The sequence below is a fragment of the Canis lupus genome, chromosome 10 (genome assembly GCF_011100685.1).
Source record: "Canis lupus familiaris isolate Mischka breed German Shepherd chromosome 10, alternate assembly UU_Cfam_GSD_1.0, whole genome shotgun sequence".
In the NCBI taxonomy this organism is placed as follows: Eukaryota; Metazoa; Chordata; class Mammalia; order Carnivora; family Canidae; genus Canis; species Canis lupus.
The window spans coordinates 33370160-33501986 of NC_049231.1; the positions used below are offsets into that span (position 1 = coordinate 33370160).

A 131827-nucleotide genomic window follows, 5' to 3' on the forward strand; every position below is an offset into this window, starting at 1 on the left:
AGCTTGAGGACAGTGTCTGTCGAGTCACTATGTATCACAATACTTAGGATACTCCTGGGCGTATAGTATATGCTCAGTAGGTATTTGTTGACTGATTGTCTGACTGTGTGAGTGAACATGACCTGATCTCTATAAGGCTCTGACAATCACCAGAAGAACCATTCTAGAACAACTACAATAAAGGCTGTACAATATCCCAGCCCTGAGCTACCCAAAGGTGGTTTAGAAAACAAAGAGACACTGGCTATCTTGATAATAACTTTTAATGTTTTAAAATTTAACTAGTGCACACAATACATGTTTTAGCAGAAGAATGAAAACGTGTGTTTGGTGCCTAATAAAATTGACATTACAAAATAAGACCATGTTAAGAAAACCTCAAAAGTAGAAGTAAACATTTAAGTAGAACAAAATGAAAAACCCAAAAACAAATGAAAAAAATGCTAAGGGATATGCTTTTAAAATAGTAATAAATGCGGTTGCCTAAATGCAGACTTGAGATGTTGAGATTTACTTTGGGACTTAAGAAAAAAAAAAAGAAAAAAAGAAAAAGCAGCAGAATGCCCTTCATTTTAAATGTATTTTTTAAAAATGTCTGCACATTGTTTTCCTGTTTGCAAATGCAGTATAATCAAGTATATATATATAAGGATACCAGCTGGATTCCAAACTACTGATAAAAAAGTACACCACCTGGTCTTCCCATTAAGCATACAGTTTACATCAGAAAGCAACAAGAAGTCACACTACATATTACTTTTCCATGTCAGACCCTCCCTGCTACCTATGCTCCAAAGTGAACACAGTTGAAAACTACTTCAACTGAAGAGAAAAAAATGAAAACAAAAATCTTCAGCACCTTATAGTTTCTACGCACAGGACAACACGGGCAGACAGGAAATACAGGAAGAGAGAGAGAAAATGGGTAAGACCAGTGATGTGCTCTTCAGGAAAATTCTATGTATACACAGCTGCTCAGATAGATAGAATGGCTGATTTATATATTGGTCATTCTGAGAAAAAAAAAAAAAAAAAAGACTTTCAAAAGTTCCGCAAATTTTGGCAGATCCCTTCAAAATGTAAAGATTGGAGACACTTTATTCGCACAATCATTTCCTAGAACTTTATCAAATAATTAAGTAGCACCATAATGGTGGGAGTCATAGTGAGGAAAAGTTGCTAAGGAAGAAAGGAGTACTCCTTTTTACTTCCTGCCCACTCTTCCTTACCAGAGTACTAAAGATTCGATGCTTAGGGTACAAAATAATCAAAATGTGTTTTATGGGAATGAAGTACTTTCTAGACTGTAGTGCTTCCCTTAACATTTCAAGAGAAGTATGTAATTCCAGGACAAGCAGATTTCTCTAAAATCCTGATGACAACCACTGCCAGCTTGGCAAAGTTTTGCTTTAATGCTCAAGAATGTCAGATGATAGTGATACTTAGAAGAGCATCTTGTCAACAGCGGGGTAAGAATTTAGTCAGCACAGGGGGCATCTGCTAGCAAGTTATATGGTTAAAAAAATTCAAAGTTCAACTAATTCTTTTTCAGATGTGAACTCCATTGAGAATGGGGATCTCCTGGGGATCTGGTTTTGTTATTAGCTTCCCTTCTTATAAATAAATCAATTCAAACCACTCCTGCCTTATGTAAAAATATCAAAATCTTACATAAACCTTACCAAGCAAGGCCTGAGAAATGCAAGGACATTCACTAAGATATTTGTGCAAAAGTTGTTTCTCTCAGAGAGCAGGGTAAGTTTCAGGCAGAAACCAACCTCTGGGATAAAATTTTAGATGGGATTTTTTTTTTTCCTATTTTCACTAAATAAACACTAGAAGTTTTATCTAAAATTTGTATAAAGCTTTAAAATATTTTTAATAAATTTAAGTTCTAGACAAATACTGACAATTGGTAATATAAAATGTGATTTGGTACATTTGTGGAATTTGAAGACTTACTATGTAAGTTTCTATTACACATTAATATTTAATTGTACATTTCAAATACAATTATGCTTACTTCACATCATTTATTGAGAACATAAATCCCCTTGGTTACTCTCATGACTTCCAACCCTTTAAGAAGTTGTACCAAAATTAAAAATCATTAGATTTGATAGTGACAAGTGAGGAAATACAACTCCTTAAGGTTGATGAATAAGCCATATATGAATGCTTATGAAAACATTTACAAATATTATATAGGTAATATAATTAATTACAAATTACTTTCTGTCCATTAAAAACATCTCTTTTGAATTTGAAAATGATGCATGAATAGGGTGTATACAATGTGCATGTTTTCTGCAACGTTAATATTACTGGATTATACAAATTCAAGCTAACACTGCACCACGAACAGGACTGAGAATGTGCCATATCTGTAATGCCACTGGTGGAAACAGACTGGGTACCAAAGTGCTGGATTTTCAACCTTGCATCCAATGTCAGTTCCTCTTTAGTCAGAAGATGAAGCATCTGCCTTTCCCACGGCTTCCTCGCCGAAGAGCAGCTTTCGAAGTATATTTGCATAAAATGGTCCATACACTTGTTTGTTGAGATTCACAATGTTTGCAAATTGAGAGCCTAGCTCTTCCAACTCCTGTTGAATGACAGCAAGGCCTCCTGGCATGGGAGGCATGCATTTTTGAGGACTTGGAAGACAAAGTAGGCTTTTCATGTATAGTTGGATTCGTTTATCTGAGGAAAAAAATAAGATATCTTTTAATCTGTCCCATTATTAAAGAACATGATTTTTAAAAAGCAAATGAGAATAATAATTACAGCGGGTGAATTGCCATAATATTCCCAATTTTCTGCCCTCCCTGTATCCATGTCCTTTATGAGGTTGCCTTGCAGCTCTTCCCATCAAAGGCTATAGACTATCTCCCCATATCTTGAATTGGGGCTGGCCTCATGGTTGGTTTTGGCTGATACAGAAGGTGGCAGAAGTGCCGGTATGCTAGTGGCATACAGAGACTCCAAGTGCCGTGGGTCACATCTGCTTTCTCTACCCACCACTGCACATGAACAAGCCTGGGCGGGGTGAGAGACCACACTAAGGGAAGCCTGGCTGTTCCACGTGAGGCCATCCTAGACCAACTTGTAGCCAAAAAGCTTACAAACGCTCGAGAAAGACCAGGAAAGGTCAGCAGAGCTACCTAGCCAACGCAGAGCTGATTGCGTATGCATGTATGAGTCCAGCAAGACCAGATGAACTACCTAGGTGCCCCCATGGACTTATGAGCAACACTAAAGATTTGTGTTTTTTTAAGCGATGGAGTGTGAGGTGCCTTGTTACGCAGCGATGGCTGAGAGACAAAAAGCATAGAGCACCTTTGGAGTAGGACAGGAACTCTTTTACAAAAACTTAACACTTAGTGTCCATAATTTTTTTTATTTATGTACATGAAAGTTGAGTTTGTAAACTGGTACTGCCAGTTTGGTCCCACAAAATGTTTTGTGTGTTTTTTTTTTTTTTATAGAAACTATTTAAAATCAGGGGATTTTGCATTGAAATCCAAATTTCCTGTTCCTCTTGAAAAATCTAGAGATCAGACAAACTTGGAGGCACAAATTACCTCAGGACCAGAGTAACCACACATCCAGGTTTTCCCAGTACAGTCAGGGTTTACACCTATTGTCCTGGCATAATTAACAAAAATGCTCTAAAAAGTGTCATGGTTTGGACAATAAATTATACAGTTACCCTACCTACAGCCAACAATGGAGGCACTGAGGAGGGCTGCCCCAACAGGCACTCCAGTTTGCCATTTTCTCCATCATCCTACTTCCCTGCTTCAGTCTATTTGCATGTAAGGCAACTTTATAAAAGGATGCAAATGTATAAGTAAATTAGGTTGCGATAGTATTGGTCAAATAGTTACTGGACAGGCCAGACCCGCTATAGGCCATGCTGCCCCAAGGACTTTCTTTGGCTTTGGAAATGGAAACTTCACAAAGAAAAGTTTACTAAGGAGAACACAGTCCATAGGATATGGACAATGATCACATTAATGAAACACTGGTCTTCAAACACTTCTCCCAAAAGTCACACATTGTAGCCAGATCTGACCTAGAACTCTAAGTTCCCAATGTCATATGTCCTTGTCTTAGCCACAACTATTTTCTCTTGCGAGACAACCCTTCCCTCTCACCTCACCTCTGCCCAAAGTCTAAAAGATCCTTCAATGACAAACCTAAAGTTACCTCCTTTCTGTGGCTTTCCCTAACATCCATCAGACAATCACGCCATATTACTGTTACTTAAGAACATGTGTCTTTCTCCCTTCTAAGACAAGGAGTTCCCTGAGGATGAGGGCTGTGTCTTTTTTTTTATCTTTATATCCCTGGCCTCACATGTGGAAGACACATCACTGAACTGAACTGAAATGAAGTAAGAATGGAATGAAAAAGTTCAATAAAGGTGACTACGTCCAATTGAAAACAAGAGAGTCAGGGAGGAATGGGGTGGGCAAAGAGAACTTGGCCTCACCTGTAATATGGAAACAAGAAGAAATCATTTGTGTATGTATCACTTATACAATTGAAAATTACTTTTAAAAAACTGATAGCTACAAGCACACAAATAATCTACAAAGCAGGTAATCTAAAAAATAATTTTCCCCTGGTTTTCTCATATGCATTTGAAAAAAAGCTGGTTTGAAAGAAAACTTTTCTAGTTATCTTAAAAGGCTAAGAACACAGTGGGAGTTATACTCCCATTGTAAATAAACAGCACATCCATCAAGAACAAAAGGTGGCAGACTATGGGTACCAGAAAGAGGGAAAGAAAACCAAGGCTAACTGGTCCTTCTTATGCCTCTGGGTTCCTCTAAGAGCTTAATTTACTCCAACTCTTCTGCAAGCAGAAAATTAAGAGTCAATTGTGTACTAAATTTCCCGTTAGACTGGTTGCCTACTCTCTGGAGCCCAGGTCTGTTTTTATCACAGATATGGTCCAACACCTTCCTGCAAGATTGTTTAAAGAAAGAAACTCTTTCAAAACTGTTATTATGCTGACAAGTGGTTCTGTCTCCTCTGTGGACGAGTCGGTTTTTAGGCCAAGACTAAAATGACAGAAGCATTTGTCCAGTTAGGAGCAGCCAAACTGAGTCCCTGCCAAAGGCGTGCCCTTGGCTTCCAGAGTCGTTCGGGAGGGCCACTCAAGTGAGTCATTTGAGTTTCTAGGCAACGATACTTTGAATGAGGTTAAAAATGCTTTCAGTTTGCAAAAGAGCAGGAAAGTTGGACTGGGAATAGCTGGGTGAAAAAAAAAAAGTGCTTTATGGGATTTTAAGAGGCCACCATGGGGTGGTGCATCCAGGTGGGGCATCCCAACTTCCCTCTGAATTACAAATATTTCCCTTAACCACAGCAAGGGCACAGAAGACACCCGAATGCTCCTGCCACCGTGCCAACCCACAGCAGGGCTCCAGTTCTGACTACAGTGCCCACTGGGAGTAGTTAAGAATATGAGCTCTGGAGTCTGACTCATTGAGAGTCCCTAGTCTGCAACCAGCTGGTTATATGAGTTACTTACCCAGCTAAGTCTCTGATGTGCTCACCCCTTCTACAAATACAGTTGATCCTTGAACAACATGGAGGTGAGGGGCACTGACTGCTCTCATACAGTCAAAAACTTACATAGAACTTTTTGGCTCCCCAAAAGCCTGACTACTAATAGCCTACTGTTGACCAGAAGCCTTACTGAGAACATAAGCAGTTAATTAACACATATTTTATGTATTTCATTCTTATAATAGGCTAGAGAAGACAAAGTGTTATTAAGAAAATCATAAGGAAGAGAAAACACATTTACAGTACTGTATCAAAGAAAATCTGCATGTAAGGGACCTGAGCAGTTCAAACACATATTGCTTAAGGGTCGGCTGTATTTACTAAATGCCATGCTGTGGGTCCAGCCTGGTACAGGGATATAGCAGAGAAACATGCATTCTATCCTCATGAGGCTTGCACACTAGTGGGGCTAGTGGTGTGTGGTAGAGACTGCAGACAGTCTGCCCCTCCTCCTCCCAGGTATGGGCTGCCCTGCTGGAGACCACAGGCTGTGAGGACACAAAGGCGTAGGCAGCGAAGGCATGCAGGGAAGGGCTTAGTTCCAGGGGGCTGCAGCTATGCTGTGTTTGTCACTGTCGTCCAGGGTCACCTCTAAGAAGCCCACAGTGCTGCACACTGGCACTACTCCTTTCTGGGAAGCAGTTAAAGCCTTGAGCTTTTAGTGGCCTAAATCTCCAGCATTCCATGTCCCCAGGGGTAAGGATGAGAGAAACTATGTGAGAGCCTCAAAAAAATAATGACAAGCCTTTGTACTCTTAGGGAAGTCAGTGTTGTACATTGAAAACTTGCAGATTAGCCATAGGTCCCATTCCTCTTCTCCTCCTTCTGGTCTTTATTCCTCACTCTCTGCAGCAGACACTTGCTTTGTGCCCCACATCACCCTCTCCCCCTCCTTCTGGCCACAGCACCCCAATTTGGTCTGGGGGAAATCATCTCCTCTCTCTCAGACCAGGTGCTGCAGGGAAAGCAGACTCACTCTGGCTCCAGGAACTGAACATACATCTCAAGCTCCAGTTCCTTCCCCTCTGGCCACCATGACTGATTCAAGAATGTGTTTTGACCTACAGCCATGCCAACTGGAGCCAATGAGGCTCAATTCTGGGGTCATTATTTGGGTTAACAGTAAAGCCAATACCTTGTTTTTCACTTGACTGCAATGTGGAAAGATACAGGCTGGAGCTGAAGCTGTCTTGCCATGATAGAAAAGAGCCTATCTGTGATGACAGCCAGCCCAAAGGAAGGCAGTGTTGAAGAGTAGAGGTGGGGAAACTAGTGCCAGTGACACAGACTGAACTCTAACTAAGCCATATAGAGCCAGTCCTGCTCTGCTCTTATTGGTTATGTGAGAAAATGCACTTCCTTCTTGCTTAAGCTGGTTCAGTTCTGTCACAGGTAATAGAAAGAGTCCTAACTGATGCATTCCCCATTTTCCCAACTCACCAACATAACTTGACACCGAGATGGTCACTTGCCTAGAAACCAAATACAAAAAAAGCCCACCATCATGTGCCCCAGTTCCACAGGCTCTTTACTCATTGTCTCTTTAAGTCTGACCGAGAAAAAGGCCTTAGCTCCCTGAGCCTTGCTCACAGCAGAATTGGTATCTATTTTCTGTGAACTTACTGCCAGCGGGTTTGGATTGTTGCACTGATCTAGGATTTTAACATTACTGATAGCATTATGATATTTTCTTCATAAAAATCTATTGGCTGGATAGTAAGACAGAGGGCCCTCGAACATTCCCCTACTCTATTATTACATATACACACAGAATAAGCAATGAGTCTCAAACCTTTGAAATTTACAATTTCTTTCTTTATATTTTTATATTTATTCTCCAAAAAGAACAGGTAATCTGTTTAAGACTAAAATGCAACTGACACTTGACACTAGTCAAAACCAGCAAGTTAAAGCAAATTGGAATTGAAGCAGAAACCAATAAAAACATGACTCACCAATCAAGGACCAGATAGGATTGTCCTCCTCTTCCATGCTTGAAAATTGACCTATAAGATTAGCTTGGACCTCAGCATTTAAAGTGGATAAACCTCTCTCCACCAGGGCTTTGTTAACCTCAACACAAGTCTGAACACCAATGGAATTCAGGACTTCCTTCAAGTTAAAGGTCCTAAAAAAACATGAAACAAAACTGCATCAGGAATAGGTTTTTTTGTTCAGCAGTTTATATCTATCTTTTAATATACCAACTTGTTTCAAATGTCTGTCACTTTTCATTTACAAAGACAGTAAGTACCTCTATTAGCATGAACTTAGAATATAGTAACTCCTCCCAAGCACCAACCCTTATGTGTAGCAGATTTTTAAATACTTAAAACCATTCAATTCCATAGGTACTGTTTAGTTAGGAAAGCAAAATCAGAAAAGTATGGTCCCCGAAAATACGTCTGCAACTCCATTTTCATGCAGGACCATCAGAAAGGAAAATACCTACTTACTTCTTAAAATAAACGTTTTGGTCTGAACAAATTAATTCAAGTTTTTTTTTTTTTTTTTTTTGTCAAATCTATGCTTATAAAATGAAGTAAGAATCAATTCCTTTATGCCTCAACAGTGAATCTATAAAACCAACCAAAAACAAGAAATGAAGGGACACCTGGGTGGCTCAGGGTCAGTTAAGCAACCAACTCTTGGTTTCAGCTCAGGTCATGATCCTAAGGTCCTGGGATCAAGCCCTGCACTAGGTGCTGTACTCAGAGCAGGGAGTCTGCTTGAAGTTCTCTCTCTTACTCTTCTTCTGCCCCTCCCCCCACTTGTGATATCTCCCTCTCCCTCAAATAAAAAACCCACAAGAAATGTGTGTTAAAAAAACCCACAAGAAATGAAGATATTCAGATGTTAATACCATAGTGACAAATTACCTAAAATTCTTGATCTGTCATGATCAAAAAAGCTCCTTCCTACTGTTACTTTCAAGAAACTTTAAAAAAATCCCAGAAAACTATGAAAAGCAATTGGCAGAGGGTTATTTAAGAGGTAAGGAAAAAGACGTGATCAGAAAGGGCATGTGGTGGGTCCACGCCTTTAGGGAATGATGATTAAAAATGTCTCTTACCATCCAGAAATAGTCTTTAAAGATAACTCTGCAAAAATGGGAATTAAAGGATGAGAGAACAGGAGTGGGTATGGGAAATTAAAACAATAAAGCAATCAGAGGGGCAGAGCCTCTATAAAGAAGAGATTTTACAACTAACCAGTTATTAGCAAGCAGCATGTGCCAGACACCTGCACTATGTGCTTCATGGTGAATCATCTTAAGTTCCCACATCTGTAAGTAAGCACAATCATCCCTTCTTACAAGTGAGAGAATGAGGCCCAGAGTGATTTGGGAATTTGTTCAAGGGTACCTAACAAGCTAACAGCAGAGCTGGAACTTAAACCCTGATCTGTCTGACCTGAAGCTTGACTTCTTAGTAACCACTTTGTTATATGCTTTATATTAATACTTAGCAGCATTGTGGGTTCTCTAAAGGTTTAATAAATAAAAATTTCTGGAAAGAAATAGTTACCATGTGGGGAAATGCTAAGGTAAGACCAGCTGCAAACCTAGAGAAAGTTCCTTTTAATTCTAGGTCTTGGGTCCTGGAATGTGAAGGAAATGAGCCTGGCTGATTAGCACAGAAGCAGTAGAAGAGGAAGGGCCTTGACACAGCCCAGGGCTCAGGCCTTGGACTGCCCTTTTACTCGCTGTGCACCCCAAGGCAAATCCCATTCTCTCTGACAACTTTGGATGCTATAATCACTCAGGCTCCTCTTGGCTCTTAATATTCTAGGATTTTATCAAATAATTTATGTGTTTTCTGAATAATGGGAAAGAGATGGAAGAATAGATGCAACTCACTCCAAAGATAGGAATGAGCAATGTAAGGTCTTAAAAATACCTGAAAGGGGACACAGCAAGAGGAGGTGACCCATATAAGACCCATGAAAACATCTGATCATTGACTAAGATTAGGAATTTTCTGACTTGCACAGGATTTGCAACAGGATGATCTAAATGCAAAATCTAAATGAGATCTAAGGTTTGATACTGGAAATGAATATAGCAAAAACAAGACCTTCACTGGACTTGTGTCACATCACTGAAGGACAGGATGACACTACTTCTAAAGACTTGGTAGCAGGCTGGATCAGTAAAGTTGGTATATACTTCATTGCAGAAAAATGATGGAATCAGAACTGAATAGGAAAGCCTCCATGATAAGGCTTTCTAAACACATAGCTTGGAATTCTGGTTTTGTTTGTTTCACAGCACTGCCAAATAAGAGCTCTTGCACATGCCCATCCTAAGTGGAAATATGATACTCACTCTGGGACTTGTCATGGAAAAGACCTCTCCCTTCTTATGAAAGGAAATATAAACCTTTAGAGAGAGATATTAAAAGAAATTCTAGAAAAAGAAGGTATAAAATAGGCTTCTCTAAAGTACAGCCCTGAATATCACATCCAGACATCCAGGATTATTCACAATCTCTGAAACACACGCAGAGCCTTAATATGAGGATGAGCAGATATAAACACTTGGAACTTACTCTTTGTTCATGCCTTCAAGTAGAACAGCTGAAATCCTTTTTAACCTGTTTGCAAGCTCAGGGAGGCCTTCTGTAAGAGCACCCACCATGTTGTTGGTAATTAGGGACAGGCAGGCAATAATTTTCAATTGATTCAGCTTTTCTGTCAGTTCCTGAAGACGTGCTCCATCTGTCATGAGTGTCTAGCATATTTATTTTAAATGTAAAAATAGAAAGGGAAGCTCAATACCATGAAAATATAAAACAAGCAATGTTACATCCAAACTCCCATTTCTATCTGATTCCAGGAAAGTCATTAAACCACATGCAACACTAGACCAACTGATGCACAGATAGAACTTGAGAATTAAAATGATGGAAAACTTGAGGGAAGGAAAAAACCCACTCACCTCTGGTAATTCCTTTTTCAGATAATCCCACTGTAACAGTTTTAAATAACTGTTATTTAGCACCAGCGTAGGGCTCAGGCTTGGTTTAGAGCTGTTTTCAGCCCCAGGAGTTAAAGCAGTCTCAGAGAGAGAAAGTAGTTCTTCATTGACAGATTCTTTTATCCATTCTGTAGTTTGATCAAGAGCACCTATAAGTGAAAAGGCCACATATTTGTCCTATTGCTGTTGATCCCTTGTGTGCATTCTACATGGCAGATGTTAAGTTAGGAGCTAGGCATGAATGAAAAGACAGGCACACCTCTGAAGGAGCTTATAGTGCAGATGGGGAGACAGAGCTGTAAACCAATAATTAGAGCAGAATACAACAAATGCTAGAAGGCACAGGAGTGGAGGGAGCAGACACTGTCCAGGACAGTCTAAGATGAAGAGCTCTGTAAATGACACCTGAAGATATAAGGCAGACTATCACTCCAGGCCCAGCAAACGGCGCATACAGAAACCCAGAATAGTGAGGGAATATGGCACATTCTGGATGCTACAAGCATATCTGTATTGCTGGTCCATAGAAAATGAGGGAGAGTAGTAGCAGATGACACTGGGGAGGTAGACAGAATCCAGCTCACACACAACCTTGAATTCTGTGCAGAGAAGGTATTTAGACAAAGGCATTGTTTATTAAACATGTTTGGGTCCTGGGTCCCCTGAGTGTCTGATTAGAGCCATGCCTTTCCCAAAATGCACATGCATGCTAGTGTGCACACTTATACTTTTGACCCAGTTCTAGGGTTTCCCACTAGAAACAATCTGCTTTTTATACCACATTGCTTATAAAACTGTATTTGGTAGAATTTATAAGGTGGAACTTGCTAAAAAAAAAAAAAATTGCATACTGAACACAGGAGTAGATTTTTTTTTAAAAGCACCAGAGAATGAAATAAAGAATAGTGATCCTGAAATGCTTCCTCAGACCCAGCGTTTGAGCAGGGGTAATTTGTCAGCAGCTCTGGTTGCCACACCAGAGCAATATTACCTCAGAATTTCATAACTTTGCTTCTCCTCAGTTGGCAAATGTTCTAATTCTGTTCATAAAGATGTAAAATTTGTAGTCTTTTATTTAAAGGATATCCAACAGAAAGAGAGAAAAGGGGGGGATCTTTGTGGATATAATTACAACGTGGTGTTAATAAGCATTTATACTGCGTGCTCAATCATTTACAGCTGACACATTTAAAAGCCCATTTAGTTATCTCAAAAGCAACAGTGTACCATAGTGATTCTCAATCGTGGGTGATTTTAGAATCACCTGGAGAGCTTGAAAAAGAAAAGAATGATCTTGGGCACAGCTCCTGGAGATTCTGATTTAATCAGTCTGAGATGGGGCTCAGGCATCTGTGTTTAAACACCCCAGGTGATCCTATTATGAAGCCATAATTAAGTATGACTGGTAAAGTAGCTCTTTGGGGTCTGCCGCGGAAACAAGATGACGAAGGGGACATCATCGTTCGGAAAGCATCGCAATAAGACGCACACGTTGTGCCGCCGCTGTGGCTCTAAGGCCTACCACCTTCAGAAGTCCACCTGCGGCAAGTGTGGCTACCCTGCCAAGCGGAAGAGAAAGTATAACTGGAGTGCCAAGGCTAAAAGACGGAATACCACTGGGACCAGTCGAATGAGGCACCTAAAAATTGTATGCCGCAGATTCAGGCATGGATTCCGTGAAGGAACGACACCTAAGCCCAAGAGGGCAGCTGTTGCAGCATCCAGTTCATCTTAAGGATTTCAACGATTAGTCAAAATAAACGTTCTGGTTTTAAAAAGTAAAAAAGAAAAAAAAAAAAAAGCAGACAGAGCATGAGTTCAGAGTGAAACATCAGCTTTCCTCTAAGGGATCTACTGAGATGTTATTCCCACAAGCTAGTACACTGACCATTCTATGTGGCTCCAAATCCAAGGTCAACCCCGTGGGACACTGGTACCCTTTATTTTTCATATGGGCAGTAATTCTCTTCATTCATTCATTCATTCATTCATTCATTCATTCAATAACTGAACACTGAATATGCAGTAGGTACTGTATCAAGTGCTATGGAGTCTTAGATGAGTAAACATGTTCCGTGCACTCAAGAAGCTCTTAGTCTACTAGGAGGGGGAAACACGAGAACAGGCAATAGCCTCCCAGGTGCATTTACCTAAGAATTTCCTAGGAGCTGTGGAGGCCCAGGAGCATTGCACCTGACTTCAACTGTGCATCCAATACATGCTTCTATTTTCCTGCCAGGGAGACTTGGCCTAACCGCCCTGAAACTACCTGGTTCTCTAAATCTAAATCCAACCAGTCCTTACTGGTCTCACCTAAATCCCTCTGCCTGTTGGAAGCCTTCCTTCATCATATGGACTCATTCTTAGCTCTCCCTTCTCAGAGCACCTGTCCTTGAATTTTTGATCTGGCTGTCATTTTTCTTAAACAGCTGAACTAAAAAAACAGCTTCTCTATTTTTAAAAAAATTGTTATTAAATATTTCAAGTGCATCCGTCTTAATTTCATCTCACTAGTGAGATCACTGAGAGTCTAATCTATGATCTTTATTTTTTCTTTCTTTCCCTTGACTTACTTCATATCACAACTGATAGGTATGTGACATGTGGCTTTGTTTTGTCAGACACATCTGCTTTGAAAAATACTCAGATACCTTTCCAGTGGTACTTGTCATATAGGGGTTGGTCTAAAAGCCTCTGCTCTCTGTGTCTGGCATTAGAGACCTGGTAGGTTTCCAATTCACCATCTCTGGAAGTAACCATGGGCTTAAGGAATGGCTCAAATAGTCTCCTTCAGACTGACAAACTGATTGGTCCTACAGGTCTGCAGCTATCTTTCCCTCCCTACTGTCATCCAATAAAATGTTTGTACTAATGTACACAGTACATGCAAATCAAAACAAAGTGGTTTTTGCAAACTCTTTCACAAAGCAGAGAAGGGAATATTTCTCAATTCATTTTATGAGTTCAGCTTTGCCATGGTGCCAAACCCAGACAAAGGCATTACAAGAAAATTACAGAGTGATCTTTTCCAAAAAATACAGATGCAAAACTCCTTAAGAAAGCATTAGCAAGGTAAAGTATTAGCAAGATAAAATAATTAACTATGACCAAGGGGTACAATAAACATTTCAGTATTACAAGGTTGGTTTAACATTAGAAACACAGCAATCGATCAAAAAAAAAAAAAAAAAAAAAAAAAGAAACACAGCAATCACTGTAATTCAGAATATTAACACTATAAAAGAGAGAAAAAAAAAGATCACTCCAATAGATACAGAGAAAGCACGTGACCAAATTTAACATGTGGCCTATTTAGATAAAAACTCTCAGCAAACTTCCTCAACACAGAAAAGAACATCTATGAGAAGCTGCAGCTAACATCATACTTAATGGTCAAACAATGGAAAAACTCTTCCCTAGAGTGGCAAGGATCCTCTCTCTCATGACTACTAATGAACATTTGATTGGATGTCTTAGTGCAATAAGGCAAGAAAAAGAAACAAAAGTCACACAGATTTAAATAAAAAAGAAGAGGAAGTAAAACTGTCTTTATTTGCAGGCAAAATTATTGTATACATAGAAAAACCTAAGGAATATTCCAAAAATCTACTAGCATTAATAAGTTAATTTAGCAAGTTCTCAGGATGCAAAGCCAATATTTGAAAATCAGTTATATTTCTATATACTAGAAAATAAAACTTTTACAAAATATCATTTATAATAGCATCAAAGAACACAGAACAAATGAGATTAACCTGAACAAAATAAGTATGGAACTGATGGGGGTGCCTGGGTAGCACAGTTGGTTGAGCGTCCAACTCTTGGTTTCAGCTGGTCATGATCTCAGGGTTGTAAGACAGAGCTTTGTGTCAGGCTCTGCACTTAGCACAGAGTCTGCTTAAGTTTCTCTCTCTCCCTTAGCCCCTCCCCACCTTAAATCAATCAATCAATCAATCAATCAATCAATCTTTAAAAAAATTAAGTACAAGACTGGAACACCAAAACTAAAACATATTGCTGAAATAAATTAGATTTTAGTAGTGATATCTAGTTCACAAATTAATAGATTCAGTACTGTGAAGATGTCAATTCAACATAATTCTAATCACCATCCCACCTGGCTTCTTCTGCAGAAACTAATAAACTAATTAAAAATGCATATGGAAATTCAAAGCACCTAAAAGAGGCAAACAATTTTGAGTAAGAAGAACAAAGAAAGAAGACTAACAATACCTGAATTCAAGACTTAGCCTCAATAACCAAGACTGTGTCATACTGGTGAAGACATATAGATCAGAGGATAGAATCGAATCCAATAAAAAAAAAATGAAGTACTGATATGTGCTACAACACAGGTAAATCTTAAAAATATAATAAGTGAAAGAAGCCAGACACAAAAAGCCACACATTGTATGATTTGATTCATATGAAATGTCCCTAACTGGCAAATCCATAGAGACAGAAAGTAGACCAGTGGGCAAGAGGGTTCTTTCTGGCACAACAGAAATGCCTTATATCTTGTTTGTAGTGGTAGTTACAGGGGCATATTCTTTTGTCAAAACCCACAGAACCATACACTTAAAGTGGGCACATTTTACTGTATGTAGAACATACTTTGATGATGTTTAAAAGAAAAAAAGAGATATGGGTTATGAGTTGGTCAATTAAGTCCCTGAATCTAAACCTAGTAAACACAGATTAAAATCACATAAAGTTTCATCAACACTAAACATATATGTAAATATTTATGTTATGTAAAAGCCACTGGTTATGCTATTTAGTGCTACAAGAGCATTCAGGGGAATGTCCTGTAAAATCTGTCAGTTTAGTATGAATGAGTTTAGTATTTGAGCCTCCTCAGATGAATGCATCAAGGGTATCCCCATATGGATTATTCAAGGAATACAATTCCCATCTTTGCTGACTTCTAATATGGTAACTAAGCATGAAACCTAGTACTTAAGGATGAACTCTGAGTGACCTCTAAAAAGGCAACAACTCCATATCCTGGATCTGGGGGACGGCCTGTACAATTCTGAGCAGACAGTATTCACATAAACTACGAGAATGCTGCAGAATATGTGAATAGGAGATGTGGATGTTGTGCAAAGCTTTAATTGGCTCCCATTTTCAATATTCTAGCAAGTACATTCAGACTAAGTACTCCAATTTCCATTTAGAAGAATATAGTTCCCTTATCCATGACACCTGCTCTATTATGCCTAACAATACCTCACCTCCCTTTTGACACTGATTTTCTTTCCTTTTTTTTTTCTTTTTTTTTATAAGTAGGCTCCATGCCCAACATGGGGCTTGAGCTCATGACCCAAGATCAAGAGTCACATGCTCTACTGACTGAGCCAGCCAGGTACCCCTTGATATGGCTTTCTTCGAGAAATCATTTTCCCTCCTTCCATGTGAATATCAGTTAAGAGGTCCCTGACCATGGGTTGACCTACCTGAATCATATGCTCATCAAACTTTCCTGGGATCTGAATGGTGACTATAGCATTCAAGGATGGCCCATTTTAAAGTATGCATTAAGTCTTCTGATGATGGAGCTAGGAACTTTCCTTATTTTTTCCTGCCCGGATTCCCGATGTTCTCCTGGTTTCTGGCCTTGCTCAGGCTCAGCTATTTTAGCTTTTGTGTGAACTACCGCCATCCTTCCATTCACTTCCCTTTTTGCTAAATCAGCCAAATCAGCCAGAGTTGGTTTCTGTTGTTTTCAATACAACCCAGTTGATGAAACACAAAAGTGAAAAATCCAAAGAAAGTAGCCAAAACAGCAGCTTGGTTTAATCTTGGCTTGGATGTAGGAGACCTGGCTTCCAGTCCTAGCTCTACTACTTATTAGCTGTGTGACTCTGTATTTGGGCAGGCCATTGCTGAACATCAGTTTGCTCATCTTCTGCATGTTCCATTAAGTTCTTAAATGCTTTGTGTGTCAGGCAAAGAAAATAAAATTGCAGTTTGATGTGTTTCTGAAAAATATTTATGTCCTATAGGATTTTTAAAAGAATCAATGAGTGAAAATATCAGTGAGGGTGACAAAACATGAGAGACACCTAACTCTGGGAAACAAACAAGGGGTAGTGGAAAGGGAGGTGGGTGAGGGGTTGGGGTGACTGGGTGATGGGCACTGAGGGGGGCACTTGGCGGGATGAGCACTGGGTGTTATGCTATATGTTGGCAAATTGAACTCCAATTAAAAAAATTTCAAAAAAGAATCACATGAAATTTAGTTCTATGAGAATATTTTATCAGACATAAGATATTACCTAAATAAATAAAAACCTTCTGAGTATCTTAGAAATTACTTATGCTCTGCACCCCCAAGGGGTAATCTGTTACTCTTTTCACAAGTAATTTAGTTGTTGAACCTGATGTGGTCATCCTATTGATGCTTAGTGTATGTGTCCAATCATTGCCTAAGGCTTTCTTAGGTATACTGTAAATCAGAGAATTATATAAAAACTCTGTGTTGGCAAAATAAAATATTTTCTGGAGTCAATTTAGAAATCTAGGGTACGTCTATGTATTAATTTTCCAATAATTATTTTATAAAAAATCATGTACACACAAAAATCCAATCCTTTTGTCCTTCTGCATGTTACTGTGAGGCTCTTATTTTGATATTAGGGCACAGTGACCGACTTTTGGCAGAGGGACTTGAGGATATAATTAACAACTGACACACACTCTGATTCCTGGACTCTTGATTTCTCTGGGAACATATTTAGAGCTAGGCAATAATGACCTATATACACAACTGGATTTATTCTATTCTTAAATCTCTGAAAATATCCAAGTCAATGTGAAAAGTACAAATGAATTGCAGGTCACTAAGCCTAGATTTTAAGACAGAAACAAATAATTTAACATGAACAAAACTGTAATTCAAACCAATATTAAGGAATTTGCTCCATGAGACAAGCTATCTTGATTCAAGACACGGACACATTTCCGCACATGTGTATATACATGTACACAGGCACACAAATGAAACCAACCAATAAAATGCTGGAAAGGAAAACACTGCTACAAACATGGTTACTATAGTGCAGGTTTGAGATTCAGGTTCTACGTAGGGTTCTATTTCCATTAATCCCTCTTTCCCTGAGGAGCTAAAACAATACAGCCCTAAAATCACAGAATTTTTATTGTGGAAGGATCCTCAGATGTCATCTAATCTTATCTTCCACTCAGTGCCACACTCCCTCTGCAGATACCCCAAAGAAAGTCAGTATCTCATCTGAAGACCAGCAGTGTTGTGTAGCAGTTCAACGTACATGCTTTGGGGCAGAGACATGTCTGGTTTATCCAGGCTTTAGCAGTCACCTCAGCTAAGTACCTTTTTTTTTTTTTTTTTTTTTTTTTTTTCAGCTAAGTACCTTAACCTCAGTTTCTTCACTTATAAACAGTGAATGATAACAGTGCCAGATTCATAGGGCTTTGTGAGGCTTGAATGGGCTAATAAAGGTAAAATGTTTGGCCATAGTAAGGACTTGGCATATAATAAGTGTTCAATAAAATGACAGCTGGCACTGACTACTAGTAATAGAAATACCCATTCCAAGCTTAAAACAGCTCTTGCTGCTAAAAAGGGTCAAAACTAGCTGCCTGTTATTTTTCTCCATTGGTCCTAGTCTACACTACAGAGCTTAACCCAAAGTCCCTAAACCAATATCAACAGGAGGGCAGTGCTCCTGGCCTATGTGTACCTCCTTATTACCAAGCAGAATGTACATAGCTTCATGGACTGTTCTTCCTATGACCCTCCATGACCCAGGCCCTCCTCCCTGGACATACTCCAGACTCTTTAAAAGTGTCTTTAAGAGCCCCTTTAAAAGTGACACCAGTTTGGCTTTGGCTTTGTTCACATAAGGCCACCATACTGACTATCTTGACCGAAAAGCTCAATCCATGAAGAGTGGGGGTGAAGTGGATGAATCACCCAAACAGTCTTAGAGTGTGCTTAGTTAAAGCCCATAAGCTAGTATTAAAAATTTGCCAGTGAGAGAATCAGTAAGCCAGCCTTTTGCCAGCTGTGCAAACATCTGGGATCTCAATTCCCTCGCCTGTGAAATAAAGCATATAACAGTACTTAATTAACTAAGTAACTGTGACATTTACTTAACTAAGTAACTGTGACATTTCACTGAAGTACCACGTTCTCTACTCCCAGTCTTTCTTGACCCCTCTCCCAGTCCAGTTTTAATGCCCACTAGTCCATGAACCTGCTCCCATTAGGGTTACCAAGGATCCTCATGTAGTCATATCCCATGATCAAACCTTGACTTTCATTTTTCTTGACCACTCAGCACTTGTCATAGCTGATTATGTCTTCATTCTCCACTTTGTTCACTTGTCTTGCAGAACATCACCAGCTCCTGGCTTCCTTCACTTCTCTAGCTACTTTCACAGTCACCTTTGTTAGATCTTTCTCCTCTTCTCAAGCTCTAGATGCTTTAGAGTCCCAGGTCATTGTATCTATACTCACTCCCCAGATAATTTAATCTAGTGTAATATTGTGGCTAAGAAAATGAACTTTGTAGCCAGAACACCTGGGGGAGTCCCAGCTCCATAGCTTACAAGTTGTGTCATGGAGACAAGTGATCTAACTAATCTATGCCTCAGTTTCCTCACTCATAAAATGGGGAGTAATTTCCTAAGGTTGTTGCAAAGATCAAATTAGTTAATACAGGTAAAGTACTTACATGTGGTAAGCATTTTATACATGTTAGCTATTATTCTAACATATCTTGGCTTTATCTATCATAAATATACTGATGAATCCTGAATATGTATCCTCAGTATCCACCATCCAACTGTACTCTAGTCTCTTACACCCACAGGCCTATCTGATGTGTCCATGTTGATGCCAAACAAGATCTCAAAGTTCATATATCTAAAACTGAACCCTGATTCCATACCACCTCCCTATTTGCCTTCCCTTGTTGCCCTACCTCACAGACAGCCATCACTATTCACCTTGCTGCTCAGGTGAAAATCTTAGCATCATCCTCTACTCCTCCCTGTTCTCCTTTGTTCAGCTTTTGGTCAATCATTTGATTCAACTTTCAAAATACATCCAGAATCTGGATTCTTCATACTACTTCCACCCTTGCTACTTGCACTACTTGCTCCCTGGACCATTACTTCTTACTGGAACAACTGCAATACCGCCTACTTGGTGCCCGTCTCCCTCTCCAATTTGCTCCTGTTATAATCTGTTCTCTACCCAGAAGCCAGGGTAGTCTTTAAAAATGAAAATCACACGTTGCCCTCCTGCTTAAAGCTCTCCAGTGACTTCCCATCACTCTTGGAATCAACTCTAAAACTCCTCTCATTTCCTAGCAAAGCTCAATAGGATCTTTTTCTACCTCTCAGTCTCGTCTCCTCCCACTCTCTCCCTGCCTACTCCACTCCAGCCACACCGTCTGCCCCGTATCTGTCCAAGTTCCCATGCAAGCTTAGCTTCCAAGCTTTTGTCCCTCTGTCTGGAAAGTTCTTCTCTTACATCTTCACATGCCCCTTCCTCTTTCCTTTGCAAACTCAGCTCAAATGTTACTTCTTAGAGAGGGCTTCCCAGTCTACATTATCTTAAAAAACACTACCTCCCCCACTCCTGCCCCATTGCTCTCTGCCCTTTTTCCTACTTTTCTTCATAGCACTTAACCCATCTGACAATATATGTTATTTGTTTGTTTGCCATGCCTACTAGAATGTCAGCACTCCTCAGGGGTCACAATATTGTTTGTTCACTACAGTATCCACAGCAACTAAGTAGTCTAGGATATTGCAGGTGCTCTCTCTCTCTCTCTCTCTCTATATATATATATATATATGTATGTATGTGTGTATATATATATGTATGTATATACATATATTTTAAAGATTTTATTTATTTATTCATGAGAGACACAGAGAGGCAGAGACCCAGGCAGAGGGAGAAGCAGGCTCCTCGCAGGGAGCCCGATGCAGGACTCAATCCCAGGACCCCGGGATCACACCCTGAGCCAAAGGCAGACACTCAATTGCTGAGCCACCCAGACGTTCCACAAATATGTATTTTTTAATACATGAAGAAATGAATAGTGCTTTGCACAATTCTTGGAACACAACAGATAGCTTAAATCTGTGATGTTGATTTTAGAAGTTAAAAAATGTTAATGTTAAAAAATGTTAAACAGAAAAGCCAAAATCCTCTAGGGATACTCCTTAAGATGTCAAAAACATAAACATCATATTTCCATTTAATTTCAATATATACACATTATATTGCACTTACTTGGAGTTTCTTCTAAAATTTCTTGGAACTTGGTTCTCTCGTAATCCACCAGCTGGCGTTGAAGATGTGGTCTAAGACTCCTAATTGTAAAATTGACCATGTCCATTTTCATGAGGTCCAGGACATGAAATATTTGTCTAAAAATTTTAGAATTCAAATAGTTAGAGTGGTGTTTAATGACTGAAATTCATTAATTGTGATCTATTTGACAGGCTGGAAAAGATAAACATCCCCAAATAGTTTTGAAATTCCAATTGCCATTGGCAAAGTCACTTTTTTCTACCTTTCTTTCTTTTTTTCTTTTTTTTTTAAGATTTTATTTATTGGTTCATGAAAGACATAGAGAAAGAGGCAGAGACATAAGCAGAGGAAGAAGCAGGCTCCCTGCAGGGAGCCCAATGTGGAACTCAATCCCAGGACCCGGGACCATGCCCTGAGCCAAAGGCAGATGCTCAACCACTGAACCACCCAGGCGTCCCAGCAAGGTCACTTTTAATAGAAGGCATTACATGTGCATTCCAAAGGTATTCTTCACAGATCTCAAGAGTATTTGCTTGAGCAAATACAATACCTCCAGCTGATCCATTACACCCAGCCGTAAACTGATAGACACTAAGAAGGATAAACAATGAGTCTTAATGAGACAAAGAAGATTCAAAAAGGAATTTTCATTTGAAAGCCCTGAAATTTTAAGGAGTCTGAACAAAGTATATATGGTTTCTATTCCTACTGGAATGGGGGTGGGTGGAGAGAAAAGAAAAAAACGTACAGGGCACTGAGGCACAGAGGAAAAATACTTCAGTTTTGCTTATCTGGTTTTCTTCTAAGATCAAGGATTCCTTTGAAAGACTAGTTATTATTCTGTGTTGCTCAATTCCCACACTTCTCTATTGTGTGTGTGTGTGTGTGTGTGTGTGTGTGTGTGTGTGTGTGTGTGTGTTTTAAAGATTTATTTATTTATTTGAGATAGAAAGAACATAAGCAGGAGGGGCAGGAGAAAAGATAATCTCAAGCAGACTCTGCACTGAGCGCAGGACCCAATTTGGGGCTTGATCTCAGGATCCTGAGATCACAACCTGAGCCAAAACCAAGAGTCAGCACTTAACCAACTGCACCACCCAGGCACCACCTACCCACCCACCTTCCCTTTTGAATGAACTCAAAGATACTCTGAGAAAATGCAAGCAGTGTAAGTGCTAACCTCAGCACCTCCACAATGTTGCTGGTCGCCTTTAGCTCTCTGATATCGTCATCTCGAACGGGAGCACACAGCTTTCCCATCGTACTGATGACATAGTTGGCCAGGCCCTGGATGTCGACAGCACTGTGCTCAGCCTGCTGCCTAATGAGGTCTGTGTCCAAAACTTCACAGATCTGGTTGCGAAGTCGGTTGCCACCAGGAGTCAGAAAAGAGAGGAGAATCTACATAGGGAAAGGAAAGAGAAGTTAACAGCATCGTTATGTGGATAAGGGTTGTCATTTTTTACTTCCAGATGACTAAGCTCCTTGTCCATATTTTAATGCCCTGGATGCCACAGAAGCATTCACTGCCTGGTGGTGGGTCAGAGTGGGCACTCTAGTGTCTCAACTCTAAAAAGAAAGCTCTATCTTCTGAATTAAAGCCTCCACCCCAACCCATGGGAAGTTACTGAAACTACCAAAATGAGAACAACTGGCAAGGAAGCAGTATTATTGAAATAACTTCAAATAGTTTACAGATAAACCATGCAAAGAGAGAACAAGTTGCAGATCATGGCTGCATAAGGACCCTTTAAAGAAGAGCAAATGGAAATACCCTATGGGCTCCATTAGTGTATTTTCTATGTAAAAATATTTTTTTAAATTTATTTATGATAGTCACAGAGAGAGAGAGAGAGAGAGAGAGAGAGAGAGGCAGAGACACAGGCAGAGGGAGAAGCAGGCTCCATGCACCGGGAGCCCGACGTGGGATTCGATCCCGGGTTTCCAGGATTGCGCCCTGGGCCAAAGGCAGGCGCCAAACTGCTGCGCCACCCAGGGATCCCAAAAATATTATATATTATATAAGCAACCTCTCCTGAGTATTCACCACACAGCAGACACTGTGCTTACACACACCACACATGGTTGGGAGTACAGGCTTGAGCCAGAGCATCTCAGCTCAAATTCCTCTCCACTCCTCAAAGCTGTGTGACCCTGCATAAGGGAACTCCATTTCTTTTTTATTCAGTGAAAATAACAGAAGTAACTACCTCACAGCATTATGGTAACAATAATGAATAATCTAGTGTTTGGCACAGAGCAAGTACTTTGTGAATGTCAGTTAAAACTGTAACTGTCATATCATTTAATTCTTATGATTACCCTGCAAGTACTCAGGACACAAAAAGTCATGGAGGGAAAGCTTGTTAGACAACCTGTCACCAAACCAGGCTGTCTGGCTCCTGAATCTGTGCTTTTAACTACTGTGACCACTACTCTGTGTGCTAAACATTGCCCTGTGCTCCTTCCATTGCCGTATTTCCCTAGCTCCCACCCCACCCAAGGAAGTGCATTTCAGAAAACACTCTTCCAGTGATTGAATTTACTCAGTTTTCCAAAAAGAATCTCCAAAACTCTTTAGAGGACATAAAAACAGCCTCTGGGGGGAAAAAAAACTTACTAATCAATACAATATTAACTTGCCTCTCTGATTTCTTCAAACAGTTTGATGGCATGTTCATACTCAGGAGGCTCAGCATTCAGTTCTGACTCCAGGACGTCCCAGAAAGCCCGGTGGACAATGTGTTTTACTCGACTGGCTAAGCTACAGGAAGGAAATGAGTTGTTTTTAAAAATAAGCATTATCTTTCCTGATTATAAAAGAAACATGCTCATTGCAGAAATCTTAGAAAATGCAGAAAAAAAATCCCAGAAAATGGCCCATAATCTCATTTTTAATCTTTTGACACATTTCCCTTGTTCAAAGTATTGTTTTAATATAGTTGAGAATAATCAACTAATTATGGTTAATATTCTGTCCTAACAGATTCCCCCCACACTTTAAAAATGCTTCCTTGCTATAGCTTCAATAAATTCATAAAATTCTGTCTTAAGGAGATTCCATAATTTACTCAGCTACTCTTTAAATCTTTAGACTTGTTCTAGATTTGTGGGGATGAGACAGCAAAGTTGCTCTTTCCTCAACAGCTACAGTTTCATTGCACAGAAAAGAACAGACTGACCCGAAGGAGACATGCATGTGAATTGCTGCCAACCGCAGTTTAGATGTCCCATTTAAAGTTAGCCAGACCAAAATGCTGAAATGGGAACTTTACTAGGAAGAGCTCACAATAGAATAGGTGGCCACTTTGCTTCACCCCTTATGTCAATGCCCTAAAATAGATGCACATTTAAATATGCATCCCTACTGAACTTCTATATTTGGCAACAGTTTTAAGAAAAGCACATATTTCCCTGCACGGCACTCGCTTATGAGTCTCCAACCCCTACAGCGCATACATCTCTCCCAGGCAGAGGCCATAACTTCTCTTTTAAGTACCTGCCACTATACCAAGCACACTACCTGGCATACATGAGTGTTTGATGAATGCACAGTGAATGAATTAATAATTTGATAGTTAAGCACATCCTTTTAGAGTATAAATAGCTAAACATACAACAATGCTATGAGAAATTAAAATTAGCTTTCTAAGGAGTGTGAGTTAAAATTGTTTCTGTAACTGCAAATGCTATATTCTACCCAGCAACTTTAAATGTTAAAACTTATTCTAGTTGCCTGACTAGATTTATTCAACGTAAATGCTATTTCTAATGTTGACCCTCTTGAGCAGCTATAGAACAATTAGAAAGGCAAACACTGCTAGGATGGACTTTCACCCTTGACTTTACAAGCCTCATGTAGTTGGCTTGAATGGATCAATGGCTCATAATATGCTATTGCATTTTTAAATAAAGGTAATGGTCCTAAGCTTGCACTCTGCTTTCCTTGCTCACATTTTCCAGATATGGCAGAAAATGAAGGAAGGAGGCATTCCTATTTCCCATAGTATCAAAATACTTATGTTCAAGGTACTCAGATACCTATGAGCATGCATTTCAAGTGAGTATTTTAGTACCTATCATATCCTTGGGGAATGTGAGGTTCAGAAATGGACTCAGCAGAGCCAGGATTCAAACCCATAGCCTGTCTGATCCTAAAGCACAGTGCTTCACTAATGCCTATATCTGCAACTTTTGAATTTAAAGTATAAATACTCCCAAATTGTCTTTTGCTATACTTCATAAAACACGCTAATTTTAACTTCGAACATTCATTTTCATTAGTCAGTCAAAAATGTTTCTAAGCCATCCAATATGTGCCAGGCCCTGTTTTAGGTGCTGTGGTTACTATAGTAAAAAGAAAAGTATCTGCTCTCAAAAAGCTTATTTGTTAGCAGGGACAGAAAGACAAAACCAAAACACATTAAAAATGAATAAGGCAATTTCAGAACCATGAGGAAGACAGAACAAGACGGTGTGGTAGATAGTGATGGGGAAGCTGCTAACTTCACTGGTGGTTGAAGAAAACTTCTCTAACACAGTGACCTTTGAGTTGAGACTTGAAGGAGGAACAAACAAGCAGCCAGTGAAAATCTAAGGGAACAACACTGAAAAAGCAGAAAGGAGGACAAAGTCCTTACACAGGATAAAGCTGGTGTACTCCAAGGTCAGCATAGAAGCCAGAGCACCTGAGGCATAGCAAGCAGGAGGGAAAGAAGAGACACAGTTGGGAGTAGGGCCTTGCTGCCTAGGGGTTTGAGTTCTTATTCTAAGTGTAATAGAAAACCATTAAAGGATTTTAAGCAAAGAAATGACCTACTCTCATTAACCCTTTTGAAAGATCACTCTGGCTACCATGTGGATATGGAGGATGGACCATGGGAATCAAAGATGGAGCCAGGACAACCTGCTAGGACTTCAGAGTCCAGGTCAGAAATGATGGTGGCTGGGCCTAAGAGTGTAGTACTAGAGCTGGTATAAAGAATTGTGGTAAAATGCAGTTACCATAGAAAACCAAACAGATACAACTATTTTGGCCAGTAATCTTAAAAAGTTATTAATGATTATTATGAATAATAACCTCAAGAGGGGACTATGATCCATATTTCGAAGAAGGAAAATTATGATGTTGCTATTTTCCTGCTTTAAAACAAATAAACATAAAAGCTCCAAATAGGATCGAATATTATATGCTATCTTAATTGATAGAGGAAATACCTCTATATTTATTTTTTTATTTTACTTTATTTTTTTTAGGATTTATTTATTTATTTATTCAGAGAGAGAGAGAGAGAGAGATAGAGAGAGAGGCAGAGACACAGGCAGAGGGAGAAGCAGGCCCCATGCAGGAAGCCCAACGTGGGACTCGATTCTGGGTCTCCAGGATCATACCCCGGGCTGCAGGTGGCGCTAAACCTCTGCACCACCGGGGCTGCCCCTGCCTCTAAATTTATAAATGACACTGTGAGGTTGAAGATTCAGTGTCATTATTCATGAGCTAACTATGCCTGTAAAGGTGATTTATGTGTAGTTATGACCTCAAACCTTTTCTCCTCTTTGTCCGAGGGGATTTATAAGCCACCAAAGTCAGAGAGGCTGAGGCAGGATATAAGAGCATGGCTCTAACTAGAGGTCTCAGGGTTGGGAGGGTTGGGGCCGGGGGCAGTGAGGTTAACCAGGGGTGCCCATGTAGTTGTAATTCCTATCTTCAGATGTTTCTGAGTCACCTATTCTTAGGACTTTGGCAGCTCAGCTACATTTATTTATCTTTCATAACTTGAATATCAGTTTTTAAGAAGTCGATCTGCAAACTTTCTTGAGCATGTACTATATGTCAGGCATTCTGCCAGGCAATGGAGATAGAGCAGCAAACAATATAGACATAGTTCCTCCATTAATGGTGCTTTGGTCACATAATAAAGACAGATACTGAACATAAAATTATAAGCCTTCTTAGCAAAAAGGGGCAATAGGAGTATTTAGGAAGGGGATTTAATGTAAACTAGTATGCTCTGATATGTCAGGAAAAGCTTCCTCAGGAAGTGACATTTAAGCTAAGTTCTAAAGATTATGGGTAACATGTACCCTAGAGGAATGGTTTTATTTTTTTTTTTATTTTTTTTTTTTTTTTACCTAGAGGAATGGTTTTAAAAACAAGTATAAGATCCTGTTAGAGAACTAACCAATTTTTATTCCCAGTGGCTATTATACAAGACTTCTAGGAATCTGTGTGAACGTGTGTGTGTGTGTGTGTGTGTGTGTGTGTGTGTGTGTGAGAGAGAGAGAGAGAGAGAGAGAGAAACAGACAGACAGACAGACTCCGCAGCTTGGTTTACATAAAACAAAGGCCTCTGGGTTACCTGTTCTCAGGGAGGGCATCTTGTTTCAATTGAAAATTCTCATTTACAGCAATTTCATGAGCAAGTGTCATGTTTGATAAGTTCCTTGCTGCAGCCATCACTTCGTCAAATGTTACGACCCTGGGAGGGCTTGTTGCTGAAAGAAAAACAAGCCTCAGTTCATGTCATGGAGGAAAAGCTACCATCGAATGAAGCCTCCCGAAGCAAACAGAGTTTAAGTTATTCTAATATATACATTCAGAGTTTTACAAGTTAAGACGACCATATACTAAATTAGGTAGATTTCCCTGCTAATTACTTAAGACTTCAAAAATTCAAAAACTCCTTTGATAGTTTCAGTTACTGTATTAATAATAAATTCTCAAATGTTTTATTTATTTTTTTTAAGATTTTATTTATTTATTCATGAATGACAGAGAGAGAGAGACAGACAGACAGACAGAGGGAGAAGCAGGCTCCATGCAGGAAGCCCAATGTGGGACTCGATCCCGGGTCTCCAGGATCACACTCTGGGCTGCAGGCAGCGCTAAACCGCTGCGCCACAAGGACTGCCCAAATTCTCAAATGTTTTAGAAATTATCTTATTAACATAAGCTATCATAAGTTACTTTTCTTTTATTAAATCATGTCACATTTTAGTACCTCTTGGTATCTGCACTTATTACGCAGTAATATGCAGGAACTTGGTAAGACTACTTTTATTCTGTCATTTGTAACTTTCATTAATTTAAGCAGACAAGATGAAATAACTGATTTTTTTAAAACTACAACTTCTAAAAGTATAGGCAGTATAGCGTAATGTTTAGGTTTAATTCCAATTTCTACTGCTGGTAGATATTATTTGACTTCACTACGGCATAACTTACCTCCTCAGGGCTGTGTTGAGGTGATTAAGTAAAGTAATTTGAGTAAAAAAGAACAAAGTAAGAACTTCATAAATGTAGATAATTAAAATAAAATTAATCTGGTAAGCTGGATAATCTACTCAGTAGGAAGTAGTAAATAAAGAATTATTCTAATTACTTTTTTAAAAAGATTGTATTTATTTATTCATGAGAGACACAGAGAGAGAGGCAGAGACACAGGCAGAGGGAGAAGCAGGCTCCCTGAAGGGAGCCCGATGTGAGACTCAATCCCAGGACCCCAGGATCATGACCTGAACCAAAGGCAGATGCTCAACCACTGAGCAACTCAGGTGTCCCTATTCTAATTACCCCTAAAGATTATTCTAAAAAATTATTCTAATTCTAACAAAGTAAAATCTTTTAAAAATCACTATTGGAATTCTTAGCTTCAATTAATTAAAATCATTGCCTCAAACAACAGTACTGGCTGGCAATATTTTGCTACCTAAAATAATTTTTTAAAGAAGCAGAGGAGAAAGAGAAGGAAGAGGAAGACCATCTAGAAGAGGAGGGGGAGAAAGGGAAAAACGGTGATACATGGAATTAGTGAAACTTCCCCTCTTTAGGATGCCTGTGTCCCCTGTTAGAGGCACCAACCTCATATGTAGTATAAAGAGTGAGAAAAAGCACAGAAAGCTAGGTGGTTGCTAGTCAATTCTTTTCTCAATTCTCTGTGCCATTAAGATTCTTTCAAGAGGGACTCCTGGGTGGCTCAGTGGTCCCCTTTTCATGTTTTAAATGTATATCATGGGTAAATGTTTTAGTTATCATCCTTTTTTTTAAGAGTTATTTATTTATTGGAGCGAGGGGTGTAGGAGTGGGCAGAGGGAGAGAAAATCCTGAAACAGACTCCTCGCGGAGTATGGAGCTCAACAGGGCACAAGCCCCAGGATCCTGAGATCATGACCTGAGCCCAAATCAAGAGTTGGCTGCTTAACTGACAGAGCCACCCAGGCCCACCATGTTTTAGTCATAATTCTAAGTGAGAAGAGTCTATACATATATACATACATATGCCAACATGAAGAATGAATATGGCAAAGTACCACCAGCTTTCATCTTTGGGTGATATTATAGGCAAAGTTTTCTTTTCTCTATACTTATGTAAATTTCCAAATTTTAAAAAATGAGATTATATAGATTTAACATAAACATAAATGAACAAACTTTTTGAAGTGTACATTTGATTATATTAAACATTAGTTGCTTCTTTCTGCACTTGCTTTGTCTAAGGTGTTATATTTCCTATACAAAATGTCAATTAAAAAGCTTAAAATAAAAAGACCAAACATACTTGCTTTACATATCTCTAGCTTCCACACACAAAAAAGGGAAAAGACATCTCCCTCATCATGGCCACCTATTAAAATCTCACACCCCTGGTGTAGTAATTCTCTTCGTGGGCAATTTTCTAGGGTGATTTGCACAACAGGTTTTGAAATCAGCAGGAAACCCTTTAGATTATTTCACTTCCTGCCTGACCCTTGAATTGGGGCAAGCTTCCTTCCGTGTAAATCAGCAATTATCAGAAAAGACCAATTTGAATTTATCCTAGAATATGGCCCAAGAAGTGATCTCAAGAGGGAATGACTTTCCACTACTTGAGAGAAAAGATAGATGGGGTTTAAGGCCCTGATTTATAGTAAAACCAAAGCAGATCAGAGACAGTAATGCAAATTAAAATGGGCAGATGGAAAAAAATAATAATAAAAAAATAAAATGGGCAGATTGTAAACTTTAGTGGCTACTTATTCCTGTCTTTGCAGTGCTATTATGGTACATCTAGAAAGGAGGAATAGTTTGTACTTTGCTCTCATTTATGAGTTTTAAAATCTAACACACATGCCTAGAATCACCCTCTCCCCCCACACGCCCTGCTCCCCCATCAGCTTACAAGCAGGAGAGCTGGATTTGCTGGAAGAGTCGCTTGTAAAGCTCTGCCTGGAGCACTCATAGTCACTGAGTGAAGCCATGCTTTCGGAAAACCGGGAAGAGTCTGAATCGCTTGGCTGGTCCTCACCCACACACTGCTTCTCACCATTGAAGGGCATTCTGTGTCACTGAAGTGTGGGCAAAGAGATAGCACCTGCAGACAAACAGACCCTGCGTCAGCGCTCTGTGGTACTTCACTGGCATCACAGATGGCTTCTTTTAGTGTAGACAGCTTTGCCCACATATGTCACAGTGTTGGAAAGGTCCTAGAAGATAACCTCATCTTTCCCATAGCAGTCAGGCTATTACCAGGCCTTCAAGACTACCTCCCAGAAAAGACACTCCATCGCCCCAAGTGTGAACTTACTCAGGACATACACAGTGTGAACATGGAACAGCTCTCACAATAACAGATCCTTTAAAACTGTGCAAAAGACACACAGGCTCTCTGTTCCTAGGTTTCTAAAACATGGAAAGGGATGTTGACAATGGGGCCTGAGGCCAGACTGCCTAGGTTAGAAGCTCATGTTGTCTTTTGCCATGTGACCTTGGGACAAAAGTCACTAAACCACCTACTTCATGAGTCAAACTGGGCTGAAAGACTAAACTTGCAGGGTTGCTTGAAGATTAAATAGGCTTAATTTTATTAAAGTGCTTAGCACCAAAATGTTAGCTATTTTTTTTTAAGATTTTTACCTATTTATTCATGAAAGACAGAGGGGGGTGGCAGAGGGAGAAGCAGGCTCCATGCAGGGAGCTCAACGGGGGACTCGATCCTGGGTCTCTAGGATCCTGCCCTGGGCTGAATGCAGCGCTAAACCACTCAGCCACCAGGGCTGCCCAAATGTTAGCTATTATTACTGTTCCTATGGCTTTGTTCTAAGTAAAATAGTTTTGAAATCAGCCTCTTTAATTCCTCGTGAGCCTCTTGGGAAAGGAGAAGACTAACTAAAATCTCTGGCTGGCAAGTCTTCAGGTTCTTCTCCATTTTCCTGTGAACTGTCATGATATAAAGAGTAAAGCCTGACACTGGGTTTGCACTTGACGGCTGACTTGGTACTACTATCCCCCAATGAACAAACAGGCACCAAAGATCCTGACTCATGGGTCAGAGATGGGCTCTGGGGACAATGGGACTTACTATGCCATAAAACCAGTCCCTTGACTTTATCTACATCCAGTGCTGTATCTGAGACATTAGACTACCTCCCAGGTATGGGCCCAGTCACCATCTAGAAAGGATATCCTGAGCACACAGGATGTCCCAGCCTGAGCCCAGGAGCCTCAGCCAAGGCCCAAGAGAGAGCTGGCTCTGATAGGTGTGGTGTTAGCTGACACTGAGGGGAACCTGGGCCTGAGGAAGAAGGCACCTCAAATCCTGAACAGACAATAATGACAGAAGGATTCATGGAGTCTCTTTAAACCTGAGCCAGTCCATGCAATGAGATATACAGAGCTTTCAAAGCTACAAACACTTGAAAACACAGCTATGCATAGTATGTCTAGAACTCCTGCGCAGTCTCTTCAATGATTCCTTTCATATTTATTGAGCGCCTACTATGCAGCAGCACCAGGAAAGATAACAGTGAACAAGAGAGACAGGTCGCTACACTGATGGCTCTCAACTCCAGTTACCTACAACTATGTGTGCCTGAGTCTAGAACACAAGAAAAGGGGAAACAAGACATTGCTGAGGAAGCACAAGAAAGGAGAGGCAGGGTGGGACTATGGGGGAATCTTGCCTTTGTTGAGAGAAATGGTGCCATAATTTATCCCTTGGGTGGTCACAGAGACAAAGATGAACCTCAGAGGGACTTATTAAAGGTCAAATGCCCAAGGGCATTTGCCCCTGGCCTCCCCTAAACAACCTTCTTCAGTCCTGCCAATCGCACAAGGGCACCCCTCCTGGGGCCACCACTTCCACAAACAGAAGAAAACCACTAACTAGGAGGCTGAGCAGAGCTGCCAGGAAGCTACCACCGAGAGGTCTACCTTACCCTAGAGTCCCAAGGCCAACCACCACTGACAGAGGCTATAAAATAGCCCTGAACCCTTGCAACCCCAGTGGGGGAAATAACCCCCTTTACCACATGCAAAGCTCTACTTGAGCTTTAACTGTCATCTGCTGGGGAGGAAAGGAATACAGGACAGAAAAAACTGTCAGCTCTAACTCTTTTACTTCCACCAAACCCCAATCCTAAATGGAATACTTGCCCTTCCCTCTAGATTTCTCTCTCGCGCTCTGACAACATTTTATGTCCCACTGAAGGCATCTCTTGAAAATGCTACCTTCCTCAGGAAGCCTTTACTCCCTGGCCAGAGTGAATGACACCCCTCTTTGCACATCTGCAGCACATGTCCTCTACCTCTGGCATAGAGCTGAGTGCCTTGGACAGTTATTTTCCTCCATGGCTACTTCTCTGACTTTTCTTAATAAGGCAGGGACTGTGTCTTGTCCATTGCCAGTGTCAAGTACGTGACAAGTATTCATTTAGTGTCAGGTGAATCAGAATCATTGAATCCCATTTGGTACAGCTTCAACCAGAACATTCGCAAAATGATATCACTACACACTTACAGGGCTGGGACTGCCAAAGTTAAAGCATTGGATCAGAGAATCTACCACTTAAACCTACTTTATTAGGTTTAAGACTCAATATTCCCTGGTCCTGGTCACAGTCTTATTTTAATATCTTAAACCTTGTTTCCATTTTGTTATCTTCCTCTGTCATTCCACCATAACACTATGCTCTGTATGCTCTGCTCTTCGTTTTTCTTCACTTTAGCTGTTTTTCCAAGTAAAGGTGAATAAAAGCTTTCATCCACTGGAACTTATGAACTAGGTTAATAGTTATAACTGTCCATTTCATTTTTCTACTCTAGATGAACAGCACACTTTGTTTGTTCCTTAATTGTGTCTAACAAGGCAGTAAAGTACAAAGATTTAAAAATAAAAGATATAGGGTAGGAGTTAGAAGGCTAGGGTCTAAGGCCTGGATCTGTCATTAATTTGCTGGGTGACTTTATGCACATCACATTGGCTTTCTTCACCTCATTTTTCTGAGCAGGTTGGATCAGCTATAAAGGGTCCCTTTTAGCTAGGAATTGCTAAAGTTCTATAAACTCAGGGTTCCATGAGGCTTCACTAGATGTTCTGAGAAATTAAATGTACTCATCGCAGACATACTTAATAACGTGCAACTATGCTTCTTTCCAATAATTCACTGGAAGTAGAATTTCTGGCACAGGGGATGCAACAGAAAATTTGAAAGCTTCAACATGTTTAGACACTCTTGTTTGATTGGTAGAAGCCTCCATAGCACAACTGGGCTTTAGTGCATCCAACAAGAAACTTTCTTTTGAAGCCCAAATGCCCATTATTACTCTATAAAGAAATTGCCTGTTTCCTCCTCCAGACATACTAATAATACCTAGGGTTGGTGTGAAACTTCATTTAGTCAATACATGTAGAGTGCTTGGAACAGTGTCTGACAGAGAAAACAGGATATAAATCATTGTTATTATTAATATTATTTTCATTTTTCTCTTGTTATTATCGTTTTAGGCATTAAAAACTCTAGGGGGGAGAACCGTTTCACCCCGATGATAAAAATATATTCTCCTACAGATAAACAAGATTGCTAGTTAACCTAGGAAAGTACTCTTGCACTTGTCTGAAATACAAAAGCTGAAAGCAAACAGCCCATCCCAGTGTAAATGGTCATCTGCAAGTTCCTTCACATCTGTTCTTACTTTTCTTGGTCTCGGGTTTCCATATAAGTCATCTGGGGACAAAGCTACTTGACTCAAAAGGCACTGAGGGTAATTAGATGGCTTTAAAAACTACTTTGGATTCTCTCTTAGAACAGTGATAATAAAACCAGTCCCTTTCCTTAAGAAAGGTAATGCTTCTCATACCGACAAACTTAGACCTACTTTAACTTTCGGCCATGGCAGATCACAAGCAAACCACACAACTTTTCAAGAAACATCACATCTCATCCTACCTAGAGGATTTACTTGCTGGCCAAAGGTAAAGGCAAAGGTAAAAACAGTGGATAACTCCAAGCAAAGCCTCCAACACTACAATGGGTCCCCATCAAGGAGAATAATCACATTTTTCATTGCATTCTTTCTCATTTATAAATTCAATATTATATAATTCTTTCCAAGACCAATGACTGGGATGCAGCTGACATTTATTGTTGAATGAATGGCAATATGACCACTGACATTTTAGAGAGGAGGAAATGGATACAGAGATCCGAAGGGGACACTGCCTTCTTCCCATGTCCCATGTCAGATGGTGGGGAGATGGGTTTTTAATTCGCTGGTCAATTCCTTAGCCTGTGTCCACACTACCAACTTTACTTCTTTATTTCCTTTCCATGGCAAATTCATTTGCAAATGGTCCAGCATGGGTTCAGAATTACAAAGGTCCACCAGTAACAATGTATATGTCCATGAAACAGTAAGAACCCTGGCTCTGGAGTCAGGTCAACTGGGTTCTTGATCCTGACTCTTGATATTTACTGAGTGGAGAAAGGGAACTTAGTCATTTGTAAAATGGGGCTAATAATAGTATCTATGTCATAGAATTGTGAAGATTAACTGAAATAGTCTATGTCAAGTATTTAAGCTCCTTGTAAAAGCTTATTTTGAAAATGACAGATTTTCAATTATTATTTTATTCTTACTAAAAGAAATCATGATTTCCAAACATGTCAATGTCATAAAAACAAAGGAAGCCTGAGGACATGTTCCAGATGAAAAGAGACCTAACAGCTGAGTGCAACAGATGATCCCTGACTGGATCCTGTACCAGAGGGGGAAAAATGCTATTATTGAGTCAACTGACAGCATTGTTATAATACTTAAATCTACGGTCTGTATTACAATGTTAAATTTACTAAAGTTGATAAATGTACTGTGATTACATATTTAGGAATAAAGGGCCATAATGTATGCAGATTTCTCTAAAATAATTTAATGAGAAAAAGAGAAAACAATAAAGCATATAGAGCAAAATGTTAACAGGTGAATATGAGTAAAAGGTAGACAATAAGGACTTCTTTGCACTGTTCTTACAACTTTTTCTGTAAGTTTGAAATTATTTCCAAGCAAAAGATTAAAAGAAAAGTACTAAACCAAAATTTCAAATCTAATTCAGAATGGTCTGGGCTCCTGCAATTTTTAGATTTTGACCGTTCCCATTGAAGAGATAGCTTAGATATTGCTCTATGACAAAAGCTCTTCTAGACAGTCAGACTTGTCCCAATGTCCTTCTTGAACAGTGTCTAGAAAATAAAACAGGAAATAGGCCAGAGCCTTTCAGAAGAGGCAAATAAATCATCCCTCTTAAGAGTTCATCTCCAGGTGGTTTCCCTTTTCTTAAGAGGCTTCTTGGCAATGGTTTATATTCCTCTGTGATTTGGCCTCTGCTCACACCATCCTGTGCCACTCTCCCCCTAACCCTTCCGCTACAGACATAATGGCTTTCTTCAGGTTACTCAGATATGCCAAACTTCCCACTTTGGAGCACATGCACCTGCTCTCCTCTCCCCTAGCACGTTCTTCTTTCTGATCTCCCTGGGATGGGCTCCTTGTTGTCATTTGGGTTCAAAATTAAATGTTACAACTTCCAAGTGACCTTCCCTGATAACCTCACTCCATCTAAACTAGCCATCTAGAGCTGAGAACACTTCCTGGGATAGAGGGAAGCCCAAAGAGTATCACTGAAGAACAAATCAAGCCACATTCCTATTCATATTGTAACCTGGGGTTTCCTTCTTCCTTTCCCACTCATATTGCTCATATTCCCATAATGCAGTCACTTAAAGTACTACGGTTGCTGTTTATGTATCTGACTCCCCACTAAATATTAAGCTGTTTGTGGGAAGGGCCATGTCTCTGCTAATTCCCAGTGCCTACCTCAACACACTTCCCAGGCACAGATAATTCAAACCAGCAAAGAATCACAGTTTGTAGAGCTCAAAGAACTGTTTACATTGTGTCTTTCCACTTTCTTAATGTTCACTGATAGTAAATAAAAACAATTAGAGCTAATATTTACTGTATATTTATTATGTCCCACCACCCCCCCATAAGTGCTTTAAGTATTTTATCTCCTTGAATCTTCATTATAATCTTGTTAGCTGAGGTACTGCTATTATCCTCACTTTGTAGATAAGAACCTGAGGTTCAGAGAGGTTAAATTACTTGCCCTACGGTTCACAGCAGTGGCTGAAGAAAATCTGAAATCCAGGGCATGGATCCCTAAGGTCCCACGCTTTCTACTATTTTAGGATGGCTGGAGAAAATTTGGTGTGCTGCTCATCCTTTCCACTCTCAGTCTGCCAAATCGATCTACCCAAAACCACGTGGATACTTGCATATGTGGTAACAAGCTGACCTTACCCCAGGGTGGCTGCTCAAAGTACTATACCATGAAGGGCATCACTGAAAGAGTCTATCATCCAAAATAATTCTCAACCACCCCACTAGAGTAAATGAAAATCCTCTATCAGGGAGCCATTCCTTAAGCACTGCACGATCTCTAGTTAAAACCCACATATTATCAAAAGTCTTAACTGCTTACAATCAGTATCAAAAACATCTTGAGGTGAATTATTCAGATTTTCCAGCAATGTCCTGTTTAAGGAATGGAACTCTTCCAGCTAAGGTTGGGTCATGGAAATGAGAAAATTCAAGGAATATCTAGTGGGTGTCATCCTTGAAGACCAGATCAAGGTCACACGCAAAGACAAGCATTCAAATACATGTAGTAAAGGACAAGGAGTCAGAGGTGTAAGACTGGGCTCTGAAGAAAAAAAAATTGTAGATGGTGTGGAAAATCCTCGTCTTCCACGAAATGCTGCTTTAGAACCTGTCCCAAACAGCAGTACTAAAAATTTATTCATATGCAGCAAGGCATAAACCACAGAGCAGAGAGATAGGCTCCAGCTCCATTCAGCTAAAGAATACTGGTCTTCATCAAATTAGAGCCAACAAAGAGCTAGATAAAGGCCAACAAGCCAGTCATTGTCTGAGAAAGCAGATGTTCATGCAACACATAACATTACAGCATCAGGGAGAAGGATTTCTAGGCACTTTTCACACTTGGAAACACTTCTCCTCCCACCCCTGGCTGGCCTATTTTAGTACCTGTGCTTCCTCCTCTGGGGGCCTCAACTCCTCACAAAATGGCACTGAAGCTGCTTCCACACATGACTGGGTATCTTCAGCCCTGGGCCACCTCAAGTGGGGCCACCTCCACGGGCTGCCAGAGTGATGTATGAAATCCCTGGAGGCAAGAGGACACAGCAAACAGGGAGCCGCCTAAAGTGGGAACCACTGCGATAACCTCATTATGGTCGCGGCAGGTGGCAAAGAGCAGGGTCTCTGGCTGGGCTGGAGATCATGGGACCACAGGGATCTTGGGGGCTGAGGGCAGTGGGGACAAGGACAACTTGTCTGGTTTCTCAAGGTTAACGTAACAGGACAACCACCTAAGACCATTATTTGCCAAACTTCTAGTCATTTGGGTACCACTGTTCACGCCTGTTTCCACATCTCCACCCTCATCTATAACCTAATTTATCGATCACCTCTATCTCGACTAGATTTTTGCATTTAAATGCATTGATTTTAAAAGTTTTGTATCATCGTGAAATCGCTGGTCTAATGCAAGTGTCCCCCAATACTAACCAAAACGCAGAACCCTGTTCGTCCACGTGCCACCTCAAAGCAGCGCTGTTACCCCGAGTGGTGCCACCCAGAGGAGCAGTTCTGGGCCGCTCAAGCCACCCCGAGAGGTCAGGCGTTCGAGCTCGGGGCCCGACCCGCCTCGGCTCCGGGGACGCACCAGCAGGCGGTGCCCCCGTCCCTCCGGCCGCCCCTCCCTCCAGCAGCACGTTTCCTGTCAAAACAAACCCTTGGGGGAGGGGACGGCGGAGGCCGAGCCCAGTGCCCGGGAAACCCCGGCAACAAACCCAAACACACGCTTCGGGCCGCGCCCGGCGCCCCCCGCGGCCCGGCCCGCCCACCCCCGCTGGGCCGGGGGTCGCCGGCGGGAGGGGCGCCCTCTCGGGGCCCGGAGGGCGGGGAGCCGCTCGCGGCGCGGTCGCTGGCCCGAGTCCAGCAGGATGCAAACCGCGGCCGAGAGGCGCGACCCCGCCGCCTCCGGGGCCCGAAGCCCGCGGCCACCCCGACACCCGCCGCGGCCACTCGGTGCCCGCGCCCCGTTCCCACGCGGGACGGCGGTTCGAGGTCAGTCAAGGAGACGGGGGAGCAAGAAGCGGGGCTTTAACGCCCCCGGCACCGGAGTCCCACGACAGAGTTCCGAGGTGGGTGGAGGGAGGCCCCCGGGCCGCCCCGGGGCGAGGCGTCGGGCTCCACTGGCCCGGGCCGGTCACCTCGGAGCCGGCGACCCCCTCCCCGATGGATACGCACCGGGTCCGGCGCGGAGGCAGGCGGAGGACACAGGCGACTAGAGTGAGGCCGGGTCGGGGGTCCTCGGGGGTCCCCTCACGAGCACCGCGCAGCACCTCGAAAACTCACCGGCCCAACAACCCCCAGCCTCCCAGCAACCCCCCCGCCGGGCCCCACGCGGTATTTAAAGGGCCGGGAGGGACTCCGAGGAGGCAGCCACGGCGTAGCCGCGGGACCGGCGGGCGGGGGGAGGCGGCCCGCGGGACGGGAGAAATCCGGGTCACCCTCGGCTCCGACAGCAGCGCTCTGGCAGATTTGACCTACTGCAGAGCAGCTGTCCTCATGTGCGGGTGGAAGACGCCGGGGAGAGCTCGGATTGACGGCGTCCTGCATGCGAGGGGAAGCCGTCCCCCCCGCAGGCTTCGAGTGGTGCGGTCCGGGGCCTGCTAGGGGCGGGGAGGAAAGTGTTTACGGAACTGGAGCGGCCGTGCGGCTGGAGCGCCCGGCGATGGAGGCGGGGCTGTCGGGGCTGGGGGGCGGAGCCGAGCCTGGGCGGCCAGGGGGCGGGGCGGGGCGGCCAGGGGGCGGGGCCGGGCGGCCAGGGGGCGGGGCCGGGCGGCCAGGGGGCGGGGCCGGGCGGCCAGGGGGCGGGGCCGGGCGGCCAGGGGGCGGGGCCGGGCGGCCAGGGGGCGGGGCCGGGCGGCCAGGGGGCGGGGCCGGGCTGCGCGCGAATCCGCTGGTGGCCGCGCTCGCGGAGCTCGGGGCTGGCGTGAGCGTGCGGGGCGCCCCGGCGTGGGTGGTGTACACACTCCGGGGCTGCGGGTGGAACTTCTGCTCCCCGAGCACCCCTCATCTAGGCGGGGCGATCCAAATTGGGTGCCCAACATCACCGCGTCCGCACAGACACTCACAGCCCAACATGCAGGAGGGCAGGTGCGTTCCCACGCGCGTCAGCAACCGACCTGGTCACCCACGTTTGTGTCTGCGCCTCCACGTAAACACCGGCCCAGATTTGCATATGCCTGGACTGAAAGATTAGCTCCTGGGAGTCGCACCCACACAGGCTCTCTGAAGGCGTCGACTTCAAACATGGTGTGCATGCAAAAGATAACACATCTCACTTCCTCTAGAGTTCTTGGCAGCACCTCTCTCCTGGAGAAGTGTCGACAGTGGTTAATGTAAATAAGCAGTCCCAGGGCGGGTTCTGTTCAGCTCTTGTGGGCGTGCTTCAGGATGTACAGAAACACCATTCCCCTCAACCGCACACATAAAAACCACTATATTTTCTGTACACTGGCATTATTTGGGGGAAAGTTTCATGCAGGACTGTAAGTGGATTTTGTACAGGCTGAAGTATTTCTATTTCGTGCTGAAATCATGTCTGAATTGTGGAGGCAAAATTGGTTCTAGAAAAAAAAAAAAAAAAAAAAAAAACCAGGCAGGCAACATTTTAAAGGAGAATAGAAAGCCAGTTATCCTGGATGAAATAATTTGGTATTGCAACATGGACTTGTTTTGGGTTCAGCCCTGGCTCTGACATTAATGACCCATCGGATCTTGGTTGATGGATAACAGTGATAACTATCTCATTGGGTAAGGTGAGGATGGAATGAGATAAATCATCTGAAGTGCTTAGAGCTATACACAGTAAACACTAGTCAGGGTTAGTTATTGAAACTATTAGGCAAATCACTCTGAACAAACATGCCTGGTGATCTCTATAAATTTGTATTTATGTCTCCTTATGCCCTCTATCCTCCTTTCTAAAAAGTACAACTTGATACAAACCAAGAGATTAAGGATAAACTGCTGTTGCCACCCATAGGTTCTTTCCTTGTTTATATTATTTGTTGGAATCAGCACTCAGGGTAACAGAAGCCTCCAATTTCAATTCTTGCCAAATAACAACCACCACTCAACAACTGCTGTCACCACCCTAAAAACTCCACAACAGAAAGATTAACCAAAAATATCCCCCCCCCCCAACTTTTAGACATTGTGACAATGACACATTGCAGCTTTGCTTCTTTTTTGTTAGCTTTATAGGCACTTGTTAAGTATTGTTTTTGTGTTATTACATAACTTGGAACAGGTGAGCATGAGTCAGGAAAGTTATCCAGTCTACCTGAATGACCAGTGGCCTGACCCTAGGCATGGCACTTATTTCAAAGCTCAAATATGTATCTCTCAAAGCCACAATGAAGCAATTTTTTTTTTTCAAATCAGATGATTCAAGTTTCAGCATGTGCTGGGGTGAGAACCTTAAGGTGGAAGAGGTGGGATAACATCAGAGACCCAAGCTGGGGAGAGAAAATAACCCTGGAAACACAATCTACTCTTACTTTGACATTAAATTAACTTGCTATCTGGAAACCTTTTGGTCAATTACCTGACCAACCACCCTCAGTCTGGCTTGTATATATAAAAGCCACTTTGAAAAAATATAGTACCATAAAATATTAGGCAATTCCCTTAAAAACGAGCCTTGAATCACGTTCTTGCTCAGAGAGCTCAAGCAGTCATAGAATAAAATCCTCCTTGCTCAAATATGTTGACAACCTTCTGGAAAAAAAAAAATGTCTAAAAGGCGATCTCTTTGGTAAGTAAGCTTCTAAAAATTATTTTCACACCGAATTTTTCTAACTTGGCTCTTTGAACCACTTAGAAAATTCAGAGTAATGCAGTTTGTTTGCCACCTATAAATTACATAATAGTCTAAATTTATTCTACTGCCTTTGGCACATACATGACTTAAGGGCTGATCAAAATTATTGCTAGCTGAAGAAATAGAAATACTTATTTTCTCTTTACACATTTTAAATCTGAGTTTTAAATTGTAATGAGTCCTTGAAAAAAATCAGAAGATCCGCAAATGTAATTTTAATATGAATTTGCAACTTCTTAACTTTCTTAACATTTAACTTCAATAGTGGAGTTGCAACTTGTACTGATTTAGCATAATGTAAATTCAATTGTATATACTCAGATGGGACAGGGTGCAGGGAGCACAACAGAATAATTTAAAGACTGGCAGTGATTTTGCCCCCAGCTCTCTCTATGGGAGTTGTGAGGTTTCTCTTCCTGAGTTGATCTCAGTTCTCAGACTTCTCATTTTGCCTCAAGCTTCTTACCCAGGGCTGGCTTCATGGGTGTGCATGAGGCCCTACACTTGGAAGAGCCATACCCTCAGTTTAAGGCTCTGCTGCTACCATCTTGAAATTCGTCATAATTTTTCAATAAAGAGCCCAATTTTTATTTTGCACTGGATCTTGAAAATTATGTAGCTGGTCCTGATCTCTCCACAAAGCACATCAGTCTAGAGTTTAAAGGTACTTATTTTCCCTTCACCTGTTCAAATCACTTATTTTATCTAGTGCTTTGTTGAAGAATCATATCTCTGTCAGGGCACCTGGGTGGCTCAGTTGGTTAAGCGTCTGCCCTTGGCTCAGGTCGTAATCCTGGAGTACCAGGATCAGGCCTCACATTGGGCTCCCTGCTCAGCGGGGAGTCTGCTTCTCCCTCTTCCCCTCCCTCGCCCCTCTCTTGTTCTCTCTCTCTCTCTCTCCCTCTCTCTCTTTCCCTCCCTCCCTCTCAAATAAATAAATAAAATCTTAAAAAGAAAAAAAAAAAACGTGTGTTTCCATGTCATAGGCAAAAACAAAACAAACCAAAACAAAACTGGGTCTATCTCACATCTTATGACCCATCAAAGGACCTTCCAAAGATAATTTTAACTGCATGTGATTTTGGCCTTATGTTCTCCCTTTGGAAACTAATCCCTCACATAAGATAATGACTTCACTGTAGTAGAAACATTGATACATGGAATATCACCTTTTTTTTTTTTATCTCTAGGGGCTAGGAAGGCCAAAAAAGCAGTAAGGGTTGGGGGGAAAGACAATAGAAAGTAGGAGGTAGGGGGGCACCTGGGTGGCTCAGTGGTTGAGCATCTGCCTTTGGCTCAGGGCTTGATCCCAGGGTCCTGGGATTTAGTCCTGCATTGGGCTCCCTGCAGGAAGCCTGCTTCTCCTTCTGCCTGTGTCTCTCTGCCTCTCTCTGTGTGTCTCTCCTGAATAAAAAATAAAATATTAAAAAAAGAAAGAAGGAGAAGGTAGAAAAAAAATTAAGCTAAAACAAGCTAGGTAATTGGTAACTAAATGTTCAAAATTTGACCTACCTTCTCATCAGCTTTTGTCATTCTTTTCTTTTGGTCTTGAAGACAAAGGAGATTTAGATCATTGACCAGTTTTGACCATTTATCAAAATGTTGAGGCTTGATCAAGTTTCCAAAGCACTAGACCCAGTTTTCCCCCTGCCTTCTCTGAACTGAATTAGCATAAAATTGGAGGTGACTTCTCATTGCAGTTGCCTGTACCTTCACATCTAGATACAGACCCAGACCCTCTTTCCTCACATGCTAAAGGGAAAAATGTTTTTAGAATCCACCCATCCCTTTCACCGTCCATGGGCCCCCTCCACTTACCTGGAAACCACTGTTGTTCCCTGGAAAGCAAAGAGAGTGGGACCAGGAGTGCAGGCAAGGCTGGGCAGGAAGTGGGAGGGGCCAAGGAGACGTGATGCTCTAAAGTGCACTATGAGAAACCAAAGAGGTGTTGGCACAGAGCCCTGGCCAGACAGTCACTCTCTCTACCCGACCTCTGGGGCCAGCAGGTGGTCATTTTCTAAATACCTGCCTAGTCCGTCCAACCACGGATGAACATTTATGCCCTCACTTTAAAAATCCATTGCAATATCCAGTGGAGTACAGGAAGAAATAAAGGAAAGTTTTAAGAAATGTGACTTTTCAGATAGGCTGTTTAACACAAAAATATGAGTTACAGAACAATGATTGTTGGGTGATACCGTGTCTGCTTAAGGGAGAGCTTGATGAGAGAGCATATGTGTGTGTGCTCTGTGTTTATAAAATGTATAGAAATGGACTAAAAAGTTACCCTCCAAACTCTTTAAGAGGTAGAGTGGGAGATGTTCCTGATTTATTCTATATATATACTAATGGCCTATTCCTTTTACAGGGAGAATGTATTTCAATTTCATTATTCGTATATTACTCTGTAACTCACACTGCCGTACAATGGAGCACTCTCATGATTGTTTGTCCTCTTAAATATACCTTAGTGGTAGTGGGCTATTAACACTGCACGGTAAATAGCTTTCCCATCTTCTTTTTATTCATATTTTTAAAAGTCATGGTAATCAATGGAACTTTTCATATAAACCATAGAAAGGAATCGATTTGCAAAAGGTCCATCACTACAGTATGTCAAAATTATTTCTGCTGGAAAAGTAAAAATTATTACTTTTTTAGGTTGTTTCCTTCAAGTCCAACTCTTAGACAACATAGGTGCCTGGAGTTTACTTTCATTTAAAATACATGTTGTGCCCCAACATACCACCACTAAGGGTTTCCTTCTTTTGGTAATAAATGGGACAGGAATTCTTTCTCAAAATGGTATGAGTCTTGAATAATTTTATTACCTTTGGAGGATGAAAAGTTGAGAGCCCCGAACAGTCAGAACAAAGCTACAGTCTGTACAGTAGCTTTGACCCGAGTTGCTGTGTGTTCTAGTGGAAGGTATTATATGAGGGCACTGAGGTTTATGACTGACCAAAGTGATATTCAGTGACTCATTGAACTGGCAGGTCAAGAATAGAAACCAGAACTCATTTGATGGCTACTCTACAAATGCACGCGCACATGCACACACTCATACATGCTCGCGGTGTCACATGCAACGTATCACCCATTAGTAGCATAATTATCTAATTTCCATAACAATCTGTCAACAAGCATACCAGCACTATATCAACTAAGCACTCATGGTATTTATAAGCACATTCCATTACATTACTCTGGAAGGGTGCTTGTGTCTTCCAGGAAGTGAGGAGAATGGATTGCTGCCAGCTCTCCTAAAATAGGAAGCCGTTTATGTTTTTCTCTCATATATATATGAAGCAGTCAGAGAAAGGGGAAAAAAAGCAAATTCTGCTGCAAGAAAATCTGGAGTAAAGAACAGTTACAAAGCATTTCTGGCCAATTCCCTGAGACGCATGCTTGGCCGTGACATTGTTTATGTTACAAGTGCACCTGCATGTACATACTCAGCAAATCCTGAACAGCTGAATACAACAGAATTGTGCACACGTGAATATTAATGCTCAAACTGAAGTCTTCATTTAAACGGTGGCTACTGTGGTTATATTTCTAAGTTAAAACTTTTTAAAAATTTACAAGTTTATGTAGATCAAAACTCTCTTTTATAAAAAAAAATTATTTATTTATTCATGAGAGACACTCAGAGAGGGGCAGAGACACAGAGGGAGAAGCAGGCTCCCTGCAGGGAGCCCGATGTGGGACTCGATCCCAGGACCCCAGGATCACACCCTGAGCCAAAGGCAGACGCACCCAACCGCTGAGCCACCCAGGTGTCCCAAGATCAAAACTTTCAAAGAGCAAATCAATTAACATACATATATAAAAAGCAAATGTAGAATGGTAGAAGGTGTGCTTTGGATTCAGGCAGACCAGAGGGCTTATAGCCATGTCCTAGCACTCGTTATACAAATGCCTTTATCTTCACAGGTGTAAAATGGGGATGATGACATTGTGGGGGCCATTTGTCATTTTGGTGGCCCAGCTTCTCAAATGGTAGTCCAAATGGCAGATCATCCCTGTGGAATGGTCTTAGGTATAGGTGACTTCCTTCAGTTCTTTCCCAAGCCTAGTTTTTCAGCCGTCATCTAAATTCCATGAACTACCCCAGAGCACTTGGTATGTCTATTCAAAGTAGGTGTCTATTATTTGCCACTAGGCTTCTTTACTAGAACAAATACCCCTCCCCAACTAGTTTATTGGAGAATTAAAAGAGATACTATGTATAAGGAGTTGAGTGGAGTACCAGGTACATTGTATGGACCAATAAATCACAGTTATTCTTATTGTACTCTTGTTATTTACTGACATAATCTTTACAGTGTCAATTGGTGCTGAGCAACTTAAATGTCTGTGACATGTGATAATTTAATATGATGCCAAGGCACAAACAAATCTGATCCATCAAGTTGGTGGTACAGGAGCCATTTACTTAGCTAATGAGTGAGCCTAACAGATCGCCCAATATTTATATATTAATGTGAATATTGCTATTCTCTACTCATCAGACCAGTCAGTCAAGATCCATTCAGAAAAATAATAGGCTGTTCCACTTAGTTCAATTGAGAGAATCCAATAGGCAAAGACATTATACCCAGGAAGAGCTCTTACAGGATGGCCAAACAACCCAGATTATAGAATCAGTGGGAAGCTACTTCTTTCCCTAGAGCTGAAGGAACAAAGGGACAAAAGCAGAGCCTGAGAGTCAGGACTGTCCAGTAGGAGGTGAAGAGATGAACGTAGAACCCCTGGGGAGATAAGCCACCACTGGAGAAGTTTGCTCAACGTGTGGCGTGGCAGTTGTGGGTTGAGGGGAGGAACAGAAGGGACAGGAGTGGTGGCTTCTCCCTTCTTCCCATCCTCCTGTCTCCCTCCAGGGCCACCCATTAACCAAACCCAGCCTGAAGCCAGTTCAAAAGGGAAGCTGGGAAATGTAATATCCAGAGTTCAGTCCTCCCTGAAGACATAGCAGGGCAGGGGAAGGGAAGAGAAAGGGTGTCTGACAACAAACACAAGCGGAGAAGGAGCTAGACAACAAATATGGTAAATTTCATTAAGGGTAAGAAGGGATTGTTTATATTTTTAAAAGTTATGTCTGATGGCATTTTATCAGGAGAACTACATTCTAGATTGGTATTTGCTGATGGGGCACTCAAGAAATAGCCCAGGATTCAATTTCATAAAGCTACATTTTAGTGGGAGAGCTGTTATCATACCTAGTGGAGTCTTGCATGTGTGAGTCACTCAGCAAATGCTTATTTTATAAACAATTCTATAAATGAGGGATGCCTAGGTGGCTCAGTGGATGAGCGTCTGCCTTTGGCTCAGGGCATGATCCCGGGGTCCTGGGATCAAGTCTTGCATCAGGGGAGCCTGCTTCTCCCTCTGCCTGTGTCTCTGCCTCTCTCTGTGTGTCTCTCATAAATAAATAAATAAATAAATAAATAAATAAATAAATAAATAAATAAAATCTTTAAAAAAATTTTTTTAATTCTATAAATGAATAAAGACTATATTGGTTAAAACACCTCACCCCATCACCATTGTGAATATTGCTACTGATAAGAATGAAAGGTGAAAATAAGGACCATCACTGATATTTTAATTTAAGAGAAGGATGAAAGAGCCAATAAAAAGTGTGCTAGAATTGGAATCTGGTTCTCCACTTTTACATGTTCGATTTAATTTTTTAAAATGTATTTGAGAGAGCATGTGCAGTGGGGGGTGGGAGCAGCAGAGGGAAAGAGGGAGACAGTCTTAAGTAGACTCAGTGCTGAGTGCAGCGCCTGACTCAAGGCTCAACTTCACAATCCTGAGATCATGACCTGAGTCTGAAATCAAGAGCCAGACACTTAACCAACTGAGCCACCTAGGCGCCCCATTTTTAATTTAATTTTAAGAAATACTTATTGTGGGCTTATTATGTGGTGGATACCAACAGATGCAAGGAAAATATCAATGATCAAGAAACCATGATTTTTACCCTTGTGGAACTCACAGTCTAGTGAGAAGATAGGCAAATAAGTGGGCTATTTTACTACTATATGACAAATGCTATGGTGGCTAGCAGCACAGACACAGAGTCAAACAGGCAGATCAAGTTTCTAATGCCTGCTTTGTCATGAGCTGAGTGTTTGGGGGTTAAGCTAAACTTCAGTTTCATCTGGAAAATGGGTGAGTAGTAATACCTTCTTAATATCACACGCATGAGAAAATATATGTGCCTGACACAGCTGGTGCTCAGTAAAGCTTAACAATTGTTTTATCATTATTATTAGTTAATAATAATAATGTATACTGTATTATATTAAGAAAAATTTCCCCGAAACTTGGGTATTCATCCAAACATGGTCCAAAAACTTGGAAATAGGCAAAAAAGATTACCGGATGTCTTTTCGGTGTAGTGCTGTGTAGTGTGCCATACGGCAGCAGACCCATTCAAGGATTAAATAATTCACTAAGACTCTGTACCTTTGTTGGACTTCCTATTTACTATTGGTTCAGATATTTTACAGTTTTGGAAAGGTAGATGTTAATTTATTGAAAACTTATAATACCACAGATGCTTCTTGTCTATTACCAATACAAATGAAATGAAATTCTGTTCTGCAGGGAAGATAACCCCACAGGTTACTGTTTGTTGACCTATAAGATATTAGCCACTTTTGTAACTAACCCGGTCATCTTATTCTAAGATTTAAAAAAAATGCTTTTGTGTTGGGCTGTATAAACCTCCGTTGCTCAAATGCTCCTTAAACTGGTTTTATCATTTTCCTGGCTACCCTTTTAATTGATAAAATGAGTACTTTTTAAAACCTGTGTTGGTGTTCTTTTATAGAGTCATGTTTTCACTTATTGAAAAATATCCCTTCACTAATAGAGGTCAATCCAAGCTGTAGCGGAGGAACACACAATGCAGACCCTGAGGACCAGGTAGTGTTTCCCAGAGAGAGTGGCATCTAAGGAGAGACAGGGATAAAAAGTTAACTCAATTGATTAGATGCAAGCTTATCGATACAGTATTTGGGTTAAATTTATTGTAGAAAACTGTGGTTGAAGTTAGCCTAACTGACATGGGAGAAACTTGGCACTGTTTAGCCAAAAATCTGGGTTGACTTAAACTGTTTCAGTGCTGTTTTTACATTTTTCAAAAATAGCAGTAAATTGCTCACTTGGGTACCCCATGCAGACTGGGAGGTTCATGATTTCTGCTATATGAGGTGAGAAGTTCACTACATTTTCTAGATCTAGGCAGACAGTGCTAAGAGATTTCCTCGGGGGCCCAGAACTAAAAAAGTAAGCTTGGGGTAGAGGGCATTGCAATGAGCGGGCTTCAGCCCACAGATATATTGTCAGAATTTGCATGCCACAGACCCTGGGTGTTATCTGTGGCCTACTTCATTCATTTGAATGGTTCACGGGCCCTAGGCATTTATGCTACCTCCATGAAGAAAACAAGGGCCTTTAGCAACATTTTCACCAGAGAATTCTGCTAAGCACCACTAGATAGAAAATCAGACTTCAGGCAAGCTTTGAAAGCATGTATCAATCACACATGCCCTGTAACAATTTTATTACATGAAAGTCATTCATTTCAGGCCATGAGTTCCTTGGGTTTAAGGACCATGTCCAATTCATCTTCACAACAAGCAGTTTGATTGTGCAGGTGCTCAACTAGGATGCTCATCCCACGTTGCCTGACTGAACTGCCTGGAGTTTGAGGTATTCTTTTCCATTAACAGGAAAGGTCGTGCCCAAATTCAAGCACCTTGGGTCAAGCTGGGCTGCTAGTGTTCTTTGGTGTTCCTCTCAACAGCCACGTCTAACTCACAGGCTGCCTGGTAGCCATGGCTGGAAGCACCGTGTTTCTTCTGGGCATGGTCATTGCCAGGCTGTGCCCTCATCCAAGTGTACCTCTCTGCAGATGCCAAGAGAACCGGAGGTACTTCTGCTACGCACTGAAGCCCACAGTGAGCAATGCTGATATATGCCCCAAACCCACTGTCAGACAACAATTGTGTCTTTACATTACTCTATACTCTTTTACACAGCACCCATCACTGTGTAATGTGTATGCAGCACGTGCATGCACTCAGTGCTGTGCAGACCAATCAATAAGATGACCTTACAGGCAGAACTAAATATTGGTTGGGAGGGCATAAAGCTAGTTGACAAGACCTCAGTGATTAGGAGAAAAAAATTAACTCTGATGAACTTTAAATAGAACAGTTCTTTTCTTCTTTTTGCTTTGCTTGAAAGCCAGGAAATATTCAAGTTAATCAGAGGGATCAGAGAGCTAATTGTGAAATTGAAGAAGGAAGCATATTCCATTATGTCTGTTTAAATTGGAAACAGATCTGGTTGTCCTGTTCAGAAGAACAGATGCTATGTAAGAGCTGAATGTAGAGGTTCTTGAGGAAAATCTAGATAGGTTTTCTGGAGCAAGGATAAGCTGAAACAAATTCTAGGCAAACCAAGAAAGATTAAGGATCAGTTAGGACTCCTCAGGGCTTTGTGAAAACCCGTGTTTGATAAAGCAGTGTTTCAAAGAATTATAGCTATTTATAAAGATACATAACAATCTAAATATTTCCTTTGGGGGATAGTAGCAGGGATGGCAGAAATTAGCATAAAATAGGGTAGATTTATTAAAATAAACCTATATTTGAAATGTAGTCTTATCATCTATCAGTTATATGATTTTAGGCTGGCTGCATAATCTTTTAGAGTTTGAGCTATCCCATCTATAAAATGGAAGTAATAATGCCTAATCACTTGAAATCCTGCAAAAAAAAAATGAAATGTAGGTAATATGAATATCTGTCAGAAGGGCGTCTAGGTGGCTCAGTCAGTTAAGCATCCAACTCTTGATCTCAGCCCAGGGTCTTGATCTCAGGGTCGTGAGTTTAAGCCCCATATTGGGCTCCATGTGGGGCATGAAGCCTACTTTAAAGACATTAGCAGGTAAAACAATACTTTCATCATTTCAGGTGCCTGGGTGTCTTAGTTGGTTAAGTGTCCAACTCTCAATTTCAGCTCAGGTCTTGATCTCACAGCCCTGAGAGACCTGATCTCAGGGCTGTGAGATCAAGACCCTCACTGGGCTCTACACTGGGCGTGGAGCCTACTGAAGGAAAAAAAAAGAACGTATGTCAGAGACTAATGAGCCATGCATATCCATTTTATTTTCTTTTTCTCTCAGTGCACAGCCTCCCTCGTGGTTAGGTATTGACATATGACTGAGTTCTGGCCAAAAGAATAGAGGAGAGTAATGAGTACACTTCCCAGACTGGCTCTTAAACACCACTCTCCCCATCCATGACTTGTGTGCAGACAATGTGGAAGGCCTTGGAAGAGAGAATCACAAGATAGAAGGAACCCAGGTCCCTGGCTGCCTTCTGATTAGAAATAGTCACTTGGACTTTGTGAGAGTGAAATGCAGGCTGTTATTTAGATTTGGAACAGTTGGCTTTAACTTCATTTATTTTGTAAAAATATAAAATAATTTGTAAACATATTTCAAAACTACCACAAATCCCATTTATGCTCTAGGGACACTAAACCACCCATTGGTCCCTGAATTTGTGGCCATGCTTCTACACACTACCCTTTTCTTGCAGTGCATTGATACCACAAATTTACCTCCCAAATTTCTACTCACCATTTAAGATTCAGCTTAGATGCCATATGCATTATGACCTTTTACAGCCCCACGTTTAGAAGTAATGACAGGACCTTCTCTGTCCTGCCCATGGGCCTCTGTTTCAATTTCTCCTAGGTGACCTGAATACATATTTGTTGGTGGATAAACAGAGCAGAATAATAAAATCTCAGGTGTGAAAGTGACCTTAAGTGTTACTTAGAGCATCCTTTTTGAGTTTGTTTCTAATCATGTTCTTTTGTCCTCTGAATTTTCACTGTCTTGAAAATGGGAACCAGGTTTGATTTACCTCTATAACGATTCCCCACTCCACCCTTCCACTACCAGCTCTTCCAGCAGTGCTCTGGCTACAGCAGGCTTTCAAGGGAGGTTAGCAAAATGAACCAGCCTGCCTTCCTCAACACACACACACACACACACACACACACACACACACACACCCTCTGCATATGTTGGTAATATGCTGCTTTTCTATTAGCCAGGTAATATATGGTTTGAGGCAGGTTGGAGCAGTTGGAACAGATATCTCTAAATGCTGAAAGAGCATGAGATGCTCTTAATTCACCAGATACCATCAATCAGAATTAATGGTCTTTATCATGGCTACTGTCCAGCTAACAGCCACATTCCTGGAGAAGATCAATGCTGTTGTTCCAAACAGACAGGGTCACCCTTCTGCCCATCCTTTCAAACTCCTACTTCCCTTTCTCTTCTTCAAAAGCAAACTTTCTGGGCCACAGCAAATGGATTAACCAAGATCATTCTACTTATAGTAAGCATCAGAGCTCAAACAACTCACTGTTGAGCAGCTTTAATTTACAAACAAATTATGTTCCAAAAATTTTCAGTGGATATTTTGCAAGAGTGCCTAGTTGCACATATGGAACTCAAAGTTCCTTAGGTGACTCACAAAACACTGTTCAAGCAATGTCTTCAACATGCCAAATCTTTATAATGAAGATACAATGCCAGCAATTGAATATAATTGAAAAAAAAAAAGTGAATATAGTTTTTGAAACAACTTCTCCAGCATGCTGATGCTTGAAGGAAAAGCTAATTTAAGGAAGGAAAAATGAAGAAGTAGTAGCAGATTTTCGGGGTGCATTTACTAAAGACTTCTTGACCCTTCCCATGACTTTGAAGATTGATTTACCTGGTTCATTTTTATACCTAACTCTGATTGCCAACTCTGCACTTTTTTTTTTTTTAAAGGTATAGCCCTAGAATTCCAGCCCTCACAGACTTGGGAGTGGAAAATAATGTTACATTTCCTTTTTGTATTTAAATTGTGACCCCATGGACACCTACCAACCATGCTGCTACAAATGAATCTCCTTTAAAGCATCTCCCCAGTTGTTCCTGAGCAGTGACAGGTGCCTCTGAGCTTACAAACACTGCACAGCATTAGCCCTGCTTGCCTCTCCTACTGAGATTCCCAAGTGTCCACATCCACTGCTTGCAGAGATGGTTGGACCCCTCTGCCTGTAAGCCATAGGATAGCCGAGGTCCATACCAAACAGACAACCTCTGCATGTTTCCAAAACTTCCAAACCTTTCACTGGGCTCCATGATGAGGTAGAAGCCAACCCCCTTCCCTGACCTTGTACACACTCTTGGTTGCTCGTGCTTGGGGCCTCACGAGGCTTTTTTTTTTTTTTTTTATCAGTTCCAGCATAGCTTGGTCTCCAGGAGACAGCTTTGTTAGTGTGAAGCCCAAGAACTGTAGCATTCATCAGATTACTAATCAGACATGACTCTTCAGAGGATTACAAAATTTTTTTTCTTCAAGGGAATGAAAAGAGAAGATGAAAGGCAAGCTTTCCTAAGGATATTATAAGAGTCAGAAGGGGAGTGGAGAGGAAGAAGAGGATTTAAAGGGATGTGTGTCTTTGTGTGAGTGTCCTACTTGGCCATAGAGTGAGGTAGAGTCAAGCAAGTTACCATTAATTCATTCAGCAAATTTTAATTGAGCATCTAGTATGTGCCAGGCACTGTTTGTATCTCGAGAGCCAAGCAGTGAACAAAGTAGGCCAAGACCTCATCCTCAAGTAACCCACATGTTAGTAAGGGGAGGCAGGGCTCACAGAAATAAATAAATGGAGGGGTACCTGATTGGCTCAGTCAATTAAGCATCTGACTCTTGGTTTCACCTCAGGTCATGATCTTGGAGTCCTGAGATCAAGCCCCGTGTCAGGCTCCCCACTTAGCATGGGGTCTGCTTGAGATTCTCTCTCTCCCTCTCCCTTTGCCCTTCCCTACCACGCACTTGTGTTTGCTCTCTCTCAAGTAAGTAAGTAAATCCTAAAATCAATCAATCAATCAACCAATCAATCAATCTACATGATAATTTCAGGTATGACAAGTGCCGTGATGAAAAATGAAGCAGGATAAGGAGAATGACAGACTCATGTGGCATGCTGGTTTAGGTAGCTTGGTCAAGCAAGTCCTTAATGCTAAAGTTATGTTTGAGCAGAGATCTGAAGGAAATAAAGGTATAAGCCTGCAGGTGTCTAGAGAAAGAATGTTCTAGGTAGTGGGAATATAAGTGCAAAGCGCCTTAGATGGAAACACACTGGTGGACTTAAGGAACAGCTAGGGAGCCAGTGTGGCTGGTGGGGAAGGGGTAAAGGGTGGGACGTGAAGTTGGAACAAACCCCGGCCAGATGGCACAGGGTCTGTACGTGATGAGAAGCAAATGGAGAGAAGTAATAGGATGTGACATATGTTTTAATAGAACCACTCTGGGGGCAACTGGGTGGCTCAGTCAGTTAAACATCTGCCTTCAGCTCAGGTCATGATCCTGGGGTCCTGGGATCAAGCCCCATGTTTGGCTCCCCACTCAATGGGGAGTCTTTTTCTCCCTCTTTCTTTGCCCCTTCCCCTGCAAGCTCTTTCTTTTACAAATAAACAAAATCTTTAAAAAAAATAAATATAAAAGAACCACTCGGGATGCTTGGAAGACAACCAAATATAGTAGGGCAAGAGGGAGGCCGAGAGACCAGTTGGGGGGCTGTGGCAATCATTCAGGCTGGAGACAGTATTGGCTGTCCTCAGGTCACACTGGTGGCCAGGTCCCTGTGGATGGAGCACGCCTCTAAATAGCAATTGGGTGTGAATCTTGAATCTTGTCTTGGGGGTGTACTTTGAGGTGCAGCTCTCTAATTCCCATGTCTGACAGCAAGGAGGAGCTTACCTGGGATAGATATAATTGATTAAGAATATGGGACCGTCAAAGAGCCTCAGGAAAATCCCCAAATGGAATCTAAGACTCAGGCATCTCCTTGTAATTCTTTCTCCTTGTCTAAGGAACAGACAGGAGTTGTGGAAGACCATTAATCTTAAGGAAGGCATGCCAGAGTGCCTGCCTCAGTTTAGTTAGGATGTTTTCCACTTTGAGGAAGAGAAATCCCACTCAAACAAGCTTACACAGTGAAAAAACCCATCTCCCACAACGGGACATCCAGAGGTATTCTGTTTGCTTGCGTATTGTGGTATCAGTAGCTTCATAGGCAGTACCCACTCAGTATGAGGTCTGCTTGAGATTCTCTTCCTTTTCCCCCAACATGTAACTTGTAGTGCACTATGCAATACGCTTACTTATCATGTTTGTCAATATTGTCTTTCTTCTTCCATTAGAATTAACCTCCAAGAGGGCAGGGATTGTTGTTTTGTTCACTACATATCCTAAAAGCCTAGAATGGTGCCTGAAACCATGGAGGCACTTGATAAATATTTGTCAAATGAATGAGTAAAAGAATGATATCTTCCTTTGGGTTCCAAACGAGGCAAAAGGAGGGTCATGACGGCCCCAGAGTTTCTTTCCTGGGGCGGTAAGAAAAGAGTCAGGAAACTGCATTTCCTGGAACAGTTTCTCTGTGGCTGCCAAAGGTACAAGGCTGCAAACTGTAAACCATACCCCATGGTTCCCTAAGCACTGAAGGAGGAATGCCGGGTTCAAGATAGTTCCAATGATCTTCAGGCTTAACCAAGTGGCAGATGTCACTTGACAACATATTTGGGAAAGATTAAAGACTGTGTAGTCCCTCTGACTGGTCTCAGACTCTGAACTTTGTGTCTTGACCAGTAGCACCCTGACTTTGGTAGGCTCTACATGCATGGGAAAAAGAAGCACTTAGTGCCATTCCTTTGGGCCATAGAAGTAGTCAGTTCATTTTATTACAGCATCTGCTTATTAAGCCTCCCTTTCCTTGTTCTGCGCACCGTGAAAAGTGCTGGGCGAGGTGAGGGACACAATAACCAGGTTTAGTGAGGGGGCCAGTTTAGTATAGGAGACAAACATATAAATGGGAAATTACATCAAATGTTATAGGTGTGGTATTGGATACATATACCAGGCACAGTTGGAAGAAATGATTGACTCCATGTGGGAGGGAACAGACAAGACTACAGAGAGGCAGGGGATGCTTAAGTTTTGAAGGTGAATAGGAGTTTGCCAGGCAACCACGGAATAGGAGAAGGTACAGTGATGCTCCAGGGAGAGCAAAGAGCAAGAATAAAGATGTGGATGGTAGAAAGTAGAACTAAGATTGGTCATGTATTTCTGGAGTACAAAGTGCTGGGAGGGGACTGCTGGAAAGCTGGATGGAGGCCAGAGTAGCAACGCTTTGCTTAGATAAGGGACTTGGGGCTAATTTTAGTTGATGAGTTTTCATGAGAAGAGTGAGAGGATTCGATTTAGCTCCAACTGGAGTCAAAGGGAACCACTCACACTGAAGGAATAATAAAGCTTGGCCAGTTCCTACACTGCCCACCAGGTGGAGGAAGTGGGCCAGAACAGCTTGGTTGCTGGAGCGGGTGGGGGTGGGGAGGAGTTGGAGAAAGGGTGGGACAGGAGAAACCACAGGTAAGGGACTGTTTTTTTAAGGAGCAGGAAGCTTCTCAATCAGGTGCTCCTAACTCTGGAAATAACTGTATTGATTTTTTAAAATTCTCTAGAGAAAACCGGAAGTAACCTAAACATCCACATACAGAGGACCTGGGAAATATCACAAAGCATTCATATACTGGATTACTGAGAAGCCATTTAATGGAATGGGGTGGCTTCATGTGCACCTACGTGAAAAAAGTGAAAAAAGCGAATGGGAGAATAGCGCATAATATGATCCCTGCTGTGCAAATGTCTAGAAAGAGGATGACAAAATTGATATTAGTGGTAATTTCAAGAGAGAGAATTTCGGGGCTATTGATTGTGTGTGTGTGTGTATTTAGCCATTTTATTGAGGTATAATTGACATACAATAGCTGCGCATATTTAAAATATACAATTTAACACGTTTTGGCATACATGTACCCTATGAAGCCGTCACCACAGTCCCAACGAATATATTCATTGTCTTCAAAAGTTTCCTCCCATCCCCTCCCTATCACCCTTCCCTGTCCCCTATCTCAGGCAACCATTGATCTACTTTCTGTCATGAAAAGTTTGCATTTCCCAGAATTTTACATAAATGGAATCGTGTAATATGTCTTATTTTTGGTCTTGCTTCTTTCATTGAAGCACAATTAGAGATTCATCCACGTTGCTAAGAATATCAATAATTGATTCCTTTTAATTGCAGAATAGCATCACAATTGTATGGATGTATCACAATTTGCTTATCATTCATCTGGTGATGGACATTTGGATTGTGAATAGTTTTGGGCTATTCCCCCAAAAACAAAACAAAATAAAACTGCTAGGAACATTTGTGCACCAGTCTTTGTGTTTGCATATGCTTTCATTTCTCTTGTGTAAATACTTGAGAGTGGAATGTTTAGATCATATGAAAGGTGTAACTTTTTAAGAACCTGCAAAGTTGGTTTTCAAACTGGTTGTACCATCTTATATCCCACTAGCACTGTATGAACATTTCCATTTGTCTATATCCTTGCCAGTATCTGGCATGATCAGACTTCTAAATTTTAGCTCTTCTAATGGGTGACTTAAATTTTCATTTCTTTAATGATTAACAATGTACATTTTTCATGTACTTATTTGCCATTTGTAGATCTCTTTTGGTGAAGTGTTTATTCAAATTTTTGTGGACTATTGACATTTATATTTCACTTTATACTTCATAAAGTTTTAAATTTTACAGGGAGCCTATATCTCTTTCATTATGAAAAAAACTAATTTAAAACATCTCAACCCAGAGTACAGCAATAATTACGATTTGAACTTTAAACTTAATAGTAGTATATTATACTAGGGTAAAGTCAAATCCTTATTATGTCTTTAAAAGATGATACATTTGGTTTCCAGTTTCAAATTATTAGGAAAAGACCTCAAAACCATTATGATTCTTATTTCCACTTACTAATGCATTTGAGAGATACCATGAGTTTAGCCTCCAATGAACCTGGCTTCAAACTCCAGGCCTTCTGCTTATCAGCTGGGTGATCTTGGGCAAATTCTCAGAGCTTCAATTAAAAAAAAATAACATGTCACTTATCTCATAAGTTCATTTTGAGGATTAAATCTGGTATATTTAGCACAATAACTAGCATGTAAAATGTGTTCCACAAATTAGAACTTCTATGGCAAGCAGCTTGAGTATCTTGACAACCAGTTGTTCTATGCTCAGAATTCAAGCTAAGGCTAAAATAAAGCACAGTCACAGTATTTTGTAAAGGAACTGTTGAAACCAGTGTCAAGAGAGGCAACATCCTTTGTGATAACAGAGATCACCAGCCCTCCCCGCGATCCCTGTTTATTTTTAAAAGAATCTGAAAGAGCTCTGGTTTGTATTTGGTTGTGAAAGGGGGGAGGGAGAACAGGAAACAGGAAACTTAGGTTGAAAATGGACTTGATTGAACATTCAGCACATGTTGACTTGCTTTGGAGAGGCTTCAATATCCTCTGTTGTTCAACCCCCCAGATGGTCTTAGAGACGCTCATGGTACCCTGCATGTGGTGCAGAGTTAAAGGGCTGCATGTTCCACATTGGAGTTATGGTCAAGTTAGGGTTATTGAGTTAGTGTCAGTCATAAATTACTGTATATTGTGTAATGCAATGGAAAGAAACTTGGCAGCCACAGCTGAAGAGAAGCTTTTGGAAGGGAAATGAGAGGAATACCAGCTGAACTAATGGTGGCTAGAGAAAGGAACTCAGAACTTGAGACTCCTGCATGTCTGGCCTTGCATCTCTAAGAGGCCCAAATTTATAGGCTGCTCTATCCCCTTGAGCCCCATGGCTCTTTGCCTCCTCCTCTGTTAATAGCACCAATGGTCTGCTCTGGCAGCTACCTGTTCTGTAAACTACGTATTCTTAAGGAACTTATTAATCAAGTTCTTCAAGATTATTGCTTGTGTGTTTTTCCAAATTTGCATATCTTCAGCATCTGGCACAAAGCACGTTCTCAATTAATTGTATATATTTAAGTGTAATAGAGGAAGATAAAATGTTTGCTGTCCACCAACACAACAGTCCAAGAAGAATGGATTAGTTTTCCGTGAAAGGTCCTATCGACCAGCTGGGCACCTGGAAAGGTCAGGAGCTGAGTCTGGAGGTTGGGGCCTCAATGAACAGGATAGCTGTGCATTACAGAGAGAAGAGTTGGGAGTAGGATGCAGGCTGAGGGTGGGGTAGGAAAGCACTAGGGAGGCAGGGAAGGAGGGAGGGAGAGGATTAAATGAGATAGTCATAGAGCAAAGCAGCCAATAAATAATGCTTCTCAGGGCCTGGTAGCCAAAGGGTTTGTTTTGTTTTGTTTTCTCAGGGATATTTAATATTCACGTTGAAGTTGTTTGAGTTTCAATGGTGTAAACCTCTCTTTGCCCTCCAATATCCTTGATAAAGTGTACCTGGTCGGATGGCCTTGTTGTGTGGGTTCATTGTAAAAACCAAGGGAGGGGCTGATTTTCTATCTGGGTCAAGGGCAGAAAAGTGAGACTGTTTCCTGAATGAACTGGGTCAGTGGAACCAAGAGTTGGAGGCAGCTGCAGCCATGACAAAGTAAGCTTATGAAAGTAAGAGGAAATCTTGGGGAAGGCTTTCCAACTTCCCTTAGGACATGAATTTGGGAGTCCTGGCTTGGTTTCTCTTATGGTGCAGAGAGATCATGGCTGAAGTGTACTGTGCAAGTGAGGAAGAAAAGAACCAGAGTGAGGAGAAGGTGCCCTTCCTTCCCTTAGGCTTTCTGATCTATCTGAGGGTGTAACTGCTAGCCACGAAAAGATCGCCAACAGTGCAGGACAGCCTATGACCTTGTGGGAGTCAACGTCAGGGTTAAGAGTTTAGGCACAGGAAGCAGAAGTTTCTCACAAAACAGGTAGGCCTTGAATTGGCCTTGAGGGATGAATCTCCAGCTTAGAAAAGTTTAATATCTGTATTTATATATAGCTATATGTAAAATATTTACCTATTTTCTTCTCTTATTGAGGAGAGTGGAGTGGACATCAAACAGACCAGGCTCTAAACCCTGGCTATCTGCTGTGTGACTTGGGGTGAGATACTTAAGTTATCTGAGCCTTGATTTCTCCATTCGTAAATTGGAGTAAATGAAAGTACCCACCTTGGGGGGTCGCAGGGAGATTTAAGTAAGATAATCTGTGCAAAGTTCTCTGGATAGGGCCTGGCGTAAGACAAACACTGAGCAACACTCACTAAGTCATATCCATTTTTATGTAAGATGGTTGAACACAGCTTGGAAAATACAGAGAAAAGCAGAACTAAAAGCCTTCAGTAGTTTCACCACCCAAACCAGAAAACCACAGTTAAAACCTGGGACCATACTTTTGTAGTTTTTTATTGGTGCAGAGCATGGTTTGACCTTTTTTCTTTCTGGGATTGCCATTCTGAATATAAAAGTTAAATCTTAATTTTTACTTAGTTAACATATGATTTTTTTCTGTCTTATTATAATCCCTTCAAAACATTTTTTGATGACTGTGATACATTATAATGTTGTATTATAATTCACTTAGTCATTCTCTTATGGTTAGACATTTGTGTGGATCCCAGGCTTTTCTCCCCCTCCTCCCTATTCTGAATACAAGTCAGTATATAAACCCTTTCTTTTGTTTTATATTATTTCATTTTTTTAAAAGATTCTATTTGTTTATTCATGAGAGACACAGAGGGAGAGAGAGGCAGAGACACAGGCAGAGGGAGAAGCAGGCTCCCTGCGGGGAGCCTAATAGGGAACTTGATCCCAGGACCCCAGGATCACACCCTGAACCTGAGGCAGATGCTCAACCACTGAGCCACCCAGGTGCTCCTGTTTTGTATTATTTCTTTAGAAATGATTCTTAGACATAAGATCACTCATGTAGCCTTAAGGTATCAACAGTTGTGATCCTCCCACTTACTGTCAAAAGAATCCTGCGGACACCTGGAGGAGGGGCTTTCCTCTGTGGCCTCTTCCCTTGGATCCTTCTTTTTTGCCTCTTTTCTACGATGGGGCATGGGATAACCAGAGGCATGGGAACATTGTTGGATCATCTTTGCCAGTGGGCAGAGGCACCAGGCAGAAAGAAGTCTGGAGGTGGGTGTAGTGTCTCTTGTTTCGGCCAATCTGTTGAATGTAGTCTGAGAGAAAAGCTGACCCAGAGCGTGGACGCCTGGAAGAGGTCTGGGCATACTGTATATTTTTTTTACTCTCTTTTCTCCCCAGTGGCAAGCAGGCTTGGGACGACACACTGCACCCCCTCCTGCCGGGGCTTCTGGCTAGGTTCAGAGGCAAACATATTTTCTCTTGGGATCTCTTTCTCTGTGGCTGCATCTCATCCAGCATGGATGGATATGCACCATGTCACCTTTCCTTGCAAAATAACTTACCCAATATCCAGGTCAGTGGAAAAGGCTGCTCTCCTAAGTGTCCAGCTATGATCCTTGCAGAACAGCTTCATGCATAGCCTAAAGCCCAGTTAAAAATAAAACTCCCTGTGGCTTTGGTCTCTCTTGGGGACCACCTGGGGAGGGTTTTTCATTTATAAACTGGAGATAAAAGTCTCAGGTAGGATTTGGGTCTCAGCAACCCTGGCTGCATTGTCCAACATTCTCTGAATTGCTAGTGACAGAAATCCAGTACAGGTACCTTAAGGAAAGTGGTGTGCTGGTAAGTGTTTAACAACTGGCTCTTTGGGGGGGAGAGGGGTGTTGGGGGCAAGGGTAAAAGCCCTGATTTGCAATGTTTTCAGATTTCCTTGGGCTAGAAACTGAGGCTATAGAGTAGGTATCTCTATCAGGGCTAATTTCAAGCTCCAACTGGTTAACACCCAGTTCCTGAGAAGGTCACAACAGGTTTTCACAAACCAGAAGGAGCCTAGTCTGGTACACTCAGGGTGGAAGAGACAATCAGCTCAGGTCATCAACTACACACAGAAAATGACCTCAGGGGGATCTCTGGGTGGCTCAGTGGTTTGGCGCCTGCCTTTGGCCTAGGGCACGGTCTTGGAGTCCCGGGATCGAGTCCCGCATCAGGTTCCTTCCATGGAGCCTGCTTCTCCCTCTGCCTATGTCTCTGCCTCTCTTTCTCTGTGTCTCTCATGAATAAATAAATAAAATCTTGGAAAAAAGAAAAGAAAATGACCGCGGGAATGATGGGGATCAGGGAGTCTAATGCCAACAGGATTCTCTGCAAAACAACTTTTTTTTTTTTCTATTACAGATATACTCTCTCCATGTTTTCAAGAGACACAACTACTGGCAGTTTCTAGAATCCTGTCCTTCACTGATTCACAACCAGAGAAAAAAGGGGGCTTCTCTTCCAGACAGGGCTGGTTTGAAGAAGCCCAGTGAAGGTTGACCAGGGTAGGCATGTTGTTTGAGAATTGTGGGTTCTGTTAGAAGGGGGGGTTCAGTTGCTGGGCACACAAAACCAATAATTCCCATTACACTAACCATCTGGATACCATTGGAACCTGGCTCCTATTTCTACTAGCCTTCAAAGTGGCTGAATCAATGATAGCATGAAGAAGCTGTTTCACCCTACCTGCCTTACCATTATATTTTATAATTTTTTAAATTTATTTTTATTTATTTATTTTAAAGATTTTATTTACTTATTCATCACACACACACACACACACACACACACACACATAGAGAGAGGCAGAGACACAGGCAGAGGGAGAAGGCTCCATGCAGGGAGCCTGATGTGGGACTTGATCCTGGGGCTCCAGGATCACGCCCTGGGCTGAAGGCGGCACTAAACCCCTGAGCCACCCGGGCTGCCCTATAAATTTTTTTTTTTTTTTTAAATCTCAGCTCATTTCTTAGATACAAATAAGAACCCATCAGGTCTTTTCTCCCTTCTTCTTCTTGAATGAGCCTTTGGCCCTGCTTCATAGCCTTTGGGATGAACAGATGCAAGACATTTCCAGAGAAAACATGCAAATATATGTCAGGATGAGAAATGAAAAGAAGTTCAAGTGTCTGTTAGTTTCAGAGGTTTCAGACACCTTCAGAGAGGCTGTACCTTTTTGGATAGGAACCCTCCTTTCTTAGAGAAATGGAAAGAAGCTTTGAACAACACAAAGGCCTTGCCTTCATAAGCTTGGCAGAGGCAAAATCTGACTTTACTCTAGGCCTTTTCGGCTCAGTAGCAAAGAGAATCCCAGGTCCTGGGCCGCTTAGCTTGTAAACCAAGCACAGCTATTGTGAAAATCATGCAGGCAGAGTCACTTTTATGAAAGAAAATTCTCACGCAAATCTGTTTACAGAGCAAAGAATCTCCTTTCTCCAGAATGGAAAATGCCATTACTTCTCAGAAGATCCACCTGCCTTAATTTCATGTCATTGGTATTAATTCAGCAGTTTGACAAATATTTATTGATATCACTTCTGTTTGACAAGTACTTTGGAACTGGCCTCTACACCGTATTGAAAACTGGTTTTCTGTGCCGACCTGCATACAAGTTGACACCAAATATTTATTTTTTGGGTGCTAATCTTCAGTCCTTGGAGGAATGCTAATGAGAATGCTAATCCGTATTCTTTGGAGGTCACTCATCCAAGGCACAGGATGAGTGGACAGGGAGAGGAGTTTGGAATCAGAAGCATGTGTCTCACACCTGGACTCTCGATGGGGACAAGCTATGTGACTTTAAGACAATGGCTAAAACACCCTGGGCCCATGCCTTACTTTTCTCTAAAATGAGAATGTCTTCCTTACTCTTAAGGTAGTGTTCTCTTTCTGGGAGAGCAGATGTGGTGGGTGGAAAGAAGACACACCTTATTTATTTTAGAAGAGAGAAACTTGCATGGTATCAGAGAAGAAAGAGAAAGAGGCCAGCCTGCCCATGGGGAGGGTGTGTTTGGGAACAAGAGGTGACCCTGGGTCAGTGGAGGAAGGGCCTTGCTGCTTGGTATACGGGTCACACACCAAAAGCCCAGGCTTTGAGATGTGGTCTTGGAAGTCTCTGCATGGTGGAGGGGCTTGAGCAGCGGGGTGGGAGATGAGTACGCCAACAGTCACGGAGCAACGGAGTTGAAAGCTTTCTCTGAGTGCTTGTCCTTGCCTTCGCTTCTGACAAATAGGTCAAAAGAAGGGTGCTATTTCTTACATTTGAAGAACAACAGGACCTAGGCTTATTGGAGCAAGAGGGCCTTAAGTCATTAAAGATCTGCCTAAGAGACTTAATATCTCCTGGCAGACAGAGGTTCAGAGAGGAGTTCATTAGTTTCTTACTGACTCAATCTCTTCCACAGGCTGGACAGATCTCCTGAATTACTGTGATAATCACTGTGTTTGAAAGCTTCCTGATGAGCACCTAGTGGCCTCACTCTCATCCACCCCTTTCTAGGGGAAATCTTGTCCCAGGCTGAGCTGGGTTGTAAACAGCAGGACCCTAGTTCTGCCTGCTGGGTCCCAGGTAACAGCCCAAAGCTGATAAGCCCAGCACATGCTGCTCCCCTCTGGGGGTCCCTATGAAATGAAGGTGCCTAGGACTGATCAGAATTCACAGGATCTGAACTGCTGGACTCCCCTCTTTACATTTTTGAAGGTTGAGGGGAATTCAATCAGAGCAATATAGTACTGCATTTACATACAATTCTGGTATCATTTTGGGACCTAAGATTTTCAGAGCGAAAGGCCAATGCAAGGAAACAGTAAGTCTCCAGTGCAGTTAAACATCGAGAGATAACCAGATGTTAATGGTTAGGGACCCAGCCTACACAGGTCAGCGAGATTCAGTTCACCAGGCAGTTACTGAGCTCTTACTAGGCACGGGATCTTGGGCTGGATACTGGTGGAGGTGGTGGTGGTGGGAGAATGCAGAGATAACAGTGGTAATGACAATGAGGAAAACAGTAGCATGTGCTGAGCGCTGACTGTGTGCCAGGCATTGTGCTCATTTGTTTATTCCCTATGTAGTAGGAGCTCCATAAACACTTGGTGAACTACTCACTCGTCTCAGCTACACTGGCCTTCCCTCTGCTCCTCAGATGCACCTCAGGGCCTTTGCATTCATTCTTTTTTCTACCTGGAAGGCTCTTTTTCCAGATATTTGCATGGCAAGCTCCCATACCTCCTTGAGGTCTTTACTCCAATGTCACCCTCTCAGTGAGGTCTCCTTGACCATCTAAGCTAAAATAGCAATCCCAATCCCAAAGCCTTCCTTTCCCTTAGCACAGTCTAACATACTGACGTGCTATAGCCTGGTGTCCCTTGCTGGTATGAGAGCTCCACGAGACAGGGATTTTGAACTGCTTGTTCATTGCTGTAGCCCCCTTGCCTAGGTCAGACGCTCAGATTTGTTCAATGTGTGAATCAAGTGAAAATCATACTTTCTGGGTCAGTTGCCCATGCAACAATAAGCTCTAAGGATAGCACGGTGAGCGCGGTGAAATGAAGCCCAAGAGGTTTTGCCCTCTAGAGATCCGTGGCCTGGCGGTTTTGCCCTCTAGAGATCCGTGGATATTACCCTAATTACATAATGATCTCCCTTCTGCTGAAACAGAGCATGCTGGGTGCTTTACTGATACTTCTTTCACTGAAATCTTACCACAGTTCTAGGCCATTGGTGGTACTGTAAGACAAAGTTTATGGATGCTATTTTAGTTTTTTCTAGTGCTGAAAATATCCAGCAAGGCTCTGAACTATAGAGGGGCTGGCTTTATTTAGTTGGCACACATTAATGGTAATTATGTATATGAAGCTTACAGTTATCCTGGTCTCTTTTGTATTTGTTATCTCCCATGAATCCTGCAAAGTATCTATCCATATTCCTCTATAAATGAAGAAACTGAGGACCAGAGAAGTTAGATATATATTTTAAAAGATTTTATTTATTTATTCATGAGAGACACAGAAAGAGAGAGAGGCAGAGACACAGGCGAGGGAGAAGCAGGCTCCATGCAGGGAGCCCGATGTGGGACTCGATCCTGGGACTCCAGGATTACGCCCTGGGCCAAAGGTGGTGCTAAACCACTAAGCCACCCAAGGATCCCCAAGAAGTTAGATATCTTTCCAGAACCACACAGCCTAGTAAGTCTTCCAGATAGGACCAAATCCAGTCCGTATCCTTACCACTCTCATTCTGAAGAGGCACTCAAATGATGGAGGGACTGAAGAGGTGAGGGCACAGGTGGTCAGGGACTAGATTTTTCTGGAAGGAGGCTGCTGGGGCTGGGGAGAAGAGCTTGAATGAACAAAGAGCAAAGGCTTGCAGGTGGCTGTGGGGCAGGGGGGGTGTATTCCCACACCCTCATCACACACACACACACACACACACACCTGGTCATTGTGCTCTGACTGTGATAAAGAGGTGTGGGCGATTTCTTGAGCAGAGCTGGGGCAGGAGTGAAAATGCTCTTGGTGGAGCAGGATTTTTACAGCAACTTCTCTATCCCATTCACTAAACCATGCACCTCTTGTGTTTATTTGGTTAAATTAGCAACACGTTTGTTACATGCTATCTGAACCTATCATAAAACATTGCATTTCCACATTTTACCCACTTCTACTAAACGTTCAAAACTTTGAGACTTTCCTAATAATCTATCACCTAAAGAGTGCGTACTCTGACAGTGAGGGATGCTGAAAATCAAAGAGTATTGTATGTCACATACTGTTGTATCCACGTAATTATCCATCCATCCATCCATCCATCCATCCATCCATCCATCCATCCATCCATCATGTTTTGAGTGCCTCCCACAATCTGGGCAAACTGCCTAGCACTAGGGATAAGAAAAGGAGTCGATCAGTCTTTAGCCGCAAAGGTCTAGTGTAGATGACAGTACATGAACAGGCAATCACAATACACCCTGGTAGATGCTATGATCGTGGGGGTTGCGACAGCACCAGGGAGGGACATCTTATCCAGGTTGGGGTGGGGGCATGAAAAGGGTCAAGGAAGCTGAATTACTTAGAGAATATGGCAAATTAGGGCAACTGAAGGAAGGCTACACTGAGTAGGAAGGGATTTGAGGGAGAAATGAAGCTAGGGAGAGAAGCAGGGGTCAGATTGTGAAAATTTTTAAAATATATACATTTCTTCTATTTTTAAATTTTCCTATAGCACACCCAAGGAGTGAAACGTGTCCACCAGAAGCATGATGAGAGGGAGCAGTTGTAGAGGTGAATTGCCAGTGTCAGGGTGAGAGATAGCCCTGTCCTTCCTGTTTGAGACTCATGATGCTCATTAAACCTCTAGATTTTATCAGAAGGCCTTGGATAAATTATCCCATCAGACTAGGTTTGTTTTCTTACCTGTCTATACACTCATGTGCTAATTGGGAGTGTGAGCACTCAGATCCTAACTCCCTAGATTCTAGTCTTGACTCCTACCATTCTCAAGTTGTATCATCTTGTACAAGTTGTCTACTCTTGCCTATAAACTGGATCAGTACTACTGTGGTGCCTCCATTAAAAGCTCATTGAGGATGGAAGTAATCATCCTCTTGGTCATCCCCATCCCCATCATCATCGCCATCATTCCCAGTATCATGATGATGATACTGAAATTCTAGGTCATTCTTCACTGAGGGTCCTACCCTCACTGCCCTCCTGCCCCCCACCTTGTGGTCTTCTTATGAGAGGGAAGGCCCTATGTAGAGGGATTTCATTCATGTGAAATTCATAACATTTACTGAGCTCCTACTATGTGCCAGACATGATGTTCTAGGTGCTAGGGAATACAAGAGTGAGCTAAATAAAGTTTCCAGGCATGCAACTTACTAATGAGAAGAGACAGATAATAATAATTAAATAAGCAAATACATAGTTTGTTAGAGAAAAATGAAGCAGAAGAGACAGTGTCTCGGCTTGTGCAGTTGTTATCTTCTATGAGATGGTCAAGGATGAGCTCACCTAAAGGTGACAATTGAAATGAGGATGTGGAGGACCTGGGGGTGAAGTTCATCGAACACAGAAATTACGAAAGGCCAGAGGTGGGACATACCTGATGTATTGAGGAGCAATAAGGAGGTTGGTGTGGCTGCATGTCAGTGATCTAGGGGGTAAGAGGGGCTAGCATCAGAGAGGCAGCAGCAGGCCATATCATGGGGCCTGTGGAGATCATTGTAAAAACTTTGCCTTTGACTCCATCTGACTTGAAAAGTCACTGGGGGGTTTTAGAGAGAAGTGTGACATGACGTGCCTTAACTTTTTAGGGACTGCTCTGGCTTTTGGATTGAAGACAGACCACAGGGAGCAAGTCACTTAGCAGGGAGGCCAGTGTGAGCTGGCAGTGACTTGGAGCGGTGGCAGTGGTGCAGATGGCTAGAAATGGGAAGTACTGGATAGATTTTGCAGGTAAAGCCCACAGGGTTTGCTAATACGTGCATTGGTCGTGGGGGTGGGTTGGGGATGGGTAAGAGAAAACACAGAGTCTAGGAGGCTTCCTGAACAACTGGATGGATGTTACTGTTGGAATGGGCAGACCAAGAGGAGCAGCGGTGGAGGAGAAAATCACTTGAATGTTCACATTGCTTCTGCAAGGGAAGTACCTTGGCTATGTTCCATAAAAACTGGGGCTGAGTGAGGGGAAGCTCGTGGTTTATAAGCCACATATGGTGCTGTGAGCTCTGAGAAAGGAATCCCCTACTGCACAGAGAGGCAGTATTTGGAGTTGGGGAGGTCCCGGGGGAGGGAACCACTGAGACTGTGCCCCAGCACTCCAGAGCCAAATACAAAGAAGGCCCCCACTTCTAACATACACCCTGTTTGCTGGGCATTTGGGACCATGTCTTGGCCTCTGAGGGGGTCAACCTGGCACTGAGAAGCAATCAATAGTAAGTAATAGGGGCTTTCTTAGGCACTCCAACAGAAATACAGAAACCCAGAAGGGCTGCAGGCCTACAAATCTCTTTCTTATAATTTATGTTCTGCACAGACTGAGCATGTTCAGAAGTGTCTTCACACAAGCTGAGGGAGAGGAAGAGATGTCTCCAGCTCTTCCTCTTTTCCACCCACATTTCCTGACCATCTAATACACTTGAGGGGGGGAAGAGGAGGACAAGGGATAGAGGTGAAAAAAATCAGGGGGAAAAGCAGGGAAACCTCCTGCCCATGCATGCAGTGCTGACTGAGATGATGGGCTAGAGGAATGGAAATCCCCCAGCACCACTGCTGCCTTCCTGGCCTAGAGGATGTACCTCCTAGACCAGGCACCCAAGCCCCCTTGGGGTAGCCAAACTCCACAGTGGAACCACGCTTCAGAGGAAACACTGCCCGCTTTCTCAGGTAAAACACATCAGAGCCTGTGGTCTCTAAGCCACATATGGTGCCGGGAGTGCCAAGAAACAATGATGAAAGAAAATGGTTGAAATCTAGACATAGAAGCTCTGTGCCGCTCTGCTTTTGCTCGGAGACTTGGCAAGTTATATTAGCTGCCCGCTATTCATTGAGCCCTGCTCTGTGCCCTGTATCCTGCACTGTCTCTAGGTGAGGTAGTTCTTATCACCCACCTCTCACAGATGAAGACACAGAGGTTCAGAGAGGTCACACTCTCCAGTCCATCACTGGAAGCTAAATTTGAACCCACAGAGGTCTATTTTGGAGGCTGGGTCTTAACCATTAGACTTCACAACCTCCCAGAGGAAAGGGTCAAGAGGGAAACGCTGAATATGGCAACACTCCCCTCCCCCACCTGTTGTTCTCCCCATGCTCAGCAGAGGCAGAAAATTGAGAAACCTTCCATGCTTTCTGGCCTAAGGTCTGTATCAACTTTAAAAAAACGTTAAGGTTTAATTATTTCAGATACCAGGGGTGACAATTTTTCTCTAGGAAATAGATTAATAGAAAAAGAAAGGTCTTTAGAGATGCAGAAGAGCTGACCTTGAACTCCAGAGAAAGTGCACTCCTCAAAGGTCACAGGTTGGTGGCAAATCCTTAGTTAAAAGGGCAGTGCTCTTGCCTCCCAGGTCGGAGTGTCAGGGGGCTCGGTTGGGGGCAAAGCTGCATTGCAGGTTATCACTGCCTTGACAGATGACTGCCTGCAGGAGGATGACACAAGCTGAACTCGGCCAGACAGTTTTTAAACAAGGCTCTTCTAGCACCTTCTGATGAGTTAGTCTCTGCCATCTCCTCCCCCGCCCCCCCCCCCCCCAGGTCTGTGTTCTTTTGAACTAGAAGATTCCTAATATTTCTCCTTGTATTTAGCTGGAGTGGATCCTCCTCTCTGTCTGGGGCAGACGGTTGTATTTCTAGTTCAGAACCTGCTGTAATTGACTCTGGCCTCCCACACTAAAGTGACTCTTCTGCCTGCCTGGTGGCTTCTACCGACTTCTGTGACCTGGACCCATTCCACCCAGTTCATCTTTTTCTTCCCTAGGTCGTGACATGTACTACTTCTTGTCAGACTGGAGTCCTGGGCTCACCCTATTTCTGCCACAGAAATATCCTCCCTGCTCTCCTCCTGTGCAAACCCATTCTTCAAGACGTTGCTCAGACCTTCATGCCCCAGATTTCCCCATGCACTACAGCCCTGTGATGTGCTTGCCAAGCTCCCTTTGCATTTATTTTCTCAAGTACATAATTTGGCCCTCAACATGGTTTCTGCACATTCCTCTAAATGTAACACAGACCCCGGAAGGCAGACCCCACGTGTTTATTGGTTCACTAGAGATTTTTAAAAGCACCTTATATGGTGAGATACAAAGAGAAATTTAAGTGATGGTTGCTTCTTGTCCTTAGAGGAGGAGGCTAGTACTTCATAGACATCTGTCTGGCCCTCAGTGGACCCTTCACAAAGGTTTGTTATATTGAACTAACATATAGGATGCCCCTTACTGCAACCATCTGCTGTCTCTAAGTGTCATGAGAGGTGGTAATATAGGGAAGGCATCATGACAGAAGAGGTGTTTGAACTGGGCCTTAAGGACAAGGAGTTATTTTAAAAACAGAATTGGCAGAAGAAGGAGCGTTCCTGCAGCCCACTGTCAGGCACACACTGCCAGGCACCGCACATTAGGTTCAGGGGGAAGCACTGGAATCCCTGGGCGGCACCAACTAGCCTTAGTGGGAGTGTGCAGCTGCTCAGCTTCCCTGCCCTCTCTCCTTTCCTGCCCACTCCAATCGCGGTTCAAGTCATAGCTGTGTGACCTGGAGCCAATTAGTTGGGGTGGGGGCTCATGTTCCTTCCAGTAAAATGGATAAAATAATCCTGCCTTCCAAGGTTTTTGTGAGGTTTGAAGAACATAGAACATATTTAAGTTGCTAAATGCAGAGCATGGCGATCTATTTCCTTCTGCCCTAGTAGGGGTGACACCCCACTGCGCGTCCCTCTCCCTGTGACCCCGCAGGTCTCCCAGCACACAGCACCGACCTTCCGGAGGGGCTGGGGCCAGACTGCAAGGCCCCTAAAGAGAAAGTGGGGCTGAAAGAGCTTCAGAAAAAAAAGTAAACAGCATTGACAGTGGACTGACCGGGCTAAGGGGGATGCTCAATAAATGTGTTTCCTTGAATAGATTTTCCGCAGCCAGAGAATCTTTGCTGACTCTCCCTCAACAGGCCTCCCGGAGCCAACTGAGTTCTCGACAGCTCGGTCTGCCTCCGCCTTCAAACCCCAGGAAAGAGTCAGGGCCCAACTCCGGCCAGCTTGGGGGTGGGGTGGGATTTCCCCAAGTCCCAGGAGGAAAGATGTGGGGGTGGTCCGGCTCCCACCTCCTTACCCCACTCCCAGGGGCAGGGCTCTTGGGCGCCCCCCCCATCTTCTCGCTCTCAATAGATCAAAAGGAGGGGGACTCGAATTTGGCCGACAGCAAAAGCTCAACCCCAGCTCTCCTCCCTCAGAGGCGCCCGGCCACCCCCACTCGGCCACCCCCACTCGTAGCCGGCTCGGTCGCCAGCTCCGGCCCCCACCGACCCGGCTCTGCGCCCCTCCCCGTGGCCACCTCGACTCCGGGCCAGCTGCCCTCCCTACTTCGGGCGCCTCCTGCTCCCTCCCACTCGGCCACTTCAGACGCCTGCCCCTGCCTCGTAGATCCCCCTGGGACACCCTCCTCGCCACCTCGGGGCCGTGGACCCGCTGGGACGCCCTCCCCCAACCTCCCCCCACCTCCCCCCCACCCCAGCTGTCTCAGACCGCACTCGGCCACCACCTTCCACTGGGCTCCCCCCACCCCCGCCTCTAGGCCCCGCGGCCCCCGCTAGGACACCCCCCGTCCCCCCGGGCCCCGCTGGGACGCCCTCCCCCCGCTGGGACCCCCCCGGGACACCCCCCCCGGGCCCCCGCTGGGACACCACCCCCGTCCCCCCCCCCGGGCCCCGCTGGGACGCCCTCCCCCCGCTGGGACACCACCCCCGTTCCCCCCCCCCCCCCGGCCCCGCTGGGACGCCCTCCCCCCGCTGGGACCCCCCCCCCGGGACACCCCACCCCCCGGGCCCCGCGGCCCCCGCTGGGACACCACCCCCGTCTCCCCCCCTCTCCCCCCCGGGCCCCCGCTGGGACGCCCGCCCCCCGCTGGGACACCACCCCCGTCCCCCCCCCCCCGGGCCCCGCTGGGACACCCTCCCCCCGCTGGGACACCCCCCCCCGGGACCCCCCCCCCCGGGACCCGCGGCCCCCGCTGGGACACCACCCCCGTTCCCCACCCCACCCCCCCGGCCCCGCTGGGACGCCCTCCCCCCGCTGGGACACCCCCCCTCCCCGCCCCCAGGCCCCGTGGATCCCGCTGGGACACCCCCCCCCCGCTGGGACCCCCCCCGGGCCCCGCGGCCCCTCTGGGACGCCCTCCCCCCCCTCCCGCCGCCTCAGCCCGCCCCCCGCCGCCGCCCTCCCCTCGGCGCCCCCTCCCCCGGCCTCGACCAGCCTGGGACGCCCCCAGCCGGTCCGCGTGGACCCCGCGGCGCCCGCCCCCTCCCGCGGGTCGCGGCGGCGGGGGAGGGGCCCGGCGGCCCAGCGTGCGTGGCAGGCCCTGCCGGCTCGGTCTCCGGCCGCCCTTCCCGGGAGGCGGGGTCGGCGCGGCGGCGGCGGCGGCGGCGGCGGCAGGCCCCCTCCTCCTTCCTGCCTGGTCCGGCCTCCTTCCTCGCCGCCCGCCGCTCGCCCGCTCTCTCGGCCGCTCCGACGCCGGCAGCGCCCGCGTGCCGCTCGCCCAGCCCCGGGGGAGCCCGAGGAAGTTTCCGGGCCGCGTGCCCCGCTCGCTCGCTCGCCCCGCAGCCCGCCGCTCACCCGCCGCGCCCGCCATGCCCGCGGCCAAACAAAGGGGCTCCAAGGGCGGCCACGGCGCCGCGAGCCCCGCGGAGAAGGGCGCCCACCCGTCGGGCGGCGCGGATGACGTGGCGAAGAAGCCGCCGCCGGCGCCGCAGCAGCAGCAGCAGCAGCCGCCGCCGCCCGCGCCGCACCCGCCGCAGCAGCCGCCGCAGCATCCGCAGAACCAGGCGCACGGCAAGGGCGGCCACCGCGGCGGCAAGTCCTCCTCCTCCTCCGCCGCCGCCGCCGCCGCCGCCGCCGCCGCCGCCTCCTCGGCGTCCTGCTCGCGCAGGCTCGGCCGCGCGCTCAACTTTCTCTTCTACCTCGCCCTGGCGGCGGCGGCCGGCTTCTCCGGCTGGTGCGTCCACCACGTCCTGGAGGAGGTCCAGCAGGTCCGGCACGGCCACCAGCTCTTCTCCCGGCAGAGGGAGGAGCTGGGCCAGGGCTTGCAGGGCGTCGAGCAGAAGGTGGGTCCCCCGGCTCCCCCGCCCGCGGCCCCGCCGCCCTGGCCCGCCCCGGAGCCCCCGGGGCCCGGCGGCCCCCGGACCCCTTTGTTAATGGCCGCGGAGGACCGGCCCGGGGCTGGGCCGCCGCGAGGATGGGTCGGGCCGGCCGGCCAGGGTGGGCCAAGGGCCTGTCACAGGGCATTAGCGGTGGCCTGTAAGGAAGCCGCCCGGCCCTGGGAGCCCATTCTTTTTGGATTAGGAACCGCCGAATGGGCAGCGTCGTGTGAAAGGGAGGTCGGAAGGGACCTCGGCGCATCCCCGGGAGCCCGGGCAAGGCAAGGCCGCACCTGGGCTGCCCCGCGGGAGACCCCTGAGCTACGCTTTAGTAGATCCCGATGCTGGAGGAGGAAACGCAAGTAATCCTACTCATTGGCCAAGTTCAAATGAAATATTCCCTAGCTTCTGGCCGCCTGTCTGCTAGCGGACCAGTGTCCCCATGTGGGCCTTTGAAGTAATGTGCCAGCTCTAGAGGAAAGGCCCCAGATACTGGAGGGTACTGGTGAGTAATACCGCAAGGCACATTTGCAAGATGTGAAGAGGGCTTACTCACTATCTAATCATCACAGCAACCCTGGTGGGGAGGGAGCGGTCGTGGCAGTTTTGACTCCATTTTCCAGGCCAGAAGATTGAGGTTCACAGAGATTAAGTGAATTGATAAAGACCCAGGCTGGTGAGACAGACTGTCTAGGCCGCTGCCAGGTTTGGGGTCCCCAGAGGCCTCTCTCAGGTATGGATGGACCCAGCTTTCCCCAGAGCCTCTTCAATTCCACCCTGTCTGTTTTTTTTCCACACCAAGTGCAGCCCCTTCACTCTCACCACTCCTCCTCCGGCCTCCACTAATATTATTGCTCAATGAAACTTGGTTGTATGATAGAAACAAAAAATCCCGCCACCACTTCTGAGCCCGGAACTGCTGCCTCCTTTTCCCAGCATGCTGCCTGCCCTGCCAAGTTTCTATCGACTTTTGTGGAGTGTGCAGGACTAGGAATTTCCTCTTAAGACTGGCAGAGCAACTGGAATGAGTCAGCCTGCTCTGTGCTGCAGGCCAAGGGAGGTGGCTTTTCTAAGGGAATTGAGTAGGCACTGCTGCTTTGCCTATCCTGATGTTAAATCATTCTTAAGAAGCAGACAGACTGCTGGAGTATATAACCACTAGCCTCTCATTTCCCATCTTTCATCCACCCAGTTACCAATCAATCACAGTACTTACTGAATTCTGATAGTGATATGGCTGCATGTTGGCCCCGTGGTGGTGGTGGGAGGGGGGTTCAGAGGTGTAAAAGGTGCAAATCATGTTTGCAGAGCAGCACATAAGTAGGTTTCAGGTAAGGGTCACTGCTGTGTGAGTTCAGAAGAGAGATGTGGCTTAGGCCTGTATCCCAGTGGCCCAGTGCCAGTCTAGACCTAGCTGATGGTCAGTAGCTGTTGAGAGAGGGAGTGGACACAAAGCGAGGGAGGCTATCGAGTATGTTGAAGGGACAGCAGGTGACCGACTGCCCTGCCTGTAGCCAAGTAACGTTTAGAAAGTAGCGAGCCAGGAGATTGAAGTTGAGGCCCCGATGGGGGAGGTCTTGAATATCAAGTTGAAGAAATTAGGGCTTTATTCTCTCTGCTTCTCCCTTGCTTCTCCCTTCTTCTTGGCTCCTGCCTCTTCTCTATCAAAGCCAAGTGCATGTTACATTCTGCTTTGGGCTCACTTTTCCTATCAGCACAGCAAGGGGAGGGCTCCATCCAGATTTTTAAGGATCCACCTGGCTGTCAACTGTTGAAATAGTGATCTCTCTTTTTATTTATTTTTTTTATTTAAAGGCTTTATTTTATTATTTATTCATTCATGAGAGTCACGGAGAGAGAGGCAGAGACACAGGCAGAGGGAGAAGCAGGCTCCATGCAGGGAGCCCGACGTGGGACTCGATCCCGGGTCTCCAGAATCACACCCTGGGCTGAAGGTGGCACTAAACTGCTGAGCCACCCAGCTGCCCTGACCTCTCTTTTTAATTTAGCAGTGTAATCAAGCTGTTACATAAGACCTCGTATTTACTCTGTACTCCTCTTTTTTGACTCTCACAACAGCCCTGAGAGGTGAGCACTAGTAGATCCTCCTCTTGCAGACAAGGGGAGTGAGACACGCGGAGGCAGAGTCACTGCAAGGTTCCACAGCTAGTAAGGGTCAGGGCTGGGGTTCATACTGCAGTTAGCTCCTAGAACACTCCTAACCATTTGTCTGTTCATTTTGTTATCTTGCCTATGCCCCGCCAGATTCATGGTAGGTGTTTCATTAAAGCTTAGTTCAGTGACGTGGAACTCAGAATGTGCCCAAAACAGTATTAAGGTTTGTCATTGTGTGTGGCTACTTTTGTCTACACCTCTGAGGTGGCCGGTAAGTAAGTTATTTTGCTTTGAAGAGTGACGGCTCCTCTAACAGCCTCAGTTGGAGCCCCTTTTTAACTCTATGATGTTAGGTGAGGGGTGGGGTTTGGTTCTTAGCAGGAACGTATACTTATAATATTATTCATAATTAGTACTCCTTATGGTCTAGGCATTCTAGTAAGTGCTTCCAGCCACCTGCAGGCATGTCCCATTTAGTAGCACAGTTTCACAGGTGGGCCAGCTGGGCCTGGAGCAGGTGTGCTACTCGTTGAGGGTCACACACAGACCCTAAGTTGGGGAACTGGGATCGGAGTCAAAGCAGTGTGACTTGAAGCACTCTACTCCCCTGGGTGCTCAACTGGTCTCATTCTGCAGATGCTCTCCGTGTTGGGAAAGCCCCAGGTCTGCTGAATGACCGCAGCCTGGGCATATTCCTCACATGGAATATTCAGTGGGCACAATGGGTGCGGGCTTCAGAAAATGTTGGCAGTTCACTTGAGGCTGTGAAGGGCCTATGTTGGCCTGGCGGATCCAGGGTAGCGTAATGTGATAGGAGTAGGCTTAGGCCCAGGAGGGACAGTTGAATGAGATGAGCAGCTTTTTGTGGAAGAGGGAGTTCTCTGGTTGCATTTCTTTGTTTTTTCATCTCGGCTCTGGAGGAGTCGGGACTCCTGGTGTAGCAGCATCACGTCCAGGCACTCAGTGCACTTTGAACATGCCTCTGCTCCAGCTCCCCTACTAGAGGTTAAGAGCACAGGGTGTGATGTCATATGTTCTGGGATTTTGATGCTCAACATGACCATTTACCAGTCTTCAGATTTGTAAATTGGAAATCAGTGGGAGCCACCAACTCATGAGGTTATTCTGAGGCTGTAATGAGATGATGTCTCTGAAGTCCTTTGCTTATTTTTTACTGTACAGGAAGTGGCCTTTTGAACGTCAGCCACCACTATCTCCCCCGTGCTATGAGCTCCTCAAAGTGTGGGGATCTGTTCTAGCCATTATTTTTCTCTGGTGTCTTGCCCACCATTTAGTGGCCACCCCACATATGTTGGGGGAACAGATGCATCCATTGCATATTGATTATAATGAGGTCTTTGCATGTAAAGATGAGCAGCTCATAGCACCATCAATAGGGGGGTGATTTCTATGTTCTTTTCACAGTGTTGGGGGTTGGTGTGTTTGGTTTCATCCATAATTTTGGATCAAGTCCTCTTCCTGGCCATTTGCAAAGAGCCAGCCCAGGTTGGGTGACAGAGATCAGAGGGGAAATGGACCAGTTCAGTCTTCGTCAGGTTTTGCGCTATTAATCAATTCCTGATTCATTCAGAAAACACTGAATGAATGCCATGTTGCAGGTACTGTGCTTACCCATTTGTGCCTCTCTTCTGAGTGATTACAGAACAGACAGGTGCTGTGATTGAATAACTTAGTTTTGGAGGTGAGCTCTCCTTGGTCCCTTGTCAAATTATCCTTTATGACTCCGGTTATATTTCGTTGAACAGGGAACTTGTCTAGTATTTTGGAATTAGAAAACCTAATTCTAATGTGTCTTAAAATCACAAGACTATTGGAAACCAAAAGGGACTTTAGAAACCTATTTGTTAATAGACGAGGAGTTGGGACCTGGAAAGTGAGTGACTTATTTGTGCTCCCAGAGCTGGTTATAAGTGGGGCTGGAACTAGAGTCCAGGCATCCTCTTGTGGTTTCTGTAGCTTTAACCTTTGGCACTGGGCTAAGGGTGGTCTCAGAATCTCCTGACTTCTGAGGTACTCCCAGAAGAAAGATTAAACAGTAATGAAGACTATAGCTGCCGTTGGTTGATCATTCACTATCTGTCAGGCACAATTAAAGCTTTAGATATATTTGCTCCCTTAATGCTTGCAAGATATGCCTAGGAGTCAGATGCTGTTTTTGTTCCCATCCTGCAGCAGAGGCAACCAGGGCACAGATGTGCTGGGTAACTTGCCGAAGATCACATAGCTAGGAAGTGTCCAAGCCAAGATTCAAATGTAGGCAGTCTGGTTCCAGAGCTCATGCTATTTTGTTTTTTCACTTCTTGCCATGGAAGTATTCATGTGTAAACAGAAGAGATCAATATAATGAACCCCAGTTTCAATAATGCTTTTTTTTTTTTTTTTTTCCTATTGTTTCATTCCATTACCACCTCTTCCCTCCCATTTTGTTTTGTTCTTTTGGGGCTGGAGTCAGAGCAGTGTGACTCCATACCTTCTCTTCCACCCCTTTTGGGTGTCCACCTGGTCTCTCTTGTTCTCAGAGCTCTGGGTGTTGGGAAATGGTCCAGGTGTGCCGAATGGCTGCAGCCTGGGCAGAGAGGATGGCCTGTCCTCAGTCGGGAGAATCAGCAGGCAACAGTGGGCGCAGGCCTACAGAAACGCTGGTGGTGCAGGTCCAGGCCCTTTGGAGGGCTGGTGTTGCCCTTGCAGACCCAGTGGATATCAAACCAGGATCAAATTTTGACTGATGCATTAGTTCACCCAAAGTATTCAGGATTTATTTTTAACAAATAGGAGCTCCTTCTTTTCCCTTTCCTTTTGGCAAAACACAATATAGTTAATCCAACAAAGTTAATGGTAATGCTTGATTCTCATCTAATACCTAGTTCAAAATCAGATTTCCCTGACCCCTTAAAAAATATCTTTTTTATAGTTGCTTTGTTTGAGTCAGGATCCATGTAAGTCCACACATTACGTTTGGTTGATAAATCTCTTTTAAACTATTAAACTCTTTTAATAGTTTCCTGTCTTTCCCTCTTTAAAAATGCCATTTAACTATTGAAGATCCTGGTTATTTGTCATGTAGAACTTCCCACATTGTGAGTGTGGCTGATTGCACCCTCATGGTGTATTTTTCTCTTGCATGTTCCTGTGAATTGGTGGTTAGAACTGGAGACTTGAGAGATTCAGAATCTTTTTTTGTTTGTTTTTTCCTTTTTTTTCAAGAAAGCATTTTAGGTAGCTCTGCGTGCCAATAGTCATCGGCCTGTCAGGCTTGGCACATCAAACCAGCACCTGGAGAGTTTCCCAGGTCAGACCTTGGTTAGGGGAGAGTTTATTTAGAATGTGTGTGTCATGGCAAACAGGATCATAATGTGCTCACAAAGCCAGAGAATGCTAAGGGAACATCTGGACCACAGTCATATTTTCGGGTGAGGACAGTGACTTGGTTGGGGCCACACAGCTAGAAGGGGCAAGCCAGACACTTGACCCTTGCTCTTACCTCTTAGGCCAGTGTCTCCCATGTGCCTCAGCTTTCTTCCTGTAAAAAGTTGTAAGACTTTCCAGTTGCAAGAGCTAGAAACACAGCCTAACTGGCTTAGAGGGAAGGAGGGGGAGAGAGGGAGGGAGGGAGAACAAGAGCATACTGACTGAAACAAAAAAGTTAAAGAGCAAATTCCTTCAGGTACAGCTGTGTCCAGAGATCCAGGTCGTGTCTTCAGGACCTGGTCTTGCCTCTCTCAGATTTGCCCTCTGGGCTGGCTTGATTCGTAGTCTGGTGTTCATGTGCCAGTCTGAGCCTCTCCGGGCTTCCCTCATCCTATAGCTGGCAATCCCAGTAGAAAAAAGTTTTCTTTACCAGTCGTTTTAACAGGAATCTTGGAATTGACTGGCCGACCTTAGGCCATATGCCCATCCCTGGGCTGATCACTGTGGCTTCGGGAGAGAGGACTCCTGAAGCACTTGGAAAGAGCCTTTAGGTTGGTCCCCCCCAAAGTGCATGGACTGTATGTGGAGGGAAGGTTCTCCAAAGACAATTATTGTTCTGTTCCAGAAGAGGGACCTGGAAGCTGGGCAGGCAAAAAAATATAGCCATATTGCATAAAACTCATCAGCTTGTCTCAGCAGTTAACCTGTGGATTTTGGTTACAGGTGCAGTCTCTTCAAGCCACATTTGGGACTTTTGAGTCCATCTTGAGAAGCTCCCAGCATAAACAAGACCTCACGGAGAAAGCTGTGAAGCAAGGGGAGAGTGAGATTAACCGGATCAGTGAAGTTCTGCAGAAGCTCCAGAACGAGATTCTCAAAGACCTCTCTGATGGCATCCATGTGGTGAAGGATGCCCGGGAGCGGGACTTCACGTCTCTGGAGAACACGGTGGAGGAAAGGCTGACGGAACTTACCAAGTCCATCAATGACAACATTGCCATCTTCACCGAGGTCCAGAAGAGGAGCCAGAAGGACATCAACGATGTGAAGGCGAAGGTTGCCTCTCTGGAAGACTCCGAGGGGTACAAGCAGGATTTGAAAGCTTTGAAGGAAGTTGTGAAGGAAACACAGTTGTCTGTGAAGTCCAGAGAAAAGGACATCGAGGCCCTAAGAAGCAGCCTCCAGACCTTGGAGTCTGACGTCTACACTGAAGTCAAGGAGCTGGTGAGCCTCAAGCAGGAGCAGCAGAAGTTCAAGGAGGCGGCCAATTCGGAGCACCTCACCTTGCAGGCCCTCACAGAGAAGCTTCTCCAGTCGGAGGAGGTCACCTCCCGCCTTCCTGAGGAGATCAGGAAACTCAAGGAGGAGCTGCACCACCTAGAAACTGAGGCCCTGAGGCCGGAAGAAGATGGGGCTTATAAAAACTTAGAGTCTTTAGAGGCACTCCAGGAGAAGAGTCAGGGATTGGACTCCAGGCTCCAGACTGTGGAAGATGGGGTAGACGCTGTACAGACGGCCTGTGCACGCCACAGCGAGAACCTGGAGACCCTGCTGGCGAAGAGCGAGGAGCAGGAGCGGCGCCTGGCTACCCTGCAGGAGCACGTGGTCGGCCTGGGCCCCTTGGAGGCTGACACAGGTGGCCTGGCCAGCACGGTGAGGAGCCTGGGGGAGGCCCAGCTCTCGCTCTACAGTGACGTGGAGGAGCTGAAGAGAAGTGTGGGTGAGCTCCCCAGCACTGTGGAGGCTCTCCAGAAGGTGCAAGAGCAGGTGCAGACGCTGCTGGGTCAGGACCCGGCCCGGGCGGCCCCCTTGCCTCAGGACTTCCTGGACAGACTCTCTTCTCTAGACAACCTCAAAGCCTCAGTCAGCCAAGTGGAGTCGGACTTGAGGATGCTCAGGACTGCTGTGGACAGTTTGGTTGCCTACTCAGTGAAAATAGAAACCAACGAGAACAACCTGGAATCAGCTAAGGGCTTGCTAGATGACCTGAGAAATGACCTAGATAGGTTGTTTTTGAAAGTGGAAAAGATTCATGAAAAAGTCTGAATGAATCGCGTGTGCAGGGTGCAGATTTAAAGTCCAGTGTCTCATGACCAAAAAATGTGTTGTTTTCTCCCATGCACCCTACCCTCCACGTTCTTGGCCCCTCTTAAAAAGCGGTGACACCCGTTCCCCGAGCACCAAGGCATTTTAGTTTTGTGCCCAGTTTATTTATGATGATTACCACACATCATTGGTTTCTCAAGTTTTCTGCTTCTGTGTTGAGTGGTTTTCCTCAAGGCCTGGCCCCTGCAAATCAGAGGTATCTTTTAGGAAGGATGTCTCTAGTGTCAGGAGAAGAATGGCTTCAACTGAGGATTAACAGAAGCAGATTAACTATAACCTCAGAAAACCTTGCCTGGCTGGCTGATTTCAAGTTAAAAAAAAAAAAAAGTGGGGTGGGGGGGGGTAGGCACTTTTCTTTTTAATTCTCTTTAAAGAAAATTAATTTTACTTTTTAAAAATACTTCCAGCCAAAGTTTTCATGAGCTGTCACTCACTTCTTGTCTTCCACTTTAAACTGGTTAAAACTCTCAAGTGTCAGCTCTGATTTAGGAGGGGAACAAGACCCTTGGATTTTAATCAGAACCAGCTGCTTGACTTGATGGTCACTTCCCGTGGTGTGGGGTGGTGTCTTTTCCATTTCTGGATCATCCTGTGATCTCAAAGGTAACTATGCAAAGAATCCAGATGGTTCTGAATGTGAAGGCACAACACCACACAGAGACCCCTGTGGCCGACCTGTGTAGGGCCCCCAGATGATACATAGGTTTAGAATCTCAGCAAGGGGACTCCTTGGCTTCTTTCCAGAAATGTGTTATGAGAGCTGTCCACAGAGGCATGGGCTGTCTCCCCCAGAGAATGGAGGCCTAAGTATTTTTATTTTACCATGATGTCCTTGAAGAGGTCTGCTGTCAGAGCAGACCCCATCTGTCAGTGAGGAGGAATGTGTGCGTTTTCTGTAGTTTTTTGCTGTTTCCCTTCCAGCTGTACTGTTCTTTTATGGCTGTCTTGCCCTTCAAAAAAGAAGAAAAAAAGAAAAAAAAGAAAAGAGAAAAAAAAGATTTGTTTAGTTTACTGTGAAATGAACTGTATGGCTTATTTACAGTATTTTTAATTCTTAATAAACACTTGAGCTTTGTTACGACTTTTCTAGAGTGGTTGCTTTCTGAGAATTTAGCAATTGTGATGTATTTTGTTGATTAGAAAGATCGGGAAGTTATCAATTTTAAGACTTCGTTTCAATTCTACAACCAAGATGGCCTCACTCTTACGCCTGGGGACAGATTTTTGATTGACTGTTACAGGTCCTCCCCTGACTCCAACTCTTATTAGTCTGTAGAGGGTCTCCACCTCCACTTAACTCTAGAATCCCTGGGCATTTGAAGCAATCCCTGGGCCTGCCCCCAGGGGTCTCAATTCCGTGAATGGAGAGGGCTGGCTCCCTTCGGGTTGCAAAGTGCAGCCCCACTTGAGAACTTTGGTCTTAGACCATCTTTGTGACCTTCAGCCTCCATTTTCCTTGGGAAAAGTGATTTCAGATACTGTTTGTTAAGTCCCTATGTGCTTTGCCTTGTGCTAAGCATTGAATAGGCCCCTGTATCTTCCTAACATTCCCCGGAGCTAGGCGGGCGGCATCATTCCCTGTGTTAGAGGGCCAGCAGGCTGGCAGGCATCACGGGAGATCATTATTAGCTAGGAAGAGGCAGGGCTGAGGTTTGAACCCATCTTGCTCTTTGCTGTGACAGCAAACTCCACCTTCCACCACCACGAGGGTAGGGCCCCTGCTGCCCTGTTCCAGAGCCTGAGGCTGCAGGAGCTCTTCTCTCCCATCCAGGGTGTAGAGGGAGAGGAGGACCTGCATGAACGTGGTCTCCTGCCCTCCAGGAGGGGCCCCTCATCCCTGAACTCTGTATATGTCATTCTGGGTCCCGAGGCAGCATCCGTAAGGTGTCACAACTCCTAGCTGATGTTTTTCCAAAGCAGTTTGCAAATCAGGATGGGCCCTTTATTGGTGTTAGAAATAATTTGTAATTTTATTTTAAAGTAGAAGAGTTGATAGAAAACACTAGTTTAGGAACCAGTTTGGCCCTCCATTGTGGAGGGTGCTGGACGGCCTAAACTTCCAAGCATGGAGAAAATGAGATTCTGGTTTCTTTTCAGGTTGGTTGGTTGTATCAGGCATTTGTCTTGAGACCTTCCTCTTGACACCATTTGTGTAGTCTTTAATCTCAGACTATAGAGTGATTTAATAGATTGTCATGTATTTATTTATTTTTAAAGATTTTATTTATTTGAGCCAGAGCACAAGCAGGGGGAGGAACAGGGAGGGACAAGCCGACTGTGCTGAGCGTAAAGCCTGATGTAGGGCTCAATCCCGCGACCCTGAAATCCTGACCTGAGCTGAAATCAAAAGTTGGACGCCCAATGACTGAGCGTTCCAGGTGCCCCAAATAGATTGTCATTTAATATTATAACACAAAATCTCTACTAAGGGTTAGAGAAATAACTCAAGTTAAATTCAGAAGGTGAGAAGAAAAAATGCATTATGAATTCACATACTCCTGCCGTGGTGGGGCCGTTAGGGGTCGATCTTACCCCAGGTAACAGTCACAGATCAATCAGCCTTGTTCATGTGTCTGCTCGTTCCTTCACCCAGTGAACACAGCTGAGCCCATGGCCAGACAGAGCACCGTCCTGGGGCTGGCGAGCTCGCAGCTGTCCCCGGGAACTACAGGTGCTATAATCAGGTCTAAGGAGGTACGGGGGGATTGGCCAGTTCTGCCTCGGTTCTGCAGGGTGGTTAGAACAGTTTTGACGAGGCCGTGGGAAGGCCTTGATGCGTGACGGAGACCTTGGGGTCACCGGGTTCCCTGCCCCTTGAGGTAGGCCCAGTGCGAGGATCAGAGCCCGCAGCTGATTCCCCAGGAAGGGCTGTCAGCACGTAGGGCAAGGCGCTTGGTGCCGGCGACCAGGGTGCAGACCCCTTACGGGGTGGCTGTGATGGTGGCTTGAAGTCACGGGGGAGAGGGTGCAGCTCAGCCCCTCGCCTGGTGCGGAGAGCTCCGGGCTTGCTCAGAGCCAGTCCTCCCAGAGGTTAAAAGATTGAAATGTTTCTGTGCTGCTCTGTGAAGAGCTGCAGCCCCGAGCCCTCCCTAATGACCCCTAGACTTTCAGTCCAGCAATGCATGGCGTAGCACCCCTGCCCCAACCCGGGGCCACGACAGTTCTCATTGAGTGGGCATCGCGCTTCTCCAGCGTGCAAATAGTTTGAAATCACCCTGCCCTCCTCAAAGCACGCCTCTGAGTTACTGATCTGTTTTTCCAGGAACATTTGGACACAACCCTACCAGACATCTCACAGGTCCCCAACCAAAGCCTTCATTGCCCCTAGGAGTAGATGGGGCCACACCCCTCCCTCGTTGTTTGAGCCAGAAGCTTGGGGACCCTGTGTCTCTGAGTGTCCCCATCTGCTCCTGCTGAAGCCCTGACACAGCCCCCCTCTCCGGGCTCCTCGACTCCATCTGAGTCCCAGGAGTAGCCCCTCGCCATGCCCCGCATGTTAACTGGGGGCAGAAGCATGGGCCTGCACTCAGTGTTCGTTCAACAACGTCAGGGAGCACGGCTGTGCCGGATACAAGGATGGGACTAAGACACAGGCTCCCTGCTTTCAGGATTCTCATGGTCCAGGGCAGGAGACCAGCAGTCCAGATGGAAGGAAACAGAAGTGTGCAAATTGCAGCACATGTCTTGAGACACAGAAACGGCTCAAGTGGCCTCCGTCTCTGACTCCCATTCAGGGGATTCCCTATGGGTGACCAGCATGATCCTTCTCAAAAGCAGATCTGCCCGTGACTCTTCTCACTCAGTCCTTCAGTGTCTCCCCTTGGGCTTCAGGAGGAAATCCCAACTCCGTGGTGTGGCTGAGAGCTTTCTGACTGCTCTCTTCCTGCCCTCTGGCCTCGTCTGCTGTGTATGCTGCTGGGGGGTGTGCCAACCTACTGAACCACTCCTCACCCCAGTGCCTTTGCATACACATTTTCCTTCTACTCAGAGTTCCCCAACTCCCTGAAGGCTGAATTTGGGAGATCTTCCTACAAACTCCTACGTTTCAGGCTTACAACTGCTTTCTTGTCTGCTTGGTGCACTCCGTGGATGATAGGGGTGTGTCTTTTATCTCTGTCCACAGCAATAACACCATGCTTAGCCCACATCAGTAACACTAACGTTTATTGAGTTACTTACTATGTGCCAACCACTGTTCTGAGGGTGAGGATTAACTCAATTCAACTGTTGTAGCAGTCATCATGAGGGTACTAGTGTTAGCCTCATTTTTCAGGTGGAGAAACTGAGGCACAGAGAGGTTAAGTAATTTGTTCTACATACTTACTAGTCACAGCTGGTAAGTAGTAGAGTCAGATTTAGAACCCAATGGTCTTAAGTTAAAAACTGTGCTCTGAGCTACTATGGATTGGTTTCTTTTCTCCGCTTAAAAACACCTAGCATTTTGGGGGGGTTACTCTTCACTGAAGTATAACTTGCATGCTTTAAAGGCATGAGTGTCTGAAGTCCACAGCTGAATGGACTTTTACACATTATATCACATACTAACCACTGGATCAAGACATACCAGAGACTTCCTATGCCCCGCCATCTAGAACCCCCAAAGATAACTACTATCCTGGCTGCTATCACCATAGGCTACTTTTGCCCATTTTAGAATTTCATGTAAGTGGAATCATGCCGTAGAAGACCTGGTGTTCCTTTAAAAAATAGTAGCTTTATTAAAATATACTTCACATACCACAAAATCCACCCTGTTAAAATACACGCTGAAGGCTGGATCCATTCCTTCCTGGTAATTCTTGTCTCTTACATATAAACTCACACACGGCTCATGGGTGTTCCATGGACAGCAGATGTTCGAGCACACGGAGACTTGTGAACCAGGCGGTGCATTTTGGGCTCTCCATGGGGGCGGGGGGGTGGGGATGTTCTCCCGTTTGCCTCCAGGCTGGCTCCGTGGAAGAGGAGATGAAAGCCACAAAGGCCGCGCTTGCCAGCCCTCACCCCTGCCCAGGCTGTGTTTGCTCGAGGGATTGTTTCCACAAGTGGCTATTATGAACAGGGTGCAAAACTGCATCTGCGCTGGGAGACAGGATGAGAGGTGAACCACCCAGCCCAGCAGAGGACATGGTGTATAATCACACGTGGCATGACACGGACACGGCGGGAGGGGCCGATGAGGTCCTGGGCCTTGGCGGTGGCCTGCCCAGCAGGCAGTCCTCCTTCAGTAGGTAACAATTCCCCTAGTTTTCTTTAGAGGGTCACCCCTTCCCCACCTCAGTCCATCTGGCTCTGAGGAGACTGACCATGGCCACGAACACATGACCCAGTTTTGGCCAATGAGAAATCCCATTCTGGTCTGATTTGTTCCAGATGAACACATGTCACCATCTGGTCTACTGACTACTGCTGGAACTTTCTAGAAAGGGGTGTGCTCTGTCCATCGGGGCTGCCAAAGTGGCAGGACCTAAGCTCAGGGCCACTAGGGTCCACTCTGTGTGAAGAGACACTGAGAATGAAGCCAGCGTGGAAGAAAGCAGAGCTTAGATGTGGTAACGGACAGGTCCCTGGTGACAAACTTTGAATGCCTGGATCCATCTGTGCCAGAAGCTTCAGAGGCCATGCTCTTTACCACACAGAATCTCACACACCTTTCATATGTATACAAGGTGATATGGAGCCCTGGAAAGAATGGGTATAACAGTATTGTTTGTAACTAAAAAAATTGGAAACACCTAAAAAGTCTGGCATCCTGTTCAATCAGTAACTACATTGTCACTTGTTCATACAATGGACCTCAAAACAGTAATAAAAACAAATAAATCAGAATCCTATATGGCAGTGCAGATAAATCTTTCCACTAAAATTCCAGGTGAAAAAAAAGCTGCAGAAGAAAATGCACAGTATGAAAATTTGCATATAAACTTAAGAAATCATGCAAAATAACAATATATATTGTAGTAAAAGTATCAAGAAATGACCAGGAGACAGAATATCCAAATTTGGGTTTCTTAGGCTAAGTAGGGGCTACTTGGGCGTTCATGATACTATTCTTACTGCCTTTCCTCTCACCATTTTATTATGAAAATTCAAACAGAGATGTTGAAAGAATTGTTCAGTGAGCACTCATATCTACTACTTAGCACAATGAACATTTTGCTATATTTGTTTCTTGTATATCTCTATCTCCCCATTTTCCTGATACTTTTTTAAGATTTTATTTATTTATTCATGAGACACACACACACACACACACACACACACACACACACACACACACAGAGGCAGAGACACAGGCAGAGGGAGAAGCAGGCTCCATGCAGGGAGCCTGATGTGGGACTCAATTTCAGGTCTCCAGGATCACACCCTGGGCTGAAGGCAGGCGCTAAACCGCTGAGCCACCCAGGGGTCCCCCTGATACCTTCTTGTATGCCAGAAATATTTTGTAATTAGAACTTTGTAAAAGAGGGGGGCTCAGCGCCAGGTCGCTTGTCCCTCTCCCTGCTTGTTCTCTCTCTCTCTCTCAAATAAATAAATAAGATGTTTAAAAAAAAAAAAAAAAGATGTTTAAAAAAACTTTTTAAAAAGGTGGAAGAAATTTGGAGGAAAATGCACTTAAAAAAAAAGGTTTTATTTATTTTAGAGTGAAATAGAGAATGTGTATGCGCACGCGAGTCGGGGGAAGGGCAGAGGCAAAAGGAGAGAATCTCAAGCCGACTGCGTGCTGAGCTCAGAGTCCAACACGGGGCTGGGTCTCACCACCCTGAGATCACGGCCTGGGCTGAAATCAAGCGTCGGAAGCCCAACCGTCTGAGCCACCCGAAAAACTAGTATTTTTATTGTTTAAAATAACATAGGTCAGAACACGGGACGATGACCTCGGGGAACTTCATGCCGGGCTTTGTTTCAGCAGGAGTAACTCCTTTCCCTAACAGGGATACCTGAAGGGCCAGGTGGTGGCTCTCAGACACCTAAGGCTGCAAACGGGCTCCAACCTAACACCCTTGTTTTACCAACGGGAAGACTGAATCTCAGGAAGAGGCCACCCCTCCCACCGCCCCAGCTCACACACTGGGAGATGGAGCCCACGATTTCCTTCTCTTCTCCCCGCAGATTTGCTTAGGCTCCACCCCCGGCCCAAGCACATTTGCGAAACGCCGGGAGCAAGCACAGGGTCACCGCAGAGCGCCCGGGGGCCGGGGCCGGGGCCGCGAGCTCGCCGAGCGCAGGGGGGCGGCCCTCCTCCTGCTGAGCGTGTGCGCCCAGCACCCGGGGCAACACCTGTTGGGCAACGTGGTGGGGAAACCCGACCGATCTGTGTTTAAATACCTGGTAATGTTCTGTTGAAACGCCTGTTAGCAATCCGGCCTGTGCCCTGGTGCCCTCCGAGTCACTCCTAGAAATGCAGAAGCGGGACTCCTGGGTGTCTCCGCGGTGGAGCATCTGCCTTCGGCTCAGGGCGTGATCCCGGGGTCCTGGGATCGAGTCCCATCTCCGGCTTCCCGCAGGGAGCCTGCTTCTCCCTCTGCCTTGTCTCTGCCTCTGTGTGTGTGTCCCTCGTGAATAAATCAATAAAATCTTTAAAAACCCCACTCAGGAGCCTCGGTCTTTCTCACTTGCTGGCATGGTCCTGGTTGGCTGGTGTTGGGAGAGTCCCCGTTGTTGGAAGCCGGCAGGCAGGGAGGAAAAGCACCTGGCATCAGGAAGCTGGTCCTAGTTCTGGTTGCCTTCTGTCTCTGGGCCCCTGTCCGTCCTCCAGTCTGTGAAGGGAGACGTGCAGTGATGCCATGATCTCCAACTTCTCTCCCAGCTGCAACTCTCTTTGACTTTCTCATTGTGCGGGATTCTTTGGGAGCTTTCCGCGAGTAGGAACTCTCCCCGAGGGAAGAAGGACTAAATCGTGGCAGACCCGGGGGAGGGGGGGATGAAGATGACTTCTGTCTTAACCAAGGCTGTATTCCTAGATCCCATTAGAGTCTGGCACCCACAGGGTTTTCTTTCTTATTGGGGTGCGGAACGGGATTTGTTAGATGCGTGGCAGGGGAGAGTCAGGCTGGACTGACATCTCGCATAACCTCTTATGAAGTCTGTCTGCCCTCGCAAGAGGCCTGGCTGCACCAGCAAGCGATCGGGGGTGGTTCTCAAACTCTCTACCTGTGAGCTGGGGAGTAGCCCCGCCCGCGGGTCAGGCCGCGTGGGTCGCAGATGCCGCTCGAAGCGAGGACTCAGCGCCATCTGGTGTCTCAGTTGGGAACACTGATTTCTTTTTTTCCTTTTTAGCCATTGTATTTCACAAAGGAGGGATGGGATCTAGTCGTACCATTGAAATATACCAAGAAAATCCACTATTATTTTTTAAGTAGGCTCCATGCCCCATGTTGGCCTTGGACCCACGACCCTGAGATCCAGAGTCACATCCTCTACCGACTGAGCCAGCCAAGAGCCCTGAAAATCCACGATTTAAAGACCAACGAGGGCAGCCCGGGTGGCTCAGCAGTTTAGCGCAGCCTTCAGCCCGGGGCGTGATCCTGGACTCCCAGATCGGGGTTGAGTCCCACATCGGGCTCCCTGCATGCAGCCTGCTTCTCCCTCTGTCTGTGTCTCTGTCTCTCTCTCTCTCTCATGAATAAATAAATAAAATCTTAAAAAAATAAAAAAAGACCAATGAGTGTATTAATATGTGATATAAACACCTTTGTTATATGAATACTCTCCCTCTAATTAGCTCCCTCTGAAAACTTAGACAATGATAAAGGGTTTTGTTGATCTGAATCTTTTGTTAGTAGAAGCTTAGAGTGTCTTAAGACCCTTTATCCTTTCCATGTCCAGCTAGTTCAGAAAGGCAGGAACTGACCCTTAGAGCAGCTCAGTCCAGTGTCGCGTGCTTAGTTATTAACTTCAGCAGTAGCCACCCATAATTGTGTATCTGTGTTTTATATCATGAGTCAAATCAAATACATATTACCTCACTTAACCCTGGCAATTATTTTAGGGAGTAAGAATGGCCATCTCTGATTTGCTAGCCAGTCACTGTAGCTAAGAAAGCTTCATTAACTTGCCCTGAGTTCACACAGCTAGTAGGATCAGGATTCAGACTCACACCTGTTTATCTCTATTGACTGTTCTCTGTCCACTAGAAATCATACTTCCTTTCCCATAGAGATAAAAATCGGCACCCCATAATGTCCAAGGACACAACTTTATATACTTGTACTGTGTATATAATATTGGAGGCTAAGAAATTAGGTTCTGGAGCCAGAGTGAGTCCACATCCCAGCCATATCACTTTCCATCTGATGTAGGGAAAGTTATGGAAGCTCCTATGCCTCAGTTTCCCTTTATACATGGGGATAATGCTAATGATACCACCTACCTCATAGAGTTGGCTAAGGCTCAAATAGTTATTACATCCAAGGTGCTTAGAACAGTGCCCAATAAGAAGGTGTTCAGTAAATATGACTTAAAAATGGACCATTGAGCAGCCCGGGTGGCTCAGTGGTTTGGCGCTGCCTTTAGCCCAGGGTGTGATCCTGGAGACCCAGAATCGAGTCCCATGTCAGGCTCTCTGCATGGAGCCTGCTTCTCCCTCTGCCTATGTCTCTGCCTCCCTCTCTCTGTCTCTCTCTCATGAATAAATAAATAAAATCTTTAAAAAAAAAAAAAAAGGACCATTAAGCAGGCAGTTGAAAATATGAGGCTTGTGAAGTGAGCCTGCCTATAGTTGGTCAGCAAAATGCATACTTAGGATTTAAGTCTGAGCACCTTCAGGTGGGCCTCTGTCCTCTAGATTCACATAGTTCCCGCCGTGCATGCTTCTCCATCTGTTCAGGACAACTGTCTGGCTCTTAAAGACATTTGGAGTTTTGATCCTTGCAGTGAATGAGATGGATTAATAGGAATCGTGACCCTGAGAAATGGAAATTTGGGGCTCTTTGTGAATCTCTTTTAAGACTTCACAGCTTTCTATCAGAGGAGATCTTTGGGTTCTGTCTGGTAGGGTTTCTTCCGCCAAGAATTGGGCCTCTTCTAGCCAAGAACCAAGGCCCAGGGCCGCCTCAGCCCAGCTCCAGCCTCACGGCGCTTTCTTACCTCCTTGCACGGATGTCTACCTTCCTCCCAGCCTTCCAGGGAGGAGCTGGGCTCTCTGAGGGGAGGACGGCTGCGAGAGGGAGTGAGCAAGCTTTGCAAAGAAAGGTACAACCCAGAGCCCTGGAGTCCGTGTGCCCTGAGGAGATGGGTCAGAGCCTCTGGAAAATGCAACCCAGACAGGAAGGCAATTTCCCCCATTGCCAGCAGAGGGCAGCGTAGTGCAGCGGACGGAGGAGGGCCTGGCCGGGAGTTGCGGGTTCTAGTCCCTACTCCGCCTGGAAGTAGCTGCGGTCTGTAGAGTAGGCGTGGCCGGGTGTCTCCCGATGCCTCTTCTAGCGCCAAGCTCCTGATATACCATCAGGAGAGAACCCGAGTGAATTGCCAAGAGCTCCAAAGAGCTTCCTGTAAGGGAGAAATCTGTCGTGGGGGCGGTGGCTTCATGGGAGAAGGGGATGAGGGCATGATGCGGTGTGCGCAGTGGGGAGGACCTGTTTCGTAGGGGCTCGAATCTGTCTTAGTGAATCCCGCAGGGTTGGTAGGGGAGCCTCAGGACATCTCTCCTAGGGTCACGTGCTCTGCATGGGCAGAATGTCAAACCATCCCAAGTAGTTTGGAATTCGGCGTTACAGTCTGCCCTGCCCTTGTTGGGGTGAATGCGTAATCCCAAAGAAGCAGGGATCCCTGGGTGGCGCAGCGGTTTAGCGCCTGCCTTTGGCCGAGGGCGTGATCTTGGAGACTCGGGATCGAATCCCACATCAGGCTCCCGGTGCATGGAGCCTGCTTCTCCCTCTGCCTGTGTCTCTGCCTCTCTCTCTCTCTCTGTGTGACTATAATAAATGAATAATAAAAAAAAAAAAAAAAAAAAAAAAATCCCAAAGAAGCAATGGAAGTTACAAACACCACACGCTGGTGGTTTGTCCATCTCTGCATTTTGTAATAGCAGAGTCTATTTGTTTCTTGGTGGAAATTCCTTCCAGAAATGGCTTGCTGCAGAGCCTGTGGTGGCTTTGGGGTGCCCCTTGGCAGGGATGCAGCATGGAGTCTACAGGCAAAACCTTTTCTGGCTTAGCCCAGCTCCTCTGAACCTGCCTTATTATGCTTTGGAAGGCCCATCAGAGTCCTAGGGTTCCCCACTGGTTGGGGCAGGGGCTTTTTCTATTGGAGCCACTTGAGCGGGTGTCCTGGAAGCCCAAGGCAGTGAGATTAAGAGAACACCGGGGTCTAGCTTGTCACTGAGAGATGGATGGGTAGTTTTGGTAGTCCGGCTTGTATGTATCTCCATGGCCTCGAATGCTGCCTGCCTCACCCAAAGCCAGCCAGAAAAGTTCAAATTGGGATAGGTGAGCCTTCTCCCTTGTTACCGTGCCTAGTTCTTCACCTGTTGGCTGTGGACATCTTGCCTCCCTCTCTGGTACCCCCCTTGAACTTCCTGGAGCTGCTGGGGGTGGGAGCCATGCAAAGGCTAGGCACGTGGGCTCTATAGCTCGACTGTCTGGGTGTGTAACTCGGGCCAAGTTACCTAACTTCCTGTGGCCTCTGTTCCTCACCTATAACATGGGGGTGATTATGATAGGACCTACCTCACAGAGCATTTGGGGAGAGTAAAGTGCTTAGCACATTAAGATTTGTTAAAATATGCATTTGTGTCCAGAGAAGAAAGAAATCCCGGAAGGAAAGTCCTCCCTCCCTTGGCATCCACATCACTTCACACTTCCGGCCATGGCCTCCTGGACTCCACACTGTGTCCTCTTCCTTGACCAGACCCAAGGTCTTGGACATGGGTAGTGCTCTCCCCTTTTCTATCTTCTGCCCCAGGGTGCTGTCTGTTCCTGGGCTCGACATTCCTCTTCCCTAAGCTGAGGACACCAAGGGTTTGTCTCCAGCCCGGACTTCTCTCCTGAGTTCTGGTCCAGCTCTAGTGAACTGGTTGCTCGACGTTTCTGCCTGTTGTGTAAAGACCTCACAGCTGACCCCCGGCATTGGAATACCCTTTCTATTTCGGGGACGAGGCACAGATATTCTCTCTTCTATTCTCAGCCAGTCATAAACTCTGTGCTTAGAGCTGTAAGTCTTTGAAGTACAGAGATAATCAGAGGTTATTTACATTGATACTGAAGAAAGTGAGTGTCCAGGGTTGAGGTGACGGGTGTCCTGGGTGCCGATGCCAGGGCAGCATACATCGCAGGAGGTTTTCACAGGAATTTTGCTTCTCTCTCATCTGAATATTTTCAGGGACTGGGTGTCCGGTCTTTCTGATGAACTGGTGAGCCACCAGCTATCCTCCAAGCTGGGGCCACGTTGTGTTGATTGCAACCAAGACTGATGAAAGGTGTAAGCTTATTAAATTCACTGGCCCTCAAAGGCACTCATTATTTACTCCTCTGAGACCATCCCTCCCCCAGTGCACTCTATAAGAGTGCATGGCTTCTTCGTCCATGTAGTTTCTCATGTCAGAAACATGAGTTCTCACCCCATTTCCTGACTTGGGGTCCACATCCAGTCACCAAGTCTGACTGATGCATCTTATTTAATATTTCTCAAGAACTGTTCCTCTGCTCCACTGCCATGTTGATGGTCCAAACCACCACCTTCTCTCAGACCAGACCCTTGTCATTGCCTCCTGATGGGGGTCTTTGCTTCTCCAGTCCGTCCTTCATATGGAAGGCAGAGTGAGGTTTTAACAAGACACATCCAATCAGTTCTTCGCTTAAAACCTATAGTGTCCTGTGCTCTGAGGGTCAAGTCCAAAATCACCACAGAGTCCCGAGACTCATGCCAGAAGCCCATCGACCTTCACTTCCCTGCCAGTAATTCTCTTGCTGAGTGCTGTGTGAAATAATGGTGCAACTTATGAGCAGTGCCATCTTAGGTCTGATGACCCATGGTAATTACATGATTATTTGTTTGCCTGGTGTGTCTCCTAGAACATAAGCTTGTCTGTCTTGGTGAGCACTCCATCCTCAACACTCAGTATCTGGCACCTGCTCTGCACCGACTAAGATGTGTTGAGTCTATACATTCATGCATATATTACAGAGGCTAAGGTATGTGAAGAAAAAAGCCCCACCTGGAAGACTGTGGTAAGTTACCGATGTATGTTAGAGACCCTAAGAGCATCCACTAAAGTACAACATAGAGTTATAGCTAATAAGCCAAAAGATGGGATGGAAGGGAGGGGTTGTAACAGGGAGGAGGAAACTTTGTGGGACGGTGAATATGATCATTGCATGATTGTGGTGGTGGTTTCATGGGTGTAGATGTCCAGAATCTACTAAACAGTACATTTTATTTTTTTAAGACTATTTTGAGAGAGAGAGAGAGAGAGAGCACATGCAAGCAGGGCGACGGGGGCAGAGGGAGAGGGAAGGAATGTCAAGCAGACTCTGTGCTCAGTGCGGAGCTCAGCTTGGGGTTGGATCTCATGACCATGAGATCCATGGCCTGAGCTGAAACCAAGAGTCAGACGCTTAACTCATGAGCGACCCAGGCGTCCCATAAATGTTACATTTTAAACATGCCCTTAATGTGTGTCGATTATATTCAGTAAATTTGTTTTGAAAGATGTCTCTTGATGGCAGGATTATGAATCACGTTTGTCCTTTTAAATGTCTGGTCTATGTTTTCCAGAATGAAAATGGGATGGATAAAGTTGGGAAATCTGTTTTGGTTAAAGGCTCTGTATCTAGCCCTTCTTTGTTCATCCTTTTCTTTTCCTTGTGGAACATCACAAGATTCTCCTGTTTTCTACTTTTTACCTTTCCTGTCACTCACCCAGTCAAGGATTGCCAACTTTATTTCCTTCCAATGCTCCTTTCAAGCCTCTCTCCCCAGCTACTCCCTGGCTGCCAGCCAGCTGAGTCCCAAATCCTCCACCAGGCATTTAGTCCCCTCAGCTGACCAGGAGCTTACTCTGGGGGGTGTGGAAGCCTGCTCCTGAGGGTGGGCACCTATCAGTGGTGAGGCAGGGGGCTGGGGGCAGCTTCCAGGGGTCTCTCAGCTGAGCCTGGCATCTGCAATGGAGGTGAGGTAGGAAGGGGGCAGCTGCTCCTGCCCCATATCCCAGAGAATAGAAGACTGAGCTACACGGACCTCTGAATCTCTCGCAATATGTCAGAGTTTGGGGAGGGGTGCTGAATCTTTTTCCCAGCCATGAATTCTGTAAAATATGTATCATCCCTCCACTAATGGTTTCTCTCTCTCCCCTCCCCTCCTCCCTCCTGTTGTCTCTCTCTCCCATTCCTCTGTTCCCCTTTTCACCTGCTTCCACCAACCCACCCTCCTTTGCCCTCACACTAGACTCTTCTCTTCTTTGTTTTCACTCTTTCTTGGTCTGAGTTTATTTTTTTCTAAGGTTTTATTCATTTCTTCATGAGAGACGAGAGAGAGAGAGGCAGAGACATAGGCAGAGGGAGAAGCGGGCTCCCTGCAGGGAGTGGGATCCGGGACTGGATCCCGACCCTGGCATCACGACCTGAGCTGAAGGCAGGCGCTCAGCCACTGAGCTCCCCAGGCACCTCTTGGTCTGAGTTTTTAAAGCACATTTTCTCTCAGAAGTGCCCAGCTGTCTGGAGGGTCCCTTGTGAGGCCATTTCCAACAGGTGTGTCCCATTGGGGCTTCGGGTCCCCCGGCCCGAGCCCCCAGCTCTCATTTCTGCTCTGCCCACCGGCCAGCGCCCACCCGGGTTCCCTGTCCTTGCAGCTCAGCTTTTGCCGAACACAAGCCAGGGCTGTCTTCAACAGGTGTGCCCCTGACCTGCCCGGCTGCCAAACACCAGGCTCCAGGGGCCGGGCGAGAGCCCTCCGCGTGCCAGAATGTCGATGGAACTTTCCCGCAGAAAAACCTGGAGCCCAGCAATTTTAAACCGTGGGGACAGATCCCGAAAAACAAACTTTTTTTTTTTTTTTGCACTTTCTCCAAGGAACTCTCTGAAAAGCAAAGACAAATTACATTGTTTATGGAGAAAAAAAGAAAGACACAGGAGCCCAACAATAACACAGGATAATTGCAGAGGATGAGTATAACCCTGTCAGGGATGGTTTGAAAGGAAGCTATTGTGTGTTTTTTTTTCCTTAGCACTTTTTCACATTGGATGCAAAATAGCCTGGGGCTATGCTAAATTCCTGTGGATGGTCCCGTTTTCCGCCAGTCAGTCTCGATCTGGTTGGGACGAAATCTTTTGGTTCTGAGTAAGGGTGGAAAGCATAATGCAGACTTGTTGGAAAGATCTTTAGTTCCTTGACGTTCTTCAGGCTCTGGGCATCCTGAGTGGCATCTGAAGCTCCTGGTGGTTTAGTTTCGGTGTATCAGGCTCTGGTCTACTGAGGGTTCAGTGACTTCTGTCCCCAGGTAGTGAAGCCCTGTGTTTACACTTCTCCCCTCTGCTAGAGCTTGAACTACCTGCTGACCTGCCAGGTCACTCCCTTCAATGTCAGAGGTAGGAGCGTGACAGCCAGCAGGCAGAGAAGGGCTGTTATTTTTTATTTTATTGTATTTTATTCATGACAGACACAGAGAGAGAGAGGCAGAGACACAGGCGGAGGGAGAAGCAGACTTCCTGCGAGGAACCTGGTGCGGGACTCTATCCCAGGACCTCAGGGTCATGCCTTGAGCCCCCCAGGCACCCCTTGCAGTGCCAATCTTAGCCTCCTTCAAGGGGATGCGGTGAGATGGCTGAAGCCCACACAGTATCAGGAGGATTGGTTAAAAAAACTAGAGAAACTGTTGGTTGAGCTTTACACTATGCAAAAGCTATGGTAAGTGATTAAAGACTTTACTTCACAAAATTGTTCCCTAAACCCTCAGTAGTAGGGCCGAACAGGAGCTGCATTCTAGAACTAAGAAGACCAAGACTCAGAGAGATTAAATACATTGCACGAGAATGCAGTGAATCTAGATGTGACATCAGAGCTGTCTGACTTCAAAACTTAGATTTTTGGGGACCCTGGGGGGCTCAGTCAGTTAGGCTTCTGCCTTCCACTCAGGGCATGATCCCGGGGTCCTGGGAACCTGCCCCACATCGGACTCCCGGCTCAGTGGGAAGTCTGCTTCTCCCTCTGCCCCTCTCCCTGCTCATGCTCCCTCAAATAAATAAAATCTTGAAAAAAAAAAAAAAACCCTCAGATTCTCAATCATTGTGGTAAAAGGAAAGGACTCAAGAAACACTTTTCTGGGGGGTGGGGTGTGTGTGAAAAATGTATTGTTCCTCTTAACTTACCTGCAAGGTTGAGTTAATTCAATACCACTCAGAAAAGAGCAGAAATTTGTGGTGACATTCTAGGCACAGAGAGGTTGAGTAACTTGTGAAAAGTCACACAGCCTCTAGGAAGAGGTAAGGCCTCGACTGAGACCTGAAGCATTCCAACTGTCAGACCTCTGTATCAAGGTTTATTTGTAGTAAGAAGGGGGTGCTAGCAGAAGTGGCCCCAGGATAGGGTGGGGTGCACAGAGAGGTGTCACCTGAACTGAAGATGGTAGGATAAAGACCAGCATCGTCCCTGTGGCCAGAAAAGCCCCCCAATGACCTTGCCCCTGCTTTCTAAGCACATCTCCTACCTCTCTCCCTTGGCTTGTATGCTTCAGCACCCTGACCTTCGCTCCAGATTCCTCCTACTTCAGGCCCTTTGCACTTGTTACCTCTCTGCGTAGAACCCACTGCCCTGGTTCTTACAAGGCTGACACTTGGAACCATCACTCTGTGTCACCTAACACGGTTCTTTTTTTGTTTCACTGCATTTACTATTATTCGATCTTCTTATTCATGTGCTTTTTAAAATAATTGGTCTTTACCCCTTCCCCCTCCAGTGAGCTTCACTGTGTATGGGAGGACGCCGTCTGATGATCTACGGCTTGCTTGCTGCATTGCATGCCTTAAATAAGTGTTCGTTGACTTGGAGGGGAGCCGCCAGAGCTGCAGGGCGGGGGGCTTGGAGGGAGCCGGTGGTGGGACGAGGCCAGTACCGAGTACGAGGGGCAGGCCCAGGGCGAATCCTGACGGAGGTGGGCCACAGAAGGATGGGGGGGCGGGTGTCATTGCGCCTCCCCCTGTGCAGGCCGCGAGGTGCTGCAGCCCAGGGAGGGCTCCTGCGGTTGGAGGCGCTTCCCTCGTCCTAGAACCTGGAGGGGCCTGGAGAGATGCAGTCTGGGGATTTGCCAGTGGTTCCTGCGATTTACACCTGTGGCCTTGCATGTACCACTTCCTTGCTTTTTGTCACTGGCGCTGTGTGTGTCCTGCCTGCTGCCCTTGTTGCTTTTCTTTTCTTTTCTTAAGATTTTATTTGTTTATTTTTTTTGACAGAGAGAGGGAGAAAGAGAGAGCGAGAACGTAAAGTGTGGGGAGCAGCAGAGGCAGCGGGAGAAGCAGCCTCCCCACAGAGCAGGAAGCTCTATGCAGGGCTCCATCCCAGGACCCCAGGACCAGGACCTGAGCCCAAGGCAGGCGCTCAACCACTGAGCCCCTGCCCCTCTCGCTTCTCATCCCACCTCAGACCTGAGGCCCCCTGCCTGCTGGCTCGCTGGAGGGTGAACACGGGGACCAGCCTCTGCCACTGGCCAATGTTGAGGAATTAGCACCTCAGCCTCCTCCTCCCCAGGGAGCAGCTCTGGGGCGTCTTCTGCACCACCTCACAGAGGTTCCCGGTGGAGCAGAGCCCCCAGGGGCAACCTGCTCACCAAGGACCCCTCCCTATAATGTCTTCCTCTCCTTCCCTGTCTCACTCGCTCTCTCTTTTCTCTGTTTCTGGGATCAACTAGCAAATAAATCCCTTACATCCAGCCTTATCTCAAAGTTTTGCTTCTGGGGGATTCCATCCTGAGACACTGTTCCTGGCTTCTCACTCATAGCCTGGTTCTTGGTTCTTTGAATTTGCTGTCCGCAGCTCGCTCTCGCCCGTTTCCCTGAAGCCTCGTTCCTGTGTCTCCCGAATGGCCTCCAGAGAGGTCACCTCCATTATCAGTTAGGTTGGGTTAGTTATGCTGAGGTAACAAACCAGCCCCTGATCACAGTCTGGTTTACCCGTTTGCCCAACAGCAGTTTGTTTGTTGTCCTGCTGCAGGCCCACCGAAGGTCAGCAAGGTTAGCTCAGGAGTCCTTGGGGACCCAGGCTGACAGAGGCTCCTTGGCAACACAGATTCCTCCAACCCCAATGGGTGGCAGGGGCTTCAGAGAAGCAACACTCATCACTTCCACTCCCGTAGCAAGGGCCGGAGCAAAGCCATGCTTGCATCTGACAGGGAGCAGAGAGGCACAGCTTTACTTCATATCCAGGAGGTGGAGAGCTGGAAATACTCAGGCCACGTCCCCCTCGACTGCCAGTCTCAGGGAAGTTGGCTCTGATGACCGGGACCTCATAGGTGCTTGTCATTTTCTGTGTCTCCATGTGGGTGCAGGCTACATGGGTATGTTCCCTTGAAGAAAATGTGTTGAGCTGAACTCTTATGACTTGCTCACCTTTCCTTATGTGTGTATATGTAAATAAAAATTTCAGAAATTGCGGTCCTGTACTTGCTATGCTTCTCCTACTTTTTCTTCATAGCATTTATCACTGCCTAACGAACTGCCTATTTTACTACTTTTTAATTTGTCTCTCCCACTGGAATGTAAGTGCCATAAGGAGAGAGGACATTTTCAATTTTTTTTCCCACTCAGTCTTTCTCTGCTGTTTGATCGAGTTCTGGCATATAGTAGGGACTCAAAGTTTATGTATTAAATAAATGAATATTTGAAGCCAGTTGTAATGTTCCAAATATTTCATAACCAGAGGGCATAGGCATGATCCAGTTGGAAGGGATACTTCCTATAAAAACTGGTATAGTGTTACCGGGCATACCGGCTGAATGTTAGCTCTGATTGGGATGAAAATGCAGCATTTGAAAATCCTATACTCTGTATTCGGCACAGTCTGGGAACGGGCATTGCCAGGGCTAACGTCTCTGTAATTAGCAGAAGGAAGGAGAACTCGAGCCTTCTTAGCATTTAATCCTGTGCCAGGTCCCGGGCTGGGCCTTTTATAGTTATTATTTAATTGAACGTCATGGCTTATCTTGTTTCATTTCAAAATACACTCAAGTTGCATACTCTGACATTCTCTTTCCTCTGGGCCTCTCCCTGCTTCTCCCTGTGCCCACTTTAACAGTGCACCTGATGGGTAGGAAGTGCTCCTTAGAATCTCAGTGGGTGATTAAAAACAGGTTAGGGAAAGTGGGCTGCCATGTGGCTCCGGTTGGGACCAGCGCGTCCAGCAGAGTCAGGAAAGGCCAACACCGAGACAGCCCAATGGGCTTCCTTTTCTGGCTCTATTCACATCTCATCTTTTCCTGTCACATGTGACGCCTAGAAGGTTTTACACCAAAGTTGCCTGGCTGGCCCCAGGGCTCATAAATAATGGCTTATAAGCAGTCATTCTTTCAACTCATTATTATTATTGTTTTATTAAAGTAGTGGCTCGAGAATGCTAAGTCTGCTTTTTTATGAGTGTTGGCTTGCTTCAAGATGGGGCCTCTGAGTCTGGCTTGGAAAAATAGTTGTAGCATGAAGGCCACAGATGACATGTTCAGTTCCTCCTCGCTTTGCTCACTGGACCCCCCAGTATTTCAGGGGTCAGTCCAAGAATGTGGCAGGGCTTGGGTTTGGTGAGGCTTTTCAAAATGATTTTTGGTGGTGATGGCCGCAAGAAAGAACAGAGACTTCAGAATTAAGAGTTGTGACAACTTTTATCCAGGAGGATGATTTCATTTGTGTATCATTTGCCCAACCACCCCTGATCCCCATCACTGAGCACAGAGCTAAAAAAGAATTTATTCAGTTGGTCAATCAATCAACAAATATTTGTGGGCATGTTCAGCTCTAGGCACCAGACCTGGAGCTGGGTACAGCAGTACACAAACAGAGAGGATGCGTTTATGCCATCATTTATCCAGTGATTATTTACTGAGTCTACACCAAGAATCAGATCCTGTGTTGGGTGCAGAGAAAGTAGAAAATAATATGGTGGAGTGAGATGGGTGAATTGTGAGCTACAGCAAAGAGCTACTCATTTGCTCTCTGGAAAGGCTCTAGAAAAGCAGGGACTTGGTACTTCACCTGGGGACTGGGTAAAGTGGGCTGGCCCCAAATGCCCTTGCTTTTATGTTCCTTGAATTTGTAATTGCTTGTGTAACAGGATATTAAGTTTGACTTTTGGTGTTTTGGCAAAGTACCTAAAGGTTGAGACCATCTGTGTAGTTCATGCTAAGAGATCGTGAAATTAGTTTTTCTTGAAAAAAAACTCTTAGCTCATCACCCATGTGGAGGACATACAATGGGGTGGGGTGGGGAGGATCAATTGAAAGATGTTGGAGAGAACATAGTCAGAGTGAGGGAAAGGAGGAACATGCTTCTCTCCCCTTCCTCCAAGCTAGATGAGGAGGATTTCCGAGAATCATTTGGAAAAACCCCTGGCATTGAAGAGACATAGTGACTGGTGCACAACTCATGCAGGAGAGTCTAGAGAAAGGGACCAACTCGAGCTGCCTTGCAGACAAAGGTAGGAAGATGGACCACATCTTGGCATGAATGATCCTCCCTATGGCCACGGAGGCCAGGATATGGTCCCAAGAAGGAGACCCAGACTTGAATCGTTTTGAAAAGGGTTCCCATTTGAAAGATCCCTTGTGAAGCACAAGGTGACCCCCAAGAAATGATGTGTGAATAGGATAGAGAGCTGGCAGCCAGGACTTGAGAGGTCAGCTGGGGGAGGTACGGCCTACACTAGGGGATTGCAAGAGGCCCCTGGCAGAAGGGGGTAGGGTGGAAGTCCTCGGCAGAGAAAGAAACAGTGTTTGGACCTTGACATTAATGAGGACATTCAGCCCGTAGAGACGACCCTGGCTCCAAAGACTTCACCTCTTAACCTCTTCCATCCTTGTGTACTGATTCCTAAGCCCCTTGCCCCTGGCCCAGAGGAGCCTAGAAGAGCACAGTGAACTAGGGAGAAAGGCAAGAACCAGCAAAGGAGTCCCACAATCCCCTTCTCCACTGCAGCTTCCTGGCCCGAGCCAGTCCCAGATCCACAGTGGCAAGAAATTTTTAACTGGCTGAAAGGTTAGGGCTTTGTCATTAGACCAGATGGGACTTTATAGATTATCTAAAACATGATGCTGTCCTTTGACACTGAGAGTGACCAGAAATAGCTGTAGATTCCAACTAAGGTGACTAAGATTTTCAGGGAATAGGAAGATGGAGCAGGTTGGGAGGGACAATGATGAGAAAGTAGAATTGCTTTCAACTGATTCCAGTTTATTCAGTCAGCTGTGACATTTTTAAAGATGTTTTTTTCTGTAAGCTCTGTGAGGGCTTGTTATGGGTCTTGTTCATCAGGGAATCCTAGCACCAATATAGTATGTGGCTCATAGTGGCTGCTCAGTGAAACTTTATTTAATTGCACTGAGTTCAGTTGAAGGGTGTAGGCAAGAGTTGGGTGCGATGTTGACTGTAGGGATTTGGTGGGAGATAAAGAAACTACCTTCTCCCCACTTAGGACTCCAGGGAGAAATGTATAATATGTTGGCAAGGGTGCCATATTATGGACTCTGGGTCTAGTCCTGGCTCTGCTGCCAGAGGACTTGTTACGTCGGGCACATCTCTAGAACACTCTGGACTTCACTTTTCTAGTCTGAGAAAACAAAGAAGTTGGTTGGATTGATGAGTGGATTCCAGAGCAGGCTGTTCATGAGAATCATTTGGGGTGCTCTGTAGCCGCAGATTTCTGGACCTGCTCCTACCCCCATTCTGATTGGGGGTGGTGGTGTCTAGAACAGGACCCCACATGCTGTAGGGTTTCCTAGGTCATTCTGATGCCCAAGCCAGTTTAGTAACCACTGGTTAAGATGATTGCTAAGATCTTTTCAAGATTTAAAGGGTGCAAATTGATTTCCTCATCTAAAAAATGGGGGGGCACCTGGGTGGCTCAGCGATTGAGCATCTGCCTTTGGCTCAGTCCGTGATCCCTGGGTCCTCGTATTGAGTTGCATCAGGCTCCCCGCAGGGAGCCTGCTTCTCCCTCTGCCCGTGTCTCTGCCTCTCTTTGTGTTTCTCATGAATAAATAAATAAAATCTTAAAAAAATATGGGAATAACATGAGTGTCTGCCCCACAGAGCTGCTGTGAGGGTGAGATTGAATGATACATGTGCAAGGCTGAAAGCAGCTTCCAGCACAAGCTGGGTCCTCAGTAAATACTATCTCATAAAGTATAGAAATAGGTATTTGCCAGTAGAGTAGAATTGTCAACTTCAAAATTTGTTTGAAACCCACAACTATCATGCCAAATCTTTTCTTGTTTTCATTTTCTTTTCCTGCACATTTCTAGCCTGGGCCATGCCCTTTCTCCTTCTCATGTGTTTGTAATTATTTTCTCTTTAAAATGTTTTCTTATCCCATCCCACCCACATCCCATGCTTGCAGTTGTGTTTCCCCTTACACAGAAATCATGGACCTTTCTCACTCATTTTCTAATTCTCAGGGCAAACTTCCACAAGTATCTCTCCCCCCATGTCCCCGAGATGAAGTGTTTTAGAAAGTCCCTGGCGTTCGAGGCGAGTTTTCTGTAAGTTGCACAGCAAGTTGAACAGGGACTTAGGGTGCTGGATAATGTAGCCTCATGGTCCAGGCCCGATGGACAGAGGGATTGCTGTCGTCCTGGTGAATGTTCATCTTGGTCATGCTTAGCGTCCCGGCTGGTTTTCATTGCATCCTGACTTGGCCAAAGCCAAACATTTTGTGCTGGGCCAGCAGTTGTGAAATATCTAGCAGATCCAGTGGTATTGTGTGTCTATTTTTAGGTGCTGTGTCCTGGGGACCACGGAGAACGGGGGTTCTGTGGTATTTCGCTGCTTCTCCTGGGCCCCGCTGTCGGGAGCTGACCTCATTTTTCACTCATCATCAGTAATTGACTGCAGAGTGAGCTCCGGACTGCTCCAGCACCATCTCAGGCTCTTTCCCAGCGTCCTTCATTACGGAGCTGTGAGTACACAGCCTGGCTTCTTAGACAGAAATTGATTCTGGCTTAAGGCCCTGCTCAGGTGCATTGCTCTGTAGCTGCACAGAATAGGCCAAAGGCCAGTAGAGCCGAACTCCCTGCAGGTCCCTGCTTTTGATGAGCTATTAAGTAAGGAGATAATTAGATTTACAGAGAGTGGGGCTAGGTAAGCTTATTCCAAGGTTTGTTAAAGCCTGCAGAAGACAAGTGATAGAAACTGTGTCTCGGGGAGCCTGGGTGGCTCAGCAGTTTAGCGCTGCCTTCAGCCCAGGGTGTGATCCTGGAGACTCGGGATCGAGTCCCACGTCAGGCTCCCTGCATGGAGCTTGCTTTGCCCTCTGCCTGTGTCTCTCTCTCTCTTTCTCTCTCTCTCTGGGTCTCTCATGAATAAATAAATAAAATCTTAAAAAAAAAAAGAAACTGTGTCTCATTCATTCTCTCTGTTCCCACCTATCTATTCACTAGCACTGTAGCACTTAGCAAATCACATCGCTTCATTGCATGTGAATTTTTCTGCATTTACTAGTAATTATAAACTACTCTGGCTCAGGCACACAGCAGGAGCTCAGACAATATCTGTTGAGTGAATTTTGAATAAGTTACACAGAGACGTGGTCTTATCCACCATTTATTTCCAGTCTCACGTGGGACCTGGACATGGTAGGTGTCCTATCATATTTGAGAATGAGTGAATTTCAGCATCTGTGGCTTTGGAGTTTGGCAGATGTGGTTTCAAATGCTGGGTCTGCAACCATACGGCCGAAATTCATCATTTTCTTCTCCGAGACGCACTTTCCTCATCTGCATAATGAAGATGATAGCATCTACCACACAGAGTTTATCTTGAGGGTGGGATAAGCTAATGTACTAGTTAGTGAGATATTGGTAAAGAGAGCCCCTTGGAGAATCAATGGCATGTCTGGGAGAAAAGAATATAGAGACAGTAAGGCCACAGGGGTGAGGGTAGGAAGAGGGAGTTAGGGGAGAGGGCACGCGAGGGCCAGTGAGGGGTATTCATCTATTTCCTCAGTTGTAATAGTAACCATTTCTGGCAGCCTAGTCCACCATCTTTCTGGATGAGAGACTTAGAGACCTAGTTAGAGAGGCTAGAGAAGGTTCCTGCCTGGCTCCAACAATTAGCCTGGGGCACCTAGGGCCCCTGACTCCACAGAGGGAATTTCTGCTAGAAGTGGTTCTGGGACAGGATGCAAGTCACTTGGGTTCAGTGGCATCTCAGGACATTGGGAGGCTGAGCACAAACCCAAATGCCCTGCCCAGGTCCGGTTGCACTGAGGAGAATGGGTTTTCCGGACTGTGACTTCTCCAAAATTCTTAGCATCTGTCATCAGTTTATACACTTAGTGTTTGAAAAATATTTTAGCATATTTGGCTGATCAAATATTGGTGTGATAACAGGGCTTCTTTCATATTTTGTGTATTCTCAGGAGTGCTAGAAAAAGGGGATAGAGAGGGAAGAGAAGCATGTCACCTGAGAAATATTTTAAAGAATTCCCAATTACCAGACTATAATATAATAAAGGTTACATGTGTATCAGATCTACCAGCCTCTGCTACCCTCTAGATACTGTTAACCTTCTCTGTGGGATTAAGAGCCGATTAAAAAAATCAGAATACAAAGAAGGAGCCCCAAATCCCCAGTTCCAAATCTAAATCCACAGGTCCCCAAATGTTACAGAATCATAATTTCTTGCGTTTGCTTCCACGGCTCTGTTTGATCATCTTGAACCAGCTTTATGTTCTTACTGGATGCCAGGGAGAAACAAGCTCAAATATAAAGATTCTAGAGACTTTCCTCTGTCACCCTGGCTGCCACCCAGCTCTCTGTGCTGGGAAACGTACCGTGTGAGTGAATGGGGGCAGACAAACAGCGGACTGTGGACAATCTGTCCTCACTTGCCAAAATGGAACTTCAGGGGAGCAGTAGGGGCCCTGGTGTGGGGAGCTCTAGTCTGGGAGCCAGGAGACCCAGGTCCTCATCCCTGCTTGCCCACTGGCAAACCTTGTGACTGTGAGCGAGTCACTGAATTAATCCAGGCCTTGGTGTCCTCTTTGCAAAATGAGGTGCTTGAATCAAATCACCCCAAAGTCTTGGCAGTGCATCCTATTATTGTTCCAATTAGTCACTGCCTTTCTCGTAAGAGGATTATCCATCCCCGCCCACTGCCACACAGATTCCAGTTCTTCTTCCACTGATGTTGGAATTGGCCATAAACTTGCTTTGGCCAATGGAGTTTGGGCATATATGATAGGACACCCCTGGGCAGAGGCTTTAAGAGCCACTGTGTGGTTCAGTTACTGTTCTGTCACTTTCTGCCATGAAACTGAGTTAGGAGCTGCTCCCCAGCCTGGACCCTGGAATGAGGAAGATATTTGGCATGCAGCCGCAGGGCCAGAGTCAGCCTGTAGCCAGCAATGTGAGTGACAAGTAAAGTGTTAATTGTAGGCCATTGGAAGCTGGGGCTGTCTAGTGTGGTAGGGCCCCCTCCCCCCAACCCCGGCCCAGGGAAAGTGGATTAGTAGCCTCCAACTTGGAAGTCTGGGTCCTCTTCCCTTCAAGGCAGCGTCATCTTGATCATTCCTCTCTCGGCACATGGCATGCCCACTCTAAAATCAGATCTGCTTGTATTTGTTAGGGCTCTTTTGGTTGCAGTTTCCAGAAAACCCACCTCAGCAGGCATGAGACACAAACAAACAAAGAAACAAACAAAAAAGGAATTTATTAGTCTATTTAATGGGAAAGCCCAGAAGAGATTTGGCCCAGCTTTATCCAGAGGTGCTGTGCTATTATCGGGATCCTACCTCTCTCCATCTCCTGACTCCACTCACCTATCTTTGGCTTTATTCTCAGGCTTTATATGGAGGCAAGATAACTACATTTGCTACCTACTCGAGGCTTAACCCTTCCTGGGTCTAATCCAGCCTAGTAAAGACATTCCTTTACCAGTGGTGCTGGTACTCATCCAAAGATTTACTCCGACTGGACCATCATAGGTGAGTATCTATCCCTGAAACAATCTCTGTACATCAGAGGAATGAAATTATCGTGATGGGCTTACATCTAAATCAATCCCTGTGTGTGATCCTGTGATCTGATTGGCCAGTTCTGGGTCACATGCATTTCTCCCTACCTCTAAGAGTTGTAGAGGGGTGGTTCTCCAAGGGATCTGAGCTGCTCTTGTGAGGAGTAAAAAGGGATGGGTGTTGGCAGAGAAGTCAGCAAATGAGTGGTATATTGGTTATGCCACTTACATGACATTAAAAAAAAAAAAACCTAAAAAAAAAAAAAAAATCCCCAGATTTTGCAGGCTCAAATCCCAACTTTTTTATCTGGCCCTTGCTCACTTTGCTGACCTTATGTCCTTACCCACCTCCAGTGGGAAGGACAATCCTTCCCTCTTGGCCAACTTTGTTCCCTCAGTGGTTAAGAGAGGTGCCTCGAAGAAAAATGAAGACATGTCAGGATACGATTGGGAGAATTGTGGTGTATTTTTGATGTTTTGGTTAATTAACACTTTCAACACATGGGTGAAAAGTTCCATGGTCACACACTCTCATTCGATGATTAGGATCAGGAGCCTGAATTGGGGGGCCTTCTGTGATGGTGAGGCCCAAGCTGAAGGGGCTTCCAGTCACACTTTCAACCTCCAAGCCCCCTGACTTTCCCCACCAAGCAGTTACAGTGTCTGAAAAGTGTGTGTGTTCCCAAATGCTATTTCCTAGCCTTCCCCCTACCCCTGTTCTTTGCCTGCCTTTAAAATTAATTCAGTTTCTTTCTTTCTTCTTTCTTTTTAAAGATTTTATTTATTTATTTGACAGAGAGAGAATGCACAAGCAGGGGAAGTGGTAGAGGGAGAGGGAGAAGCAGGCTCCCACTGGGCATGGAGTCCGATGCAGGGCTCTATCCCAGGACCCCAGGATCATGACCTGAGATGAAGGCAGATGCTTAACTGACCGAGCCACCCAGAGCCCCAAATTCATGCCCTTTAAATTTAAGTAACCAGGTCTTCCAAAGATGGACCTGAATCCTCTAGTCCAGGGGGCTATTAATCTTTTTTTTTCCCCTTGGAATTGATTGAAAAAAATGAATTAGTGATCTAGTTGTATATATGTGCTTCTCTTTGAATGAATTACATAATAAGATCCGGCAGTAAATTTTGATGTAATGATGCACATGGACATTCTTTCAAGGTTTCTGCCACAAATGAAATGTGATATGAGAATATCTGTGATTCCAGTTTGTAACAAGGGCACAGGTACTGCTAATCCCCCTGTGGTTTGTTGCCTATACTCGTAATAGAAAGGCTTGCTTCATTTCAGTTACAGGTTAGTGAAAATCAAGATAGATTTTTTTATCTCATCCAAATTCATGGAGCCCCTTATTTCAATCTACAGACCACAGGTTAGTAAGTCTGCCCTAATCCTTTTTTTTTTTTAATCCTTTTTTTTTTAAAGATTGTATTTATTTATTCATGAAAGACACAGAGAGAGGCAGAGACACAGGAAGTGGGAGAAGCAGGCTCCCTGTGGGGAGCCCGATGTGGGACTCAATCCCAGGACCCCAGGATCACGACCTGAGCCAAAGGCAAATGCTCAACCACTGAGCCACCCGGGAGCCCTAAGTCTGCCCTAATCTGATTTGGATGGCCCTCTCCTCAGACATGGAAACATGCTGTGCGTGTCTCATATCACAACCCTTTGTCCTCTTCTCTCAGAGCTGGACCCGGAGGAGCAGGCCCATAGGGCTGGCTGCCCATCACCCACCCATCCATCATCTACAGGGCGCTGAGGGTGAGGGGGACAGGATGGCAAGGAGGCTGGCAGCCCTTAGCCTCAGCTCCATCTCCAGCCTGATGCAGTGCAGCCCACACTGGCACACTTCACCCTACAAAACTCCCACCCCTCGTACAGAGCAATCTATCATTTTTACATTGATGCTCCCCTGGTTTGACCCTTGCAGGAAGTGCTAGAAGCTTCTTTCTTCAGAGACAGTTTCCACTTTCCCTGTGTTCGTAAGGTATTCCCTGAGGAGCCGAATGCCTGTCTTTCTTTCCTGACGGAGGGATTGCACGGGGAGGGAGGGACTTAATTAGAAGTGAAAGACAGTCAGATTTTTCTTTATTCTCTTTGTTACAAAGGTTTTACCATTCCGAACACGTGCTTAGCTGTGTCTCTCCCTTCCTCTGAAGGAATGGAGTCACCAACTCCTTGACCGTAAATTATCTCAGGACAAGGCCAGGGTCTGTATCCCACTCCCTAGTATACATTAGATATTCAATATTTTTGGAAGAAAAACTTGAACTGAAAAGCAATGGTTAATGAAGGTTAAGATCTCCAGAATGAGAACCTAAAATACCTGATTCTTGCTCAAGCCTAAAGCTTTCATTCGAATTTTCATTCATCACACCAGTCTTTTCTTTTTATTCCTTCTCTTTCTCCCACCCAATGCTATGTCCTGAGTAAGTGGTTTTGTTTTATAGCCAGGCACCAGGAAATGGCGTGGACCGCAGACCTCCCGAATGAACACCTGCTCCCTATATTTTTTGAATAGAAGGGCAAATGCCCTCAATGGAGAGGCTGATCATACATTAATTGAACAACCTCTGAGGGAAGAGAATATTGGCTTTCATATATTTTCTTTTTTTTTTTTTTTTCACCAAAGGGTTAAAAAATAAAAAGCCTGTGCAGCTTGAACACATTTTTACTGCTGGGTCCTTTTATTCAGGCCCCGAGGGCCTCCGGCCCCATCGTGTAGCAATTTGGTTCAGATTTCATTTGGCAACTCTTTTGATGTACCACTTTTGTTCTAGGCAATCTATTGACTTCTTCCTGGAGCCAGCTGGCTCGCCAGGTGATGTGGCTTTAGTTAGAGACTTTGGCTTATTGAGGTTTGGGGATCTGCAGATTGTGGGTGGACTGGATGTCCTAGCAGGTGGTTGGTTTGTCCCTCAAGACATTTAAAAATTTGGGAGCCAGAGGCCTACTTTTAAAAAGTGAGGAAAATTTTAACATACAAAAATCTGGATTTCTGGCCTCTTTTGGAAAATTCTAAGGCCTGGCAATATTGTCTGACATTCCCGTGCCAGGCAGGCGTTGAGTGGTGGCTGTCGCCCCCTTCACATGGACTATGATTCTTCACTGCCCACAGTTACCTTCTGCCCTCACGTTTCAGGCTTCCCTTTGCCGTTAGGACATGGACCAACACTCTTCCCATGGCCCACAGGCCTGCATGGCTTGACTTCCCGCATCTTGTGCTGGGAATAATAATGGCAAATACATACACACAGTGCTAAATGTGTGCCAGGCTCTTTCAATCCTTGGGATAACCCTGGGAAGGAGGTACTATTATTTCCCTTGCTTTGCAGGTGAGGAAAGTAAGGCCCAGAGAAGTCAAGGAACTTGTCTGACAGCACACAGCGGGAAGACTTGGGCTGGGATTCAAACCCAGGGAACCAGCCCCTGGAGACCCTGTACTCCATGTCTTTGCCTTCTGGTCTCACGGTTCCCTCCCTGCATGGGATGGGTTTTTTACAGGTGCTCTTCCCTCCACTTCGGCGCACTTTCTGCCCTTCCCCCAGCCTTCCTCACCCCCAGCTTTCCCCTCTTCCTCTGTCCCAGCTGCAAAGCCGCGTGTACGGGAAGCCTCTCAGTGTCTGAAGGCCCAGAGCTCCCGGCGTTGGTCCCCGTCCCCTCAAGCAGGAGATCCTGCGAGATGAGGATGCCGTGTGTCTGTGCCACCCGGGAGGGTAGCCGCCCGCTGCGCTGGTCGTTGGGCCCCAGGCCCGTGTGACCGAAGAACTGAATCACTCATTTGGTGCACTCTTCATTAGGCCACAGGGGAATTTCACCGCCTCCTGTGGCCTGACTGCCCCTGGGGCACCACTCGGGGTTCGTCTCACCTTGGACTTCTGGCCCCTCGCTCCTGTGGGTTTGGTCTGTCCCTGCCTGGGGCACAGGCCCTGCTCTGCCCGGGACACGCATGATGTGGGTCCCTTCCTAATGTGTCCCTGACCCTGCGGCCGGGGCCCTGTGCCCCAGAGTCTGGCTGAGCTGCCAGCTCCGCAGCCCTTGTGCACCCCCAGATGGGCGAGTAGAGGACCTGGCGGCCGCCTGGCCTGGAGGGGACCATGCAGCAGCCTGGGCTTCGGGGCGCAGCTGCCTCTCCCCAGCCTCGGCCTGTGAGCTCCCGGCCCTGGGGCTCTCACTGGCAGGATGCAAGCCGGATTCTACCTCAGAGGGTTGTTGTGCCCAACCAAGGAGCTACTGTGAGAATAATAAAGATGAGGGTACCTGGGGGCTCCGTCGGTGAAGCGTCTGCCTTCAGCTCTGGGCATGACCTGGCGTCCTGGGATCCAGTCGCGCGTTGGGCGACCTGCTAAGCGGGGCATCTGCTGCTCCCTCTGCCTCGGCCCTTCTGCCCTCCCGGGCTCTCTCTCTCTCTCTCTCTCTCCTCCGCTTGCTGTCTCTCATGCTTGCTCGGTCCCATGCTCTCTCTCTCTCCCACGCTCGCTCTCTCTCTCATGCTCTCCGTTTCTCCAATAAATAAAAAGATGAATACGAGTCTCTGAGAAGCAGTGCGGCCTTAGCACCAGCTTACGTTCTCCTCACGGTTTTGCACGTATTTCGTCTCCAGGTCGCAACGAGCGCTGGGAGGGCGGGGCCCTGGGAGGGCCAGACTGGGGTGCCCGGGAGGGTTGGGGGGACCGGGAGGGCGGGGCCCGGAGGGCTGGGTGACCCAGGCTGCACAGACGGCACAGGGTGGCCGTGTCTGAGCGCACCTGTCTCCCTCCCCAGCACTTGGCTCTGGCATCTGGGAAGGGCCTGGCAGGAGCCCTAGCCTCACCCCTGCCTTCACCACCACCAGCGCCCCCCTCACCCCTCCTCCCCTTGCCTTCAGCCCCCTCTTTACCCCTTCTCCCCCTGCCTTCACACACACACACACACACACACACACCCCGTCACAGCTGTGAGGCCGGCCTGGGGCAGTTGTGGGCAGCCAGGCCCAGGGCAACAGGAGGACCCTGCCTTCCCTAGGGGGCGTGCAGGGCGGAGGCTGCAGTCCAGCGGGGGAGGGGGCCCATGAACCTGCTGGCCACTGTTCAACCTGCGGTGACCCTGCTGCCGCCCTCTACTTGGTGTCAACCAACGGGTCCCTGTGAGGCCAACCCAGGTGTGGGAAGCTGGCCTCTCCACCCTCAGGCAAGGTAGCTCCCATCTAGGCTCCTCTGAGACCCCTCCTGAGGGGATTTAGACTGGGGGCGTGGGAGGGACCTGGGTGGGGGGCCCCTGGAGGTGGGGAGGAATGGAGTGGAAGAGGGAGGAGAGAAGGGGAGGGGGGAAAGAAACTTGTGGGCCAGAGGTCAGCTCCCTCCAGAACCAAGGCATTTGGGGCTTTGCACCTTCTTGGGCATCACTCTGTGACCAGGCTAAAGCCAATAGTGATAACATTTATCAAGCACTTAAATGTGTCCGGCATTGCTCTAATTATTTCATCCTTTAAATTAGGTCCTATGGTTTTAACCCCATTTGACATATGAGGAAACTGAGGAACAGAGAGGTTAAGTAGCCTGTCCAAGGTCACACAATACGTGCTTGAGCCTGAATTCCAATCCAGACAGACTTTAGAACTGAAGTTTCTATGAAATAACCTTGGATTACATCATTGCTTAAGCTCTAGTTGGGAATGCCAAAGATCAGCTTCTAGAACACCCTGTTTATTTCACAGCTGGCACATCAAAGGTCTCAGGAGGAGGAGTTTTGAGGATTTGCTCAGGACGCACAGGACCCGTGACCAGAGTTGAGGCTGCTTAGGAACCTGGTCCCTGACTTCGACCTCACTCACAGGAAACCCACTGGGCTAAAAACCATCCAGATTCCACCTGCACCATCACTTCTGAGGGAGAGACTCCAAGGAAGCATTTCTAGAAGCACAGCCCATGAGATGCTCTGTGAGACCAGGGTCTAGAGGCAGCTGCGGTCTGGACAGCGTCTTGCAGAGCTCACAGTGTGCATTCGCTCAGTAAAGGCAAATTTTCTACATCAGTCTGAGTGTGGGGTTTTGCTAAAATGTTTGAGTCAGTGGAACATAAGGAGAGAGAACTAGCTGTGACTCAGTTTGGGGAGAAGAGGGTAGAAATTAGATGACATTGGGAGGGTGTGTGGCTATGGGGAATGGCCATGGGCTGCAGACTTGGGCCGACTTGTGGATGGACTGCCTTCTCCTGCAGATGATGGCCAGCTCCTAGAATGTGTTGCCAAACAGACAACAGCTCTTGTACGTGTGTGGGGGGACATCTCCCTTAGTCAACTTGACCAGTGATAACTACTAATACTCTTAAAATAATTAACACCAGTTCCAAACATATGTTAAGAAAATGCAAGTTCTTTGGAAATTAATAGATATTACTTGTCAAAAGTAAGTTTAGAAAATGCTTAGTTAAGCAAGGGATATTAATTTCTTTCTGCAAGACTTCTCAGTGCCTTTATTTGGGCTCTTACCCAACTCCATTTCTGTTCACATCTCTTATGATTACTAATTCTGATTTCTTTTTAAGGGGAAACTTTACTTTTCCATTTATTTTTTTTGACAACTATTTCCCCTTTGTGTCCTCTAAGTCTTAAAGAACCTGGCATCTTTTGCTGTATTTTGAATATTAACCAGTAAGGTTTCCTGAGCTAAAGGGCTGATTGATATGTGTGTCATGCAAGGTGTCATGTGGGATAAACTGGCATTTATTGAATGAGCACTTACTATGTGCTACTTTACACACATAATCTTAATTCTTTCTCACCAAAGTCATGTATAATTTTATTATCCCCATTTTATGGACCGGAAAGCAGGGGCTCAGAGAGCTCAAATATTCAGGGCTATCCAGGTAGGTTTACGCCCTGCTGGGTTTCAAACTTAAGAGTTTATGCCCTTGGAATGGTGGGTGGAAGCTGGGCTTAGGGATGTCAGAAAATGAAAAGTAAGCAAATAGAGCAATGAGGCTCCTTGGCAGCTATGTGAACTGAGGAACCCTGGGGTGGGAAGGCGGCTGGGCCACCTGCTTTTCTCGGGCTGGGGTGCTGGGGAGGGGGAGGCAACCAAATAGATGAGCAGGGTCAAGTTTCCTAAAGGCTGATGAGCCAATAAAATGACATTCTTCATTTAAATTAAGAATGGAAAATGGGGGTAATTCAAAGAAATTGGCTGTTTCGGCCTCCCTTTGGCTGAGCCCTAGACCTTACATATGTTTAGTTTGGATCAACTGTGATATTCCTTCCCTGTTCTCATCTTCGTTTTGTTTAGTTTAGTTTTGTTTTTTTCTAATTTCTAAAGAATGGCTTTGGAGCCAGTTTCTGAGAAGTGATTTTTTCATTTTGCTTGGGATTGCTTTAATAACTTAATATTACTGTTTTTTTTTTACAATAATCCCTTCAATTTTGGAAATGAAATCTTTAGGGAGCAATGAAAGCTTGCTTTCTCTTGCACATGCGACTACTGATTCCCTCAGAAGACTGAAGTGGCACTTGGGAGAGTTTGGTCCAGGGAGGGAAAAACAGGCGGCGGCTTGGGGCCAGGGCATTCACCCTCTAGCCATAGCAGAGCTAGGCCGGCGGAGGGCTCAGCTCCGTGACCTTGGGCAAGTCCCTTTACCTTCCTGGGGGTCAGTGTCTTTGTTCGTCAGAGAGATGACTGAACTTAAGTTGTCTCCACGATGCCTTCCCATTCGAACATTCTACAGCCCCGAGTGTGTCGTGCATGCACAGGATACGTGAATAGGTGATAAAAACTCAGGAGTGTGGGCAGAGTCGGGCTTGGGTGCTGAATCTGGGGATTACAGGGGGTCTCCTTCACGACGGCAGCCTCGGAGGATCAGTGCCCCTTGCAAGCACTGGACCCTGTGCGACACCCTGCAAAGACTGCGGCACAGAGCCTACAAGAAGGTTTGCGTCTTGGCCTGGCTGAATCACAGGGACAATGACATCAACATACTTGAAAGAGCATCGTCCTGGAGTTTGTGATGCGTGGTTGGGTCTGGGGTCCCCGGTACTGCCTCCCGGCTGCTCTCCACCTCCACGTGGTCTCCTATCAGCTGTCTTCCTAACCTGTGAGCTCAAACACTCAGATGTGCAGACTCTGAGGGGCAGGTGAGCTCGTGCGACCAGTGCTGTGTCTGCAGGAAACGCTCGAGCAAAGATGATGAGCATGGGGTGGCCGGTCTGTGAGTGCCTGTCTACCTGCTGTGTGTATGTGCGTGCGTGTGTGTGCATGCCAGTGTTACTGAAGCTGTTCACACCTCCCCAACCCCGTGTGCCCTTTCTCACCGCCGACATCCATCACCTGAAAACACATCCTTGTCCTTTGCTCATGTCCCTGTGGTCTGCTCTGCTTTCCCCCTTAGAGCCCTGGTCCCTGAGGGGCTGCCCTCCTCCTGGGGCCGGCCTGTTGGGCTGGCCAGGGTTCCAGTTTTCCCAGCAGGCTCCATTTCCACGTCCTCATTGTCTGACATGGGAATTCTTGAAGTCAGGATTTCTTTGAAATAGAACAGACTGTTTCCTCTTTATTATAAAAGTGATCCACACTTACAACTGAAGCTCTGGATAATAGGGAGAGAAGAAAAAACCTGAAATCTTCATTAGTCTAAAACTAAGAAGCCAGGTACAGAGACTGAAGCCCTTACGTCATATTTTCTTGCATCTTTTCTGTCTATACAAGATGTGTTTGAATATAACTGGAATATACAAATAGTTGTGTATCCTGGTTTTTCCTATAACATGCACTTAAGATCTTGTCACAAGCTTTTTAAGATTTTTATCTATTTATTTAGAGAAAGAGAGTGTGAGCAGGAGGAGGGCAGAGGGAGACAGACTGCGCTGAGCATGGACCCCAATGTGGGGCTCACTGTGGGACTGGGGATGGGGTTTGATGGCCTTGAGATCATCACTTGAGCTGAAACCAAGCGTCAGACGCTTAATCGACTGACCCACCAGGTTCCTCTATCACAAACTCCTCTTAAGTGCACCTGGTAAAGGGCATTGAATCAACACTGGTGACTCAGAATTTAACTATTTTCTCTTGATTGTCGAGGGCCTGGGCTGGGCGAGGCTCTACATGAACTGTTAGACATTTAGGTTGTGTCCATTTCTGTAATAATTTATATAGTCCTGGAGTGAATACTATATACATAAGTTTGAGATTATCTTCTTAGGCTAGGTTCCTGGAAGTTGGAGGTAGCTGCCTATGGTTAGTGTAAAAATCACTGGCCTCTGAGTCAGACCACTAGGCCTGCATCCCAGCTCCATCTGTCAGTAGCTGGATGGATGACCCTGGACAAGTCACATACCCTCTCAGAGCTTTGTTTTCTCATCTCTAACATATGGGTAGAGCTCCTTCCTGCCACGAGAATGTATGTATCCGATGGTAAGTGCTGAAATGAGGTGTGGTACATACCACTGAACCCCTGCCACCACCACCACAGCAGATATCCTACTATTCAGTTTGAGTCTATGAACACTTCAGGCATTCTCTAGCTTTTTATCAATAATAGGTCAGGGCCTCTTCATGATCACTCTTCTCAGCTGTCACCTCTTTTTAGCTCACTCCGGGCCTGGGCCTCCTCAATCTAAACCTCTTCTCTCTCCTCATTTACCCAGCACACGTCTCCTGAGGCTATAGAGGAGGAAGTGGGCTGTGGGGTATAGTCTGAGGAGAGCCGGCTTCTCTGTCCCTGGAGGTACTCTCTCCTCCACGGGCCTGTCCTGTTGCCCAGTGTCTTCTCTGACAGGGAGGTGCCCCTGGCCTAGGGAAGGCCTCTGGCTGCAGGCCCGGAAGCAAGGGCCCTGGACTTCTCACCAGGAAGTGCAGTTTGAATTCTTTCTGCCCTGAAAGCTCCTGGAGCGGAGCCTCCCTCAATCAAGTCTCCTTGCCCAGAGGAGCCAATGTGCCCTTTTCTCTCAAACTTGTGACGGGCCAGAGGGGAGTGTGAAGGCCCCTGCATGACGTGTCCAAGGAGCCTAGTGAGGTCCAGCTGTGGGGGTCCAGAACCCATGCTCTCCCTGCTCAGGCCCTGTTGATGCTTGCCCTGTGGGGCTCATCCCCAGACCTGTCAGAGCTTTGAAGTTTTGAAGGAGAAGCCAAAACATCTGGACTTAAAAGTGTAAAGTAACCTCCAGGGTTTGAAATGTTAGCCAACCCTTTTCCTTCAAGATTTCTTCCAGTCATCACTTCCCTTGGGGAGGCATCCCTTGCCACCCTGCTCCTCTCTGTCTTGCAGCCCATCATCCTGTGGGACTGCCTATGAGCTGCTTACCTGTCTGATTCTCACATCTGTCCCTGAGTTATTGGAGGGGGAGCCCCTGGCTGGACTCCTTCCCTTTCCTGGAGCCTAGTTCAGGGCCAGGGACAGAGAGGTTGGTTCACTACAGACATCTGGCCTGAACAGACAGATAAGCAAGTGATGATGAGCTAGAGCAGGGTGATGGTAGGTTGGGGTGCAGAACTTGCAAATTTGAGGACCAGGCTAGTAAAAACACCAAAATTCCTCGAGGCTGCCTGCACTTGTGACTGCAGGTGCTCGACTGCTTGTAACGTGGACAATCAGCTCTCTGCCCCTGCCCAATGAAACATCTCCCCTGGGGCTGCTGCTCTGCTTTCCTTGCAGATCCATAAGTGGAGATGGATTATACACTGTGCTCCATAAAGTATCTATGCCCATGTGTAAAGACAAGGAAAAAAAAAACCAAAAAACCTGCAGCACCAGGATATAAATGACCTCAGCTGTTAGGGCAGCCAGGACACAGGTGAAATTCTTTACATTAAAACCTATTAGGATTATAGTGGATAATTTTTTTAGGTTGAAATTATTTTGATACTGAAAAGTACAGAAGGGGACAAAGAATATTAAAACAAACATCTGTACCTACCACCTTGAATTAGTGCTAACACTTTATCTTATTTGCTTTAAGTATCTTTATATGCATGAGATTGTAAAGATTACAGATAGAGCTGAGAGTCTCTTTTTCCTTTTTTCTCAGTCCCTTCTTCTTCCTCCTTCTCCCCACCTTCCCTGTCTCATGCATGGTAGGTGCCAGTGTCAAGTGGGTTGGTGGGTTTCCTCCCCATCTTTCTTTCACATGTGGCAATGTTGATTTTTTTTTTTAAGATTTTATTTATTTATCTGAGAAAGAGAGAGTGAGAGGGACAGGGACAGAGGATCTGAAGCAGACTCAGTACTGAGCACAAAGCCCAATGTGGGACTTGATCCCACAACTACAAGATCATGACCTGAGCTGAAACCAAGAGTCGAACACTCGGCTGACTGAGCCACCCAGGCACCCGATGTTATTCTGAACCATAAAAATGAGAAAAAGAATTTACTTTTCTATGCTCAACCCCTATTCTGTTAGATACTAGGATGAGAGACCTAAAATCTCAGTTTTGAGGACTAGAATATTCTAGTAAGAGCATAGTCTTTAGACGTAGGAGGTGCCTTACAGGGTACTGTTATTTGTTCATTGGGATTATACATCTATAGAAATAACAAAATATTCAGTTTTCAACATGGTGGGTACTTTAAAGATGTGACCTCATTTAATCTTTCCAGAAGCCTGAGATGAAAGTACTTTATCCCTACTTTACAGACGAGGACACTACTGCTTCGAGAGGTAATGAGATATCCCAGGCTGCTCAGCTAACAGCAGCACCACTGGATTTGAACCCGGGTCTGTCTGACTTCAATGCTCCTGCTGGCGAGAGCCAGCTGATTGACACAGGCTGGAAATGGACTCGGACCTGCTAAGCCTCTAGTTCTCATTCAACAGGGTTTCTGTTTGGTGCTGTTTTCTTTTACTCAGAATTTTTCTGAAAAATTCTCTCCTTAGGGCAACATTTTCCATCACAAAAGGTGCTTTGCTTTGGAAAAGTTTGGGTAAAAACAGCTCTATATTTCTTGCTTTCCAGAGAATGGAAAAACACATGCTATTCACTTGTGTTTTTAATAGCTACTTTAAGAAACAACCCACAGACACTCACATAAATTATTTCTTTGTTAATCACTCCAAATGCCATCCACAGTGTTTCCAAAGAACAGCTGGGAACGTGCGTTAAGACATTGAGTAATTTCTTAACATATTTATTTTCCCGATGAAATCTGTATCCTCTGTGTTAGAAAAATAAATGTGTTTGCTATTTCTCAACTTGGGGTTATTTAACATCATCAAGGGCCAACAGACTTCCAAGTGCTCGGGGAGGCATTCAAGTAGACGAGGTTCCCATCTAAAATCTGATCTAATGAGACAGGTAAAGATATAGGAAGATCGATGAACAAATAATGGCTAGGATGCGTACAGTGACTTGCAGTTTAAAAGTGATTTCAGTAGGGTGTTTCATCCATATTGGAGGGTATAGTGGAGGATACACCGTGATTCCCAGTTTTGCAAAACAGGCAGGTGGGATGCTCAGTGATGGAGCAACTGGATTGGGTCAGGTGGCAGGTGGGTGGCAGCTCTACCCCTTCCCCACAGGGCTTCTGACTCCCGGATCCATGCTCATTCCACTGATCAAGGTTTGAGTCCTGACTAGGATGCTCACCACACGTGTGCCCTTGATAAGACACCAGAGCTCTCTATGTCTCACCTTGTCATCTGCAGAAGGAAGAACCAGGATTCCCATAACCAGAGGGATGGGGAAGGAATGGGAGAGCCAAGCAGAGCCCCGAAGTAACAGATGGAGGCCTTAGGTTGGGCTCAGCATCATTAAGCACAAAGGGGAATTAGTGGGAGGCATCCTAGTATGTCTCCTGAAAAGCAAATGCATGTTCCCTCTCACCTCCGTCTTCAGGTCTCCCCAGCCCGCACTCCCCCTGCAATGGCCTCTCATCCCTGCTTCCCACTCCACCTGTTTTCCTCTTTCCCTCCTCCTACAGGCTTTCGGTGCTTCTCAGGACGCAGGGCACAGAATGACCGCATCAGCTCTTACCTGTTATCTTGGTTCAGGCACCGACAGGAAAAGATCAGAGTTTCTTCTACCACTTACAAATTTTAGATGGACAAGACCCATTAGTTGGCCCAGTGTGGGTCGGGGGTCTTGGAGAGGGGCCATAGGGACGCAGACCAAGGGGCCAATGAGCATTTAATGGACCTTTAAGTACCAGGCAGTGTGCATATTGCCAAGACCTGATTGAATTTTTAAAATTACTGTTAGTCCAGTGCTTCTATAAGTGAGACACTGCGCCTTGATCCATGATTTCATATCATCCTTATAGCAGCCCTTTGGAGGGAGGCATTATTACCCCCATTTTTTTTTTTAACATATGAAGAAGCCAAGGCTCCAAAGATTATGCCATTTGCCCAATACACATAGGTAATAAGAGCCAGATCCAGGAGGTTCCTCAGGGTGTTCAGGAATGAGAGACTCAATCACCATTATTTGAAAGATGTATGAGAACAGGAGAAGGTCATGTTTCCTTCTCAAGCTTCCTTGGGCCAGTAGGTTCTGATTTATATACAGACTCTCTCCGAGTCCTAGTTTAAAGTATGTTTTGAGCCCGTCATGGGACTTTGTCTGTTGGCTCTCCAACCCTCTCCTCTTCAATTCCAACCCAACTCAAGTGACAACCAGGCCCCTGATCAAAGGTACCCTGACCTCCAGCCTGCACTGAATTTCCAACTTCTCTGCAAGATAACTGACAAAATAGGACTTTATCCAAACAGAGCTGTGCCTCTATGATCAAAGTCTTGGAGGTGAGTAGGGATGTGTGTTTACTGACCACAGGGCAATCCAAATTGATTATGATGTTCATGGTTTCAGCCACTGAGCCATTTACAGATCCCTTTAGAGAGCTTTGCTTGAGGCAGTGGAGCCTACCTGGGTAAAGCAATAGTGAGACCTTGAGGAAAATTGATAGGTGATAAGAGAATTCCATTTGGGGAAAGAACTTCTTTATTTGTGAAATCATTGAAGAGACTGATTGGGGTGAACCCCTTGGGGCACATGCCAAGGGCATTAGGAACTCATCAAAATCTAGGGCGCTTTCTTTATCTAGGCTGGGCCCAAATTTGAATCATTTAGAATGAGTGACAAAGGAGAAGCTTCTGGACAAGAGGAGATGTAGCAACCACTCAAAGATTGTTCTCCTGCCCTTTTGTATCAACTTGGACAAACATTTGGCTATGGCCAGACCACTGTCAGTCCTCACCTTGGAGCATGAATTCCTTTTTGATCTGACTGAAGATCTGACTCGCAGCTCGGGTGGGGACAGATTACAAATGGATATCTACTTTGAAGGGGGAGGTGATATTTTTATAAAGTGCCCTTGGCAAACTATTATTAGAGGGATGATATTAGATCATAACTCCAAAATTTCAATTAAAGTGACATTAATGGGTCCTTCTTAGCAATTTAAAATTAAAATTAAACCACAAGAATGGCCCAGTTATTGAATGATTATTATTTGTGGTAGTATTCCAAGTCCTATATGTTCCATTTGTACCAATAACACAAAATACATATTTCTGAGAAACGTGCACACAGATCTTAGTGTGACTCACTGGAGACATAGGGAAAGAGCCGAATATGTTTTCACCCTTTTCCTGAAAAATAGAGGTGAAAAAAATCTTAAAATGTATGTTGAGTTTGAAGACACTTGGTCAGGAAAAAAAAAAAAAAAAAAGAACACGCTAGGTATTTCTAACAGAGGGAGTTTAATTCCGGGTATGGTTATAGAGATGTTAGAAGGGCTGCAAATACAAAAATGGGAAGGAGGAAGAGGGCAGGATGAACAAAAGGGAGGACACTCAAGTACCAGGGCTTCTAGTGCACCTGGGACAGGAGCCGCTCCCTGTTGGGGGTGTTGTTGCAGTGAGGTCTGGGTCAGTTGACAGAGTGGGGTTGGGGGCCTCCTCAGCCCTGGTTGCCGAAACAAAGCTGCTTCCATCAGGGTGACTGGCATCCAGAATCACCCACCTGCTGCTGTCACTATGCTAAGTCCCAGCAGCTCCCCATCAGAGGCCCAGAGGAGACTTCACAGGTTCCTCCCACCTGCCTGCCCATCTCCCACAAGCACCACCCATTGGTGGAACCAACCTGGAAGCCCCTGGCAAGGGAGCCTGGGAAATGTGGTCTGCAGACACCTAGCTCTGGGTGTACAGAACAACCAGGGCAAGAAAGGCAGCGGCAAGGCCGAGCATCAGCAAGTAAATTATGGGCCCAGCTATCAGGGGGTGTTTGAACCAAGGGTTCCTGGATCACCAACGTTTCCAAGAAAGTGGTGGAACTTGAAAGAGAGCTCGGTGAGGAGGGTATTAGAGAGAGCCCAGGGAGCCATGGGTCAGTCAGGAAGTGGCCATGCAGGAGAGCCCTGACCTTCCCCACGATCTCTGCTAGCTAAACACTTCACTTACTGATGTAGGAAGCAGGTGAAGGGTTTAAATCCAGTTTGACGCCAGAATGGACCAAGACAGTATATAGAAGGCCCAGGACCCTGGAAACAGAGACAGGAGACCATGGATGGATGAGTCCTGGGAACGTGTCCGCAGATTGGATGGGATTTGTGTCCTTAACTGTGTCTGAGCCTCCTAACAGCAGTCCTATGTAGATCTCAAGGGTTGGGGCTCCCAACTCATATCTGGATTACAAATAGAACCTTTGCTTGCAATGAGAAAATCCAGTTTTTTTGTCTTTGCTCTGCCCCTTACTAGTCACGTGATCCTTGGCAAGTCACAGTTACTGAATCTCTACTTCACTCCATTCCTCCTCTATGGGACAGAGAGAAGAATGGCTACTTTGCAGGGTTGTTCTGAAGGCGAAAGGAGATCATGGCTGAACAGCTCCTTGTCCACTGCCCACTGAACATGCGTTGGGAATGTCTTCTCTGTCCCCTAGGGTCTGTGCCTGTGTCACCTCCTCCTGGAAGCCTCCCCAGCTCTCAGGCAAAATGAAACTGAATGTCTTTCCTGCTCTCACTATCCTGTAGGCTTTCCTGCTTGGAGACTTCCTTGGCAAGGTACTAAGTGAAGTGCTTTTCTTATGTCTGCCTCCCCCCAGCTCCCACCTGCCATCCCCAAGTTCACTTGAGCTCCTCAAAGGGATTCCCTTCATTTTATTCATGATCTCGTTCTTCTTTGGTGATAGAATTTTCACCTGGTCACATGGTTGTCCACAATAAAGACTCTACCTCCCAGCCTACCTTGCAGCAAAAGTGGCCATGTGGTCAAGTTGTGTGGCCAGTGGGACATGACGGGAGGTGAGGGAGGAGGTGTATGTGCCTTCCCCCCTTTTTGTCCCTTTTCCACTGGCTGGGGGGCAGACATGGGGGTGAACCATTGTGAACCATGTGGATGAAAGGCCACATCTCTGTGTTCCTTTCCCATAACAAAGTACCACAGAGGCCACGGCGGAACCAGAGTGCATCGTCTCACAGCCTGGAGGCTGGGACCCGAGATGAAGGTGTGGGCAGGATGGTTCCTTCGGAGCCGTGAGGCCGGAGCCATTCCGTGCCTCCTCTCTGTTGCTGGTGCATTGCTGGCCATTGCTGTCAGCCCTGGGCTTGTGGAAGCATCACCCAGCCATCGTTCTCACGGAGTCGCCCGTATGCCTTCCCACGTCTCAGTCTCCCCTCTTGTGATATGACACCTGCTATGTGGGATTAGGAGCCCACCCTATCTAGTATTACCTCATTGAAACTGAACCAGAACATCTGCAATGGCTCTATTTCCAAAGAAGTTTGGAGGTGCTGGGGGTTAGGTGCTGGGGGTTAGGTGCTGGGGGTTAGGACTTCAACATATGGATTTTTGGTGTGGAGGAAGGGGCACAATTCAACACACACCCACCTCACAGGGGCTGCTGTGCTACTCAGATTACCTGTCAGGACCTAAGGGTTCACTCCCACTGCTGCCCACCCTCTACTATCAGCCCCTGCTGACACTTGCTCTTAGCCCTAGAGTCTTCTGGTCCAAGGTCACAGCCCTTCCCAGGGGCAGCCAGTAGCCAATGACGAGTCTCTGCGTTTGTATAAAGGCCTGGCTCCCTCACCCCTGTTTGGACAGACCCCGAAAGGACATCACAGCTTCAGGGGCCCCCAAGGGGTTGGCTAGGGCTTGGCTGTGACTGTCACAGCCCAGCTCCTCCCTTCCCTCAGGCCACGTGTGTACTTTTCCATAGGTGCAGCCCCTGTGTGCTAACTCCAGCGTGGAGTCTGTTTCCTGGGGGTGCCCGAACTGCCACACACCCTAAAAATTCAAGCAGAGGGGTCCTGTGTCCCTAAACCCTACAGAGTGGCCATACTAGTCCTGGAGTGCCTGTGAGAAGGACGCGGCTCCTTCATGTGGCCTGTGCCACTGCTGCTCTCTCACTGCATCAGCAGCTGCAGACGCTACAGGGGAATGGCCAGCCCAAGCAGGTGTCCGTGAGCTCTGGTGCTCCTCCCAGCCTGGGGTCTCCCATCGTGGTGGGGCCCTGATGGCTGTGAGGCGGCCTCCAGCCAGGCAGCCACCTGCAGGTGGCATCGGGGATGCACTGGTGCGGGGAAACTCATTGAACTTTGCTCAGGGGACTTAGTTCCTGCTCTGAATGTCTCTCTTTTCACCTCTGTTACTTTTTTGGGGGGCTCCAGTTTCCTCATCTCTGACACAGGACTAGGTTGTTTGAAAATCTCTTGCTTTGCCTACTCCGGAGAGTTGTATGAGGCCAAATGGAGCCCAGAAGAAGGGCTTCGAAGGGTCAGTACCACTGTCTAAATACACAAGATTTGATGATTCTGATTGGTATTGACACTGCAAGGCTGTTCCAGCCACAGGTTGTGCGGATGATGCTTGACAGATGGCTTTCCCAGAATGCTCCCAGGGGCCTTGTTACTGCAGGATTTTCCATTGAACACAGCTCTCTTTCAAAGTTTTGTTTTGAAACCGGAGACTCAGTGAGGAGCCTGGGTTAATCCTGGACGCAGGCGCGGCAACTCAACTAGCTGAGTGTGGGGCAGGCCTTGTATCAAGGCCTGGACCTTTGGTTGACCCGGGAGGAGAAGCTCTTTCAGTCCCTAAGATAGTTGACCATAGTTGGCCGATGTGAGCTGCGGGCTTACTACAGGTCCCAGAAGCCTCTGGACTGACTTGACCCAAACTCTGCCTTTGTCTGGGTATGTGTTGTTTGAGACTGGGGTGTGTGTGTCTGGGTGAGGGAGCAGGAGGGGGAAGAAGAGGGAATCGGAGCCTATTGGATTAGAGCCCCCCAGTCCAACCTCTTCATGTTGCTAACCACGACACAAGGTTCAGAGAGGCTTAGTATTTTGCCTAAGAACACATAGCAGATGGGGAGACAGCTAGGTGCAGACCATAGGATTCTTTTTTTTTTATTTTTATTTTTTTTCTTTTTTTTCTTTTTAGACCATAGGATTCTTAAACATCTGGGCTGAGGTCTGTTTATGCCCACAGAAGCTATTGACTATGGCTACCTCAGAGGTTCCGCAGGGCTGGGGGTGCAGCCAGAGGACTGGGCTCACTGACTTCAACCCAATTTCACATCTCAAGGACTGGTTCCCCCCTCCAGTGCTGCTGGATCCCTGTGGCTAATATTAGCTTCTTCCCTGAGGCAGCCATGGCCAGTGACCTGGCTGACCGAGGTGGGCCCCACTTTGAAAGCAGTGGAGAGTTGGTTAGGATCTGGTGCAAGGGCAGCGTGACACCCTCTGCTTCTGAGCAGACTGCCCCAACCATTGCTTGAGACGCCTCCATGAAAGGCTTGCCTTTCTAGAATTCTCTATTTAAAATGTTAGTAAGCCCAGGAGCAGCAATACTTGTCCATCTGACTTGCTATTGTTCCCTGAGAGTGTCTTGGGTCTCAGGGCAGGTCCTGAGAGAGGACTGGAGGGAGCCCACGTGGGGGTAGGGTGGGGTGGGTGACAAGGAGAATAGGGAAATGAAAATCCTGTTCGTGGAACATACATTCCTCACTGCACAACTCCGATGAGGGCTTGTGGGTGTTGCAGGCCTGCCTCCTCCCAGGTAAGGGGCATTTGCCTTTCTTGTCCTGACTTGTCATTTCATCTGCCTGGGGAATCCAGGGCCTCCCCCCACAGTTGGAAAGCAGGGGGCTGGGGAGGCTCCTAGGGACAAGTGCCCAGGCAGAGGGCTGGTGACACTTCTGGTCATTTCAGAGGCACAGGAGGGCTCCCACAGGCCTTTCCTAAGCTCAAGGTGTCAAGGTAGCCTGGTGATAAAGCAGAGCTGGCTCAGAGCTCCATGATGGCCACAGGAGGTCTCAGGGAGGGGTCTTCACAAAGGCAGCGGAGGCCCCCTTCCTGGTGCGGTTTCAGGGGAAACAAGGAGAGCCCTGACCCCCAAATATATTCACAACTGCCTCCCCCACCTTTGACTCTGCCTTTTCACCTGTGGCTTGGCATTTCTTTGACAACAGGAAGAATACTAAAGATATTTTAAAGTTGTGAATATCATAGAAAATCTAGAAATGCATTAACAAAAGACAAAAACAATCACCTATAATCCTCCTGTCCAGAGAAAGCCAGTGTGAGCATTGTGACTGTGTTCTCCCAGTATTTGAGGGTGTGTGTGTGTACTCATGCGCGTATGTATGTGTGTGTGCACCTGCATATGTGTGTACTTATGTTTATGCACACACGTACATGCACACATGTGTACATGTGTATTGTGTATGCACACACATGTGTACATGTGCATATATGCATGTGCATTGTGTATGCACACATGTGTGTGCATGTGCACAAGTGTGTATATGTATAGGTGTGTGTGTGTGTATGTGTGTGTGTGTGTGTGCACATGTTTGTAGGGGCCAACGATACAGCACCCTTCCCCATCTGCTCTCTGAACCTCTTGAGAGAGTCTGTAGAGCTGGCAGGGATGATCTAAATGAAGAGAAGAGAACTTCACAGAGGGAAAGGCAGAGGTGAGGACCAAGTATGTGTGTGTGGCCCTCAAGGTGAGCAACAGCTGGAGGATGAGGGCCCCTAAGGATGCTGGGAAAACAGAAGGATTCGATCTGGAGAAGCTATAGCCATGGAGGGGACCACAGAGCAGGATTCATGGCCATAGAAGGTTGGAGAAACTGCCAGCAATAGGGCACCCCCTGGCCCCCTGTCATCCTTCCATTGCCTGGGGCCTCTGAAAGCTGGAGGTCAAGGGCACCCTGTGATACAGCCCACAGGGGTCAGCCCAGGGGTTCTCTTTCCCAGAGAAAGAGCACAATGGATCGGATGGTGGGTTGTGCAAACAAACACAACAAGAGCTTCCTTTCGGGGAGAGGGGCTGGTGAGGCGCTGGAGGAGGCTGATTTCGATGGTGAAGCTACTCTTTGAGTAAGTAGAAGTCAGAGATGGAGAAGAAGCCTCTTCCCTGCCTTCCCCAGCTCCTTGTCTGTCTATCTACCCATCTACCCACCCATGTATATCTGTCTCTAAATTCTCTTAGGAGAGAACTGTAGGCAGTACGAAGTAGAGGCTAAGTGCAGGCTTTGGACCAGAGCTCGTGAGCTGGAGAGCTGCCTGCAGCACTTTACCATGCTGGGTGTCGGAGCTGGTTGGTCCACCTCTCTGAGGCTCAGTTTCCCCATCTCTCAATGGGCCCAGTGGTGGTTGGGAGACTTAGATGAGCAAATCTGTGTTAGGTGCTTAAAACAGTGCCAGGTACACTGTAGTTGCTCAGTTCACAGCTATGCCAACAATTCGTTGTATTATGACCTAGGGAGTAGTTGGATCATATCTTCTTGTGGGAAAAGAAGGGTCAGGTGCTAGTTTATGGGGTGGGGGCTGGAGTCAGCTTACCCCCCTTCTCTGGTTGGGTCACCCCAGGTTAGATTCCACTTTCTTAGTCAGGTGTCCTCAGGGGTGACTCTCCAGAAGATCTTTCGGGGCACTTTTTCTTCTAATTTATGCCTTTGAAAATGAAAATCCTCCTGGGAGGGGAGCTATTCTCACTGAGGTGCTAAGCATTTCTCAGCTCTTGGCTGGCAGGCAGGAGACATTCAGTGGCTCTGAATCAGAGAGGAGAGGCTAAAGAAAGAAAGGAAGTAAGGGGAGGAGGGAAGTGTGACAAAGGAGTACAGGGAGTGTGTGAGACACAAAGACCAGCGCTCCCAGGGCCAGGTGGGCACTAGCCCCCTGCCCCTGCCTTCCCATAGGTCTCTGCTGCTGCACTGCCAGAAACACAGAGTGGCTCAGTGAGGTCAGCCAGGCTTCCTCACATTGCTTTCTGCCACTTTGTAGGTTGTAGGTCTTAAGAGAGCCTGTTTATTCACCTGGAAAATGGGGATAATATTCCCAAATTTGCTTATAGTGAGGCTAAATGCAATATAATACTATACCTGTGGAGCTTGCTAGAATGCCTGACTCAAAACATATGGTCACAAAAGTTGTAGCATATAGTCACGAAAAATAAAGCCAAGGGCCCTGAATAGACATTTCTCCAAAGAAATACAAATAAAAGGCCAATAAGTACATGAGAAGATGCTCAACATCACTCATCATTGGAAAGATGCAAATCAAAACCACAATGAGACATCACCTCACACCCAGTAGTAGGATGACAGTCATTAGAAAAAAAAAAAAACCTAAAGCCCCCAAATCAGTATTGGTGAGGATGTGGAGAAAAGGGAACCCTTGTGCAATGTTGACGGGCATGAACAGTGATGCACTCACTGTGGCTCCTCAAAAAATTCAACACAGAATTACCATGTGACCCAGCCATTCCATTTCTGAGTGCATGTCCCAAAGAAATGAAAGCAGAAACACAAGACACAGGGTAGCCTTATTCACAGTAGCCCAAAGTAGAAGCAACCGAGTATCCACTGATGGATGAATGGTTGAACAAAATGTGTTAGATGTGCATGATGGACTATTACTCAGCCTTAGAAAGGAGTGGAATTCTGACAGGAGCTAGAACACGGATGACCCTTGAAGACATCATGCTAAGTGAAAGAAGCCAGTAACAAAAGGACATATTGTTTGGTTCCCTGTTTATGAGGTTCCTAGAGGAGTCAAATCCATGGAGGCAGAAAGCAGAATGGTGGATGCCAAGGGCCAGTGGAGGCATGGGGGTGGGGAGGGGATGGGAATGGGGAATTCATATTTTATGGGAACAGAATTTCAGGTGAGGAAAATGAAAAAGTTCTGGCGATGATGATTGCACAGCAACATGAATGTACTTCATGCCACTGAACGGTACATGAAGTGAGTCAGCTTAGAAGTGACTAAAATGGGGGGTACCTGGGTGGCTAGTTAGTTAAGTGTCCATTTCTTGGTTTCATCTCAAGTCATGATTTCAGGATTCCTGGCATCAAGCCCCAAGTTGGCTTTGTGCTCAGTGGGGAGTCTGCTTGGGATTCTCTCCTTCTGCCCTCCCCCTTCTTGTGTGTGCATGCTCTCTCTCTCAAATAAATAAATAAATCTTTAAAAAATGATTAAAATGGTAAATTTTATCTTATGTATATTTTGTTATAAAAAATTAACAAAACCAAACCCAGTAAGTTATAATAATTATGGACCACACTCACTATTCATTTTATTTTATATCCTCAATACTCTCGTCCTCCTTAACCAGCACAATAATGTTGGGCTCTCAATACATGAAGGCCTCAAACAGACAAACCAAAAACACTGACTGAAGAAACAAAGAACATGGTAGTTATAGGAGCTTCACTCCCTTTCTGCCTTCCTTCTCCATCTCCTTTTTTTGGAAGGCAGGTCCTGTGTGTTTTTCAACGAATGAGCAACAAAGGCTATTTGTAGGAAAGGCTAGTCTCTGTCCTACTGCTTACACTCCTAGAAATGCATCTTCAGGTGACTGGTGGGTTCCATAAATGCAGCAGAGCAATTGAGGAGCTAATAAACAAGACAGCTCCTCTCTCTCAGAGGGGTCTAAGTTTCTTGAGATAGAGCCCAGTAGGTGAAAAATCAAAAGCTTTGGAGCCAGGACTTTATGAGAGAACAGCAAAGTTCTCATCCCTTTCTACAAAGTGCTGAGTCCTTCATCACTAACCAGAAAAACAGATAAGTGTCCTCTCCAAGATCCAAGTCACTTCCAGGGGGACTGGCTTCGTTCCCTTTGAATTACATAAGAGGCTTTCCTGGCACTTTGGTTTTATTCATTGAACATTCCTTTGAGATGTTCTAATTCTGGGATACACAATAATCACTTCTTGGTAGAGCAGGGTTCATCATAGAGTTTGAGAGCTGGTGCATTAAAATCCTGGGAGACTGGAACAGAAGACCTGTTTGCCTGTGGGGCTTCTTTTTCACAGACCATTGGGAACCCCGGTGGTCCTTTCTCATCTTGCAGACAGACCCTGTGACTGTCTTTGGAGTGAGAGGAAAATGGGAGAGGCAGAGCTGGGGTCTCTGACCTAACTGACAAGGGCAGCCAGTGGTCTGGTCATTGCCCCACTTTATCCTCAACAGGGTCTGTGGGCAGTGACCACACCTTTCACTACTCATCCTGTGCACACCAGTGACCAGTTTATTTGTGTAACAATGACTCTGAAACCTAGTGGCTAAAATAATGGCCATTTATTTAGCTAATGAGACTATGCATGACTGACTGGTGGTTTCCACTTCCTTGGCAGGTGGGACTTCAGGCTGTTGGCTTACCTGTCTGTGGTCAGCTCCAAGATGGCCTGAGGGCTGACTGTTCCAAAATGGCATCAGTTGGGTTAGCTCATGTCTGCTCCACATGACCTGCAATCCTCCAAGAGGCTGGCCCAACCCAGGCTTGTTCTTGTGGCAATTGCCCAAGGCCTCAAGAGAATAAAAGTGGACAGGACCCCTTGAAGTCCAACCTTGGAACTAGTGGCCATTCCCAAGGTCAATTGCATTTTCTTGGCCAAAGCAAATCTTAAGGTCAGCCCAGATTTAAGGAGGGGGATGATTGTAGGCATTTTTTTTTTTTTTGTAAACAATCTACCATTGTAACTATTTGCTACTTAGAGTTTGCTATCATCTGGGCTACCATGTGAATGGGAGAAATAGCACTCAGCACAGTGCTTGCCATTAGTCATGCTCAGGAAATGTTGAATAAATACATAGAAGCATCTTATTAGGTGGAGAATATAGAAGTGAGAGTAAGATATCATTCTTGCCCTCGAGAACCTCAGAGCCAAGAGAGAAGACAGACTCGTAAACAGGTCATTCTAATACAACATGGTCAGTGTGATGATAGAAGTTTGTATGGGGTGTTGCAAACACCAATAAGAAAGGCTCCCCTCATCCAGCCTGGGAGTGAGTGGGGTGTAGTGGGGCTGGAGGCAGTAAAGTGGAGTGGTGAAGGTCATGGTTTCCAGCCATTTGCCCAAGTTGAAATCCAGTGCTGATCTAGCTGTGTGACTTTGGGTAAGTCACTTAACCTCTCTATGCCTCAGTTCCCTCATCTTTAATATGTGGATGTTAAAAGTAGTGCCTATCTCATAGCGTTTGCATGAGTTCTAAATGACTAATGTTTGAAAAGCACTTGTAACAGTGACAAGCACATAATAAGCATTATATGAATATGAGCTATGAATATTAACTATTTTTCATAATTAGTAGGTGTTAGTCACATGGGGGCCTGGGAGAAGTAGGAGCATTCCTGGTGTTGGGGGCTTGCTGAGTGCCTGCTCAATTCTCCCCCTTGCATCACGTGCCAACCGAGAGTGAACCCAGCAATCAGATGGAGATGAGATGAATTTCACAGCAGGGAAGCTGTTCAGACTCCCTGCTAAGCAAGGAGTCCAACGCATGGCTCAATCCCAGGACCCTGAGATCATGACCTGAACTGAAACCAGAAGTCAGAACTGGAAACCTCAGCTTGGACTCGAGGCTGGTGTGGTGGTCCTGCTCCTTTGCTCCATTAGTAGACGGGCTTACTCACCCTTTTGCAGGCATTAAGTTCCACCATGGGGAGTTTATCACAGTGGTATCTTTATCGATCAGATATTCACTGTCCCTCTACTTCTCCATGGGAGGAGCCTACACTCCTGCATCATGGATGTTTGCTCCCCGGCGTGACTTGCCCTGGCCAACAGAATGGAGCAGGGTGGTGTCTATCACAGCTGATCCGAGGCTTGAAACGTGCTCCTGTTTGGCTTAGCCTCCTGAGCATCTGCTTCTGTCCTGAAACCAATGTCCCCCTTGTATGTCTTCAGCCTGGGTCCTCTGATGAG

General features: G+C 45.7%; 2 protein-coding genes, 3 long non-coding RNA genes and 1 pseudogene across 10 annotated transcripts; 4 read left to right on the forward strand and 2 right to left on the reverse strand.

Moving 5' to 3' along the window:
- Positions 1 to 245: 245 nt before the first annotated feature.
- On the reverse strand, positions 246 to 38849 carry TCP11L2 (t-complex 11 like 2). 4 transcript variants are annotated; one of them, XM_038550797.1, is made up of 11 exons: positions 38524 to 38833; positions 37237 to 37375; positions 30035 to 30226; positions 27236 to 27371; positions 23520 to 23640; positions 22057 to 22277; positions 20856 to 20992; positions 10523 to 10710; positions 10134 to 10315; positions 7539 to 7711; positions 246 to 2703 (listed from the first exon to the last, which is right to left on the reverse strand). In XM_038550797.1, the coding sequence occupies exons 3-11, from the start codon at positions 30189 to 30191 to the stop codon at positions 2462 to 2464; spliced, it is 1557 nt and encodes a 518-aa protein (XP_038406725.1). In that variant the 5' UTR covers positions 30192 to 30226; positions 37237 to 37375; positions 38524 to 38833; the 3' UTR covers positions 246 to 2461. The 4 variants fall into 4 exon arrangements, with proteins under 4 accessions (XP_038406725.1, XP_038406724.1, XP_038406726.1 ...); XM_038550796.1 differs by lacking the exon at positions 37237 to 37375 and having other exon boundaries at positions 38524 to 38818; XM_038550798.1 differs by lacking the exons at positions 37237 to 37375; positions 38524 to 38833 and adding an exon at positions 37780 to 37926.
- LOC608929 (60S ribosomal protein L37 pseudogene) lies at positions 11991 to 12338 on the forward strand (annotated as a pseudogene).
- LOC111097677 lies at positions 38287 to 70662 on the forward strand. Of its 3 annotated transcripts, XR_005365693.1 has the most exons (5): positions 38287 to 38417; positions 61446 to 61588; positions 66304 to 66480; positions 67397 to 67538; positions 69559 to 70662. It is a non-coding gene; the product is annotated as an uncharacterized LOC111097677 (long non-coding RNA). The 3 variants fall into 3 exon arrangements; XR_005365692.1 differs by lacking the exon at positions 66304 to 66480; XR_005365694.1 differs by lacking the exons at positions 38287 to 38417; positions 66304 to 66480 and adding an exon at positions 48931 to 49115.
- LOC111097678 lies at positions 56170 to 71133 on the reverse strand. Its single transcript, XR_005365695.1, has 3 exons — positions 70652 to 71133; positions 69063 to 69220; positions 56170 to 57254 (listed from the first exon to the last, which is right to left on the reverse strand). It is a non-coding gene; the product is annotated as an uncharacterized LOC111097678 (long non-coding RNA).
- A 1262-nt stretch (positions 71134 to 72395) lies between these two features.
- On the forward strand, positions 72396 to 81649 carry CKAP4 (cytoskeleton associated protein 4). The gene is made up of 2 exons (XM_038550801.1): positions 72396 to 72884; positions 79185 to 81649. Exons 1-2 carry the CDS (start codon positions 72411 to 72413, stop codon positions 80505 to 80507), a joined length of 1797 nt encoding a protein of 598 aa, XP_038406729.1. The 5' UTR covers positions 72396 to 72410; the 3' UTR covers positions 80508 to 81649.
- A 24275-nt stretch (positions 81650 to 105924) lies between these two features.
- Positions 105925 to 111196, forward strand: LOC119873764. Its single transcript, XR_005365185.1, has 3 exons — positions 105925 to 106103; positions 106538 to 106680; positions 110052 to 111196. It is a non-coding gene; the product is annotated as an uncharacterized LOC119873764 (long non-coding RNA).
- Positions 111197 to 131827: the final 20631 nt, after the last annotated feature.

What these genes read in the sequence shown, in the direction of transcription:
- TCP11L2 (XM_038550797.1), bottom strand. Translation starts at nt 30,191, where the DNA reads ATGCCCTTCAATGGTGAGAAGCAGTGTGTGGGTGAGGACCAGCCAAGC. An exon ending in CAAATCCAGCTCTCCTGCTT is followed by an intron (nt 27,372 to 30,034) that starts GTAAGCTGATGG and finishes TTTTTCTTTCAG; the next exon opens with CAACAAGCCCTCCCAGGGTC. An exon ending in TGTTTGAAGAAATCAGAGAG is followed by an intron (nt 22,278 to 23,519) that starts GCAAGTTAATAT and finishes TTCCCTATGTAG; the next exon opens with ATTCTCCTCTCTTTTCTGAC.
- CKAP4 (XM_038550801.1), top strand. Translation starts at nt 72,411, where the DNA reads ATGCCCGCGGCCAAACAAAGGGGCTCCAAGGGCGGCCACGGCGCCGCG. An exon ending in TGCAGGGCGTCGAGCAGAAG is followed by an intron (nt 72,885 to 79,184) that starts GTGGGTCCCCCG and finishes TTTTGGTTACAG; the next exon opens with GTGCAGTCTCTTCAAGCCAC.